This window comes from Nuphar pumila, chromosome 7, assembly GCF_984573655.1.
Source record: "Nuphar pumila chromosome 7, dmNupPumi1.hap1.1, whole genome shotgun sequence".
Classification (NCBI taxonomy): domain Eukaryota; kingdom Viridiplantae; phylum Streptophyta; class Magnoliopsida; order Nymphaeales; family Nymphaeaceae; genus Nuphar; species Nuphar pumila.
In genome coordinates, this window is record NC_143255.1 from 9709475 (window position 1) to 9829168 (window position 119694).

The following is a 119694-nucleotide window of genomic DNA, read 5'->3' on the forward strand; positions in this document are numbered from 1 at the left end:
TTGTCACAAAAAACTTGATTATCCAACCAAGTTTTGGCCTTGCCCAAACGACGTCAAAATCTGGGTTTCGACCCAAAACCTGGTTTACGCTCAAATCATCCAAACGGTACCTATGTTATAGTTTCCATTGTAAAAACATGAAAAGTGATCAAATTGTCATTCAATATATATATCGAAGCATTAAAACTGCCCTTAAATGCCTCATATGGATAGATCCAAAGTACTTTAATACACATAAAGATCTGAGAGCTACACCTCCTCCCTTGGTCAAGCCAAAAAATCCTTAATTTTAACGTAACATGACGGAAATTCAGGATGAAAAAAAAAAACTCAGCAAGAATTTTTTTTTTTTTATAACCCGAAAAACCGCACATGACACGTCCGCGCTGGCTCAGCCTGCCATGCATACGATTATCGTGTCAGCAGCATAAAACTCTGAGGCTAAGACCTCTGTTCCAAGGCCTATGCTATGCATTGGCTTGCACAAAGGGATGACACTCATTAGAATTAGAATCGAACCTTGACTGCCCGTCTAGCAGCCAAGGCCACAACCACGTTAAAAATGGCAAAATCCTGTTTTTAAAAATTTTGTGAGAATTTGAAATTTTTTCATAAATCTAGCATTTTTTTTGCAAAATCTCGGCAATAAAAAATAAATTAAAAAATATAAAAATATTTTCTATAAAAAATATTAATACAAATTATTTAAAAATAAAAATATACATTTTCCGATAAATAACCGTTTAAAACATAAATATTGAGTTTAAATCGTGGTATTTATGTTTTTTCATAAATCTTACGATATTTTGAAAATCTTGGGAGAAATTACCGTTTTAAACTTTCAGCCCCAACCCCACTACACCGACCCCGTTCGGGCGAAGACTGGCGCGGCAAGAGTTGACTTGAGAAACGACGAAGAAAGGAGGGAGGCAAATTGTCTGCTGCTCATCTCTTCCCCTTGGCTTCTCTTCAAAGAGAGAGAGAGAGAGAGAGAGAGAGAGAGAGGACCAACCGCCGTGTTTGGTACGCTCTTTTGAACGTTCTTGACGTCTCTTTCTCTCTCTCTCTCTCAACTTCCTTTCTCTCCCTTCAAAGTCTGAATACTTTGAGACGTGCAGTTAGGTGGACGAGAGAGACTCCAGGAGGATGAAAATTCCACCACCCTTCCAACACGTCCAACTCTCTCTCTCTAACGTCAAGCACACGCAGTGTCCTACCACCACACCATTTCTTCAACTAAACAAATCCGAAATCGCAATCCAACTAATCAGACGACCAACTAAAATATTCCACAAAAATTCAACTCCCCCCTCCTCTTCTTCTTTCTCAGAACAATTCACCATCACCACCAAACCGTTGTGTTGTGCTGCAAAAACCTATCAACAATGGCAAAAAAACTAGTGTCACCACCACCACCATGGAATCCCCACCTCCTCCTTTGCCTCCTCCTACTCTCAACCACCATCGTCTCGGTGACATCTCGCTTCGTGGTGGAGAAAAGCAGCATCACTGTGTTGTCACCGGACAGTCTCCGGTCCAAGCACGACGGCGCCATCGGCAATTTCGGCGTCCCCGACTACGGGGGCACCTTCATCGGCACCCTCTTCTATCCCTCCACCGTCTCCCCTTCCTCCATGGCCTGTGAGTCCTTCGATTCCCCTTTCAAACCCCAACATCCCGGCCGTCCCCTCGTCGTCATCCTCGACCGCGGAGGCTGCTTCTTCGCCCTCAAGGTCTGGAACGCGCAGCTCGCCGGTGCCAAGGCCGTCCTCGTCGCCGACAACCGAGACGAGCCCCTCATCACCATGGAAACCCCCGAGGAGGCCACCGAATCCGAGGCCTTCCTCAAGAACATCACCATCCCCTCCGCCCTCATCGAGCGCGGCTTCGGCGAGAGCCTGAAGAAGTCCCTGGCTCGGGGGGAGGAGGTCCTGATCAAGATTGACTGGCGTGAGTCCGTTCCGCACCCCGACAGCCGCGTCGAGTACGAATTCTGGACGAACAGCAACGACGAGTGCGGGATCCGGTGCGACGAGCAGATGGAGTTCGTGAAGAGCTTCAGGGGACACGCCCAGCTGCTGGAGAAGGGCGGGTACGCCCAATTCACCCCCCATTACATCACTTGGTACTGCCCGGAGGCCTTCATCTTGAGCAAGCAATGCAAATCTCAGTGTATCAATCACGGGAGGTACTGCGCGCCCGACCCCGAGAAGGATTTCGATCGCGGGTACGAGGGGAAGGACGTTCTACTGGAGAATTTGAGGCAATTGTGTGTTCACAGGGTGGCTAATGAGAGTAACAGGCCTTGGTTGTGGTGGGACTATGTAACCGATTTCCATATTAGGTGCCCCATGAAGGAAAAGAAATTCAATAAGGATTGCGCCGAGGAAATCATCATGTCCCTCTGTACGTGGATCTTTTGCTGACCATTGTTGTGTTGAATCTAATTTGATATTTTAGCCCTGTGTGTAATTGTTTGATGCTGGTCTACGTTTGATTTTATCAGATTTGTCGCTCGATAAGATTCGGAAGTGTATGGGCGATCCGGAGGCCGATGCTGATAATCTTGTTCTGAAGTTGGAACAGGACCTTCAGGTTTTCGAATTCGTCTTCCTTCTTTCTCATGTTGTTTGATCTGTGCTGTCAGTTGGGTGCGATCGAATTAGACCATTGTATTTTGAATTCTATACGCTATAAAATCGTTTTCTTGGTTTTTCAGGTTGGGCGAGGATCGCGCGGCGATGTTACTATTTTGCCCACGTTGGTCATTAACAATGTGCAGTATCGAGGTGTGTATATCAGATCTGCTGTTGATCTTATTTGCACTAGTACTTCAAATGTATCGTTTAACATACGGTGTTGGTAATCAAGCTAGGTGTTTTCTACTTGTAATTATCTGTTTATTTCCTTGATTATTTTTTTTATAAAATATTTCCTTCATTAATTGAAAATATCATTATTTATGGTATTTTCATATCTATTGTATAATGTACAATTCCATCTGAGGTTGATCTGAAGGTATATTATTATAAGCATTACAGCGTGATTAACCAGGTTGCTAGTATTTTCTTTTAGGTTTGTACGAGAAAGATATTTATTTCATATTTAAAATATGAACCCAACCATATCAAATTATTTGAATTATCAATTATCCCTTTCTCATTTATTATAAAGGAAATTTGGAGCGAACTGCTGTACTGAAAGCTATCTGTGCTGGATTTGAAGAGTCAACGGAGCCTGCAGTTTGTTTAAGTGGAGGTGGTTAATCTATTATTTCATTCCTTTGTTTTTTTGGTTTTTTTCTAATGATTTGATATGACCAGTAATTGGTTACTTGGTGCATCTATCCTGTGACTTATCCATGCAGACATTGAGACAAACCAATGCCTTGAAAACAATGGTGGCTGTTGGCAGGACACGAAAAATAATGTTACTGCTTGCAAGGTATTGTGCCAATTAATCTGTTGGGTTTTCAATCTCTGCTGCATTTGGTCTGATTGAATCCTCATATTTTCCTCTCTTTCTTTTACTTCTTTTTTTGAGTAGGACACTTTCAGGGGCAGAGTCTGTCATTGCCCATCAGTGAATGGCGTTCAGTATCAGGGAGATGGTTACACACATTGCGAAGGTCTGCCACTTGCTTAGCATCTATTAAAATATCTTGATTCTTATCATTGTGATGCACATTTCAATCATCTTGCTCTGGTGTTTTCAGGAATATGTGTGCTTTCTTTGGAAGTGATTCTAATGATTCTGCTATTAAATATGTTCTGAGATTTGCTCTTATAACCGATTCAGTTTTGTAATCTTGCACAGAAAGATTTTTTAAGTTTATGTTCATTCCCTCAATCCCTAGATATGCTTCAGATTAACATTTTTTTCTTAAGAATGTGGACTGGACTTGTTGGATAGGATATTTTCTCTGATATTTATCAGTACTTCCAGTCCTCAGTTTCATAAATCATAACCTTATTCAACAATGGGAGTAGTTTGTTTTCTAGTTCCTGGTGAGTTATATTCTTATTGCCCGCTTGCATGAAAGAGATGTTCTCTGAGTTTCCTTATTACTATTTTATGGTAATTCGGGTGATAGTTCAGTAACTATCGTTAGATTGAACTTGGATTGGCAGCACAGATGAAGTGTATTTTCCATCCTATGCACAAATTGAAGCCGAGTTCTAAATGTTGTCCTAACATGATGGTAGATCAAGGCCCTTGCTTCAAATTTATTGCCTGCATGGTGTGGAAAGCTGTGTACATAGGAAATATGAGATCTCAAAAGGAGGTTTGATGAGGGAGAAATATTAGAAAACTTAGCTGGGAACAAATCCTTTCAACAACAACAACAACAACAACTACGCCTTCATCCCAAAACAATTGGGGTCGGCGATATGAACCAAAAAAGAAAATCATTTTGGGTCTTCCACATGAATCCTTCTCCTCCACTCATTTCTATCCAATGCCATGTCCTCGGTGAGGTTCAAAGCATTCATATCCTTTCCTATCACCTCCATCCATGTCTTCCTAGGCCTACCCCGACCTCTTTTAACTAATATATTTTCCCATTTCTCCATCCTTCTAACTGGGGCATCATTAGGCCTTCGCCGAATATGTCCAAACCACCGTAAACGATTCTCTCTCATCTTATTTTCAATGGGTGCAACGCCTACCTTCTTACGTATCTCCTCGTTCCGAATCTTATCTTTTATTGTATTTCCACACATCCATCTCAGCATACGCATCTCAGCTACACTCATTTTTTGAATATGATGTCTCTTGGCAGCCCAACATTCCGTACCATATAGTAAAGCCGGCCTAATAGTCGTCCTATAAAACTTTCCCTTCAACCGCAATGGCATTCTACGATCGCACAAAACTCCAGTTGCACTTTTCCATTTCATCCACCCAACCTTTATCCTATGATTTACATCTCCATCAATTTCTCCATACTTTTGAATGATAGATCCCAAATATTTGAAACAATCATCCACCGGTATTTCTTGCTCACCAAGCTTCACTACACTCCCATCACTACTTCGTTGCTTACTAAACCGACATTCCATGTATTTTGTCTTACTCTTACTCAACTTAAAACCTCTTGCTTCCAATGTCTGTCTCCATAATTCTAACTTAGCATTAACCCCAGCTCTAGACTCATCAATCAAAACAATATTATCAGCAAACAACATACACCACGGCACATTTTCTTGAATTGATCTCGTAAGTTCATCCATCACTATAGCAAATAGGAAAGGGCTTAAAGCAGATCCTTGATGTAACCCAACCGTTATAGGAAAATTGGTTGTCACCCCTCCACAAGTGCGGACATTGGTTACTACTCCTTCATACATATCCTTAATTATACTAATGTACTTGAGAGAAACACCTTTCTTCATCATTGTCCACCAGAGAACGTCCCTAGGTACTCTATCGTATGCTTTCTCCAAATCAATAAAAACCATATGCAAATCTTTGTTCCTCTCTCTATTTCTCTCAATAAGTTGTCTAAGAAGATGTATAGCTTCCATAGTTGATCTTCCAGGCATAAAACCAAATTGATTCTCCGATATCATGACAATCTTCCTCAACCTAGACTCAATCACCCTCTCCCAAAGTTTCATAGTATGACTCATGAGTTTTATACCACGATAGTTTGAGCAATCTTGTATATCACCCTTATTCTTATATAGAGGCACCAAAGTACTCTTCCTCCACTCATTAGGCATCTTATTTGTCCGCCAAATCTTGTTAAAAAGATTTGTCAACCATTCTAAACCTTTCTCTCCCAAGCATTTCCAAGCCTCGATAGGTATACCATCTGGGCCAACTGCCCTACTTGATTTCATTTTCTTCAAAGCCTTTGCAATTTCTTTCTTTTGAATCTTGCGCATGAAGTCACGATTCATCTCATGAAAAGGAATGGACAAGTCTCCAAGATCTTGAGCATGACTTTCATTAAATAGCTTATCAAAATAATCTTTCCATCTCTCCTTAATCTCCTCATCTTTGACTAAAACCCTTTGCGTTTCATCTTTGATACATCTAACCATACCCAGATCCCTCGATTTCCTATCTCTCATCTTTGCAAGCCTATAAATATCCTTCTCGCCCTCTTTGGTATCCAACTTGTCATAAACCTCCTTATATACCTTATCCCTCGCGTTCCGAACTACTTTTTTAGCTTCCTTCTTTGCTATCATATACTTCTTCAAATTCTCATTATCACGACTCTTACTTAGATTTCTATAACACTCTCTTTTAACCTTAATAGCTAATTTGACATCCTTATTCCACCACGATGTATCCTTACCTAGCGGTGCACCGCCTTTAGACTCACCCAATACCTTCTTAGCCACCTTTCTCATGCCACCCGCTATCTTATTCCACATTGATTCTGAATCCTCCTCAAGACACCAATCAGCTTCCTTAACTACCTGCTCTACAAACATTCCTTGTTTAGCTCCTTTCAGTGCCCACCACTTAATTCTAGGATCTATCCTATGTCTATCCCTTTTGTGGCATTGTCTAATTCTAAGATCTAAAATTAGCTACACTTTCTCCCGGTATAACCTTACAATCGATGCAACAACCCCTATCTCTCTTTCTAAGTAGGAAAAAATCTATCTGACTCGTATTAACCCCACTTTTAAATGTTACTTGGTGAGACTCTCTCTTCCTAAACCAAGTGTTTGCTAAGATCATATCATAGGACAAACCAAAATCTAAAATCCTTTCTCCACTTTCGTTTCTTTCTCCTATACCACAGCCTCCATGGATACTCTCAAATCCATCCCTACTAATGCCTACATGCCCATTAAGGTCGCCGCCGATGAAAAGCCTTTCTCCATAAGATATCCCTTGTACTACTCCATCTAAATCTTCCCAAAATTGACGCTTAATGGAATAATCTAAACCTACTTGAGGTGCATAAACACTAATAATATTAATAATCTTCGAACCTAATACTAATTTAATAAGTAAAATCCTATCACCCTTCCTACGGACCTCAACTACATTATCTATAAACTCACGACTCATAACAATCCCTACTCCATTCCTATTCCTATTTATTCCTGTATACCAAATCTTATATCCCCAAGGTTCTATCACTTTTGCTTTCTCACCTACCCATTTGGTCTCTTGTAAACATAAAATATCAATCTTTCTCCTACACATAACATCTACTAACTCTACCAACTTACCGGTTAAAGATCCTATGTTCCAAGTGGCTAACCTAATTTTATGGTCTTGGACTAACTTCTTTACCCCCACCCGTCCAACAAAGTGAGGGAACCCTTGCCTATTTGACACCACACCCGGGCGCCGGTGTGACGCGTCGCTTCCGGGCGACGACCTAGCAACCCTTGTTCATTTATCACTGCCTCCGGGCCTATAGAGTACAGCGCGTCGCTCAGTAGGGAACGCCCCAACGAAATTCTCATATTGGTTCATATTCATAGGGTATGACTAAGTTTTTATGCTGGCTGTCACAGGCCTACCGCAACCCTCCTCCTTTATCCGGGCTTGGGACCGGCAGTGGATAACTAAACAGTTATACACAGGCGGAGTTAGGGAACAAATCCTTTGTGGGTCTTTAATCGAGTGAATTGTTGGAGGTGGACTTGTTTTTCCTGCGGTTAGAGTTGTCGACATCTTATTCAGGATCTAATGTTCTTTTTTTCTTTTGAGAAAAAGTAGAATTTTATTCAATAGTCAAACAGCTTGGAGGTACAATAGGTGACCAACTGATGTATAGTTCAATCGATTACCCCAGTGACCAGTCTTAGGTAGAACATTTCCTGGCCATTTGATTTTGGCACAAAGAAAGGCATCTGCAAAGGAAGGGATAGATAAGAAACTTGAGTCCCTTAAGCTTCTTGAGTTTCTTTCCATCTAAACTGCACATAAGGCTGTAGACAGCTACATCTCTGTATCATTACCCATCCTCTGCTTTTCAATACATCAATCTTCATTTCTTCTAAGTTATAACTTATAATTAACTTTAACTATTTCTATCAACTCAGATCAGTCCCATTGAAATAATTTCTGAAACTTAGAACACGACCAAGTTAATGCTTAGTTGTTTCTTCCTCAACCAGGCATTCATGCATCTGCTTGGCAGTTGTAGCTCTTTCATCTTCAGATTTAACTGACACGCTGGCCCATCTAGACATGCAACCGATTTACCTCTCCTTGATGGACTGAAGCTCCATACCATTTTCTTTGGAAAGGGTATTACTGTAGGCTCTAATCATGCATTATAAAAATTTCATAGAAAATATCCATTTGGGGAAATAATGCTGTTCAAATTCAAATGCATCTCTCTCTCTCTCTCTCTCTCTCTCTCTCTCTCTCTCTCTATATATATATATATATATATATATATATATATATATATATATATATATATATATATATATATATATATATATATATATATATAATGTATGTATATGTATGTACGTATGTGAAGCAATTTTAAGACAAAAATATATGATATATGCATAAATGGCTGCACCCTAAGTACCAGCATTGGCATGGGTATGCCAGGAACATTGAACATCCGTGTTACAAAGGGAAAGATCTTTGAAATGAATTGGAGGCATGTTCCAATCTGGGAAAGCAAAGAATAATCAGATTGGATATGTTAGTCATATCAGTAATCATATAGTGCAAATTTCTTTGTGATTTGTACTTGAATAAGAAGATTTTGGATTAAAATGGTACCCTTGAGTTTCAGATACTCTCAGCAGACTTTCAAGTTTTAGCTTAATAAGCTTACTAGATGAAAAATGCACCTATCTTTTGAAAATATTCAAAAGTGCAGTTAAACTTTGTTTGGTTAACAAAAAAATCATGGACGGTCTTATCTCTGGACATTAAAATTGTATCAAATCTTAAATGTTACCTTTAATCTTTATTTGATCTCGTTGTCTCTCTCCAAAGATCAATCTCTCATTTTAATAAGTATAACCAATTTGTTCTGGCATGGGAATGATGATGATTCTACAGATCAATATATTTTAATGATAAATCAAAACCAATAAAATAAAAAATTGAGGGAAGAAGAAATCAAATTGATATTAATTCATCAGCCTTCCGAACCCAGGTTGGTGTATGAGAGTATATTCTAATTATTGGGGGGTAAAAAGTAGTACCTTTGTACGAACCCAATATAGATTAGTAGTATCTGTAGTAAATTTTTGAATAATTTGTCTTTGATATGCATAAACAAAACTTTGATGCCTTTCCTGAAAAATTCCAAAAAAGTTAGTGCATTTTTTAATTATGTCAAAAAGTTAGGTTCCATTTTGAAAAATTTTCCATTATTTTTTTTGAGGGCTCTCTTTAATGTGCTTGTATATTTCTATTTTGCTAGCTTTTGGCCCTGCAAGGTGTGCAGTAAATCATGGAGGCTGCTGGTCAGAGACTAGAAATGGACAGACTTTTTCGGCATGTTCAGTTCTGTCCTTTAATCCCCATATTTGAATGAGTCTTCATTGTTTTAAGTTCTTTTGTGTGCTTGTTTGAATTGTTTTTACATGCATCTTGTACTAATTCATCTTCTGCTACCAATTGTACTTATTACATAATAGGAATCTGATCTCAATGGCTGTCGATGTCCACATGGATTCCGTGGTGATGGACATCAATGTGAAGGTGAATTTACAGTTAGAATTTACGCTATTATTCCTTTATTTGGTCTCATCTATGTTTTTTGCCATTGTCTGGTTGAATTCTTGGTTTTGTACTATATGCCAGATATTGATGAATGCAAGGAGCGTCTTGCCTGTCAATGTGATGGTTGTAGTTGCAAAAACACATGGGGAGAGTATGATTGTGACTGTGGTGGTGGCCTTCTATACATAAAGGAGCAGGACACATGTATTGGTAAGGATTTTTAAAGAGTACATGGTTTGTTGTTATACCATGTATTCAAGAATTTATATTTGTTTGCTTTGACTTTTCCTATGACCTATGAGGAATTACCCTTCTGTCTATGTTTTACAATTCTAGCTTTTAGTAGCATAGGCCAATTTTTAGGTTATCTGATTGACTTGGCTTTCACTGAACATCCTCTTTAGTCAGCTTCTTCCGAAATTATTAGACATGCAATGAATACTTGGAAGTTAGTTCATGAATAATGTCTTTGACATTTTTTGACTGCTTATACTAGTAATAGTAATGGCACTAATAGTAGTAACGATAATAACAATAAAAATAATAACAATATTGATGCATTTATGCAGCCAAAAATTCTTCGCGATTTGGGTGGTTTATGACACTACTGGTATTATTTGGTTTTGCGGGTATTGGTCTTGCTGGTTATATATTCTACAAATACAGGCTTCGGGTATGTATTCTTGGCTAAACATTCCTCGAGTGCTGTTTACGATAAATAATTGTATATACATCATTTGCATGAGTATTACCGATTTGTTTTTTTTTTCAGTCATATATGGACGCTGAGATTATGGCCATCATGTCTCAGTACATGCCACTAGACAGCCAAAACAATGAAGCTCAACCTCTGCGACAAAGCTCTGTTTAAAAAAGTAGGTGCCTTGATATTGATAATTGATGACTTTTCACCGAGGTGTTTCTAGTACCTTATGCTATCTTCATCCAATTCTTTGTTCTGCCATTCACTGTTGCTTATACTGTATGAACTAGCGTCCCTAAAAAACGTGTGATACCCTATTGGGGATAAGCTGCCATGAGTAGATACCAGACGCGTCATTCATCGTGGACATACAAAGCTATTATGCGGGTGTCTCTCCTGAACTGAATCTTCTGCCTTTGTTACACTCCATCCCTGCAGACCAGCTCTGTAACCTTTGTAGACACATTCATTCTCCACAGATATTGTTAGACATTACAACAGAAAGATATGAGAGATGCATTACACGGACAAGGTGTATTCAATGTAATTGGTATTTTTTGGCACACCGAAAGAAACATATGGCTGCATTTACCTAGTTAATAAAAAGTGTCTTTAGAATTTTGTTGTTCTATTTGGGCTTGAGTTATATTTCCTGATTTTCTGAGCACTAGGTTTTCCCACTTAACGCCTATTCTAGATCAGGTCATGCTCTCATGAATACTTTTGTGAACACCATTAGTTTTACACTACTTATCTATACTGTTAAGCAAACAGAGATTGTCAAATCCCATCTAAAGCTGGCTCTTTGTCTCTCTCGCCTTTGGTTACCCTTGGGCAAATTCTGTCGTGTACCAATTATAGTTGTTATTGACAGCGCTTTTACACATCTCCGGCTCTGATCATGTCGAAGCAGAGCCGGACCTGTCAAGAGGCCAATGAGGCTTGGGCCTCAGGGCCCCTGGGCCCAAAAAAATTTTAGGGGCCCATTTTTAAGGCCCGAGCTCCCCATTGACTAACAAAAATCAAAGGTTTGGAATACCATTGACTTATGGATTCATGAAGAAAAACAGAGACCAGAGTTTAACGATCAGACATAAAACATGATTTCATAACATACCAGTTAAACTTCAAATTTGTCAATCATATGAAGTCATCAAGCGATCGAGATACTGCAAATCTTAACTAATTAATAAGCCCAAATACTTGCCAATTGATCAAAGAAGTTAACTTCCATTAACTAGTTCAGGATCACAAGGAGAGTTTTGTGCTATTATAATCAAGAACCAGCTATTGGATAAAGCAATCGGCCATTTAATGTTTACAATGAAGCTCACCATGTTTTCCAGCAATTCTGCATGAATCCATAAGTCAATGGTATTCCAAACCTTTGATTTTTGTTAGGGGCCCATGTTTAGTAAAAATATAAATCTTATCATTATTTGAATGATGATACTATCAGGTTGTGTCTTATTCTCTTGACTTTCTTGTTTCACTGTAATTTCTGATTTCTAATTTCTGTTAGCAGTTAATTTTTGTTAGTTAATTACTATTAATTATTGTTAGTTAATTTTTGTTAATTGATGTTATTGCTAGTTAAATCTAAAAATAATATAAATATTTGTATTAGTTAATCTATGTTAATTAATGTTGAACAACTTGATTAAACTGATTTGATAACTATTTTTACCTCTAAAACAATCAGACGAGTATTGTTTAGGTACTTTATATAAATATTTTATATATTTTTATTTAATATAATATAAATATTTGGAATATTATATTTGTTTAATGTGAATGCAAATTTTATTGTTATTTTGATTCTTTAAAAAGAATTCGGAGGCACTACCCCAGAACTCCTACTATTAATAGGGGGCCCATTTTTTTCCTCCGCCTCAGGCCCCATAAAACACAGGTACGGCTCTGTGTCGAAGGCTCTGTATAGGTCGAGTGAGACCTCTGGTCCACGTAGAGTCATACTAATAACTGGAAAAATCTTGGCAATATTCTGAAAATATTGAAGAAAAAAACGTGTGATTTTGGTTGCCTTTATTAAATGGCCAAAATGGTGCAACACTTGCAAAATGTCTTGATATTGTTATTTTAGTATCTTTTCCTAGAAAATTGTCCATGCCGAACACATCTGCCTGCGCAGGTCTGCAAAAAACACCATGAAAACTCTCATTTTCCCATTGTAGCCACCCAAGTTTTGATAACACGTGCTTCCAATCCTCTCTCTCTCTCTCTCTCTCTCTCTCTCTCTCTCTGTGTGTGTGTGTGTGTGTGTGTTGAACCATATTTTCATAGTTGTTTGTAGGTACGGATAGCTCGTTTTTTTCATTTTTTGGTTGTTTTTTATGAAACTAACCTTACATATGTGATCAAACGGTGGCTCCGCCTGTCTGGCAGGAGCAGTTAGTGCACGTTACCTTGTGTTGGGACGTTGCAAGTTCGAACACCAATGGTATATGGTTGTATAACTGGTAGGGGTCTGCCTAACCCCAGCTTTCTTTGTTGAAAACAAAAAACTTAAATGCGTGATCTACATATTTTTCTTAATGGGAATCATCTCTTATGTTGTCCAATTATGTCATATGGAAGGGTTTTTGTAAGGCATCAAAAATCAATGGTGTACCTAGGTCATAAAATTGTGTTTTGTCATCCAAAAAACAGGATTGAAAAGGCAATCCCTACTGTTTTTGGATATGGGCTGAATCCATGTACAATTGGATAAAAAAACCTGTGCATGGTGGTCTTGAGCATAGTGACAAATCTCACAAGATTTATGAAAATCTCACAAAAATATCAGCAGAAATTACAATCTCACAAAAATATCAGCAGAAATTACCCAAAAGTCAAAGACGGTAATTTCTTGCGACTTTTAAATGCAATATTTATATTTTTATCGGATATTTATCATGAAAAAACCGTGTGGTTTTTATTTTTAAAAATTTTAAATATATTTCCTTATAAAAAAGTATTAATTTTTATTTATTTTTTATTGCTGAGATTTTGCCAAAAATGCTAGTTTTTCAAAAAAAATCAATTTCTCACGAGTTTTTTGCTGCAGATATTTTGCGTTTTGAACTTCTGTAACTATGGTCTTGATGCGTTTGTACATACAAACTCTTTAAGCAAACCTCTCTCTCTCTCTCTCTCTCTCTCTCTCTCTCTCTATATATATATATATATATATATATATATATATATATATATATATATATATATATATATATATATATATATATATATATAGCTCTCTCTCTTTGCGGCACCGTGGCCATTGCGTCCCCATTAGGGTTCTGTTATACCTCATCCTTGAACTGTGACCACTGTCTCACCATTGGGGTTTTATTGTTCCGCCTAATCCCTGCACAATGGCTATTGCCTCCAGCGTGAGGGATCTCTCTCTCTCTCTGATTCCCGACTATTGTCAACTCTTTCTCTGATTCCCGACCCATCCCAATCCGGCGACCATCGCCCTGCAACCATTCGTCTTCCTCACTATCAGCCTCGGTTCCCCGGACCCCTGCACCTGCGGACCACCTGCGACCCCCTTTCAGCCTGGTTTCCGGTCTGGTCACCTCTCTGCTCACTCGACTCGACGGAACCTCCGGCGACCCCACTTGCAGCCTGGTTTCCGGTCTCATTGCAGCCTGGTTTCCAGTTTTCTCTCTTTTCTCCGGTGCCGAAGGGAAGGCCGCTGCTGACATTCTGAGCCCAGGCGCCGCCGCCGTTTGCCTCCGGTGGTTTTCCAGTTTTGTCGGGCGTGGGTTTTCTCCCTCCTCTGCTTTCCGTCTTCTTCTTCAAGGAATTTGAGATTTGGGCTTCGTAATCTGAAGAACTTTGTGCTAAGGAGCAGCTCAGCTCCCCTGAAATCCGTTCCTCTCCTCTGCGGTTCACCTCTGTGGAAGTCGTTGGCAATCTGACTGCAAGTCTGCAACAGCCAAGCTTCAGTTACTGCCTTCCAGTGGCAGTCTCGGTCGATGTCTTTCGAAGGCGTCAAAGTCTGCATTTCAAGCGGCAGGCTCGAACGGAGGTTGCCCTAGCTTGTGCTGCGTTGGTTGGTCGTGCCGATCACCACTGGAGTCCCCGACCCTCGCAGGTGTGCCTCTATCTTGTTTATTCTCTTTTTCAGAGTTTCGTAGGCTCCTTCATCGGTGCCTTTCGTCATTTGGTTATGTGCCCCTCGTCTAGCCATTTTTGGGGGCTTGCTCCCGATCTCCCATTGAGGGTCAACCTGCGAGCCCTACATTTCATCAAGGAAGCTGTGAATGACTGGGGTGCAGCCTTTGTGCTTCGCCGATGGGGATTGGATGTTGTCTTGTCTTTCAGACTCAATCGTCGGTTCTTCTCTAAGCTTTCAGAGTCCCTCCGATCATGCCTAGATGTGGGCTCTCTTCTTATTTTGGACATTAGGTTTTTCCTGCGAGCTATTAGACGGGAGCCTCTCGAAGCGTGCTCTGTTAAGGCTTTGCTTGTTTCTTCTTTCTTCATTCGTGAGCTTCCAGAATGGGTTGCTGATCGAGGATGGAAGCAGGTCCAATCTACTTGGCAAAGCTCCTTCCATGCTATTCGCTATAGATCTCAGTTGAGTCATGCCAGACCGGGGGATTGGTGGTGTGCTAATTATTTTTCTTTGAACTTCCACAAACGTTATGATTGTCATAAGTGCGGCTTATCTTTTCTCTCTCGTCGACACCCAGTCTGGAAGCGAAGACGATCTAACCCCTCACATTCCCATTCATCGGGGATGAATCTAGTCTCTAAAGATTTTTCTGGGGTGGTGCGTCATCCGGCAAGTCGGAATCCTGAACGGCCTTCCCAAAAATTATCCTTCTCGCCATGGGTGCAGATTGGCAATCTCCATAACCCGGCGATTTCATTCAATGCTGTCAAGATTGGGTCTATCTGGGTCCCGGTCCGGCCGCAGCACTTTGGGCTTTCTTTTCCGTCAATTGCTCCAGCTATGTTAGACTCTTCGCCAGCTTTTGATGGCATCTTCCAACCGTTGCATGTTCTGCCAGGGGTGGGCCCCAATAAATTTGGCTCTGCCATCAATGCTTACTCTCTTGGAGATTTGCCGCTCACTATTTATAATGCACGGAGCTCGACGTCTGATTCTTTTTGCGCTAATTCTCGTGGCGGACTGGTGGCGCGGTTGGGTAGGCATGCTCGTGGGAAGCAGAGAAATTTTTTGCCATCCTCGCCATCACGAGCTCTGTCTAGGGTGGGCCCACAAAAATTTGACCATGATAGCAATGCTTTCTCTAATGGAGTTCAGTCGTTAGTTTTTTCTCAAGCTCGGGGCCTTGTATCTGCTTCTCTTTGTACCAATTGCCATTTAACTTGGAGGCGCGGTTGGGCAAACTTGCGCGTGATGGACAAAGGATGAATCTGCAATCGTCCCTTATTATTTTTTCCTCCAGACGCTCTGACTATCTGGTTATCAATCTTATTGTGTTTAATGTTAGAACCAACCTGGCAATCAGATTCATGGTGCTTGGCTCCTAGGTTCCTCGTCCTCTCCCTGTATCGCATTATGTCTCTGAGGTTTTTTCTTCTACCAAATCTTTTGGTATTCCGCCAAACGAGGTCTCTTCCATTAGTCCAGCACAGGGTCAGGGCAGCCACCTGCTTATGCCTTTGATTCAGCAGCATCCTAGTCCACAACCCATGGGTGTCACGGTTGTCGATGCAGCTAAGTTGCTGGATATCTCTCTCTCCTCGTCGCAGCTGCAAGCTATAGCTGTTGATATGGATTCTACGATTTCAGCTATTTCTGCGATTATTGGGGACTCTCTCTGCAACTTCGGTGGAGCAGACTGCGAGCAGTTGGGCATTTTCGATGGTCACTTGAGGTCGTCTGTCAGTGTTGGTGGTCAGCGAAGAAGAAGGAGGCCTTCGTCAATTGTTTCGGCTACCGATGCTAGGTCCCCAAGAAGGTCATCTCGGTGCCACCAACCACGGGTTTTTCCAGATTTTGTTCCATGAAGACTGTTTGTTGGAATGTTAGGGGCTTAAATTGTCTCACTAAACACCTGTTTCTGGCTAATTGGGTTAGGGAGCAAAAGCCCGACCTTCTTGCTTTATGTGAAACTAAAATGGAGGTCATCTCGCTCGTGGTCGTCTCTAGCATCTGGCAGGGAGTTGACTATTTCTTTAAGCCAGCGGTAAATCATGCAGGAGGTATCCTTATCTTGGGAAATCAGTCTTTAAATTTATCTCAGTTGGATATGGGTCTTTTCTCTCTGTCTGTTGCTTTCAATTTGCAGGCAGTTGATAGAAGAGTAGTGGTTTCTGTTGTTTATGGACCTAATCTCGCCGCCATGAGGGCTGCTTTTTGGGATGATTTGGATAGGGTTGTCGTTTCCAGCGCGGATTGTCACCTTCTTATGGGAGATTTCAATTGTTTGTTATCTATCCATGACTCTAATAACCTCGTAATTCCTAATCCCTCTATGCGAGGTTTTCAAGACTTTGTTCATCGTCATTTTCTCTACCCTATTCCTTTAACCGGAGAGCGCTTCTCTTGGTCGAATATGCGGTCTCGTCCGTGCTGTAGGGTCCTTGATAGGGTCTTTGTCACCCTTAATTTATTGGACCTCATTCCCGACGTTAAGTGTGTGTTGTTTGCTCCCTCTATCTCGGATTATGGGCAGATCATCACTCATTGGGGGAATGACTTTCAACCCACTAGGAGCTTTGCGTTTGAAGAATGGTGGCTTCAGGAGCCAGATTTTCTCTCGGTTATTACTAATTCTTGGAACAAAACTATTGATGAGCATTGGGCCGCGCTACGTGTTCAAAATAAGCTTTCTCGTCTAGCTAAGGATATCAAAGCTTGGCTTCATAGTCGTAAGGTGGAGAAATTTTAGCAAATAGCCGCATGGGATCAAGAGATTCCTGCGTTGTATCAGTCTATGTCTTCTCCTGACTCTCTTTCTGATTTGCAACTTCTCAGTCTCCAGGCCAGGTCCTTAGAATTAACTATGCTCTTGAAAAGCTGGAGGATCAAAGAGGAAATTCGTTGGAAGCAAAGGTCTAGGGTGAAATGGCTTGCGGCTGGTGATGGCAACACTAAATTTTTTCACTCATATGCTTCCCATCGTCATAGGAGGAAGGTTGTTCCTTCTATCTCCATTGAGGGTGTTTCTTATCTCAATCAACACGTTAATCCGGCAGTCTCGCTATACTTTAAGGACTTATATTCTGCTTCGTTAACTGCGGAGGGTGTCTTTGGTAATATCCTAGTTGGCTCAATTCAGCCTGAGCAAGCCAGATCTATGCAAAGAAGGTTCTCTAACAATGAGATTTTTTCAGCCATTAAGGATCTGTCGGGTTGAAAAGCGCCTGGCATTGACGGGTTTAATGTCGTATTTTTTAAAATCTTTTGGGACTGTGTTAAATCAGACATGGTGAGCATGTTTGATGAGTTCCATCGTAACTCGAGACTGCCTTATCATTTGCATGTTGCTATTATTTCGCTCATTCCGAAAGATGATGAGGCCACTGATATTTCTCGATTCCGACCAATCTCAGTTATGAGTGCTCTCTATCGGATGATTGCCAAGGTTTTGGTGAATATGCTGAAATCGGTGGCTAACCAGATTTTTTCAGACTCTCAGTTCGCCTTTATCCGTAATAAGAGGGTCCAACACTCGTTCATCATGGTGTCCGAGGTTGTCCATTCCTTGTAGCATAGCGGTCAACCTTACTTTGTCCTTAAATTAGACTTTCATAAAACTTTTGACTCTGTGCATTGGTTATTCTTATTTTAAATGTTAGCAAATTTCGGTATTGGTCATCGTTTTTCTGGTTGGGTGCGAGAGCTGGTCTCAAATGCCCAGGCCATGTTAAATATCAATGGTATTAGAGGAGACCGGTTCAAGATGGGGCGGGGTTTGGGGTAAGGGTGCCCCCTATCGCCTTTGTTGTTCAATGCAATTGTTGAGGGTCTTGTGGTCTTGCTTAAGCGGGCTGCTGTATCGGGTTTCATTGATCCTTTGCAGGTTTTCGACTTCCCGGGTCATATTCTTACTTATGTTGATGATATGATCATTTTTTGTCATGCAAATGTTCAACAGATGCTTAGGTTCAAGCTTATCATTCAGTTCTTTTTCTCCCTATCTGGGCTTTCTCTAAATGAGACCAAATGCTCTATTACCATGTTCAATGTTAATGCTAATATGCTTGCAGCTGGAAAGAGAATTTTTAATTGCACTATTTCATACTTGCCTATTATGTACCTTGGCTTGCCGTTACAAGTGAAGCACCTCTCTTCAGCTGCTTGGGCTCCGACACTTCAAAAAGTGAAGCGCAAATTGCTTTCGTGGCAGTAGTCTTATCTCTCCAGCGCTGGTTGTCTAACCTTAGTCAGACATGTTCTTTCAACTATTCCAGAATTTTTCATGTCTATGTTTGTGATGCCTGTGGGAGTAGAGAAACAGCTGACGCGCTTGTTGGCAGGCTTTCTATGGTATGGGTGTCAACTCAAGGGTAAGCGTCACTTGATTGGTTGGTGTTTGGTGGTTTTACCTCGGCGTATGGCTGGTTTAGGCATTCCTGCACCCAGACTTCGAAGCATTGTTCTTGTCGCCAAGCAATGTTGGTTGGCCCACCAACCGAATAACCCTTGTGCTAGTTTGCTTCTTGCTAAATATGGGGATCCAGCTCTTATCCCGGTTCATCTAGGAACCCGAGGTTTGGCGCTCTCGCACTTGCGTAAATCGTGGTTGAGGGCTTTAGTCTGCTTTAGAGACCATTTTGAGGACTCTGGAAATTTTGGTCAGTGGTTGCAGTGGGCGTTGGCGCCAAGCGGAGAGTTTCTCACCAAAAAAGTCTATAGATCGTTGCTCCCGCCGGGGGCTGATTGGTTGCCCGAGGATGTGCTTTGGGCGAAGGGTCCTTCCCCCCGTTCTCGAGTCCTGGCTTGGTTAATTTTGCACGATAGGATACAGACCCACAGTAATTTAAAGAAGTGGGGCATTCAGCTCCCGAGTTGGTGCGTGCTTTGTCAAGCTGCAGAAGAATCTACGTTTCACTTGTTCTGGTCTTGCCCAATATTTGTGGAAATCTTTAGCAGGACCTGGAGGCATTCAGAAGTATTTGTTAAGGAGGAGTCCTTTGCGCTAGATCTGATCTTGGGGCCGGTTTGTATTAGACGCAACAAGAGGTGGAGGTTCATCTGGCGGACGTGGTTGCTTACTTCTTGGTGGTTTGTTTGGATGGCGTGAAACGATGCTCATTTTCGTCATATTTCAGTTAACATTCAAAACCTGGTGCATAAAATCTTGGTAGATGTTTATGCGATCTTGCGTATGCATCTTAGTGATCTTCCACTCCCTCCTGCTGATGCTACCTATCCTTTGTCACAATCTGGGCAAGCGGCTCCGGCGTGAGCCCATTTTATCTGTCTGATGTTCTTTTCTCTTGTGCTTTCTTTATTTGTTTTGGCTTTTGCTCTTGTTCAGTTCATGGGTTCAACATTTTGTTGATCTTCATGAGTGGTAATGTTGAATTACTTTCGTCTCTCTCTCTCTCTCTCTCTCTCTCTCTATATATATATATATATATATATATATATATATATACATTTGCTCTGTTCCGAAGTAGCACTTGAGCATCAACGCTTAATTTCAGAGAAGGGGTTGTATCTCCACCCTTCTCCCCTCAACGCCCCCAGAGGTCCCAAGCCAGAGTTGCTGCCCTTGTTCCCGTTGCAATCCCCAAACTGTCTTCTTCTGCTTCTACTCCTTCTAAGCCTCACTGAGACCTTTGCATCGAAAGGTGTATGCTCTCTCTCTCGGTATACATATATGTTTACTGTATGTTTTCTTCCTCTTGGTGGTTGATGGTGTTTTCGAAGATTTCTTCTCTGTGTGCCGGTGGAGAAGATCATGTGGGTTCAAGAACGTGCTCAAGACCGCACAGCCTAGTCATATGCACTGCATCGTAGCCTGGATCCATCCTTTTTTTTACAAGGATGCGTGATCTGAAGGGCAGCTGCAGGAGATTAATTATTTGCTGAGTGGACATGCATCTGTTCTAATAAAAAAAGATGCATATCATATTTTCTTTTTTGTGCAAACTGAAATGAACATTAGAATGATGGTATGTGGCATTGGACTTTTTTCGTACTCAAAAAAGGCTTCATGGTTGATGAATTTATTTTGAGTTATGTAATAGCAAGGGGACCAAGAGAAAACTGGCACTAGTCTAATCATTTTGAAGATGGGAAACAAGTTGGTATTTTATTTGTTCGTCTCTCTGGATCCCTCGTCACTAAAGTTTATTGCTTTGGAAATCTAGTGAGCTTGTTTTGCTGCTATCGATCACAATTGTAGTTGTTTTTAGCTAAAAGTTAATTAAGATGGTCTTTTGTATGCCTTCTCTCTCTCCTTTCGGCTGTCCTTTCGTTTGCATGGGTTACTCAGTTTCTGCGTCCTGGGGAATTGCTCATGCTTCTTTTCCCTTGCATGCTTCATGATGGATATTCGGTCGTTGTGATGGTTATCAATGCTCTCCGCGGCTCATCTCCCATCTGCATGGTTACACCATTACACGTCCGGCCTCCACCATGTCTTGCAATTCCAAGAATCCCTTCCCCCACATCCGGTTCCCCTATCATCCAGGAACCGATCCTCGAGCCCGAGTATGATTCTCCAAGCTCACTCTCGTCTGTCGATGCTGCTCTGCCGCTTCCGCTAAGTCCTCTCTCCTCGGCTATGAGTATCAGCGTGGTTGATGCTGCTCGACTATTGGATGTCTCCCTTTCGCAGCAACAGATCCTCAACATCTCCGACCTCATGCAAAATTCCATCAATTCTATCACTGACTTTGTGCCTTCGTTTGTGGCTTTCGGGCAACATAGGTCGTCCGACCAATCATGTCCTCCATCTGTGGGGTATGTTTCATCCCATGTGCCTTGCAGTTCCAACCGTCGGGGTCATCGTCGACTACCTCAATACTCGGCCTCCATGCCTGGACTCTCTCCTAGGTGTTCAGTGTGATCGTGCACTCTTTCATGGATTTCAGTTATGAAGGTGTTGTGCTGGAATATCAAGGGCTTTAATTGTCCCTCTAAGCGCCTTTTCCTTGCAAGTTGAATCCGTCAAGAAAAGTCAGACCTCGTTGCTCTTTGCGAAACCAAGATGGCTGAGGTGTCGCGATCTGTCATGTCTGAAATTTGGAGAGGTGTTGATTTCTTATTCAAGCCCGTCATTCTCTACGCGGGGGGTATCCTTATTCTTGGTAAGCCCTCCATTAGCATTTCTCAACTAGACGTCGGCAATTGTTCCTCTCGATCGCTCTTTCTTTGCCTGCTAGGCCTACATCAGTCACGGCCGTGGTAACTATCGTTTACGGCCCCAACCGACACCATCTCTGTGCTGCTCTTTGATCCGATCTGACTAGGGTTATTCACTCATTTGGGGAGAAGCACCTTATCATGTGGAACTTTAACTGCTTAATGTCCTCCAATGATTCAGCCTGTCGGTCTCCAATTTTGCCTCTATGCACGACTTTCAGGAGTGCATCCAACCGCACCAGTTTTATCTTGTTTCCCCTGTCAGTGAAGTTTTTTCTTGGTCTAACCGCTGATCCCGTCCGTGCTACCGACTGCTTGACCGCGTGCTCGTTTCTCCTGATTTTTTAGGTATTCTTCCGAACATCAATTGTCGCCTGCTTCCTCCTTCTGTCTTTGATCATAGCCAAGTGGTTATTTGTTGGGGGACTGGTTTTTCCGTTTCCCGAACCTTCTATTTTGAGCAATGGTGGCTCAAAAAGCCAGATTTTGAGTCGATCGTCCTTCGGTCCTGGAGTCAGTCGTGCTTCGCGGTTAGGGCTGCTTCTCATTTTTTGGTCAAGCTTTTTTGCCTCTCCCGCGACATTCGCTCTTGGCTTTCTTCCAGCAAGATCAGCAAATTTCGGTGACTGGGAATCCGAGTTGTCTATAATCCATAATTCGTTGTCATTTCTCGAGGATCTCTCTGTCTCCTGTCTGGAGGACTTAAAAGCCAAATCGGTTGAGTTGTCTCTTCTCTTGCATTTCTGGCAGCTTAAAGATGAGATTCGTTGGAAGAAAAGGTCGAGGGTGCTCTGGCTTAAAGTGGGTGATGGGAATACCTATTTTTTTCATTCTTTTGCCTCGCATCGTTATAGGAGGCATGCCATCCCATCCCATCCATCTCCATTGACAGGGTAATCTACTCAGATGACCATGTCATTCCTGCTATTACTCGCTATTTCAAGGACCTTTACGCTTCCAACTCGTCCACTGGTAGCTCTATCGGTCGGTCCTTAGTTCGCTCAATGAGTACCGCTCTTTCCAACTCCATGCAGGCTACGTTCACAGATGTTGAAATCTTCTCTGCCATTCAGGATCTGTCTGGGTGAAAAGCTCCTGGCTTTGACAATTTTTCAGTCGACTTCTTTTGTATCATTTGGTCATGCATTAAGAATGACATTCTTCAGGTCTTCGCTGAATTTCATCGCAACTATCGGTTGTCGGTCCGCACTCATCTAGCAATTATCTCTCTCATCCTTAAGGATGCAGCATCTTTGGACATCTCAAGATTCTGCCCTATCTTGGTGTTGGAGGGATCTACCATATTATCACTAAGGTTTTGGTTAATCGGCTCTGTACCGTCGCCCCTCAGATTTTCTCGAACTCCCAGTTTGCCTTCATCCCTCAAAGGCAGATTAATCATTCTTTCATTTTGTCCTCCGAAGTTCTACATTCTCTGAATATTAGCGGCCAACCATTTTTCTCTCTTAAGCTAGACTTTCATAAAGCTTTTGACTCGGTTTATTGGCTTTTTCTTTTTCATATGCTTGACAACCTTGGTTTTTGTCGTCGCTTCTCTAGTTGGGTGCGCGAACTGGTTACTAATGATCATTCTCAAATTAAGATCAATGGGGTCAGAGGCCAGCAGTTCAAGCTCGAGCGTGGTATCCGGCAAGGTTGCCCTCTTTCTCCTCTGCTTTTTAACGCCATCGCTGAAGGTCTTGTGGTCTTGTTGATGAGGGTCATGGAGCATCAGCTTATTGATTCCCTCGAAATCGAGAATTTTTCTTACCATATCCTTACTTACGCAGACAACACAATCTTTTTTTGTTGTGCCACCATTCAACAAATGTTGTAATTCAAGCTAATCCTCCAATTTTTTCTTTCTCTGTCAGGGTTATCCCTGAACAATGGTAAATGTTGTCTATCCATGTTTAATGTCCCTCCTTCTTTGCTTGCTATTTCTGCATATTTTCGGCTGCGCCTCCTCGGAGCTTCCTATTTCCTACCTGGGTCTCCCTCTTCAGCTATCGCATATCTCCTCTACCGCTTGGAATGCCATTCTTCAAAAAGTCCAATCTAAAATCTCCTCCTGATAGGCTTCCTACCTTTCCATCGTTGAGCGCTTAACTCTCATCAGGCATGTTCTACCGTCTATCCCAGAATTCCTTATGTCCATGTTCGTGATGCCTATTGGAGTGCACAAAAAACTCTCTCATTTACTGGCAAATTTCCTTTGGTCAGGGCGCAATCTCCAGAATAAGCGTCATCTGGTAGGTTGAAACTCTTTGTCGCTTCCTAGGGGTCGAACAGACTTGGGGATATTTGACTCCCAAATGAGAAGTCCCATCCTTGTCGTGAAGCAAAGCTGGCTCGTGCACCAATCTGGCTCTCCATGCGCTAATTTCCTCCTCACTAAGTACGGCTCCTTTGAGTCGCTCTACTTGGATCGCCACTCCCACAGCAGACGCTACGCTTCTCTGCTGCGTCGGTCTTGGATCAAAGCATGGTTGGTCATCATTTTCAAGGAGGGTGACTAGGGATGGCAGTGGACCGGGGGAAAGCGGGGCCCCGCCCCACCTCGCCCCGTTTGGACCGGGGATGAAGGGTATGAAACGGGGATGGAGGCGGGGACGAAGGTTAAAATCCATCCCCGTCCGGGGGTGGAGGCGGGGATGGACGTGCACTTTTCCCCGCCCCGCCCTGTCCCCGCCACGATTCCCGCCTCATCCCCGCCCCAACCACTTTTCCCCGCAATATCCCCGCCCCTGGGTGACCCTGACCCTCTGGCCCAGTTTCTTCGTCGAGCTATTGCGCCCAGCGGAGCTTTCTGCACCAAATCTTGTTACCTTTTCCTCCTTTCTCCTGGTGCCGATTGGATCCCTGCGAGCCTTATTTGGGTTTAGGGCCCTACTCCTCGTTCGTAGTTCCTCGCATGGCTAATTATGCATGATCGGGTTCAGACAAACTGTCTCCTAAAACGTATTAGCTTTCATCTACCAAGTAGGTGTATTATATGCAAGACGGCTGAAGAATTCACTTATCATATGTTCTGGGCCTGCCCCATCTTTGGGGATCTTTTCAAGCATACCTGAAATGAGCCTGCCATCAACATGCATCAAGAGTCTTTCGCTATTGATCTTTTGTGGGGCCCACAACCTATTCGCAAGTACAACCGATGGTGGCTTATCTGGAGAACATGGCTTCTATCTTCCTGGTTGGTTGTTTGGATAACCCACAATAATGCCATCTTCCAGGAATGCCAGTTGTTTTCAATAAACTGGCATATTGCATTTTAGCAGACGTGCACACTATTTTGCGGTTCTCGTTTCCTGACCTTCAGCGATTTCTGCTGCCCTGGACGCCTCCTGAATCGGGTTGAATCTTTCGTGTTTTTCGTTTACTTCTCCTGTATTTCTGGTTTTGTTCTTGCTCTTGGCCTTTGAGCCTGCTTTCTGCTTTGGTCTTTGGGCTCAACATTTGTTGACCCTTCGTTCTCTCTTTAATGTTGATGCTCTCTCTCTCTCTCTCTCTCTCTCTCTCTCTCTCTCTCTCTCTCTCTCTCTCTCTATGTGTGTGTGTAATACCTCTAAATTTTCAGTAATTATTTAAATTAATAAATATGAGATTTTGTCGATATTTTAGATTTTAAATTGCTATTAAATAAGACATAAAAGTGAATGATAATTTGAAATTGAATTTCAATTGAATTTCAATTGAATTTAAATCTATATCTAATCTAACTTGAAATTAAATCTCACGCAAAACATTTGGATTTGGATCTCAGATAGGTTTGAAAATTTAACTGAAATTAAATATGGATATGTGTCTAACTCAAGTTAAATTGGATTCAATACGGATCTGAGATCAAATTGGATATTTAGGTTAAGAATCTGATTTGGAAAATTAAAATATTTAAAATCTTTTCTTATGGCAAGTAGGATCCCAAGGGTGGCTCCCCTCCTGGTGGGCCCTCCTACCTGTATAAGAACCTTTCACATTTCTAATACCCTATCCAACTAAGATCCTTGTCTAAATTAAAAATCAATTTAAAAACATTTCTTAAAAATAAAAATAAGACATAAAAGGTAGCTTTATGTAGTGTAAAGCTTTTAAACAAAACAAAAAAAAGGCAAGAGGAGGGACACCTCTCCCACTTAATGAAGAGTCTACTTTAGGTAGACTTGCCCTATTTAAATCAAGAAGGGGAGAGTGGATCGTTCCCAACTCTTATTAAAGGAAATATAAGAACAAAAGAAGATAAAAAGCGAGAACTTACCTTGAGAGTGAAAAGATCAGGTGCACTATGATTGTACAAATCACCCTCCATCGAGGGGACATGCCCTGTCATTTTTGGGGCTCCTTATCGAGGGCAATCAGGTGCTTAATGCACAAATTTTGTGCGATGTGATTGCACTCAATCTGGACTCCCTTGAAGAGGGACACCAACATTGGCAAGTTTGTTCACCCCTCTCATTCCCTTGCGTGCGATCGGCAAAGGGGTGATCCATCATGATATAAAACACATTGACTCACACATTTTCAGTTTCTCAAATCAATCAAATTTTCTGAGGTAGGTACATATAACATTGTCTGTGAGCAAGGAGCCGGTATATATACGTGTATCAGTCTGATGAAAGGATGAGACCTATAACATACTGAACATCCAGTCGAGTGGGATATATATATAACATACTGAAGGATTCAGACCGTAGCGAAGACGGAGCAGTTCTGGATTTAGTGGAACGATCCGAACTGAATTCGAATCTACCAGGACTTTAAAAAATCCATTAAAAAAATTGGATCGGGTATGTATGCAGGTTCAGACCTCGAGCCCAAAAGGGCATTTACAAAAGAAAAGAAAACAAGGTAGAAGGGGTAAATTGAAAAGAGTTACATAAAAAAAAAAAAAAATTAGAAGAATAAAAGCAAAAAAAAAAAATTGTAGATGAGACATTCGCCCAATGAAAGGTCGCCAACCTCCATCTCTCCTTTATCTTTCTCCCCTCCCTCTCTCACTCGTTCTCTTTCACGAAACCCGACCCACCCCTCACTTTCTCTCTCCTCACTCCCTCTCCCTCTTCCGTTCATCCCTGTGCGCGCGACCGCCGGACCGTCTGCCAATCGACCCCTTCCCACACCTTACCTCACCGGAACGCCGCCACCCCTGTCTCCCTCCCTTCTCGTGTTTCACGGAGGCACCGAGCCGAGCCCACCCGAGCTATTTCTTGGATTGCTGCTCGCCCCAGCCACCATCGCCGGGATATTTCCTTCAGCCGACCAACACCGCCCTCCTTTCCGGCCACCCCCGATTTCCTCCCTCTCTCTCTCCCCTTTTTGTTTTTCCCCTCACATGCAAAACCCGCCTTGTTGACAGAGGCACCCGATCTCCGTCGGGTCACCCCTGTCAGCCGGGGCATCCTCTGCGGACCACTACCCCATCGCCGGACCTCCTCCGACACATCCACCTTCATTCCCGTCTCTCTTTCTTTAAATGACGACTCAGATTAGCAAGAAAGAGAGATTGATTGCTCATGGGGTTTTTCTATGTTGAGCTAAATAAAGTCTATACCAGGGATTTTGCAGAAGATGAGTACTCCGGTGTTGAAGTTCATGTTACTCCGATGCGTACATAGATCATTATCCGAGCCACCAGAACTCAGAATGTCCTTGGTGAAAAGGGTAGGAGGATCAGAGAATTAACACCAGTTGTGTAGAAGAGGTTTAATTTCCCATAGAGCAGTGTGGAGCTATATGCTGAGAAGGTTAATAATAGAGGTCTATTTGCTTTTGCTCAAGCAGAGTCTCTTCGTTACAAACTTCTTGGTGGTCTTGCTGTTAGGCGGTAATCTCAAATTCCCAATGACATTCAATTTTATTGTCATGTTTTTTTTAACACGAGTACGAGAAGAATGGGGGTGAAAGATTGGTCTTGATTGCATATGTGCACTCTAGGTGGTCTGTTATGGGAATTGAAGGCATTTGTGTGAATCATGGCCTGTTCAACTTATCATCTTCTATTATATTTCTGTAATCCTTGTTATTGAATACTTTCTCCAGAAATCAATCAGGGGTTTTCCTTTTTATATATATATATTCCGCTGTACCGTCGATGCCGGAACTGAGGCATAATCACCGCAGTGCCCGCAAAGTGTGGTTCAACCTCTCAGAGCCGCCTCGTGGGTCCTGCCGACGCCAAAGCCGCGACAGTTCGATCGCCACGCTCAGCTACGGCCATTGTGACCTGCGGATATTTAATTAGCTTATTGTAGATATATTCAAAACCCTATAACAGTTCTTTGGGTTTGTACATGTTAAGAATAAATGATTGAACTAAATAGGGTTGAGAAAGGATAAAGATTGATATAAATTATAATTGTATAATCGAGAAATCCGAAATGTTTGAAGAGCTTTGTTTTGCTGGTTGAACTTTAAAAATAAAAGATAAAATCGGTATATTATTAATTAATTGCATGTAACAGTAGATATTAAGTATATACTAGGTGAGTGTATATCGATGAAGCGTATGCATTTAATGTTATGATGTGTGTACATGGTGCGTGCGTATGCAAGAGCAACATATGTGCATACATTTTATTATGGTTAGTGTGTATGCTATACTTATGAATATGATATGTATATTACGACCATGGTTCATACATGGATTATAGATTACGAGTCTGTGAATTGTGCTTTGTGATATGCGCTAATGCAAATTATGATTTGTTTTTCACCAACACTTTTATTGACATGCTTATTATTGCAGACCAAGTTCAAGAGAGGAGCTGCGACCTTGATGGCTATATTCTTCTCCCTTACAACTCATGCAGGGATACCACTTGGTATGGCAATACCTTATGCCTACAATGAAAATAGTCCAATAGCTCTGTTCGTGGAGGGAGTCTTCAATTCTACCTTTGCAGGATCCCTGATTTTATATGGACTTGTAGATCTTCTTGCTGCAGACTTCATGTCTCTTAAGATGCAAAGCAACAACATACTTTGAGTTCTCTATTCTTCACGAAGCATGACTAATGTCGCTTTTAGCAATATGGGCTTGAACTACAACTGAACTTTTGAGGCAATGGACTAAATATAGTTTTATTCCTAAGATGAGATTCAACTAAGATTGAAGGCTCAATAGAAAGCCTCTAATGTATGTGAAGGAGTTTGGTCCGATTCTAATCCGTCCAAATAAACCAAATTCAACAAGGTCCATAATCCAGGAGGTCTGTGCTATTTGTCAAAATAAATATGAAACTCCAGCCCTACTTGTAATTCACATATTTACTAGAATGAACTGCGTGTACAATCTAGTAGGAAACACTTTTTTTATCTGAATCCTATATGTAATCTACATTCTTTATTTGGAGAAAAACATGTTTTCAATCATGTGATTTATTGTGTAACTAGTTTTTTCAAAGTCCTAAAGTATATGTACTAACATTTCACGATTATGAAAAACATGTTTTATATCAGAACACCATAAAATAAGATGCAACTCCTTACAAACAAACAATATGCATCTATATCAGATTTACCAGCAGCTTCTTAATTATGTCAGAAGCGATACTCCTTGATTCTGAAACTTCATGTGAATCTCAATTCTTTCACACTTCCACATGCTTCCATACAAGATTTCATATTTTTATGTGTTTTTTCTCAGGCGTTGCTTTCTCTAAATTGGTAATCATCATTATTAGATTTTAACAAAATTTTAATTCTTATATTAAAAAGTCATAAAAAATATAAGAATAATCATTTTTATTTGCTTCCTGATAGTTTTTTATTTAGTTCTCATATTGCTTCCTTGTTTATTCATGTTTTGTTTTTAAATTGATTCTTCCCTTTTGCTTCTTATAAAATTTAAATGTCGTGTTTCTTATTTCTGCTTTCCATATTGTTTCCTGCATCCGCTTCCTGATCTGGCAACCTTGATCTATATGATAAGTTCATTGGACACAACTTGCACCTATGATTTCTAACAAGATGGCACGGTGTACCGTAAAAGATATATTCACACACCAATGTTGATGGCCTCTGCTCTGCGCACTCACTTGGTATGACCAATTTTAACTACTAAGCTCAAGATTTAAACTTAACAACCGAGGCTGAATTCATCATGCCAGGAACTACAGAGCCATATTTCCCTCGTATCAAGTCAAACTCAAATTCATCACTTCCCTTTTGAGTTGAATTAAAGAATTAGAAGTAATTTTCTTTACATTATCAAGATACTAAGATGACGACACGCCATTCTTACGTGATACAAACTAAAATTTGCACCAAATCAAACATGGGAATTAAGCATGGGAGAAAATGTCAGAAGGAGGTAGGAAAGTGTCGACAGAGAGTCCAGGAACGTTGAAAACATCTTCCATGCTCCACCTCTCTTCCAACCTGATCCTACTGTGCCTCAAGGATGCCTCACCAAACCTGAACACAGTAGCAACAGACCTTCCAGAGTGAGCCACAAGCACACCATCTGCATCTCTATAGTCATCAATGTTCGTTCGAATCATGGTCTCCCAATAGACAGTATCCACTGTGGAGGACTCAACTCTGGTCAGATGTGAGTCTTCCATATACACCAAGAGGCCACTCTTTTGGCTGAAGTATCCATACAGGACGTCATCTCCAATCATCTTCTCTCCTAGGCACTGTGCATTGGCAAACATGCTGGCCGTACTCCTCGGATCCAGGCCCTACGTTTCACATGTGAAATGATTGGTTGCTTCAAGCAAAAGCAAGTCATGGGTTACTTTTACTAAAGGTGGATGCCTTATCCAGGACAATGGCATTCATCTAATTTTTATATAACTTAGCAAGATTTTCTTAGTTTTTTTTTTATTTTTTCTAAAATTTCAAAATACTTGGTTTTATAAAAGAAGACTCTTAGATCAGTTTTTTTAAGGCATGAAAATCAACCAACAGTTCAATATTTTAGTAAATATTCATGCATACAAAATCATATTTCTTGACCTCATTACAATGATCCAGCAAGGTTAGATTTGTAAATAACACTATGAAAATCTGGATTCATACTAGTATACATATGCATATGCAGACGATATGCTAATCTTTGGAAGGGCTTCAGTGCAACAGATGCTCCGCGTAAGGCTTATTCTCATGTTTTTCGCAACTTTGTTTGGGCTGAGGCTCAATGAAAATAAGTGTTCGGTCACACTTCTAAATGGCGATCTGACCAGTCAAAATGCGACCAAAAAAATTTTCAACTGCGCTTTAGGGTCGTTGCCGATTAAGTACTTATGGCTACCCCTACAAGTCAAGACAACCTCTAAAACATCATGGACACCGGTTGTTGATAAGGTGTGTCTTAAGCTCCAATCTTGGTGTGCCAGATATTTGTCTCTTGCAGGCAGAATTACTTTGATCAGGCATGTTTTGTCAGCGATTCCGGAATTCTTCATGTCGGTTTGTGTCATGCCAGTCAACGTTGAGCAACAGCTTAAGCGCGTCTTGTCAAATTTTTTGTGGCGTGGTGTAAATGGACCTTATAAGAGGCACTTGGTGGGATGGGACTCCATCGTTATGCCAAAGACTATGGCTGGCTTAGAAATTTTTGCTTTGTGTAAAAGGAGTGTGGAATTAGCTGTGAAGCAGTGTTGGTTGGCTCATAATTCACAGGATGCATGTGTAAACTTTCGCCGGCTGAAATATGGTCTAATCGATTTACTTGTTGTTCGTCGGGGGGCTCGTGGACCATACACATCACATTTGAGGAAAATGTGGTTTAGGGCATTGCGTTTGTTTCTTGACAGAGATTTGGACGTGGGGGTAGACGAATCTTGGCTTCAATGGGCAGTCTCAATTGCGGAAGTTTTCCAAGTCCACAAGGTCTACCGTTCTCTTTTACCTACAGGTCCGGGCTGGATCCCCAAACATGCTTTATGGGCGAAGGGACCACCTCCAAGGACCAAGGTATTGGCTTGGTTGATTCTTCATGACCGGATACAAACCCATAACAATATCAAGAGGATGGGGTTTCAGTTTCCTAGTTGGTGTGTGCTTTGTCGACAAGCTGAAGAAACCACACAACATCTTTTTTGGTCGTGTGAAGTGTTTCGGGAATTGTTTTCTAAAACTTGGAGGGCTCCATCAGTTGTTGTGAGGGAGAGCTGGTTTGCGTTAGATCTTATCCTTGGCCCTGCTATAATTATAGTGTGGTGGTTCATATGGAGAGTCTGGTTATTTATAGTGTGGTGGTTCACAGGGGTGTACAAAAAAAAAATGTTTTTTTTGATAGTCGGGGTTTTCGGGGGCAATGCCCCCAAAAAAAATTTTTTGAGATAAAATAAAAAATGGCTACAATTATTAATAAAAAACTATTTCATATGGACAAATCAAACTATTTGCTACAGTCAGGGCTGGGCTAGGACTGGACTGGGCTAAAAAAATGGATAAAAATCTATTTCATATAGAATCAGGGCTAGGCTTTAAAAAAAATAACTATTTCGGGAGGCAGAACTGGGCTACAGCCCAGTCCTGCCCCCCCAGCTCCGCCTCTGGTGGTTCATATGGATGGCCAGAAATGATGCTACTTTTCGGAATGTCCCGTTCAACTTTAACTATTTGACTCATAGGGTCTTGGCTGATGTGTATGCTATCTTACGCATATATCTCAAAGACCTGCCTCTGCCTCCAACCGATCCTCATCTAGATGTTTGTGGTCCTTGATGAGTTTTCTGTTTTGTGTTCGGGTTTTTCTGTTTTGTGTGTAAATGGTGTTTTCATGTAGTGTTGTTGTATTTGTGCTTGTGGAACTTAACGCTTTGTTGAGTTTCATTTTTTAAGTAATGTTGATCGCTTTTTGTCTCTCTCTCTCTCTCTCTCTCTCTCTCTCTCTCTCTCTCTCTCTCTCTCTATATATATATATATATATATATATATATATATATATATATATATCAAGAGAGAGAAAACTAAACATATTAGGCCTCATTTATCATTCTGCCCCATAATTTTGAAGTGTTTTATGATAGATTTGAACCGTTAGATGTGTTTAGCATGATTGATTTAGTTGGAATCGACTCTTGGATCATGTTTTTTCAATGAAAAAAACATATTTTTATGAGCAAAAAAAAATTGGTACTTTCGTAGACATTGATTTTGGATCACCAGAAAAAATTATGAGATTCCGATGATCCAAAACTTGTTCCCATTAAACAAAACTTATAGATCATATCTATGGTGTTAAATGTAAGAAAAAAGATAAAAAAAATATGATTTTGAGGGAGCTGGACGGGATAAAATGATAAAGTGTACAAATCCATCCCATTATATATATATATATATATATATATATATATATATATATATATATATATATATATATATATATATAGTAACTATAATATGAGAATTGAAATATAAGAACTAATAATATGGTCATTTTCTATGCTTCTTTTGCAATTTCGATGAAAACATGTGATTTTTGAATGCTTGAATATTTATGAAGATTATGAGCCATTGATTTTAAAGTTTTACAAAAATCTTGTTTATGCATCATAATCGGACAAGAGTTGATCCATATAAAACCAAGCATGTAGATCACATCGGTGTGGTTAGATTTAAGAGATAAATTCACGGTTCATAGAGTCCAAAAAAAGAAACAGAAACGGGCAATAATAATCTCACACGCCCAACCATGACGTGGCATGTTTGAAAAGTATTCTAAATTATAGGATGATAGGTAAGTTTTGATGATACAAAGTAAGAATCGTCTTAAATCATAACTATATTCGGGAGCAGATCCAAGTGATAGGGCCCGAGTACTTTACAAAATACTCGGGCCACACAAAACATAGAAAATCTGTGTATAACGATTTTCTGTGTTTTGTGTTTTACACAGAAAATCGCTGCATGCAGTAGTGTTTTTCTATATTTTGTGTGGTCCGAGTACTTGAGCAGGATCACGTAACCACTATTCCCTAAAAAATAGATATAGATTGGGAGAACAACCTGAACGATCCGGCGGAGTGGGCGGGGAGGCCCTTTACCAGCATTAGTTCCTAGCCAAGGAGTGTGGCGCCACAAGATCTTGCCGTTGCTCCCTGCCACAATCTTATTTCGGCCCAGAACCAACTCCACAGACCACATATCAGGGCACATCTGCCACAACACAAAGCACCCACTCTCACCATCTCTGCTCATATTACTCCTGATCATTTTTCTGGCCATCTCGGACTCGCAGACGGTCATCGTCACCCTGCCTATATATTGCATATATACTCCGGCTGCAATTCTGCTGCAGCTTAGTGCATTCAGTAGCAGCAACATACTGCTGTATAATATAGTGAGCAGAGGAAGTCACCTACAGAATGATCAAATTATAACAGGCCTTATATATATATATATATATATATATATATATATATATATATATATATATATATATATATATATATATATATATATATATATATATATATATCAAAGAGAGAATGAGAGAAAGGTAATCTCCATGTCGCATAGCAGTGCACTTGGAGGCCAAGAAATGAGTTTTATATCAAGCATTCTCCTTATGACTAAGACTCAATTTCTTGGTCTTGTCGATGGTAAAAATGACAGTTTTCATCTTGCATAACGGTATATGTAGAGACCAAAGAGTGAGTTTTATATACCAAGCATTCTTCTTATAGTTAAATCCAATCTCCTAATTCTTGTGACCCTAATTAGATATAATAAAAACATATCTTTAAAAAGAAGTTACAATACAAAACAGACTTACGAATGGAGAGTTTTTTATGGAGATATGGGGAAGCCGGACATTCACAACGAGAACAGGAGGCAGAGGACAGCCTAGGACACCAAGAAGGAGCTTCGGATCGGATCTCATGCAGCCGTGCCTGAAACCCAAGGAACTAGTGAGAGATCCCTTCTCCATTTGTGTTTGAACCCATCCCTGGATTACATCACAGGAGTTCTCTTTCTCCATGATCCTTTGGATCAGGTCCTTTCATCAAGGGGGCCTAGGACACCAAGAAGGAGCTTCGGATCGGATCTCATGCAACTATGACTGAAACCCAAGGAACTAGTGAGAGATCCCTTCTCCATTTGTGTTCGAACCCATCCCCGGATTACATCACAGGAGTTCTCTTTCTCCATGATCCTCTGGATCAGGTCCTTTCATCAAGGGGGCTAGTACTGTTGGGGTTAAAATGGACGCACCAGGTCTCCCCACAAGTGTGAATCGATGAAAACAGTAAAACAATGACAGTAGAAGAAATAAAACCAAAACAAACCAACAACAAAAACAAAACAACACACAATGATTTATGTGGTTTCCTCTTAACTAAGGTACGTCCACGACGACCAATAGGTCAGCAACTTTCACTATCTTCAAACAAAGATTACAGAGTGGTCAAAAGGCGTAAGCCTTACAAACACATAATGTGTAACAAAATGAACAAGATGATATACCTCACTGAAGAACAAAGAACAAATGATTGAAGAATCAGCTTGACGAAGCTAGCCTGAAAAAGTGTAGCAGCACTTCTTGCTTTTGTTCTCTCCGCACCCTTTTGGTGCTCTAAAAGTGTTTCTCACACTCTCTCTATAATGTTCTGCCTTTTTGCTCACATCCTCTTCTCTTTCATCCATCTCTTATATAGAGGACGAGACCCACATTAAATGCGAAAGACTAAATGTCTTGCATAACTTACGATGCGCCTGAAGTGCCTTAGCACAAATCGCTATCCACCTGAAGCCACAAATTGCTATCCAACGACTACTACAAATCGCTCTCCATCGACTACTACAAATTTCTATGCAGCGATACCACAAATCACTATCCAACGATAACCACAAATCGCTAACCAAGGATACCACAAATCGCTATGCAGCTGAAGACACTCACCATAAATCGTCATCGATAAATCGCTGAACCTCAAACTCTGAACAACTGAATCGTCATTCAGCTGAGAGGACTTCTACAAATCGCTATTCAGCAAATACTCCAAATCATCCTCAAGAAGATCAAGCGTCGTGCTTGGAATTCTGCAGCGATACTGAATGTGCATCGAACCAATGGATCTCACAAAGGAGGAAAACCCAACAATTCTCTCCCTTCCCGAATTATGTGGAAGCTTCTTCCATTCCTGCTAGGAATCGACGCTTCTCATGCTTGTCCTTGGGCAATGACTTGGTCAATATATCTGATGTATTATCATCAGTATGCACTTTCTCTAGTTACAACAATTTTTTATTCAAGACATCTCGAATACAGTGGTATTGAACATCAATCTGTTTCGATCTTGAATGAAACGAGAAATTCTTACTCAAATGAATAGCACTCTGGCTATCACAATGAAGAACAATACTCTTCTTGCTTCAAGCCCAACTCTTGCAAGAATTTCTTCACCCACAGCAATTCCTTACTAGCTTCTGTAATGGTGATGAACTCAGCTTCTGTAGTGGAGAGAGCTACACATTTATGTAATTTTGTCTGCCATGCAACTGCTCCCCCTGCAAAAGTAATCAAATACCAAGAAGTAGACTTTTTACTGTCTACATCACCAGCCATATCAGAATCTGTGAATCCTTCAAGAATAGGTTCACTCTTTCCAAAGCACAGACTCATCTTCGAAGTGCATTGAAGATACCTGAGAATCCATTTCACTGTTTCCTAATGTTCTTTCCCCGAATTTGACAGAAATCGACTAACAACTCCAACAACATGAGCTATGTCTGGTCGAGTACAGACCATAACATACATCAACAAACCTACTGCCAAAGCATAGGGAATTTTCTACATCTTGATTCCTTCTTCATCATTTGTAGGACATTGACTTGAGTTAAGTTTGAAGTGGCCTGCAAGTGGACAATTGACAGGCTTTACGTTGTCCAAGTTGAACCTCTCAAGAACCTTTCTGATGTACTCTCTTGCGATAACCAAATCTACCCATGTGACCTGTCACGAACGATTCTCATCCCAAGAATCTGTTCTGTTGGACCTAAATCCTTCATGGCAAAAATCTCACTCAGCTCCAACTTTAACTTGTTTATCCTGCTGATTTTTTGACCCACAATCAGCATATCATCCACATAAGCAAGAGAATGGTAAAATTACCATCTAGAAATTTCTTCACAAACACACAATGGTCTGTGGAGGTTCTTGAATATCTATGCTCAGTCATAAAGAAATCGAATTTCTTATACCACTGTCTTGGTGCTTGCTTTAATCCATACAAGCTCTTCTTCAGCTTGCAGACTAGGTGCTCTTTACCCTTGTCAATGAAGCCCTCAGGTTGCTCCATATAAATTTCTTCATCCAAGTCACCATGCAGAAATGCAGTCTTCACATAAAGCTACTCAACTTCCAAATTCATGTTTGCAGCTATACCGAGCACAGTTTGGATGGAGGACATCTTCACAACTGGTGAGAAGATTTCATCAAAATCAACTCCCTTCTTCTGAGCAAAACCTTTCACAACAAGATGTGCCTTGTATCTAGGTTGAGAGTTGTTCCCATCAGTCTTCTGCTTGAAGATCCATTTGTTCTTCAACACCTTTTTCCCTATAGGTGTCTTTACGAGATCAAATGTGTGATTCTCATACAATGAATCCATTTCTTCTTTCATTGCCTTAAGTCACTCAGACTTGTTTTCATCCTTCAAAACTTCTTCAAAAGTTTCTGGCTCACCTTGATCTATAATCATCACATACTCATTTGATGAGTATTTCCTGGATGATTGTTTCTCTCTAGAGGATCTCCTTACCGGAGTCTGAGTTGGGGTGTGTGCTCCTCCTCAATTTATGACTCAACACTTCTTTCTTCTGCATCATTGTGAGGAAGTGACATTTCCTCCACGAAATCATGAGCAACTGGTGCATCAAGGAGATCTATGTCAACAAGATCACCTGTACCGGACTCTAATGACTCAGACTTACCAATGTCTTCAATAGTCTGATCTTTCAAGAAGATAAAATCTCGACTTCTGTCCACCTTCTTATCAACAGGGTCATAGAGTCTGTAGCCAAATTCTTCGTGTCCATAGCCAAGGAATATGCACTGCTTGGCTTTTGGATCAAGCTTGGACCTCTATATATGTGTAAACACTAGAACAAAACCCATGCAAATGGATGAAATGTGTGAAAGTGAGAGAGATTATAATTAAAAAATAGACTATATGGCTCTCAACAAAGACTAAGCATTAGGAATCAGATGCTTTTGACAAAAGCATAAGCATAATTCTAAGGTTTTTCTTTAATTTTCCTAATCATCACAAGTGCTTAAGCTACTATAACAAACTGAAGAAAGCATGTTTTATTATATATTTATTCAATTATTTTACATAATTTAAAGTACTTTAAAACATACAACACATAAAAGAGCTTGTGTGGTCATGAGATCATTAGCTAAGAATAAATGATACTTTGATTTGTTTAAAATAATGCATCCAAGCATAGTGACAAATATCACGAGATTTATGAAAAATCTCATGCTAATATCGTGAGAAATTGTCTGAAAGTTTAAAACTATAATTTCTTGCAAGATTTTCAAAATATCATGAGATTTCTGAAAAAAAACATAAATATTGTGTTTTAAACGTGATATTTACGTTTTAAATGGCTATTTATCATGAAAAAACCATGTATTTTTATTTTTAAATAAATTTTATTAATATTTTATTATAAAAAATACATTTTATATTTTTTATTGTCGAGAATTTGCCAAAAAAATGCAAGATTTATGAAAACTTTTTTAATTCTTGCAAGTTTTTGAAAAACGAGATTTTTCTATTTTTGACATTCACTATGCATCCAAGACAACACATCAATGGTTAGAGCATAAATTTGTGAATCATACATTGTGTGGATGTTCTACATCCATTCCACAAAATCAAGTCTAGCTCAAGAAACCACAACATCAATTTGCCTAAATTTTCGAAGTGGGAATTCATTAATAAAGCACACTAAAGAGAAACGAGAAAAGACAAATACACAAGATGTACGTGGTTCAGATAAAATTATCCTGCATCCACGGAGAGAGGTGAAAATCTTTCTTAGCTTAATGGAGGAGCATACATATGCTTAAATAAAGAAGAACAATTTAACATCAAGCTTAAGAGAGCATCTATTGGCCAGCCTTCATGTGTGGCAACTGACTCCACATTTTTTGGTAGAGATCCTTCAACTTTAGTCTTGATAATGTCAACAGTGTCAACCGATTCCACATTTTGTGGAAGTGATTCCTCAATCTTAGTTTTGATAATATTGATAACTACTCTCTTAGAGTTATCGGCAAAATCAGAGATTCTTGCATGAGGCTGCACGTCCTTGATGATAAGCAATCCCTCCAAATGTGGAGCTAACTCCTCCTCACATGGAATAGATCCCTTCATTTGTGGATTTGATTTCTCATGGTGAGATTCAACAGTTATCATGGACTCTCATTATTGATAATCATTAACTTATCGTTTGGAGAAAACTTCATTGTTGGTTGAGATTTCATATTTATCGAAGTGGCCATGAATACAACTTCATCTCTTTCTTTAATCGATGCCACGGTAGAGTCCTTATTGTCGAGAGTTCTTTTAGTCTCCCTCAAACTAAGCGGACTGCATATGCCAAGTTTGCTCCTCAAGGCTCCAAAAGACGATTTTCCCAAAGCTTTGGTAAAAATGTCTTCAAGCTGTTTATCTGATTTTACAAATTTTGTAACCAGATTTCCATGGGCAACCATCTCTCTCACGTAATGAAAGTCGATCTTAATGTGTTTAGACTTGTTATGAAAAACATGGTTAATAGACATGTGAAGAGCATTAAGGTTATCGCAATAGAGAATAGGCGGCTTCAAAACAGGAATCCCAATGTCATGTAATAAGAAAAGTAGCCAACTGAGCTCAGCTGCAGTAGATGCTATGGCAGAATACTTTGCCTCAGAGCTAGACCTGGTAATGATAGTCTGCTTCGTGGCACTCCATGAGATGCAATTGCTTTCGAGAAAAGTACAATACCCGGTAGTAGACCGTCTTGTGATAGGACAACCAGCCCAATCCGTGTCACAAAAAGCATATAACTCCAAGGTGCTGCAAGACAAAATGTTCACCCCAAAGTCGATGGTGCCTTCAACATATCTGAGGATGCATTTCACGGCTTGAAAATGTTCAACTTTTGGCGCATGCATGAACTGGTTGACATAATTGACTGTAAAAGAGAGTTTTGGTCTTGTGATGGTGAGGTATTGCAGAGAACCCATGATGCTTCTGTATAGAGTAGTGTCTTTAAAATCTTGATTACTTTCCTTATTAGCTTGTCCCTTGGATAGCATGGGTGTGTCCATGGGCTTACAATCCAACATCTTTGCTCATTCCATAATTTATTTAGCATTATTGGTATGATAGAGAAACATGCCCTCATCAGTATAAAGCACTTCGATGCCGAGAAAATAATGCAGGTGGCCAAGATCTTTAACCGAAAACTCCTTTTGTAATTCACTAAAAAAATCATTAAGAACGGTGTTGTTGTTACCCGTCAAAACCATATCATCGACATAAATTAACAAAATCATGACACCCTGCTTAGAATGAAAGGTGAACATAGAGGGATCAAACACACAACTCAAAAAAACATATATAAACAAGAAGTTTCTTAATCTTTCAAACTAAGCACGAGAAGCTTGATGCAAACCATATAATGCCTTCTTGAGTTTGCAAACATGATGGGGATAGTTTTCATCTTCAAAACCGAGAGGTTGTTTCATTTAAACAACTTCATTCAGGGCACCATGAAGGAAAACATTTTTGACATCTAACTGTTTGATAACCCAGTGTTTGACATTAGCTATTGTGAGAACAACTCTTATACTGGCAGGATGTATAACGGGATAAAAAGTCTTTTGAAAATCAATTCTTTCAATTTGATTAAAACCTTGGGCAACCAATTGTGCCTTAAGTCTATCCAAGTTGCCATCCACTTTTAGTTTTGTCTCAAAAATCCCATTTTGAATCGACTATATTCATAGACGGTTCCCATTGAACCAAATCCCAAGTGTGGTTTTCGACTAAGGCCACGATTTCTTCATCCATGGCAATTTTCCATCTCAGATGAGTCAAAGCATCTTTGATGGACTTCGGTTGGTGGGGAATGGAGTCATACAAACATGAAGATTAATGTATTTTGGATTAGGCTTGATAATACCTGTCATGTTGCGGGTTACCATTTGATGAGAAGACTGGTCGATCCGGAGTAGATAAAGCAGGAGTTGTACGGTCGGATGAATCACCCTCATTAACATGGGTCGGTAGGTCTGCTTCAAAGGACAACTCAGCAATAGTAGGAAGATTTTCTCCACGAATATGGCGCTCAGGATGACCTGAAAGGGGATGATGGAAACTGATCTCTGCTATGGAGCCATCGGGGATGGTGACATCATGGTCCTACATATTCTCAGTAATTGAATCATAAGAAGTAGCATTGCGAGGATCAAGAACAGACAAGTCTTTATCAACCTTGAAATTACCATCGGTCTCTCAGTATTCAAAGGAACCTTTTGGGGTCCATTCTTGACTGACAGAAAAATCTCCAAAAATTGTGTCATCTTTATACAACGAGTCTGGGTTCTTATAAGGCATATTATACTCGTCAAAGACTACGTGTCTTGACATGTATATGTGCCCGGTGATAGGATAGAGGCACTAGTAACCTTTATGTTGGATGTTGTATCCAAGAAAAACACAGGAAAGTGATTTTGGATCAAATTTATTTTTTTCCATAATCTCTCAAATAAGGAAAACACCGTGACCCAAAAACCTGAAGGCTTGAATAATCTGGATGTGATCTAAACAGACGAAGATAAGGTGAGTCCATGTTTAAACTGGATGATGGAAGGTGATTGATAAAAAAATTATCATGGAGAACACTTCAACCCAATATCGTTTTGGCATGGAACTATGAAAGATCATAGTAAGCCCTAATTCAGTGATGTTGTGATGTTTTTTTTCCACAATGCCATTTTGCTGGGGTGTCGGGCATGATATTTGGCATTTTATTTCCATATCATCAAAATACTTAACAAACTTGTGACTAGTGAACTCACCACCGCCATCGGATTGAAAAACTTGATTTTTTGCTTAAACTGGGTTTCAACATATTTGTGAAAATGAACAAAGCTCTCATAAAAGTGACACTTTTGCTTCAAGGGATATAACCACGTGAATCTGGTATAGTCATCAATGAAGATAACATAATAGTGATAATTATGTCGAGACAAAACAGGGGTGGGTCTCCATATGTCAGAATGCACTTTTTCAAAAGGCTGAAGAGTTTTATTATATGAATCCAAAGACGGTAGGCGATATGCCTTACCAAGTTGACAACTTGCACAAATGATGCTTTTATTACTGAGAATAAAATCAATAATTTTATTTTTATTCGAAAATTGCACTGTACTCATTTAAGGATGTCCAAACCGTTTATGTCATGTTTCTTCTGAAACCTTCCTGAATTGTGTGGAGAAAAATGTCTTTGGACTCCCACCAAGAGTATAGAGATCACCTTTTCTACTCCCCTTGACTGCTATTCTCTTTGTTTTTCTGTTCTTTATGATACAGTCAGATGAAGAAAATTCAAAAACATATGGCAAATCCTTTGTTAGCTGACTAACCGACATAAGATCTTTCTTGAGAGAAAGAACATATAAAACTTCTTGTAAAGGGATGGAAACATAATCAATATTTATATTGGCACTTCCGATATGAGTGATGGGCATTTTTTTACCATTCCCTACTATCACAAGATCATTGCCAGCATAAGGTTCATGTTAAGCAATTTACCTTAATTTTCAGACATGTGTCATGGCCCTGGTGTTAGCAAACCATTTTGTGTTCTGACTTTCGTTTATGGCAATAGCAGCTAAAGCTTGAGACACATCTTCAGGTTAAAAAATATGATTAAAACAATTGAAACACCTCAAAGTAGAGTGATTTTTCTTATTGCTAATATGACAGACGATGCCTTCTTCTTTTCTTTTCCTTTTGTCATTTTGCATTTGAAACTCTCATATTTTCTTGGAATCGCGAGGATTTTTGTTTTGAAAAAATCACCCCTTGAAATTATTCTTAAAGTTGTTATTTCTATGCCCTTTTCCTTTATTTGAGGCATGTTGACCGTAAAACACCATTTGTAGCTGGTTTGACTCATGCATTTTAGTTCTCTCCTCACGACTTTGTAAGAGCAGTATGATTTTCTCATATGAAGGAACGGGCGGTTTCAACATTATTGTGACAAACAACTCATATTCAAGAACAAGTCCTTGCAACAACCAAAACACCATTTTGTCATCTTCGACAGGTTTGCCAATGTTCATGAGGTCATCGCAAATGGACTTAAACTTTTGAATATAAGAGTCGATGGTGTCAGTACCTTTCTGGATAACACCCATCATGTGCATAAGATAAAACTCCCTTTCTTGATATTCTTGAGCGACAGTATCGACCAGAGCCACCTATATTTTCTTTGACGTTTTCAATTCAACAATAAGTCTAAGAACACTTTCGGACAAGGTTCCAGTAATCCAGCCTTTTAAGAGGCAATCTGATGTTTTCATTCTAGGTATTGTAGATTCAGAACCTCCTTCAATTCAGAATTAGCATCAATTCCAATCATCATAGGCAGCATAGGCATCTCATTGGAAAGAAAACCCTGCATATCCTTGCTTTCAATCAAGGCCATGATTTGGGTTCTCCACAAAAGGAAATTGGAATGAAACAATTTTAAGAAAATGAAATTAGACACATTTAGTGTCACAGGGTATGGGTAGATCAATGTCTGAGGCGCAGAGGAAGCCATGGAACACAAGATGCATGAATCACCTTGATGGCTCTGATACCATAAAGAGAAACGAGAAAAGATAAATACACAAGATGTACGTGGTCTGGATAAAATTATCCTATATCCACGGAGAGAGGTAAAAATCTTTCTTAGCTTAATGGAAGAGCATACATATGCTTAAATAAAGAAGAACAATTTAACGTCAAGCTTAAGATAGAATCTATTGGTTGGCCTTCACTTGTGGCAACCGACTCCACATTTTTTGGTAGAGATCCCTCAACTTTAGTCTTGATGATGTCAACAATGTCAAGCGACTCCACATTTTGTGGAAGTGATTCCTCAATCTTAGTTTTGATAATATCAATAACTACTCTCTTAGAGTTATAGGCAAAATCAGAGATTCTTGCATGAGGTTGCACGTCCTTGATGATAAGCAATCCCTTCAAATGTGAAGCTAACTCCTCACATGGAATAGATCCCTTCATCGATGGACTCTCATTATCGATAATCATTAACTTATCATTTGGAGAAGACTTCATTGTTGGTTGAGATTTCATATTTATCGAAGTGGCCATGAATACGGCTTCATCTCTTCCATTAACTGACGGTGCTGCAGTAGAGTCCTTATTGTCGAGAGTTTTTTTTACACACAAAGTATGTAAAAATGATTATGGTGAAAAGAAAAAATAAATTAGCCTTTATAATCTGAAAACAATGACATTTGAAGCAATTCAAGCTTGATTTTAAAAAAAAAAGCAGATGATAAGAAAAGAAAAACTTAAAGCATGACAGAGAAATTGGACAAAAATGACAAATTATTATCATGCAGAAGAAAACTAGAGTTCTCATGAGTCCTAAATCGAAAGAAAGCTGCACGAGAAACACTATATATAAGAGAAGGAACACATTAACCACAAAAAAGTTCCCACTTTATTCCTACTCTAGATGTATCAGAATCATAGGCAACCATACCAGGGCAGTGTAGCCACTAATGAAATGATCCATTGAGGCAGAGGAGGTTTCCTAACAAGTGAGGCACTCCAAATGCATGTGTATTCTCTGCATAAAATTTATATAAATATCCAGAACAAAAATTACGTAAAAGAGGCCAAATTTTGATTGTAATTTTATCATCACTAAGATTTTTCTAAGGATTTCTCAAAATTGCGGAAGAGAAAAGAGAGAAACATTTGGGAGAGAAACTATTGGCGTATTAGAGAGACAGAGGCAGCGAAGATAAGACAAATGTGGGTCATGGCTTGACTAAGGGTGAGAGAAATCGAGAAAGATCGCGAGAGGCAGTTTATGTAATGAGATAACGCACTTGTGTAGGTCATGGCTTCTTATGTATGGTTTGACTGGAGGCTAGAGAAACCGAGAGAGATGGTTAATAGAAGGGGAAAGATTGTTTTGGAAAGATGGAGAGGGGGGAGCATGCGTTAAGAGAGAGAGAGAGAGAGTAGGGGCTCGTTAAACTACAAAGCCAGAGAAAGATGATGAGATCCTTGATTTTTATTGGATATAAACAGAGTTCTTCTCGATTTTGATTGGATACAAACAGAGGCTTCGGTCAGCTTAAATTTTGTCCTTAAAAAAAAACTTTGGGACTTATATATATATATATATATATATATATATATATATATATATATATATATATATATATATATATATATATTAAATTGAATATATTAAGCCTCATTCTCCGTTTTGCTCATAGGTTTTAAGTGTTGTATGATAGATCTGAACTGTTAGACGTGTTTAGCATGCTCGGTTTAGTGGGAATTGAGTCTTGGATCATGTTTTTCAATGAAAAAACATGTTCTTTTGAGCCAGAAAAAACTGGTACCTTAATAGCCATTCATTTTGGATCACTGGAAAAACCTGTATATAATTTAGATTCCGGTGATCTAAACGCCGGTCCCACTATAGATCACATCTACGGTGTTAGATGTGAGAAAAATAGTTGAAACTATGAATTTTGAAGGTACTTAATCAGACCTAACAAAAAAGGGGCCTAAGGAACGCATTACTCATATATATATAATCCGATTGGATGTTATTTTGAAATAACAAAAATGGCACTAGCTTTTGAGTTCAGACTGAACCCATATATAATACGTGAATTGAAAAATTGTCCGTGAATTAGAAAAAAAATTGGGTTCAGACTGAATAACGTCTGAATCCATTATACCCCCAGCTTGCATATGCATCCACTGTAGTGCACGAAATTCAGACTGAACCCTTTTTTTTTTTTTTTGAAAGGCAAGCTGGGGTTAGTCTGACACCTACCAGTTACCCAACATAACATTGGGTTTTGAACTTGCAACATCCCAACACATGGTGACGTGCACTAACAGCTCCTACCAAACAAGCGGAGCATCTTAGTACCATCTAGGAAGCAAACCTGCTATGTACTGGGATTTCAATAGGCAGTCGAACATATGTGGGTCTAGACTTGGATCAAACTCTGACATGATGTTACCGAGTCTGGGTTTGAGTCCAGATGGACCAACATACACAAAACCATACCGAGTCCTATATCAGACATAGTAAAATGATAATTTTTTTATGTTTTTTACATTAGAAAATTGTGCAGATCTTAATCGAGAGTCCGGTCAGACCCATTTTTGGTATGAAATTCCATAAACCATACCCGGATCCATATGCTAATTGGACACTATAGGTTGAAAGAATCAAATAGTTAATGAGTTATTACCAAACACATGGATCCTACCAAATCAGGTCATACCCGACCCATTGACACCTCTACCCACAGGTCCCAACCAAAAAACCATCACTAGGACCTGAAATCCATAATTTCTTATTCATTTTAGTACAAGTGGTGGATCAGGTACAGGAAATCTTGAACCTTGGATCTCACAATGAAATAGCATGAACAGATTGGATGACTCGTACCCTAGGCTGTTTGGGTGGTGTTCACTGCCAAAATGGACTAGCATAGTACCCATTCTTGTTAGGGATGGCAGTGGACCAAGGCGGGGGACAAGGTCTCCACCCCTGCCCCATCTCAAAATTCTGCCCTCCATCCCTGCCTCCATCTCCGCACGAGTTTTGATTTTAACCCGCATCCCTGTTTTATATCCTCCATCCCCAGTCTAAACATGCTGAGGTGGGGCGGAGCCCCTTTTTCCAGAGGTCCACTGTCATTCCTAAAGAGTATTTTAGCATTTTACTAACGGGGATCGAGGACAGGGCAGGAGAAAGTGTAAGTCCATCTCCGCCTCTATCCCTGCAGGGGTTTTGATTTTAACCACCATCCCCATTTCATGTTACAAAAATCATAAAATTTGTAAAAATCTGATAATAGCAAAATTGCAAACGAGTATCGCATGAAGTATTATAGAATTATGAAAAATTATGAAAGTTTGATATTGCAAAATTTCTTATTTGAATTTCACCTGTATTGTGAAATTACTTTTTCTTGCGAAATATTTCAATCAGTGAAAATGTTATAAATATTGAATATGTGCATGTAAATGCAACAACCACATCAACTTCCACCAACCCACGTGCATCGATTCTTCTGGCACAAAGCACAGTCGTGGTTTCTAATACTCACGAAATCTCATAAGGATTTGTTAGATCGAATGAATTTTTGAAAATTCTTGAAGATCGCACTATAGAACATCGATCACAATCTCGTAGATTCTATTATGCAGTTTTGGAGTTCGTCTTCAAACACATTCATCTTCAAGGACATTGAGATAACAATTATATTGAAAGACATGACACGAATCACCAGATTGAAATGTCATGGGAAGCCAGTGACCAGACGTCGCTGGGGTAATTTAATGATTTGTGTCATGACCTCATAGATGCAGATGATGAGGCATAGGACGATGCTAGGGTCAAGTTGTTATGGTCAAGGAACCACTATAACCCCACATTGGCAAAGAGTTTTGGTGAAAAGCTAGTATCAACTTTTGGAGGGAAGGGCGAAAGCAGTCTTGATCTACTTTTTTGGTGCATGTTTATTCATCGACTCGGATGGGAAGACGATCCATGGATCGTACTTAAAAATTTTGCAACCATTGACTTCCATCAATGAATATGCATAGAGAGTTGTCGTGCTTGCACACATATATGCAGGTTTGTTTGAGTTCAAGACTGAAAGAAAAATATTGCATGTATTTTTTTTAAAAGGTATTCATATTTTATGTTTTCTATTTGATATTTCTTTTTATTCGTTATCTATAAATTGTTGATGTGATACTAATTATTATATTTATCCTTACTAGTTTGTATATAGGATCACATATTTATTGGAAGGCCCTTAAGACGTAACCCTTTCTCTGAATTTTTATGTGTTGCAATATGGAGACAGACACATGGCAATGATGATAGAAATAATCAAAGAGGGTTGGGTCCTAATATCAATCGGGTGTCTTGCATAACACAATTACAGAACATCACCGAAACACATATAAGTTTTCTTTAAATAATCTAGTGGAGGTGTTCATTCTTTTGTTGGAGTCATTCATGATGTTTGTTATGTTTTACGTAATGTGGTATTCCTACGTAAATGTGGTAGATGAGGACCATGAGGATGTGGTTGTGGACATGAAATACCTCGCAAGGAGTGACATTTGATTGCACAACATGAATGAAGTTAAGTGACAACTAGCCAACCGAGTAGTCTGATAGTTTGGCTTTGTTAAGCAAACACGTCGTCGCCTTGAAGTACTTAGTAAAATAATCTATGATACAATAAAGGATAAGAAAAAGGATTACCCCACTTTGTTTGAATATTTTGTGCAACTCATTTATGTATACAAACAACTCAACAATTTTTTTTTCTTTTTTTTCAGTAAAGGTAACCCTATGGATGTGATCTACATGCTCCATTTAATGGGGATTGGCATTTGGATTGCCAAGTTCTAACACCTGATCAAGCCATGATGGCAATTGAAAATAACAACAGTTGTAAATTTATCAAACTTTCCTGACTAAATTGCTTATATTGAATACACCTACAACAAAGGATTGAGTCAAAACAATATGCATCATCTGTACAACAAAAATGATGGGTTTTTAAAAAAACTCTACAACTTTTTGAAAATTTGTCCATATCCAAAATCATACCTTTTTGTCTATAAAAGGACATTTTCACCCTTCGCATATGCAAATTTCTTCTAATATGTGAACTTCTCTCTCAAATATCTAAATATGTGAATTTTCTCTCGTATTTGCAAATTTTCTCCCAAATATGTGAAGTTGCTCACACACATTTGTGATATGCTTTCATATTTGTGAATGTCCTGACCTTTGCATGTGAATGTCCTCACACATTTGCGAGTGTCCTCCTATCTGTGCCTCTTGTATGATTTTTAGTGAAAGGAATTTGTTGAAAAAATTGATACTTTAAAAGTGTGATGGACATTTAGCGACACTTAAAAATCATAATAGGCATTTAGCGGCACTTCAAAAGCATCACTAAAGCCTTTAGCGACACTTCAAAAGTGTGATTGGCCTTTAGCAAAACTTCAAAAGCACCACTAAAGCCTTTAGTACTACTTTAAAAGAGCGTATTTGAGAGAAAATTGCAAACTACATTACGACATTCACATATTTTGGTAGAAAATTGCATATTTGGGAGGACATTCGCATATTCTTATATTTTGAAAAGAAATTTGTAAATGTATGGGAGAAAATTCGCATATTTGAATATTTGAAAGAGAAGTTCGCATATCTGAAGGAAATTCTCATGTGCAAAGGGTGAAAATATCCTTTTACAGCTGAAAAGTTGCAGTTTTGGACATGAGCGACTTTTTGAAAATTGTAGGGTTTTTTGATAAACGCATCAATTTTGTTTTACAGGTCATTTTTTCTAGCACACATGATAACAATGGATAGGAGCTACTCCTGACTTTGCTCACTTAGCCAACTTGATGCTCATGAATGAGTTTCAAGCGACCCGAACCGCCCGACCAGCCACTAGACAGTTTGTTTAATTACCGGCCCTATTTATGAGAAAAATACACACACAAGGTGGATGGGAGCCTACCATGTAAATGATGTCAAAGTAATCAGTGAGAAGAAGGAAATCGCTAGTATTCACAAATTGTCAAGTTCAATTAGTCCATGTTTGGCTACTGAACCTATTTTTCACCAGTCACCATCTTTACCTCACTAATCAGGTCATACGAAATATGACATGGAACTTATAATATGCCAATCCTAACCATTAATATCAAAGCCCAGATCACCGTCCCCCCCATCCCCCCCAAATCACCGTCCACATATTAGTTGGCCTCTGGTTGGTAAAACCCTTGAGGCCACCCCTTGTGAGCTACCACGTCCCATTAGTGGGTTTTACCTTGGAAATTTTTAGGGGTGAGGGCCGGCCACATGACGCGGTCTGGACGTTTATATGTCCATAACGATCAGAATTGGCATATGGTGGCGGCCCCAACCAATCACTAAGGTCGGCTAAGCTGGACAATAGCCAAGATACTTCGAACTGAATCTGATAGCTGTTCTTTGATCTTGATCTGATCCTAGCAGGTAGCCTTTCTTATGAATAGGAACAAGAAGCGAACAAATAGTGCACAAGTATTTAAAGCTAATTGGAAAATGGTTGTGCAACTCATTTTATGAAATTCCATAAAGTCCAATCATATAGCAAAAGCCAAAAAGCTTCTATGAGTTTCGAGTTCTTTGCAAGTTTTAAGTTCAGCAATATATTTTCCTTCATCCCAGTAGTTTCAAGATCTTTACAATCGTGTTATTAAGTTCACCATTTCACTCAATCTTCCCTCTTTCCATATAATGGTTTTGGTAGTCAAACCTACCCTTTTACTAAGATAAAATGGCAATACAGAAACTGAATTAACAAGCCAATGTGCAATTCCTTCTCAATCACACTATATATGATTAACAAGCAAGCAAGAAAAGGGAGCATGACCATCACATGATATCATATCCTTGTGGGTGCACCCAAACCTAGCCAAATAACAAGTACTCAAATTCGGGCTACCTTAGTCAAGAAAATGAAATCTCAAACCCCACCCTCACAATTTAGAAGATTTAGATTTTTTTTTACATAAAAATACATAAGAAAACCCTCGGGTCAACCGGCTCATCAGCAAAAATCATAGCCCAACCCACATGTTACTCAGGTAGGGTTCGGGATAACCTGAACAACATTCAGATCAACATTTTTTATGCTCATACCTGAATATCTAGGTCTGGGTCAGGTTGGATGCCAAAAACAAGCGTGACCAATGCCGTACAATCACTATGCAAGACAAATAAAGGGCTATCAATCTCCTTGAAGGAAGGTCAGGATTGAGCTAGCATGAATGCTAGGATGAGAACTAGAAAGGAGGTTTATGTGTGTGCGCGTGCGCATGCACGGGTGCTTGCTGGCCTGGTTTCGATTTGATCTGAGCTAAAGCACCCATGCCTATATATGGTCGCTTCCAAGATTTTGTGATGTACAATGTGAGAGTAGGAGTGGTACATGTTCAAGATGAGGGCTCTAGGGTTCGATTTCCATTTGCATATGCCCATAGCTTAATAAGGGAAGTAGAGCCGAAAGTAATTCAACATTACCACTCATGAAGAACAACAAAATGTTGAACCCATGAACTGAACAAGAGCAAAAGCCAAAATAAATAAAGAAAGCACAAGAGAAAAGAACATCAGACAGAAAAAATGGGTTCACGCCGGAGCCGCTTTGCCAGTTTGCTACAAAGGATAGGTAGCATCAGCAGGAGGGAGTGGAAGATCACTAAGATGCATAAACATCTACCAAGATTTTATGCACCAGGTTTTGAATGTTAACTGGAATATGATGAAAATGAGCATCGTTTCGCGCCATCCAAACAAACCACCAAGAAGTAAGCAACCACGTCCGCCAGATGAACCTCCACCTCTTGCTGCGCCTAATACAAACCGGCCCCAAGATCATATCTACTGCAAAGGATTCCTCCTTAACAAATACTTCCGGCCCCAAAAAAACCATCGTGTTTCTAGGGAAGTAGAGAATGTTATTCATGGATAACAGTTTTCCCACAAGTGAAGCACATTATATGCAGTGTCGCTGCATGGTGGGCATGCAGTGGCGCACGCAGTAACCTGCTTGACAGCCACCCATCTTGGTATTTCTCTCGAGATAGGTGTTGTGTCCATTTCGAGAAATATTGAGATGGATGGTCATCAACAGCTGAGCTGCACACTAAGCATGCAGCGCTGCTGCACAAAAAATGTCCCCTTCCCACAATTATGTCTCCTCAAAGAGCCTTTTTCTCTCTAGTTGCAATAAGCATGAGCAGGTCGAGCTCTTAGAAACACGATGAGAGACTAGGTTCCTGTATATAATTGCACGAGTTTCATCCTCTAAGCCTCTAAGAGTTATATTCCCTATTTCTGAGTCGAGCTGCATGATTGCAGACCAAATAAGTCAGCTCACCTGAACGGGGTTGGGTGTGGTCTTACATGGGACTAAAGTGAGGTAGCCCTACAAGACAAACAGATTTAGTGTAGGTGCCAGAGAGAGAGAGAGAGATCTACAAGTTTTTGGCAATGATAACTTCATTTGTAGGAAGGAGGGAGGGGGGGAACGGGTGGCATGTTTGATTGTATTGGTTGGATCATTTTGTTACTAAATTAGTAAGGAAAGACTGTTTTGGTATTGCATCTATCATAAGTAACCCTTTGCTTCCTTTTTAACCATGCAAATTATGTGATCACGAAATGATGCAGGAGCGGAGCATATATAGTAACTGGGTCTATAAAGATCCATTTGGATTCCTGATTGCTATTTTGGTTCTTCTTATATTTGGATCATTGTATTGATTTACATTTTTAACATAGGTTTTATCTTTTTAGAAAGTTATCGTAATAAGAAGTCTGCTTTGTTTAGAATCAGGAAACCTCCATCTTTAAAAAGATGACAGTGCCAGATGCCAAATTAGGGTTTGAGATGAGATCATTTCTTGGTAATCAAGTTTCATATTATTTTTCAGATATTTCTTTCTTTCCTAGATAAAGTTAGATAATTTTAGATAATCTTAGTTTTTAGTAGATCTTCCTTATAAATCCAGTGGTGGTTTTACATCACCAAACCTTGAGTTCTTTTATTGCATGGTATAAACAGTATTTTGATGGAAATCTACACAACCAATGTACCATGACGACCATTATCCATCTTTTAAATTCAGCACATCCAAAAGTCTAAAAGCCTAGTTGCACTTGCCATTCATGCATGAATCATGATCATGGATTTAAGCTTGTTTTCTTTTATTTAGCATGGAGAAACCACCACTATGGCCATGGACCTAAGTCATGTCTGCAGTGTAAAACTTTAATTACGAGTACTTCCCTCTGCCTACAAGGCAGGATTAGAGGATTAGGTGCAATCACATTGCACAAATGCAATGTGCCGCTGCACCTGATTGTCATCCATCTACTGTTGGTCCCACTCTGACAGGCTGTGCAACGGCAGATGAATGATGATCAGATGCAGCTACACATTGCATTTGTGCAATGTGATTGCACCTGATCCCGGCACCCTGCCCACTGGGGATAGTTTCCCATTTGGCTTAGGCCTTACAGCAAAAGATGCACACCCCCGGCCGGTATCGAACTCACTCTCCTTCAACATGAAAGCCTTAAGCCGACTCACCTAGCAAGGTGTGTGGTGTCTTTGTTGGGACGGATTTAAGCTTTAGGCATTGAGAAATGAAACATTGACCCGGTAGTCTACTTTCCAACTAATAGCTCTTAGCAGGAACACTGACTTCTTCTAAGAGCTAATGTTCTCGTTATGAAAAATCATAGCCGATTACTATGGCACACTTCTACAGATGCACTCAAAGTTCAATCTTGTGTGTTCATATGCATCCTTAGTTTGAGAACATGAACCTGCATGCACCTGATGGTCGCATACATTTACTGCACAGGGCCAAGGACACGTGCACGCATGCATGCACATACACACACACGCATGTGCGCGCGCACACACTGGGGCAGTGACACAAGCAGATCAATATGCCAGTAGCTATGTATAGACCATTTCATTGAGGCATTCAACAGAGAAACACTCACAAGAGCAACAGATTGGTACTAGAATTCAATACATGCATACCACAAATCAACATTAAGGAAGAAAGAAGTGAGCAATAGAATGAAACAAAAGCTGCCCGATCAGGACCACGTACCCCCACCTAACTCTATTGAAACTGTGGCTCATGTCAATGAAAAGCATTAGATTCATGAATGCCAAACTTGCTGGTCACTAGGGATCAGATTGCTTCCTTCACTGCAATATATCCCACAAGGTAACATGGGAGAGTCCATGAAATCAACATCATAATTTGAGGCATTACTGTAAGGATTTTGCTCATTGAAATCCATCTCATAGAGCTTGGGCACCTCTGATGAAATGGGTACCAAAACGTGTTGCTGTTGTTGTTGATGTAACTGCTGTTGCTGCTGCTGTCCTTCTCCTATGACAACCTTTTGGGCCCCATCAACCATCCATATGGAGTTGTTATCCTTCCACACTTGAGTTCTCTCTTGAACTAAGTTGTCTGAATAGCAGTTTGATGATGAGGATGCTCCAAACCCAGAGGGATCAACCAAGGGAGTAGAAGGGATTGCTATTCTGTTAATCAAAGATGGTGCAGGTTGTTGTTTGTTTGCATCCCAAACAAATCCAGGATTTGGGTTGTTCTCCATTGCACCGTGAAATGCAACTTGAGGGTCTTCAAAGTAACCAAGGATGTTTGAAGAATCATGCACTGGGAAATTCATGATGATGTTGTCATTGATACGGATGTCAGTTTGTGGGATCTTTGATGTGGATGGAAGGTGGTGGAGATTATTGGGGTTTATGTTTAATTTCTGTGAGGGGAACAGCTTATGTGTTTTCGGGTCCAGCCCTTGTGCTATCAGCTTCTTCTTGATGCATGAATTCCAAAAATTCTTCACCTCGTTATCTGTTCTCCCAGGTAGATGTTTTGCTATCTGAGCCCATCTGTTACCAAAAATACAAAAGGAGAAAAGATTAGCAAAGGAAAAAGTTGGTTTTCTTTCTTTCATATCTTAGATCTTGACAAATAAGTATTCTCAAATAAGAAAAAAAAAGAGCTTGACAGATAAAGAGGCAATATTTGTAGCAGGGTCGCAAATATCACCAACATCTTCAAAATATCGTGATCTTATTTTCCCGGGAAACGATATTTGGTGACTATGATTTGCCGTAATAGGTATCGTACCTGTTCCCTAGAATCCTATGTACATCAATAATAGTCCTTTCTTCCTGAGCAGAGAAAGCACCCCTCTTCAAGTCAGGTCTAAGATAATTGATCCATCTCAGCCTGCAGCTTTTTCCACATCTTTGAAGACCTGAGATCAAAGGCAATTCTCTAGAATGAAGATGGAAGAAAACACATCTATGCACTGTAATGGAAGAAAACCTAAAAAGGAAGAGAAGAAAAGAAGGTGTTCTATGTCGAGGAAATGAGAAAGAAACCTGTTTGTTTAGGGATTGAGCTCCAGCAGCCGTGGCCATTACTGGTCACATATTTGAAGAGCTTCTCATCTTCCTCTGGAGACCACAACCCTCTCTTCACTTTCTGCTTGCTGCAACAGTGATGGCCCATTAGGAAAACACCATCACTCCAACCTTTTAACAGTAGATATGGACATTTATGTAGACACCAAATACTTAACTAGCTTTGGCAGACTTATACACAACAATAATGAAATGCTAAACAATTATGTGGTTCAATTTTATGGCTTATCATGCGTAAGAGCTTTCTTGTTCAAGATGGTATGTCATTGTAGTGCATCATACTCATAGAGGACCACCACCAATGACCACCTTTTTATAATGTATTTATGACTTTTATGCCCTCTCTCTCTCACTTGCGCGCGATATATATATATATATGTGTGTGTGTGTGTGTGTGTGTGTGTGTTTCGTTAAGCCACATACATGGCTGCACGTGATTTTTGCTTGATCTAAACTGATAGATGTGTTTATCATAATTTACTTAATAGTTAAGATGCATTCAATTAGGTATTTTTCATGCACATGTGTTTTTTTAGAGGGGTGAAAAATCAACGGCTCATATTGTGCTAAAATTTTATGATTGAAGATTCTAAATTTTTTGGTAAATTGATTTGATCCAAAACATGTTCCTTGGTAAATAAACAATTGTGAACACATCTACAGGTTCAGATTTGATAAAAAAACACCTGCAACTACCTTTTTACCAGGAAGTAACAAAAATGTGACCTCTCTCTCTCTCTCTCTCTCTCTCTCTCTCTCTCTCTCTCTCTCTCTCTCTCTCTCTATCTATCTATCTATCTATCTATCTATCTATATATATATATATATATATATATATATATATATATATATATATATATATAGCCAACATCTATTGTATGTACAATCAACTAGAGAATTTTATTTCTTTACAGTTTTATATTTTCTATAGATCTACCCTTAGGATGTGATCTACATGGTTTGTTTAGTAGGAGATGGGTTTTAGATGATGCAGTTGCACTATGCAAATCAAATTTTCAACAGCTTCAATATAAAGTGTCCTAGATGTGAACAACGTGTGGCTGCCATTATAGTTGAAGAATTGGCCTGTTCTATTACTTGTTTAAATCCATCACTCACATTTTAGATTGATTTTATTTGATTGAAATTCATATCACAAAATCAAATTGTGGTGGTTTTCTTTTAATTTTAGACTGAATTCATCACAATTTGATTTTTTGACATGAATTTCATTGGAATATCTTGACCAATAGATATGATCAGGTACTATTGAAAAAATATATTATTTTACATAATCAATTTGATCTTGTAGATCAATATTTATTTGCACATTTTCAATGTTGTGCTTCGATTACCTTCTTTAATTTCTTGGCATTCCACTGTTTCTTTTAGGAGTGAAATTGTCAATTGTTTGCCTTGACCCTTACCAAAATGTCTTGGAAAAGCAGTGTAAAGATTCACTGTGACTTGATGTAACATTTAATGCCTAGATTCATACAAACAAGTGTGTGTGTGTGTGTGTGTTGTCTGAAGAAAACAATAATAACAATTGGTCTCCTTTATTTCTCTTCACCAAAAAGAATTGGTTTTCTTCCTGCCCTGAACTTAACTCTTCTGCATTGTTGTAATACAAATAAAGGTGTCAGCCGAGGGAAATTAGCTATTACTCTGAACAAAAAGCAGGCCATGAATTTTAAGATACGCTTAAGTTTCATGTAAACCATGTTCAGAGATCATGAATTTCTATTTTTTAGCAATTTTTCGTTGATAATATACATTTCTAACAGTTAATAACCGCTATTGTGATGACTGATCATGACGATGATATATGGTGACCATGCATAGTTGGTGCAGAGTTGATGGAAATTGAAGCACATGTAAGAAAAAGTGTTTGGAGTCCTGCTTGGCATCACGAGTTGTGAACAACTTCATGAACTCTTATGGACCTAATGATGAATTGATATTGATATTTGTTTGTTAAACATCCTCAGGAATCACCATCAACATCATCATCGCCATCACTGCCACTAGCATGTCATCAATATCATCTCCGCCACCTAGGGTTTACCTCGCTGAGGGGCGGGCCCATTAAGTGACTCGGCTCTTGCCTTGGGTTCCTCTTCATCAGAAAAGAAAACAAAATCTATTGCTGCTGTTGCTGTACTAACCGAACGAGAGGAGCCCAAGCTGTTTAGCCTTGGCTCATTAAAGCTCATGCTCATTTTGAACCCGGGTCATTGCTATTGGTGAGTTCAGCCAAGCTTGAGCTCATGAGGAACACGAGCGAGACGAATCAAGATTGAGCTGGCTTGTGCAAATAAAAAATTTATTTTTTGAAATATTCAAAACACTCCATGAGGATGATAATGGAAGTCAAGACCTCTCAGTTGCTAGCACAAAAAGTAACCCATTCGCGAACAATGGCATTATTGACAGACACACACACACACACACACACATTGATGAGCTTATACAAGCCAAGCCAAGCGGAACACCCTTTGTTCATGCTCGGCTCATTATGGCAGTAGGGGTTCCTCATGGCTCATCTCGCTGAGCTCAGTCACAAGGTTGAATGACTTTTACATGAGCCAAACTGAGCCAAGCCACGAGCAGCTTGGTTCGTTTGCCAGCCTTAGGTCCACTACTGCCGATTATCATAGAGACTGAACTGTTGGCGGGCTAAGTGGAGTGACATCATTTGATGATGACTATGGTTTTCACAATCAAGCAATGCTTTCGCCAAGTCACACTTCTGCCTTGAAAAAGATTGTGAAATTATAAGTTCCAAGTTTCCAATAAGAAAATAAGATACAGCTATAACATGACCCCCAACTCAAGTAACCCTAAGATAAGGTGTGGACTGATGTTTTCCCATAAAAAAAATTAAAAAAATCATCTAGATCTATATTGCACGGCAAGGAGATGCCCCCATAGTGCACTAAACAGTAAAATAATATTACACTCAAATCTTAGAAAGAAGTGAAGGAAGAAAAGAAACCAAGTGTGATACAGTCTTGTGACATAATCAACCTTTCTTAATTTTAATTTTGAGGCAACCTCTTCTTCTTTGAACAAGAGGGGACAATATTTTTCTTAAACGTATAAAGAACGGCAAAACAGTGTCTACATCAAGGAGTCAAGATGGGTACTAAATGAGAATGGGTCAAAGGGATTTGGATTCTTGGGCATGATCCATCTAAACATGCTCCATTGGACTTAGGGCTGGTAAACAAACTGAGCAGCTCGGAGCTTGGTTTGGTTCGGCTTGTTGTTAATCGCTCATGTAACTGGTAAGTTGAGACATGAGCAGCTCGTTTAGCTTAAACAAGTGCACACACATAAGGTTTGGCTCGGGGTGCCTAACTTGAGCTTGGCTAGACACGAGCCAGAGCCAGAGATCAAGCTTGGTTGTTCCATCCTTAGCTAGTTGGACTCACGAACAATTACGAACATGAGACATGTGCCATGATGTTGCCAGGTTAATGAATGAAATGGATCTAACATTTGGAGCTGATCTGGATCCTATTCAGGTTGATGTTATCACTTGTGAGTTTAAGCACATTCACGAAAGAATCGTCACTTACTCTTATGCATGCTCAAATTTTACTAGCTAGACAACGTGAAGGCCAAGCCTTGCAAGTTGGTGTTTCTTTTGGGTAAAGAGAAACCATTTTCCTTCTTCCAACATGTCGCTTTGATTCAAATAGATCTTCATCTCTGATAATGAACTCATAGGTGACATTGTAAAAGAAGTACCCATAAAATGTGACAGCTAATGTGACCAAGACTTGAATTTATTAATTAATGAAGTAATTAAGATTAAGATTGAATTGATTAATTAAGGAAATCATGGGAAACCCAAAATTAAAATTGGTAACTTGGTTCATGCTCACATCTGAACCCAACTTCAAGTGGGTCAGGGCATGGTCTAGAGGATATAATGCTGAAACAAAAATGGGATAAGAAATCCACCTGATTGCAGCTATGTGTATGGCACCATGTCACGAATATAGCTAGCATTTTCATTGTCCCGGATCGAGCTTTCGGAATGAGGCATGTGCAGTGCGAAGCTCTACTGAGTGGAAAATGCATCGAGTGTACGGATGCGCAGTATGCGTTGGTGACGTGTGGTGGTAGCACGACAAGTATCGTCGTTAGTGCATCACTATATGGCAGCATAGACATGAAGCATTGTTTGGTTAAGCAATGCCAGCGGATCAAAGGATGTTGCCTTTGGAGATTTGGTTAAGGACCTCTCGGCTTGCAGTGTCCCACACATATTGGTTGGATGCACAAGGGTGCATGTAGGTTAGGGTTAATTCTTTCAGAGATCACATTAGGTGATTCCAACCGAGTATGGTGACTCAGAGATAGGCGAGTGAATGCCTAGGCATCGACGAATAAGTCTGGATAGTGTTATTCGCTATGTTGTTAAATCATCAACTGGTCTTCGAACTGGATGCCGCAAGGTCTTGTTCCTTTTGTGGCAAGATTTTGTTGTAGCGTATGCATGGAGTTGCAATAAGCTCCATGGCATGTAAGGCTAAGGCAAAGTTTGTGCCTTTTCCGAAAGTGATAGCTGGTATGAAACAGCTATGCACTAAGTAGCATGAACTACATAGAGTACGCATTTGAAAATGAGCTTGATTAGTTTTCATTAAGCAGTTGCGCACGAGGTGGTGTGCAGGACCAATGAAATGATTCAGCACATGAAAAGGTGTTGGTAGGCGGCCTTTAGCTGTTAGGCTGACCAGATTGGGCAGCTTGGCACATCGCGCGTTTGTAAAGCATTTTATGCCCGTGATAAATTAGTTACGAGTGAGCGACCGAAAGACTTGCAACGGTAAGGAAGGATCGTCGCGCCCACGGGCCAATGCCTATGGAAGAAATAGGCATGTGACATTCATTGTATTGAAGTAAATTTATGAAAATAATAAAATATCCATTATATGTAATAAATAACTTGTCAAATCCTATACCAATTTTATCATGATTAATTTTTTTCTTACCTCTAGTATTTTGTCGTATAATATAGAGATGTATGTGATTTTTTAAGAAGCTTTGATATTCTTAAGAGGAAATCAAAAAAAAATTAATCACAAAATTTTCTTGGATCTCTCTCTCTCTCTCTCTCTCTCTCTCTCTCTCTCTCTCTCTCTCTCTCTCTCTCTCTCTCTGTTTGTTTTTAGTGGCCGACTATGATCGGTTGGCGTGAGATTCACAAAGCTTATGATGTGCATGTTCAAACTGCTAAGTATAATTTAAGCACCGAAATGACCGATTCTTGTGTGGCATGATTTTGTGCATGGCCTTATGGTCTTTCCACGTGATTTCCCAAACAAAACAAATTCAACAAGGAACTTGACCAATCACCATCCAACACGTTGAAACATAGGAAAGACAATAAGAAACAGGATAAAGATAATAATGATATTATAGCTTCTAGAAATATCAAACTTGACAATAAACAATAGTGGTATTTGCATGTAGATGAATTTGTTTTCCAAAATACTTTGAATATCCTACTTTTCAAATTATTCATACTGCGTAGTTGTCATGTGCCAATGTTCTCCGGAAAAGCCTAACCGTGCTAAAATGGCGGATTAATTGGCCAAAATCAAGGATTTCGCTTGTCATTGAAGAACGTTTCTGCTGCAGGACTACCAAATGATGCAAAAATAAATTGATATTTTAAGTTCTTTTCTTGGATGAAAATTCCCAAATGTTGAAGTGGTTGTGAAAAAGTAATTACACTGTAGTAACTCTCTCTCTCTCTCTCTCTCTCTCTCTCTCTCTCTCTCTCTCTCTCTCTCTCTCTCTCAACTAACATAATTTTTTATGCTAGACTACTCACAATCGCATTCCAAATTAGCTGCCTGAAGATCAAATCACAGGGTTTGGCACGGTGGGAGGGGCCTTGGCTGCTAGGTGGGCGATCAAGGTTCCATTTCCATGGGCATCCATCCCTTGCATTATGCGGAAGCAAGGTCTCCCTGGAGGAGGAGTCCGGCACGGGTTTATACCGCTGGGACAGCTACCATAAATGCGGCAGGCATAGCCAGCATGACTAAGTCTCTGATTTCGAGGGTAGTTTTCCCGTTCCTCATGAAAAAGAAAAAAGAAAAATCACACAGCCAATGGATTGTCCTGACTGGGTACACCTGGGACTCATTACACACAAGGCAAAGTTCGCGAGCTCTTATATATAGAAGTGTTATTCACAAACTTTGTCATGAAAATGGTTTAGACATAATTAGCAAGAAAACTGATCAGAACAGGGATGTATTTGGAGGCTGACTAAGTCAGGCAAACTAATCTTTTATTAATACTAGAATGTAAAAGCGCATTTAAATAGAAAATGCTATTTTTGAGTTCACATTGATTTTTAGAATATACATTCAAATAGACGATGCTATTTTAGTTTTCATATTTAATTTTATAATAAACATATTTAAATTATAAACATTAACTACTTATGCAAAAATCCAGCAAATCAACCCAAAAACTTTCAATTAGCCTGGTTAGCAGATAGTTAACTCACATTATTAACAGCTTAGATTAATAAACTGATCAAATCAGTGGTGATAGAGCCCTCGATGGCTCTGTACCTCATCACCCATTTTCTTCTCTGATCCCATCATTCCTCTCATCTACTCTCCAACACCGGCTCCCAAACAGAGCCTTAATGTGGAGGTCGGTCTCCCAACCCTATGCCGGCTTTCCAGTGTAATAAACAAATAAAGGGCCAATGTGGGTTTTTTATTGTATTAAATCAGTTCTTAGATGTCAACATGTGGCGATTCCAGGAAAGCGGGAATATAGTTTGCTGTTTCAACTTGCTTTTTTTTTTCATTATCCAAATCTTATTAGAAAAGGAATTTTATTAGAACTCCCGTAAGAGATCATAACGATTTAGAAGTTCACAAATTCAAGTGAGTTCCTAGTGACCCTCAAAAACATATTCAGGTTTTGCAAGAAAGAAAATGTCTGAATACTGTGAAAACGGCCTGACAAGCATGGCCTAGTCTTCATCAGCATCTGCAACAAAGTTAGTAAAATTAGAAATTGCACAACTAAAAGCTAAGTAAAGCAAATAAAAACAAAATAAGATATTTGGACTAAACATTGGTGAGAAAAACTAAAATATTAGAGAATCACATGTGAAAAGTAACTCCAAATGAACCTTTCAAGAAGTAGCATGGCAAGAAGAATTTGAAAAATCAATGGAAAATATCGTAATGTCCTAATTTAACAGCAACAACATACATCCACCTTTCTTTACTTGAAACTTTGAAGATTTTTATGCAACTATACCAGTGTCAGGATTTCTTCACTTAATCCAGGATATCAAGGTTGAATCCACATCACTAGGCATCTCCTACAAGCTCAAAAAAAAGGAGCAGCCATGTTAGGTTGTACTGTTCTACCGTTGTTAATCTTTGGTTCCACCTTGTACACAGAATTGTACTGGACAAGTAACTACAAGGGCCATGCAATAATAAAATGATCCACAGAATAACACCATTAACAAAAACCTCATTGTTCGGAGGGAAACGTCTGTGGAAAAGGTCATGGAAAGCCATCAGAGAAAAATATAAAACCACTTTCTAAAGTTAAGGAAATCTCAGGAGGGTTCTTCCATTGTTCGGAGACAAAGCACTGGAGAATGACTCCTTAATTCTTCCAATGGGTTACCAGCGTCTGACAAATAATTAGGGTCCATCCGGTCATATCGAGAGTCAAACAGCATTACAATGCTTTAATTCAGGACCATTCCAAGAACCTTGGATCATTTTTGTGCTTATGCCTTTATGAATTCCCCCAGAAAGCTTGATCAATAATCTCCACTTGACCTATTCATCCAGCATCTTGATGTTCCACTTTGTATCCTTTGGTTCATCCAGTATTAGTAGCCATATAAGAAAGAGTTAAGAGAATCCATGAGCACACTGAGCAAGAGCTTCAGGTAGGTACATTATTGTCCTTTAGAACCACTCATGCGTCCTTTTTTATCCAATGCAATAGGAATAGAAAAACAACAAAGAAATCAAAGCGAAGAAAAGAACACATTGATTTACGTAGAAAACCTTCTCAAAAAGAGAAAAAAAACCACGGAGTCGCCACAAAGAATCCACTATGTGAAATAGGGTCACAATTCTTTCTTCTCAAACTCCCAAGCTTGAAAATACACTTGCTTACAAAAATTACTTTTCCCTCTCTTGGTGGTAGAATAAGTCCAAGGTCCTCTCTCTCACAATGAAGAGGAACTTCACACTCTCTTGTCTCTCACCACGTCTCTCTACAAGAATAGAGGAATAAAGACTATCGCAACCACCACAAAAAATATGAACAGACCCCCCCCCCCCTTCCATACTCATAGGGAAGAACACCTCACATAGTGATTGACCAATCTCACCAAAGCTCACGTAACAACCACTCCTACCAAGGTTTGGCAATGCACCACTTCATCCTTTGATAGAGCCTTTGTCAATATATCTGACAGATTGCAACTTGTGTGAACTGTCTTCCGCATAACCAACTTTAACTCCAACACATTGTGCACCCAGTGATATCTTAAATCAATGTGCTTAAACTTTGAATGATAAGCTAGATTTTGAGCAAAATGTATAGCACTTTGGCTATCACAATTAACCATAAGGCATAAACTCTTTTTGTTGATGCCCAAATATTTGATGGCATTCTTCATCCATAACATCTTTTTAAATGCTTCAACTGTGGCAATATACTCGACTTTAGTTGAGGAGGGGCAACACATTTTTGCAACTTAGAATTGCCATAAAACTGCTCATCCTGCAAAGATGAAAACAGTCTGAAGTAGACTTTTTGAAATACGTCTCCCCATAAATCTGCATCCATGAATCCCACAATTTCTGGTTTACCATTCCAAAAACATATACACATATTAGATGTACCTCTGAGATATCCATGAATCCACTTCATTGTAGCCCAATGTTTTTTGCCGGATTAGCAAGAAATCTACTTACAACCCCAACCGCATGTGATATATTGAGTCTCGTACAAACCATAGCATACAGCATACTTCCTACTGCAAAAACATAAGGAATCATCACAATCTCATTCTTTCACCTTATTTGAAGAGCATTGGCTTGAGCTCAACATGAAATGTCCCGCAAAAATACACCATGTTCATCTGTGCTTTTCCAAAAAGATCATAATCCAACTTTTGCCGATGGTAATATGAAATATTAAAGATTCCATGGTCAAAGAATGAGAGCAATGGAACCACTAAAATAGCCTAAAACCATTCACTATGCTCCACAAAAGATCTCTTTTGGATATATAAGAAAATAAATATCTAGCTTATTCAGATTAAACAGATTTTGCAAATAAATATCTAGCTCTCATTCTCATCAACACACTCAACATAGCTTTCAACCTCCCACACAACCTTCAATTTAAGAGAACAACTATGGAAAAAACAATATAATCTCATATTTCAGCTCCAAATTGCAACAAACATGAAGAGTATATTCATAAAAATTACTTCATAATTTGGGCATTATCAGACAAAATAGCAACATAATCTGGGCATTAACAATGTTATGTAATAATAGGCAATCATTTCATCAAAATAGGGTTGCACGCATAAAGCTCACAGTTAACTTTTTCTATCACTTTATAAGTTTATAACAAAAGCAAAAGGCAAAATGGGAGTGCATAGTTTTCTCCAATTACCAAAATGGGAGTGCATAGTCTTGTCCAATCACTAAAACAAAATGTTTTTCATCTTGCAACCAATAGTTTACTAGTTATGTGAACCACGTAACATTGTCAAAATCCATTGTTTCTTCAAATGTAGCATCATGGCAAAAAAGCAATGGAACATTTGTTTGTTCTGAGCAAAAAAAGTCATTGCCTTCATGTAATCATAATCTCCAAGGTCCAAAAATTGAAGTTCCTCTGCAACAAGGCGTTGTGTTGCCAACTCGGGTTCATTGGTTATGGTATCTGTAAGGACCTTGATGGTTGATGATAAGGGTGTTAATGCTTCTTTTAATGAATCAACAATCTTCCCTTTCTTGCATGATCTTTTATTGTGATTGGCTTCAGGCCGACATTTAGAATAAGTTGAACTCTCCACTCCAGGTGTGGTAAGAATTGGAATTGTTGGAGATTCTTTGTCACCAAAAACATCTTCTATATCTTGGGCATCATATTGTGGACGATCCAAAATGTAGCATTCATCTTCATAGTTTTGATTATTACCCTCATCAGCCACAACATCGACAACAATAACTGATGCCCCCCAGTAGCATGATCATTACCTACAATGATACTGAGTTTTGTGAAATTCAAAATATCTTTCCGTCGTAAATACTTTAGATCAGGTTTTGCCTAAAAACTTAACAACATACTTGCATTGGATATTTGTTTTTATAAGAATAATGTATTTTATCAAGGTTTGATTTAATGATAGGAACACACCTCCAAAAATTCATCTCGGACTTCACGTGAAGCAGTGACTTAATGAGTAGCTGGATCATAGCCAAATCCACTAATATTCAGAAGCTCCTTTATATGATTGTATTGCTTTATCCATGTCTTCAATGCTTAGCTTTGTACTAATCTCATTAGCCACTCTTGTCATAGTTGTTTTTTTAAATTTTTTATCAGGCTTTAGCCCTTGATGAACAACATAGCTCCATGAGTAAGGCATCAACTTTCTTATGTGAATCCCAACGAAATTGTGCCTTTGAATCCTTACTCTTATCTTTAGCTCCTAGGCCTTCTTTCACATTGGCATCCATAACCCTAAAAGTTTCCTATACAACACGATTATTAATGGCAAAGATAAAAGTCATATCATAACATAACAAACATGATAAGTCATATTATAAGGGATCAAAGAGTGCAACGAAAAGAAGACAATCTATAACAAAATACTTTTAACCACAATGACATTAACAAAATCCATAACAAAACATGATAAGAAAATCTATAACATGACAATAACATAATCCATAACAATGAAGTTTTAAGATAACATTTTTGCCTTATATGGCTTACAAACCAAACCACGATCATAAATACATTATAACCCAAAACAACATAAAATACAACAACAACAACAACAACAACGCCTTCATCCCAAAACAATTGGGGTCGGCGATATGAACCAAAACAGAAAATCATATTGGATCTTCAATGCCATGTCCTCGGTGAGGTTCAAAGCATTCATATCCTTTCCTATCATCTCCATCCAAGTATTCCTAAGCCTACCCTGACCTCTTTTAACTAATATATTTTCCCATCTCTCCATCCTTCTAACTGGAGCATCAATAGGCATTCGCCGAATATGTCCAAACCACCATAAACGATTCTCTCTCATCTTATTTTCAATGGATGCAACGCCTACCTTCTTACGTATCTCCTCGTTCCAAAACATAAAATAAATTTAAAATATCTAACTAGACGAATGCTCATCAGCCCATGTCCGTTGTGTAAGATTGTCTCTAAAGTCTCGCCAATCATCTCGTTCTTGTTGAGACCTTGATAGACCCCATATTTCATCCACATCCACATATGATTCATCATTAGGTTCACCTTCAAACATATCAGCAACTTCTTCAAGTGAATCACCTCCCAAGCTTCTTATAAAGGTATGCAAGATATAACATGCTAAAACAATCTTTGCTTGAGCTCTAATTGAAATTTGTGGAGCTAATCGTAGAATATTGAATCATTGTTTTAATACACAAAAAGTATGTTCAACTATATTACGTAGTTGGGCACAACGATGGCTAAAAGTTTCTTTTGGTTCTCTTTCTGGACCACCATTTTTGTATTCACTCAGATGATAACGAAAAGCATGACGTGGAGTCAAGAACCCTGGTACATTTGAATAACCTGCATCTACTATATAATATTTTTCTGCAATAAATGTTTTAGACATTAAAATTCATTTGATAACCCATCACAACTTATTCTTCCAACATAACATGTTTTGAGTCTAAAAGTAGTCCTCTCACACGCAACAGGCAACAAAGGCGATAGAAGGCTTCATCAGTCATTCTTTGTTGATTTACATAATTAACATCACCATCTCTAATCATTCCTTCAACATAATGTACCATGTCCATACTTCTATCTCTCATAGGACGTCGAGCTATATAATTATCAATGATCCAATCAATAATATCATATATTGTCATTGCTTCTAATTATTACAATCTTGATTGTCATGAGCCTTCTCTCACGCACAGCAAGGCGAGGCATTTCTGTTATAATATTTTCAACAAAATAATGACATATATCCTGTCAACTATATTCCACTTATTTCCTATGCAGTTAATAAACAAACCACAATCACACTACTGTAGTTAAACATTACCAAATAATACATTTAAAAAAATTAGTGCATCATATAGCTAAACGGGTTCAGCTATAAATCGAGCTAGATATGAAAGGTCAATTATAAATTGGTTCTCAAAGTTCATTCAATAATGCACACTTAGAGCCAAACACACACACATAGTAGGGATAGAGTGGAGCTGGTTTCGATACGATATGATACTAAGAACAATGCTAAAAAGAAAATATATAATCGAGAATAAATATTTGATTACTAATAAAGTTAGATTGTTCACATAACTAGTAAACTATTGGATGCAAGATGAAAAACATTTTGTTTTGGTGATTAGAGAAGACTATGCACTCACATTTTGGTGATTGGAGAAGACTATGCACTCCTATTTTGTCTTTTGCCATTGTTATAAACTTACAAAGTGATAGAAAAAGTTAATTGTGAGCTTTGTGTGCAACCCTATTTTGATGAAAGGATTGCCTATTATTACATAACATTGTTAATGTCCAGATTATATTGCTAAAGATAAGAGTAAGGATTCAAAGGCACAATTTTGTTGGCATTCACATAAGAAAGTTGATGCCTTACTCATGGAGCTATGTTTGCAAGCAGTTCATCAATGATGAAAGACTGATAAAAAAAATTTAAAAAACAACTACGACGAGAATGGCTAATGAGATTAGTACAAAGCTAAGCATTGCGGTTATAATTGAAAATGTCCAATCTCGATTAAAGACATGGATAAAGCAATACAATCATATAAAGGAGTTTCTGAATATTAGTGGATTTGGCTATGATCCAGTTACTCATCAAGTCACTGCTTCACGTGAAGTTTGAGATGAATTTTTTGAGGTATGTTCTTATCATTGAATCAAACCTTAATAAAACACATTATTCTTATAAAACAAATATCTAATACAAGTATTTTGTTAATTTGTTAAGCAAAACCTGATCTAAAGTATTTACGAGGAGAAGATATTTTGAACTTCACAAAACTTAGCATCATTGTAGTTAATGATAATGCTATTGGGGGCATCAATTACCGTTGTTGATGTTGTGGCTGATGAGGGTAATAATCAAAACTATGAAAATTAATGTTACATTCCGGATCATCCACATATGATGCCTAAGATACAGAAGATGTTTTTGGTGACAAAGAATCGCTAACAACACCTATCCTACCACACCTAGAGTAGAGAGTTCAACTTATTCTAGATGTCGGCCTAAAGCCAATCACAAAGAAAGACCACGCAAGAAAGGGAAGATTGTTGGTTCATTGAAGGAAGCATTAGCACCCTTATCATCAGCCATCAAGGTCCGTATAAGTATCATAGCCATCAAACCCAAGTTAGCAACACAACGCCTTGTCGCAGAGGAACTTCAGTCTTTAGACCTTGAAAATTATGACTACGTGCAGACAATGAACTTTTTTGGCTCAGAACAAACAAATGTCTCATTGCTTTTTGGCCATGATGCCACATTTGAAGAAACAATGGATTTTGACAATGTTAGATGGTTCACATAACTAGAAAACTATTGGTTGCAAGATGAAAAACATTTTGTTTTGGTGATTAGAGAAGACTATGCATTCCCATTTTGGTGATTGGAGAAAACTATGCACCCTCATTTTGCCTTTTACTTTTGTTATAAACTTATAAAATGATAGAAAAAGTTAAATGTGAGCTTTATGCGTGCAACCCTATTTTGATGGAAGGAGTGCCCATTATTACATAACATTGTTAATGACCAGATTATGTTGCTATTTTGTCTGATAATGCCTAGATTATGAAGCTATGTCACATAGGTGCGGGTGCGGCGATGCGGCACTTTAAAAAAACTTGGGTGCGGGGAGGGTATATATATATATATATATATATATATATATATATATATATATATATATATAATTTTAAACAGTTTTAAGCCCTGTTAGAAGAGTCCGTGTGACATAGTTATGAAGTAATTTTTATGACTATGCTCTTCATGTTTGTTGCAGTTTGGAACTGTAATATGAGATTATATTGGTTTTTCCATAATTGTTTTCTTAAATTGAAGGTTGTGTGGGAGGTTAAAAGCTATGTTGAGTGTGTATTTTGATGAGAATGAGAGATAGATATTTATTTGCACAATCTGTTTAATCTGAATAAGCTAGATATTTATTTGCTTATATATCCAGAAGGGATCTTTTGTGGAGCATAGTGAATGGTTTTAGGCTATTCTAGAGGGTCCATTTATCTCATTCTTTGACCATGGAATCTTAAATATTTCATATTACCATTTGCAAAAGTTGCATTATGATCTTTCTGGAAAAGCACAGATGAACATGGTGTGTTTATTATACTGATCACACAAAGCTAATGATCAGTCCACATTGAACCATGATTGATTGATGTACCGTGATGGACCCATAAGTTCAAACCCCTAGCTTGCTTTGTTTCAAGTAGGTCATAGGTTTAGTGACTGGATGATGGAGATGGGATCAGGAACAGTTTTGTATTGTATCATATCAAGGAGATGGTTTCAGTACCTCAACTTGCCTCAATATTGAGGTAAGAAGGAAGCAGATGATATCCTTCAAGATGCACATAGCACGGACTAAATGATGTAAAGATGTAGATAACGTGGGTTCTGCTTGCATAGGAAGCAGTTACCTGTGAAGACAAGTCCATTGCGTAGGAAGCAATTACCTGTAAATTTCATTGTTTTGAAAGGACAATATGTATTCCGTGTATATAGAACCAGTGTTTTACTTAATCCTTTTTATTTTTTCCTGGAGATTGTGGAATGTTGATTCTTTTTACATAATATCTCTTAATCTCTTGTCTTTAATTCTATGAGGCCCATCAATGTTGGCCATTTCTCAAGGGCACAGGGCAACATGTCATTTTGTATACAATGACCAAATCCTCTGTTTGGTTTAGAGGTTCTTCCCTTAAATAACCTATCGTTCCATTAAATTCATGTGAATGCAAAGAGAAGCCGCAATTTCCAAATTGATCTCTATCTGGCCCTTTTTCTTAATGTTGGAGGCCCCAAGAGTAGTTATTTTATTAATGCTGGAGATGGGATCCATCAAGCATTATGCACAGTTATTTCATTAGAAGCTATTTCATGATAAAAACTAATTTAGAAAATGAATAATCTTGATCATTACTGGTAGAAAGAGTTTGCAGTCGTTTATTCAATTTGAGGGCACTGTGATCAAGTAATGCATGATATTCAGGCCTCTGTTCATTCTGCTCTCCTTCATTGTAAATTCCTTTTCTACAAAAATATCATGTAGGCATGTATTACATGATTACCACCTGCAGTAAAAATTTAAGTGCTAATGAATACAGTTTGGGCCCTACTATTGGAATTCAATGGAATAGGATATCTAAGTGCCTTCATACTAAAATTAAAAAAAAAAAAAAGAGGAAAAGAAAACCAACAGAGATCAGCTATTACTATATATGCTTGTGCAGAGAAAATAGTGATAAGCCTTATTTTTCTGAGCACGAGCTGGCAGATCTCAAAATTTTAATTTTTCTTGTGATGAACATGGATGGTCCAGGATGATGGGTATGACGCTATGCTGAACTAAAAATTATTTTTTCATGTGATGAATATGAGTAGGTCAAGATGATGAATAGACGCTATGGTGGGAAAAAAACTATTTTTTCATGTAATGATCATGGGTAGACGCTATGCTGATTTGCATGGACCTAGTTCAAGCATTTTGAATAAGGAAGTCCAGACCATGGTTGCCAGTTGAGGAAGCGGGAGCGGGAAGCGATACGGGAAGCGGGAGCGGGAAGCGAGGCACTTTCAAAATTTTAGGAAGCGGGAAGCGTGGGACCACTTAGGACCGATTCGGGAAGTGTCTCGGAAGCGACCTAGGAAGCATCTCGGAAGCGACTTAGGAAGCGTCTCGGAAGCGAAGGGGAAGCGAAAAAAAATAAAAATAAAAAATAAAAAATTGAAAAAAACAGGGGAAGCGAGGGGAAGCATGGGGGAAGCGAGGGGAAGCGTGATGGGAAGCGTGTTTCCCATTAAAGGGAAGCGCGTCCCCCATTAAAGGGAAATGCGTCCCCCATTAAAGGGAAACGCGCTTCCCAATAAAGGGGGACGCTTCCCCCCACGCTTCGGAAGAGCGACGTTTCGCGCTTCCGAAGCGCGCTTCGGGGAAGCGCACTTCCCCTTTTAGCTAGGCGCTTCCGGTAACCCTGGTCCAGACCACTGGGTCATAGGTCAACCTAAAGGAAAATACCATATTCTCATATATGTTTGGAAACTGGTATCTGAAAAGGGAACTATGAAATCCACACATCCTCCCAAACAACTTCAAAATAGATTTGGTAAGTGCTTGCCGGAATTTTGATGGTTCTCCCAAACAAGCAGGTGGGAAGTTCCAAATCCACAAGATTTGTGGATTCCAAACTTCCTTCCCTAGCTAACATGAGATTCCAAACAGGGCCTTATGCTACTCTTGGTTTCTCCCCAACACCCTACTGTTATAGAATTTACCAATTCTATCAAGAATTTAATTTTACACCAAGCGACTAAATCTCAAAATCAAGTTCTAAAATTTTCCCACATCGTAGATATCATTGGTCGTCTAACCACCCCAGAATGCAATGAAAAAGGAGGTAAAGAGAAAGATGAAGATTTTCTCATTAACAACTCAGCAAACTTCAAAATATATCACGTAAAGACTAATACCATTCCTTTAAGTAGCTAAATAAAGTCTATATGGCAAAGAGAATTCATTTGTGGAAGCTTCTAAACACATCATATGCCTAACAGGTTGAAGAAATAAAACTAACATTCAGCACAAAATTCACATATGAATCCATACCAACTAGACCAAACATGACAAAACCCAAATGATCCACACAAATTTGGCAATTTCTCTCCTTGAGAAAACCCAATGTTTCCAGCAAACCAAGAAGAGAAATGAAGGAAATTTTAGAAATCCATTACCGAAATATCTTCTCTCATTCGCGGCCTTCGCCTTCTCGAGCATCTTATCGAGATCTTCCTGCAACTGGGCGTCCCAATTCACCAGCTGGTTCGCGAACACGGCGCCGAGGCCCATGCCTAGGAGATGCTCCCATGGGTCTGTAATTTGAGCAACCACCATCATCAATTTGCACAGAGAACTTGCTCAGATCACCAATTCATGCATTGGAAGCGCGGAATCAAAAGGAAGCACACAAAAAGAGATGGGAGGGGCAAAAGAAGGAGGGAAAGAGGAGGAAAACCACTCACGCCTCATGTATGGGAGTTTCCGGAGGGCGTTGGAGTACATCTGCGTGCCCAACCCAAGAAGGGCTCCCACCACCGTCGCAGTAGCCGGCATCTCTCTCTCTCTCTCTCTCTCTCTCTCTCTCTCTCTCCATAAGGAAAAAAAAACTTTGTACTGCTATTTTATCGCGATATTTTCAGAGCCCCATACAGTAAAAAATGTGATATTTTCAAATTATTGCATTTTTCTCACAATATTAACGTGATAAAAATTTGTCTTCAGGTATTCCTCATTTCCTGTATTATTTTGTATTTTTGACATTTTAAAAAACACACCTAAAGTTTATCAAAATCGAAATTAAGTTTTAAATACTGTTAAAAACACACCTAAATTTTTGAATGGTTAACCATTCATGTTTTAATTTCTTTGTAAATACGTTTGTTCTTTGGTCGAAAAATTGCTTATGTGTGGAATTTGGCACAATTGCAAGATTTAGGCTAAAGTACATAACTAGAATAATAAGCTACTTTGATTGGTTTCCTAATTTATCAAATTTGTATTTTTTTTTAATAATCAGGGAAAACCACCTCACTTGTTTGCAAGCTCATTGATGTAAAAGCACGAGTTCTCATTTACCCACCAGGTAGTGCACCCAGCTTCTTCCTCGCAGCAAAGGATGTGCTCCCATGGGTTTTGAACTCGCGACGTCCCTTCAGCATCATGGAACTTTGTTTTCCTTATAGAAATAGCAGTTGCTGTCTTGATTTCTTTTTCTTTCATAATTGTGCCTAATTCATTGGGTTTAGGCTACCCAGAAATATTGTGACTAAATGGAATTATATATGGAAGCCTACCAACGGGGGCTCAGCTTGTCCGGCAGAAGCAGTTAGTGCACGTCACCTTATGTTGGGAAGTTGCAGGTTCGAACCCCAAATTGTATGGTTGTATAACTGGAAGGAGTCTGCCTAACCACAGCTTTCTCTGTTGGAAAAAATTTATATATGGAAGCCAAAAGAGTGGTCTTGTAATTTTGGAATTGCACCTTGGTGCTTGATAATTCTTTTTTATCATTGAGTTGATGCAAGTGGATTTAATATTACTCAATTACCAATATATTGGGACATTGCAAGTTTGAATTCCAATGGTATAGTTGTATAACTGGTAGGGGTCTGCCTAACCCTAGCTTTCTCTTCTCCGTCCAAAAAAAAAAGATTGGTATTTGTCATGTTTGATAGGATCTACTTTTCCAAATAAGCTTTTCAACCATAGTTAAAGATATTGAAGGCATGAGTATGATTCTCGAATGACATTTTTTCCAAAACAAAAAAATCACAATCCATTAGGAATTCGTTTTTAAACACAAAAGTCGATCTTACGGTTTTATTGACTATATTTCAAAGAATTTTGGGTTTTTTTATTTTTATACACTTTTTATTTTTTGTTCCTTCTACGAATTTCTGTTTCTGATTTTTAATTTATTTATTTTTACCAATATTTTGCAGATAAAAAATTAAAAACCAAAAAAATTAAAAGTTTCATGACAATTTAACTTGCGGTTTTGAACTTTTGTCACTAAGATTAAAGATTGATGTTTCCAAAATATTTTATCTAATAAAAATCCATTAGTTAAGAAGGTCAAGGGATTCTCTTTAAGAGAGTCATCCTGTTTGGGAGCCAGTGTTGGGGGGAGGAAATGAGAGAGGTGATGGGAGTCTAGAAGAAAATAGGAGTTGAGGCTGGAGTTGTCAACAATCCTTGTGAAGATGCAGTTGAAAATGGCTCAACTTCACTCCCAACACTATTCTTTTACCATCTCCCTCGCATTACCGGCTCCCAAACAGAGCTAATTGATGTCAAAATCGAAATTTAAAAAAAAAAACACCACAGTTTCCCCAAGTCCTTAGGAGTAGAGGTAAGGTGATCATCCACCATCTGTTGTTGGGCCCCACGACTGTCAGGCTGTATAGTGGTAATCAGGTGCAGCAGCACACTAAAATTCTGCAATCGCATTGTGCTCGATTCTCCCTCAGAGTAGAGGGGTGTCCTAGGGATGGCAGTGGACCGTGGGAAAGCGGGGCCCTGCCCCGCCTCGCCCCGTTTAGACCGGGGATGGAGGGCATGAAACAGGGATGGAAGCGGGGATGAAGGTTAAAATTCATCCCCGTGCGGGGATGGACTGGCACGTTCCCCCGCCCCATCCCCGTCTCGTCCCGGCCCCGCCCCATCCCCGCCCCCAACCCTTTATATTTTTCTCTTACTGTTTACTAACCCTAACTCTCTAAGTTCCTAACCCTAGAGCCGTCGAGCCGGGCCGTCGCCTCTTCCCCTTCCCCCATCTCATCTGCATTATCGTTGGAGTCGGGCCGTCGCCGACACCGACCACCGTTGGCCGACACCATCTCTCCCTCCTTCCATCTCTGTCGCTGCCTTGTGCCACTGTCGTGAGCCTCCTCTGTGGTGCCATCTCCTCCCTCTTTTCTTTTTCCTTTCCTGCTTTGATGATTTAAACGCTCTACGCGTTCGCCCTCTTTGCCCTATTGCAACTGTTTCATTGAGCCCTTTTGAGAAGAAGTCAAGGTTGATAATCTTTCAGAGCTTTCCAATCTTGTTGGTGTTGTGTTCCATGCTTATGAAGAATCCATCCTACTGAAGCTTAGAAGGTTTGCACTTTGAATTGATTTCTTTTTTTATTTTTGTTTATTGTGCTTTAGGATATCTTCTTTACTCAGCATCGAACTTTTGTCCCTTGCATCCATGGGCATCATCTCGAATGGGGACGGGGGCGGGGCGGGGGGGGGGGGGGGGGGGGATTAGAATGTTGAGACGGGGCGGGGGTGGAGGTCTAAAGTCTCCCCCGTCACGGGGGTGGACCGGGGATGAAGGTTACATTTTAGAGACAGGGCGGGGGTGAAGACCTTGTCCCCCGCCCCGCCCCGCCCCGCCCCGGTCCACTGCCATCCTTAGGGTGTCCTCATTTACTAGAATATGCCTTAAACTACACTTATTTACCTAAATGCATGAACAAGAGTCACTTATCATTCAATATATTAGAGACAACTTGGTTTGAGGGCTGTAAACTAGCCAGGTGTTATTCAGCCAAAGATTCATATAGTCGGACATGGACCTGCTGTAGGACCTTCAGATCAGTATGATCTATATACACCTAGAGCAGGTGTATATTGATGAGGTCTACATTTTGGTCTCTTAGTCTAGCCCATAGTTTTCAAAGCAGTAGGTATGAGAAGCAAGGAGCAAAGCATGAAGCTAGAAATGAGTGTTTAGAAAATGCCTTAATAACTAAATCATTGAGCATTTAAGAAGTATAAGAGAACGCAAAAAAAAATAGCCCAAAAATACACATATATGTTGGTGTTACAAATAAATAAATAATAATTTAAGAAAACAATTTTCTTATATGAAATGTTTATTTCTAACATTAGAAAAAGTTCGATTTTCCAAGGTTTTTAGAAGCTTCCAGTAATTATGGTATCGCCAAGATGGCCAAGTCATACTTGATGCTTGGTGAGTAGAAAGATGTATCATACTTGTTAGACATTAGACAATTCAGCTGGCTCGAACCACTTTAATGGCCTGAATCGGTGGAGTTGCCATCTCTCAGATTATGTGAGTTGCAATTGAGGACCTGACTGATCCGGTTCAAACCATGGATCAGGAACTGCACACAATAGCTGAACTTCAAGCTGTCTATAACAATATCAAATCTGGGTGTTATTTTTAATTTATCGCAAAAAAATCATGATAAATTCAATAGCCGAAAAATATACAAAATAAATGCAATATTTTCAATATCTTGCTTAAGTTGAATATATCATGTATTTTTTGTGCTATTTTGCAAAAAAAAACTCAAAAAAGATGTATTCAAATGGAAACTATTTTTTTCACGTGCCGACACCTCTCAAGAGGTGATGCATTAAATGCTGCCTCATTACCCCCACAGGGATGTAAATTGTTTGGATTTAGAACAGATGTGGCCATTGTAAAGATTTATCGAGCTCTAAAGATCGGTCACAACGGTGAAGACCAAATACATGACTCCACACAAAAACATGCACACACCAAGAAACTAGATTTTACGTGGTTCGGCTTTGCCTACAATTTCACCTCTCTCTCTCTCTCTCTCTCTCTCTCTCTCTCTCTCTCTCTCTCTCAACGTGAGAGGGTGAGTTCCACTATATTAGCCAAATCAGTTACATAGAATATGGGATCCTTATTAAGATTAGATCCCTTGATTTTAGGCCAAAAATTTAAGAAACTAACTTTACAAGTTTGCATTGCCTTTTTTCATGACTTAGTTTTTGTGGTTAACCTTTCTATTTAGATAGTCTTTGGATCACATGGTTTTATAGCCAGATTAAGATCTAGATTGGTGACTCTTTTAACATGAGCCTCCTTGAGATTTAGCTTGTCTCTTAGATACCTGAAATTAAATGGTCCTGATGGCTTAGTGAGAATATCAATTGGCTGCTCTTGTGAGGAAATAAATTTAACTTCATTTTCTTGATTTGCAACTTTTTCTCTGACAAAACAAAAATCTACCTCTATATGTTTGGTTTTGGCATGAAACACAGAATTGGTTGTCAAATAAGTGGCCTCGAGATTGTCACACCATATAACTGGACTTTTAGATTTTTGAATTCTCAATTCGCTCATCAATTGTTGTAGCTATAACAATTATGAAACTCCTCTTGTTAATGCTTTATATTATGCTTCTGTGTTGGACTTGGCAACGGCTTGTTGTTTGGATGACTTCCATGACAAAAGATTTGGACATAGATTTGTCAAATAATCATTTGTTGATCTTTGATCATCAAGGCATTCCACCCAATCAGCATCTATAAATGCAGAGAGCTTGTTTCCTCTAGATTTGGATATTTCAAAATCCAAATTAATTATACCCTTGAGATATCTTAGGATCCGTTTCTCCAGAGACCAATGGACATTTGTTGGGTCATGCATGATTTGACATGCCTTATTTATCGCATATGAAATATCAGGCCTTATGAATATTGTATATTGAAGAGCTCCCACGATGTTGTAGTATCAACTTTGATCCTTTTCTTCTTCACATCTAGAAATTTGAATATTGGCTATTTCTAGAGTGAGAAGAGGCTTACAACTTTTCATATTTTTTCTAACGAGAATATCATACATGTATTTCCTTTGGGTGAGTAAGATTCCAGAGTCATTTTGGATAACTTCTATTCTCAGAAAGAAAGATAGAGCACATGGATTATTGATAGAAAATCTTGAACCAAACAATTTGATAAGTTGTTGAACCATGACCGGTGAGCTTCTTGTAATAATGATCATTTCATCTGCATATGTCAGAACATATAGAGTTACTTCATGTGCAATTTTTATGAATAAAGATGTGTCGACCTTAGAGCTTGTAAATCTAAGTTTTTCAAGATATTTACTGAGCCTCTAAAACTAGGCTCTTAGAGATTGTTTTAAGTCGTAGATATATAGTGAGGAGTTTGATTATTTTCAAATTTAGGAGATTGAGCTATATATACTTTTTTTAGAAAACCATGCAAAAATGCATTGTTAATGTCCAATTGATGAATGAGTCAGTTATGACTTGTTGCACTATAGAGAACCATTCTTATAGTTGTGGGTTTTATCACAGGACTGTATGTTTCAAAGTAATCTATTCCTTCCTGTTGGCTATAGCCCTTATCATGATGTCATCTTCATGTTTTTTTATTTTGTAAACCCACTCTCACCTTATATATACTTCTTCTTTTAGAAAACCATATAGAAATGCATTGTTAATGTCCAATTGATGAATGGCCAGTTATGACTTGTTGCAATATAGAGAACTGTTCTTATAATTTTGGGTTTTATCACAAGATTGTATGTTTCAATGTAATTTATTCCTTCCTGTTGGCTATAGCCTTTAGCCACTAATCGAGTTTTATGCTTTGCTATGATGCCATATGCATGTTTTTTTATTTTGTAAACCCACTCAAACCCTATTATATTGGATGTTTCTTTGGGTGGCACAAGAGTCTATGTATCATTCTTTATGAGAGCCTTAAACTCTTCCTTCATGGTCTGACATCATTTTGGTTCTTTAAGAGCTTGGTGAAAGTCAACAGGCTTGAACCAATTGACTAAGGTGCCTAAATTCAAAGTAGTAAGGTGATGAGTTAGTGTTCCTTAGCCTTAAAGATCCATTATGTGACCTAGTCATCATAGGATGAACTTGACTTTGGATTTGTTGTTCAACCAAATTATCATGAAAGTCATTTTCAGGCTGGTTATCGTCACCATCTGTGGTAGCATGATCAACACCATTGACACTTTGATTATCTTCATCATAACTATGATCACCATCACTATCAATGTGATCGTGTGAGGACTTGATCGGTTGATCCTCATCATCATCAGATTGGTTTTTAATTTCTCATAAAGCAAGAAGATGATTAGGCAGTAATCAACGGGGTTGTAATACTACCGATTGACAACCACCATCAAATTTCTTATTATTATCAGCTGACAGCATATCAAAAATTGCTTGAGTTTGAGACTTTTCTCATAACCATTTAGACACATCTTCACTCATAACGGACTCTTGTTTCAATATACAAAAAAATTGATTCATCAAACTTCACGTAAAGAGAAATAAAGACCTTAGAAACAAGATCAAAACATAAGAATCCTTTATGTGATGATCCAACACTGATAAAAACACATGATTTTGTCTTTGACTTTAGTTTGAAATTATTATATGGGACCAAATACAGTAGCATGTGCTTCCAAAAATTTTTATATGGTCATAGCTAGATTTGGTTCCAAACAATAAATTATATCGAGTTCTTAGATCAATATTTGGACTTGGCAGCCGGTTAATCAAGTGAACAACATATCTAGAAGCATCCACCCAAAAACCTTGTTTTAAAGAGGCGTAAAATAGCATGCACAATCCACTTTCAGTCACATTTCTATGTTTTTTCTCCACAACACCATTTTGTTAGTGCATGTGGGCATGTCAACCATCTCCTTATTCTATGGTGATTTTAAAAATTTGTCAAAGTCCCTATTGGCAAACTCACTTCCTCAATCACTATGAAAAATCTTGATAGAGTGACTCACTTGCTTTTTAACTATATTTTTAAAAATCTTGAAACAAGTGAAAGTATCTAACTTTTTTTTTAAAGGAAATAACTATGAGAATCTTGAAAATTTGTCAACTATCAAGAAGTAGTATTTATAGCCTTCTCTTGATGGGCATGTCCCCATAAACCAACATGAATAATCTCTAGAAGGGTTTTAGAAGAGTGGTCAGACTTACCAAAATGAATTGTGTGCATTTTATCAATCATGTAAAAAGGGCATAAACTACTATCATTATTGTCAATAAAAATCGAATAATTATTTTCTCTTAAAGAGGATAAAGTCTTATAACCTGATTGACCAAGCCTCGCATGCCAAAGTGATGAAGTTGCCACCTTCTTAGTTGCATAATCCTTATTCAACTGGTATGTGTTTATTATTTTATGAAGGTAAGAGTACATTACCGATTTTTGAGATGGACAAGTTGTTACTATTTGCCACAATTATTCTATCTATACCATGATAGTCTTTTTTATCGGATAAATTTGTATCATCAATCATGATGTGGTGAGATGCCTCACTATCGGGATACCAATTTGAGTCGATCATATTATTCATAGTTATGGCTGCAAATGCCTTTGGTATATCATAACACTGTCGGATTATATGGTTCTTTCTCCCACAAAACTAACATATAACTTGACTATCACCATGATTTTCACCATTGAATTTATCTTGATGGTATACTTCATTCTGAAAGTAACTTTGATTTTCAAAACCTTAATTTCCATGACCAAAGCTTCTTTTCTGGCCACAACCACGGTCACGGTAAAAATTTTCACGATCTCTTCCTATTTGACCAAAGAAGGTTTAATTTGAATTTTGATCATTTGTAGGAGGCTTAGGGACTAAGATATGCAATCTCTTTTCTTGATTCAACATCTCATATATGTCGGACGGTCATCACAAAACTCTTTTGATTTATCATTCTTTTTTATATTTTGTAAATCTCTTTTGAGTTGCAATATGCGTAGGCTCAAATGCGATGCATATGAGTTCTCTAAGGCAACCCATGGCTCGTGAGCCGTGGGTATATGAATAATTTATGAAAGCACAGATTCAGAAAGTGTTACTTTAATCCAACTTAGAATCAGCTGATCTGTCCTCTTTTAAATAACAAATTCAGGATTTTGAGTTTGAGTTAGATTATCACCTCGAATGAATTGGGTTGGGGAATGAGACAATTCATCTATAAACTTTATCAAATCCTGAGAATACATCACCGCTTCGATTTGTGTTTTCTATAGTAAGTAATTATTACGATCGAGCTTGATATAAACAAGGCTCGAAAAAGCATTTCATTGAATAGCTTGACCTTGAATGGGGGATCCAGATGATATAGAGGAAAAAGATGATGCCATAAGCTTTGATACCATGTAAAGATTTATCGAGCTCTAAAGATCGATCACATCAGTGAAGACCAAACACACGATTCTACACAAAAATATGCACACGACAAGAAACCAGATTTTACATAGTTCAGTGCACTGCCTATGTCCACAAGTTTCACCTCTCTCTTGACTACTCAACATGAGAGGGTGAGTTCTACTATATTAGCCAAATCAGTTACATAAAATGTGGGGTCCTTTTTAAAGATTAGATCCCTTGATTTTAAGCCAAAAATTTAAGAAACTAACTTTACAAGTTTGCATTGCTTTTTTGTAAGACTTTTGGTTTTATTTACTTTATTAGAAATCAAGACTACTTATTTTGTGGTTAACCTTTTTGATCACATGGTTTTAGAGCCATATTAAGCTCTTGATTGGTAACTCCTTCAACAGCCATTACCAGATCCAACTAAACAGTTTTGAATTTGTAGTCCATAGCGAAAAGTTTATATGATTCAGTTGGTGAAAAGTTTATGCCACATTCAGTTTTTTTTATATGTAATCTATTCAGGTGGTGAAAAGTTTATGCCACCGATTATATCTGATATCGTTTTAGCTTATCAAATTCGACTAAAAGTAATCATGTTTGGTAAGATATGAGATAAAATCTGATCCATTGACATCACTACTACCCACGTAATGGAGCTAGCAGTCACCGTGAAATTTGACAAAGCAACAAGAGAGGGAGGCACTCCATTTATAGACCTCTCGTCCGTACCCTCTTTGCATTAATTTCTACCTTTTATACATGCTCTTGGTTTTTCTCTTTTCCAACACAAAACACTATATATATATATATATATATATATATATATATATATATATATATATATATATATATATATATACTGAAATTTTCTTAAAATCTTATAAAAAATATTATTTTTAAGATATCCCAATATTTCCCGAGAGTATCCCCTGAACGAGATAGGTGACCATGGTCCGCAAACATTTTGGATCATTGTATGCATATAAAAAGCACATTTTGGTAATTGACCTTGCGCCTTCACTTGGCCCAAATCCAGAGAAGACTTTTTTGTTAATATAAACAAAGGGAAAGCCCGGTTTAGATGGTATGGCCCGTCCATATAAGGTCAAAGATATCAAAAAGAGAGAGAGAGAGAACCAATGTGATTAGTAATTTTCCCTGCACCATGAGTTGGCTCATGTGCTGATAAGATTGCTGGTCCACCAAAACACTAAAGACCAATTATGTCCTAGAGAGAGAGAGAGAGAGAGTGCCAATCTGTTTGGTAATCTGGCTTGCACCATCGGTTGGTACCTGTCCAGGTAAGTGCACTGTCCAGGTAAGATTGCTGATGCACTTGCCTGGACAGATTGCCAAGGATACCAGAGAGCGAGCGAGAGAGTACCAATTCGATTTCAGATCAAGGTCGGGGGTAAAGAAGAATCAAAAGGAAGAAGATGGTGAAGAAGGCAGTTCTTGTTGGATGCAACTACCCTGGCACAAAGGCAGAGCTCAAGGGGTGTGTCAATGATGTGAGGAGAATGCACAAGTGCTTGGTTGAACGCTACGGATTCAAGGAGAACCACATAATCATCCTCATAGATACTGATGCCTCATACAGGCAGCCCACTGGAGCAAACATCAGGCAAGCCATCACCGATCTCGTTCGAGGCGCGAAGCCAGGTGACATCCTCCTCTTCCATTACAGTGGCCACGGCACCCGCCTGCCCGGTGAAACCGGCGAAGACGAGGATACCGGATTCGACGAGTGTATCGTCCCCTGCGATATGAATCTCATCACAGGTAAGCACCTGTTGTAATTCATGTCCACCTCTCCATCTGAGAGCCTCACTTTACTGTATCAGTGTTGTGAAGCACTGTACCACACAGCTGTGGTATTGTTTCCACCGAAAGGAAAGTGGCCTGATCGTGGATTTCGGACGAGGTACCTTTACCCGATCCATCCAGGTATATCTCAAAAGGGCAGTTACCCCATTCAAGGGGTATTTAGAGTTGAATTGAAAAAACAAAAAATAAAAAAGAGTGAGGATCAAATGCAATGTGATTGCACACTTTTAATGTGATGTCGCATTACCCTCCATCTGTTGTTGGGTTCTACAGCAGACAGGCTGTATTCCAAAGTTGGAGGGTGATCAGGCGCAGCAGCACACCAAAAGTGTGCAATCACATTGTACCTGATTTGTAGTGATCCGACCAACAGGTGCTCAGTCCAATCACTGAATGACATGCACCCATTCATTGGGCTGAGTAACTTCCAAAAGGTACTTGGTGAGTACCGAATGGTGGCGGATCGAGCACTTCTCTATGTGCGAGAATGCTATGAATTGCGGAACACTGATCCAATCCCATGCTCCAAAATCTGAATAATGGGTCCTCACGAAGGGTTTACCTATGAAGTTAGCCTAGAAATTAAGCCCACAATATCAAGATGCCACCTGCTTAAAACAAATTTGGTTCAAAACAGTCGCAGATATGGGCAATATTTTGAAAATAGAGTGAACTTACAAAATTTGTCCTCACCAAGAAAATTTTCAGATAGAATTGTTCTGTTTCTGCAGTATCGCCTGTTTCATGAAGTATTGTAACCGTACTAAATAACAGTTTAATTTTAACGTCTCCACGGCTCTGTTTGAGAGCATAGCATTCAGATGGAAACACCAATTTTATGTGTTGCCAAAATGTTGTGCGAGGATGGAGTTGCCAAAAATATCCTGTTATGAATGGTGTTGGAATGTGGTATTGAGGCCGTCAACTCCATTCCTGATGTAGTGTTTTGGAAACATCACTGCTGCTGAACAGTCAGAAAGCATGAGAGTGCTGGGGGATACTGCAAAAACCATCTCCGAGTCAAGGCTCCCAAACAGAGCCATATTTTCCTGGTTTTTTAAACAATCTTAAGGCACTTGTTATATGCTAAACTAATACTCTGAATTTTCTAAATAACTTGAATAAATTTCGCATAGAACTAGAACGATCTTATACAAAGCAAAAGTTTTGAAATTATCTGAAAGGGTTTCCACTGCACTATCATCTTAGAGGTTCTAAGATTTCTTTAACTTGGAAGTTGAGAGAACATCTACGCTATGTGAATTCTGAAGTTATCTATGTCATAAAATATCCAGATTTTACAATCACATAGCATTCTAAAATAAAGTTTTCTAGAAGCCTAAGATGCTTGTGAGATGGAAAGCTATATGATCCAATAAAACCTTATGATCCGGGTTGATTCATACAATTCTTCACTCTTAGTTTTTATCAAGCTATTTAATGTCTTCATATGATTGAACTTGGGACAATTTAATTGGCTCGTTATTTTGTTTAGCAAAGTGTCCTGCCTCTAATTAAGGGCAGCTTGCTCATGCAACACCTTATGTCACTCACAGATCATGACTTCAGATACTTTGTGGATGAGTTGCCAGAGGGCTGCCCTCTTACCATTGTATCGGATTCATGCCACAGTGGTGGCCTCATAAACAAGACTAAGGAGCAGATTGGTGAAAGCATGAGAAACCATAGGAGAGACTCAGCAGAGCATGGATCGCATTCCTCTGGCCTTGGCTTCAAAGAATTCCTGCACCAGACTGTCACTGATACCTTAGAGTCCCAGGGGATCCACCTACCATTGGAAGCAGTGCACCATCACAGGCATCAGCACCATGAAGAAAATGTTGGTAGAGATAGATACGGCGGCCACGGACATACCAAAAGCCGGTCTCTCCCTCTTTCAGTTCTCATAGAGATCCTCAAGGAGAAGACAGGGAAGGATGATATCGGTGTTGGGAACCTGCGGCTGACATTGTTTGATATCTTCGGCGAGGATGCCAGTCCTAAAGTGAAGAAGTTCATGAAATTGCTGCTGAACAAGCTCCATTCAAATGAAAATGCTGGTGGATTCATGAGCGTTGTAGGAAGCCTGGCCATGGAATTCCTTAAGCAAAAGCTCGATGAGACCGACGGTGAATACATGAAGCCAGCACTTCAAGGACAAGTGCATAGCAGCCAGGAGGTGTATGCAGGATCAGATCAGAAAGCACTGTTAGACATGGGAATACTGATCAGTGGGTGCCAAACTTTTGAAACTTCAGCTGATGCAAATCCATCAGGACGTGCCAATGAAGCATATGGAGCAATGAGCAATGTCATCCAGACCATACTTTCTGAGACTGAAGGTCCCATCACAAACAGAGATCTGGTCCTAAAAGCCAGGACGTTGCTAGGTAGTCAAGGATTCTCTCAACATCCTGGGCTCTACTGCAGTGATAGGCTGGTCAATGCTCCTTTTATATGTGATTGAACAGCTACAAGATGAGGAAGGAGGAAGTTGTATGTGGAAAAAAACACCTCAGCAATAAACCTGTCATTGAGGGGTGTGTGACTATAAGACCAATCTTATTAGATTTTTGTGTGGCTTTTCTTTGTTGGTGTTCTATGCTTTACCAGTTTGAGAACCAGAGTATTGAAAGTGTTCTAGTTGGATTCCCCTCAATTGGGTATTGGCCTTGACAGTAGAATTGAAGTCAAGAAATTGTATAGGAAAACTTTGTGCACAGTGTATTCGTTAATAAGTGTTTGTGCTCGTCTTTTGACAAAAAATGACAGTTGCAAGCTTTTGTTAATCTCCCTTGCAAAATGTTTTATTTTGCACAGGAATAGTTGCCCCATCTCCTTATTGTTTGAGAAAAACCTTTTATTTCAATTTATTTTATGAAAAGAGGACACGAGATAACAAATCAAGTGTTTCTCTAAGATTTCCAATAGCTATCCCAACTTCAAATTTATTATGTTTTGATTGCTGACAGAGTTGGGAATTTCGCGACCATGGTCGTCATGTAGCTTACCTAGACCCATGGTCAGCAGCAGCATAATCAAATTACACCTCTGCTTCAGATCTTAATTTGTACATCTAAACCAAGTAATCTTGTTGGATGGGGTGGTTCCTGGTCCACAGCACATACAGTCGGATTTATACCGGGTAGGGCAATATCTGATGCATTATGCCCTAAGCTTTCACCAGGAGGAATGAGGCTGTCATGGATCAGGAACTTAACATGTTTGGTTGCATCTCATGTGATTTGGACCACATGAGATGGGAGACACATGTCATTTGGAGTTAATGAGATTTCAAATCACATGTTCCACCTTGTGATTTAAAATCTCGTGAATGTGATTCCAAATCACATTCTGTTTCTCGTTTTCATTTTCTGATGTTTGATTCGTTGGGCAAATGAAATTCATTTTCTCAATTTCATGAGAGTTTACAAAACATGCATTAATTCATGACAAAAGCATCGAATAAAAATAAAATATGGATCAATGTGAAGTTGACTATACATAGGTTTATAGTCTGAAATAGGAATAGTAACCAGTTAGGAAATGAATACCCCAAGCAATCAGTGAAGCATGAAACAACAAGCGAGTGCTTAGAAAATGGCTTACTACGTGAAGCATGAAATGTTTAGGAAGCATTAAAATTACGATTAAGAAGTGACGATGAAATCAAATAGGAAGTGGCATATAAAAAAGAGTAAACCAAACGGGCCTTTTTTTAAATAGGAGTAAATCAAATAGTAAGTTTTAAGTAAAGACATCTTTTAAAACTTCTATCATAAAAAATGCCCATTATATATATATATATATATATATATATATATATATATATATATATATATATATATATATATATATATATATATGCAGGCTTTCATAATAAAAAAACATAATCTATAACAACATAATTTTTCTACATAAAAGTACATCTCGATGTCAAGTTTATTTATATTGAAAAAAGCAAGCTTTCTACTATTTGAAAGTACATCCCAAAAAACTTGGAAAGCAAGAAAGAAGTTTCACACACTAGCAAAACATCCTTCTTGAGAAGCGAGTTTTTGAGGTTTTTGCAAGCTTTCTGCAACTATGAATATGATTTTGTTTAGGTACTTCTAAATGACGGTTGAAGAATAACTAAAATGATAAAAATCCTCAATTTAAGGCACGATTTGAAATTTGTGAGAAAATTAAAACAATCACCAACACTAGTATTATTCTCAGCATTTTGATTGCAACTAGGCTGCTAAATAAGCTGAATGAACCGAGCTTGAAGTGTTCAAGCATGGCTGGTTTTTGTGGCAACCCGAGTTGAGCTCAAGCTGGTAGTACGGCTGAGGACACTAGGACAGACTCGAACTAGCTTATTTACTAAAAAAAAAACTGCATTATTTTAAAGTTAAAAGTAATAAGATTTGAATTGTAAACCTACTGAACTGGCTTTAGGTTTGTTTATTTACACGAACAAAATATTTTGTGTCAAGCAATAAGATTTTGTCTCTAAACCTATTGCTTGCCGTGTGTGTGTGTGTGTGTGTGTGTATATATATATATATATATATATATATATATATATATATAAGAGAGAGATGGTAACTGAAATATGTTTACCAACCAAATATGTTTATTGGTATGAACCAAGATTTTCATAGTTTTTTAATTTTTTTCAAAAATTTCACCATATGGATGTGATCTAGATGTTTGGTAATATAGAAACGGACTCTTGAATCATCCAATTACGATCTATAAAAAGGATCTTTTAAGGGTTGAAAACCAATGGCTTAGAATTTTCATAAATATTCAAGCATAAAAATTGCATTTCTTAATCCGATTACGATGATTCAACAATCAATTTCTAGCAAGTGGACCATGCTGAATGCATCTACAGGGTTAGATTTGCGGAAAAAAACATATAAAAATCTTGATTGATATCATCAAACATATTTGGTTGGTAAACATATTTCAGTTTTCCTATATATATATATATATATATATATATATATATATATATATATATATATATATATATATATATATATATATATATATATAGGGTAACCGAAATATGTTTACTTGTATGAACCAAGATTTTTATAGGATTTTTTATTTTTTTATTTTTTTATTTTTTTATTTTAAAATTTTACCATATGGATGTGATCTAGATGCTTAGTTTTTATAGAAACACTCTTGGATCATCCAATTACTATATATAAGAAGGATGTTTTAAGAGTTGAAAATAAATGACTTAAAATTTTCATAAATATTTAAGCATAAAAAATGCATTTCTTGATCCAATTACGATGATTCAACAGTCGATTCCTAGCAAATGAACTACGCCGAATGCATCTATAAGGTTAGATTTGCAAAAAAAACTATGAAAATATCAATTCATATAAGCAAACATATTTGGTTAGTAAACATATTTCAATTTTCCTATATATATATGAACAGTTGATTCCAGAGACATTCACCATGCCAAACATTATACATGGTAGGGTTTGCAAAAAAATTATTGAGAATACCCTATTCCAGTGACTCTATTTTACATTCCATCATAGTTTGGATCATCCAATTACTATATATAAGAAGGATCTTTTAAGAGTTGAAAATAAATGACTTAAAATTTTCATAAATATTCAAGCATAAAAAATGCATTTCTTGATCCAATTACGATGATCCGATAGTCGATTCCTAGCAAATGAACTACGTTGAATGCATCTATAAGGTTAGATTTGCAAAAAAACTATGAAAATATCAATTCATATAAGCAAACATATTTGGTTAGTAAACATATTTCAATTTTCCTATATATATATATATATATATATATATGAACAGTTGATTCCAGAGACATTCAACATGCCGAACATTATACATGGTAGGGTCTGCAAAAAAAATATTGAGAATACCCTATTCCAGTGACTCTATTTTACATTCCATCATAGTGTGGTGGAAACTAAACAGGGTTGAAGTATATATATATATATATATATATATATATATATATATATATATATATATATATACTCCCAAACCTCCTCATTGGACATTTTTGGGAGGCTCCCCATGATAGGAAATTGAGAGGAGAAAGGGTCTATTCTTGCGATTGAGGGTTTTAGGTGATGGCAAGCGGGGAACATTGATGAGCGAGAGCGAGAGAGAGGAGAGAGGGCTTTTGGTGATTGAGGGCTTGACGAGCTGTGCTCCAGCGAGCAGGAAACATCGATGGTGTGTGTGTGTGTGTGTGAAAAAGCAATATTTTGAAAATCATGAAAATTGAAGGGGGTTCTTTTTGTTGGGCGGAAACCAAAAAGTCAAACAACTCTCAATCGTTCGATTACATTCAATAGAACGGTGGAGGGTAGTTCTGATTGGTTCTCATGTTTTCCACTTCTCATATTCCACGGACTATATATATAAGAATGTTCTAGTTAGGTCCCAGCAAAAAATATGATTGTAGGTGTTTTTTGACAAATCTAAACCTGTAGATGTGTGCACAATTGTTTATTTACCAAGGAACATGTTTTGGATCTTTACCAAAAACTTTAGAATCTTTAACATCAAATTTTAGCACAATATGAGCCGCTAATTTAAAAAAAAAAAACATACGTGCATGAAAAATACCTATTTTAATGCATGTTAACTACTAAGTAAGCTATGATAAACACATCTATCACTTTAGATCAAGCAAAAATCACCCGCAGCCACATTTTTTTTTGTTGGTACCTAACTAAATTTGGACATGACTAGAACATTTCTCATATATATATATATATATATATATATATATATATATATATATATATATATATATATATATATATATATATATATATATATATATATATATGAGAAATATTCTATATCATGCTCCTTAAGGTAGATTCTTAGATTTATAGGGGCATGCTCTTCTCTATTTTTTATTGTAGAACTTTTGCAGCAACATCATATCAAGTTTCAACCAATCTATGAATGAAACATTATTGTTTACCTATAGAATCATTAAGTAAATGGTTGTTATAAAAAATCACTTTATAGATTCACTAAATTAAGTATCTATGATTGAAATGTAAAAATATATCTAATTGAGAGACAAGGAGATGCCCTATATAAAGAGATATTAAAGCTTACAGTTATCTGAGATAACATGAGGTTTAAAGTATGATGTCCTTCCACACATGATTGACATGTCGTGTTGGATATTGCATGAGGTATTTGATGAAGAACTTTTTTTAAAAAAATGGTTTACCATTAAGTGCACTTTAGTGAAGTATAGTTCAAGCAACAACGCGATGATAATACAAATTTTTTCTTCAAAAAAAATTAAAGCAAGATGAAACGGCATACAATTATGTTGTCACTGACGTAAAACCGAAACATTGGGCTAACAGTCACTTTCTAACCAGAAGATATATGTGCTTAACATCTAATATAGTAGAGAGCTTTAATTTGTACATTTTCGTCACACATAATAAGCTTTTAATTTCTTTTATTGAAAGGCTTTGTCTCATGTTGATAAAACTTTTTGAAAAAAATAAAGAATATTGAGAAGCATATATATGGCATTGTGGTGTCGAAGGTAAAAGCAAAGCTTGAGGAACTGTAGAGAAAAATACAACAATTGTGTGTCACTGTAGTGCATTGCAACTAACGTCGGTATAAAGCTTGTCATCAATCATATGGTTACAATGTTGATGCATTTTAGAGAGAACTTGTGCTCTTTAAAGAAAAGGTAAGACATTTGAGCAATTCGAATTGTTGAAATAACCCTGGTATGTAGATCATCTCTCTCTCTCTCTTTGGGTGAACACTTTCTCATGTTTGGTGTAGTCAATTTCTTTGCTCATCCAAGCAGGCTAGGTCTCTTTTCACAAGACCATAAAGGCTCTTGTGCGGAATACTAGGGACTTCAACAGCCCAAAAAAATGGTTATTCTTAGGCAGAGCCGTACCCGTGTTTTATGGGGGCTGAGGAGGAGGAAAAAAATGGGCCCCCTATTAATAGGGTGGCAGCGCCTCCGATGTTTTTTTTTTTTAAAGAATCAAAATAACAATAAAATTTGCATTCATATTAAACAAATATAATATTCCAAATATTTATATTATATTAAATAAAAATGTATAAAATATTTATATAAACTACCTAAACAATACTCGTCTGATTGTTTTAGAGGCAAAAATAATCAGAGATTAACTAATACAAATATTTATATTATTTTTAAATTTAACTAACAATAACATCAATTAACAAAAATTAACTAACAATAATTAACTAACAAAAATTAACTGCTAACAGAAATTAAAAATCAGAAATTACAGTGAAACAAGAAAATCAAGAGAATAAGACACAACCTGATAGTATCATCATTCAAATAACGATAAGATTTATATTTTTACTAAACAAATATGATATCCTAAATATTTATATTATATCAAATGGGGAGCTCGGGCCTTAAAAATGGGCCCCTAAATTTTTTTTTGGGACCAGGGGCCCTGAGGCCCAAGCCTCATTGGCCTCTTTACAGGTCCGGCTATGTTCTTAGGCAACCTTCTTCGTGAGAGTAAACCAGACCTCTTTGGGTTTGTTGAAACAAAAAATGAAACTTATCGATGAGCAATTTGTTAGAAGCATTTAGCAGAAATGTGACTTCCATTTTCTATCGTGGCCGATCGACGGGGGGAGGGATCCTCCTCATGTGGCGGAAGCTGGATCGGCCATCTATTTTTCACTCGGGTCATTTTCATATCGCGGCAATTTTTTTCTGCATCTTTGATGGTGGGCCCACCTCAATATCATATCTGGGTTTGGACCCACCTACGTCTGATCCATTGACACCTCTACTTAAGCATATGGATCTTATTGGGGGGTAATGGATTTGACATGATTTACTCGTAATTCTACATCTGCCTTGAATGCAACAAGATTAAAGGTTCAGCTAAAAGCCTCCACACACACACACACAGGTGTAAAACATAACTGCACTTTCTCCAAAAGACTTGCCCTTTGTTCAAACTTATATCTGCATAAACTCACTTTTCACTCATCTTAGAATATTAAACGTTCTTATTTGTGAATTAAGTTTGTGGAAAAAGTTTCCCGCCAGGAACACCAAGGACAAGATGCTCTAAAAAAGAATGTCTAGCGACTGGTTTTAAAAGGTTGAGGCCCATAATTTTGCAGCAAAATGCAACAGTGAACGCGGATCGTCTCCACCCTATTACTAAAACCAGACTAAATCTTAAATGGGATTGGCAGATTTGGGTGAACTTGAATAGTTTGACGAGTAGAAAATGATCTTCTTGGAAGAACAAAGCTCCCGTTTTGTGCAATTCAAAATGTTTCATTTCAGCACATTCTATGGGTCTCGGAATGGGTACAATATCAAAATTTAGGCCAGTAATAAGTTAGATTCACTTAAAAGGATTCCTGTGAATTGGTCTCTATATCCAACTCAGTTATCTTATATGCTTGGATGTTAAAGACTTGGTCAAGTCAATGTTGCCTTCATCATGTTTTTCACCTAAACTCGGTTGAACACTTGCTTGTTGGCAAAACATAGTGACAAATATCGGTGTTTTTTTTTTAAAAAATCATGAAAAAGGCAAGAAATTAACTCACCAAATAAAAACTTTTTCTTTTTAATTTATTTTTTGAAAAAATATTTTTTTTTTAATTTCCAATTTATTTTTTGCTGAAAATGGAAGAAAAATAAAACAAATTTATTTATCACGAGAACTTGGCTGCCGATATTTTCCCAAAAAAAATAGTTTCTCACTGTGCCAGGCAAATTCCAAGTCTTCCACAGTTGGGCCATCTTTTTATGTGCAGGTCTTACCTAGTGAGAGACTCAAGTTTGATACCTGCTGATTCTATTTCAGAGTCTCTTCACCAGTTTCTCCTATGCTGGAAGCCTGGAACCTACTCAAACAAGAATAGCTCCAAGTGCAAGCTTCAGTATCATGCTTCTAAAGTCTTTCAATTAGTTACGGAAGAACCAAGTCATTGTTACCAAAAAAGCACCAATTAACCCCCAATTATCATAACCCAAAGTTTTCAAGACCAATGTAGTAATAATTCATCAGTCATCAATATAACAAGGGCAGAAGTGTCTCAAGCAATTTCATTGTTTTTCAGTGTTTAAGGATAATAAATGTACACATAATGAAAAATGTGCATGAGATACAACAGTGAAAAAGATACAGTAGCCCACACTAACTTATACCAGGTGAGTTAACCCAGATCGACACCTAACATGGTCAACCCAGTAAACTAACCAGGTTTCTATCAAGACTCAGCCAACTCACCACGTTGACTCAGCTAAGTTGCAAGCTGACCATAACCGAGAGTCCCAAGACTGGGTTTCAGAACAACGTACATTGTTCCCCCCATTTCAAGTTAATTTTATTTTGAAGATTCTACAAAAAGCTGCCTAATTTATCTGCTATTTAAAAAAAACTGTGTAACATTCGGTTGATGTGAATACATTTCAAATACCTGCCTGATGTATAACATGATGGCCTTTTTCCTTTCTCATAAAACAACTCATCTTATTTCATTCTGTAGCCATCTGTTAAACAAATAATCAACAAACTCTAAACACGACACTTACCTTTGTTGGAGGTGCAACAACTGCTACTTATTTGTACATGATCCAATTCCAAGACTTTCGGTAAAAGAATCCATGGTACTGTTTTATATCATATCCTGAAGAAATGCCAGGAGAGCCAGCCCTGCAGCCCAGACATCATCTTCTAGGACATATTCTTCAGGGGAATGGCTGATCCCTCCTCTACAACGAACAAACAACATCCCGACCTGCTTTGTTACCAAGCTCTAATTAGGCACAACATAGATGAATTCAATTTAGACTCCGGAATTAGGATCAAACCTTAGTTAAGTGGGACATGGCCATTGCATCATGCCCTGCTCCACTAATGAGAAACGGCACATCCTTATCTGGGATCTCACCCATACTCTTCATAGCTGATCGTGCTGCAAACTGCAGCTTTGCACTCAGTTCAGGATCACTGTGGACTGCATCAGCATCATGCTATAATAACACCAAACAGTCAGCAGAAATTTCTATCATGAGTATTCAGATCCATAAGGTAATGTGCATACCTTATGTTCAAAGGAGCAAGAAACAGAGCGCCGTTCACATATTTCCTGCACCCTGTTACGTAGTTCAAAAATGATAGCTTCACGTTGCATGTCTTCGGAAGCACGTATATCCACAGTAAAGATTACCTGTATCCAACAGCAACAAGTTGTAGCATCCAGCAAAGGAATATGGAATGCTAGATTATGTGTCACTCCTTTCGCATGTGTGAGTCATGGTAAACAGACCCATCTGCTCATCTTTGACCTTTGATGAAGCAGAGAGAAAACACAAGATGTCTGCTGACTAACAATTAGAATTTCTGTTATCTTTTTTTTTTTTTCTTTGAAGCCCTACTTTATCTTTTTAGTTGCAGTAAGTACATATTTGGAGATGGTCTCTTCAACTTTACTTTGTGTAATGTTTTATTGGACTTCTTAAAGTCTTGCATTAATTGCTTTCCTTGGAATCTTTTATTGGACCCTTACATTACCAAGTGCTGCAACATTAAGCTCATCAAACTTTCACTTCTGCAAGAGGCATAATCTTCCAGGCAAATGCTTCTCTATATTCACCTATTGCAGAATGGCTATTGAAAGCTCACTAAAATTTTGACTCAAAAAGGAAAAAAGATAAACTGTTCGAAGAATGAAGGGAAGCACATTGTCACTAGAAATAACAAAAACCTTTGACAGACCTCTTCAACACAGAATAGACCATGCAGTTCTAGTCTACAATTTTTTAATTTACTGCCCTAAATGTGAATTGATAACTAAAACCATGCAATGTGAACTGGGACGTAATCTATTCCCTGCCATTAAGAAACAACAAATTTGAATATGAAAGATACAAGCTTAATTATGCACATAATACACATAATATGTAATGTAACTATAGTTACAAGTTCAATACAATTTAATACAAAAAAAGCCAAAATGTTCAGTTAATTAAAGAAGATTGGAATTGACCACTAGTAATATCAAGATCTACCTGACCAGGGATGACATTGCTTGCACCAGGCCAGGAAGAAATTTCCCCAACAGTACACACAACCATTCTTGTTACAGTTTCATTCCTAGAGCCATGGCATTGTCCATCATAAGTAATGTAACTCTCAGGATATTTGCAGATGTCTTCCACCAACAAAATAAGTTCTGCAGCAGCAGTCATTGGATCCTGCCGCATAAACATTGGAACTGTACCAGCATGCCCTTGTATACCTCTCACAGTAACCTGTAAAGTAGTGCAAATTAACATAATAAACAACCAGTCTTTCAAAATTAATCTGAGGTGTTCTTTTTCTTTTTTTTTTTTGGGAGCTGTGGGGGAGTGGGGGAGTATGGGGAAGAGAGGGTAGTGGGGTTAGAATCTGGAGTTTATCACTAATAAGAGGTTAGAATCTAGGTCTTTCTTTGCTTTCCCCTATCTTGCCTATCAAAAAGAAAAAGCAAGCATTGCATGGGATTGCATTTCTGGTTATACGTCAGAGCTTCATTCCTCATGATTCATTAATTCTTTTACAACAAGTAGTTGTAGTTGGATTTGGATTCAAATAATAACTAATGACTGGATCAAATCAATAAACACTTTGACAGCTAACCTTTAAACGTGTTTGACCAGCAATTCCTTTAACAACACCAAGTGAGAGACCAAGTGACTCCAGTACCGGGCCTTGCTCAATGTGAACCTATAGAAAGAGTTAGAAAGATCAAGAACATTACAACTAATCAAGATTGTTATGGATTAAGTTATAATGATCTTGACTGACAACTCTGACCTCGATATAACCCTCAACCAACTGGGGGTCATACTTGAGCTGGAGCAAGCTTTCTTCTGTACCATCAAAACGGGCTTCTTTCAATGCATCTTGAACCGTTTTGCCACTGATACATTAAAACACATCAATGTATGCCAAGGTAATAACATCATGTAAGGAAAAGATCAGGTTCTTTGGATCACCTCTTATCAGATGAATGCAGAATTGTGGGTGGAAGTGTGCCAGATATTGCAGCACTTCCTAAAAAGGTAGACTGGAACCGAACACCCTCCTCATCACAAAATGCAATGACCTATGGATCCAACAAAAAGTTATAGAAATCAGGAATGCAAGGGTAAATATAGAAATAGTTGAATGCATACACACGTCTACAGGTGTGTGTGTGTGGATCGTTAGGCTTCCTGAGATCATATATCTGATTAGCTGTCACATCTGTCACTGGATCTTAAACAGAAAATAAATCAGAGCCCTAAATGTCTTTGCCTTGATCAAAATAATTCAAATAATGGTCTATGAAGCTAATCAGGTATTAGTTGGAAACTGTTAATCAGGTACATGACCGATCAAAAAACATTTTTCAATTCCAATGTCCACTATGGAGGTTGATTCCACAGTACCTAAAATTTCCACTACCGCATGTCAACCTCCCCCAAAAAAGAAAAACAATAAACCACATAATTAATTCAAGACTGCAAACAACAGAATTACTTTAAGACTACATATATGGATTTTGGGTGTTGGAGAGAATTAATGAATTGAAGAAGCTATCAGGGTAACTAGATAGCCCTCCCAATTTAAATGCACAGGAACTTCTGACAATGAATCGGAAATGGGATTGATGAACTCCAAACTACCACCAATCCCATCCACTGTAAAACCCCAAAATTCAAATGCAAACTAAGAGAATAAAGATAAATAAAGTGTGAAGGGTTAAGATGCAGTTAAGAAAATGACCAACAAATACACTGCACAAGGTGAAACATCCTTCAAAGATATCAAGAGTCAGAATGAGCTTGCAGGAAGAAAATGCTAGTAGCTTTTAACAGTATGTGCTTACATGCAAAAGAATAAATGCTACATATAAGACTCCATCTAAAGTGAAAAAAAGGCGCATTTCACATGGCCTCCAATAAACAGAAATTAGTTTCATTTTACATATTCTGCTATCGTTCCTCTTCAAACTTGGAATGATTGTGTTTTCAGCATCCCACGTTTGAGGGGGAAAATGTTGATGAATGTAACATGTGTATTAGTGGTATATATGTTACCATTTCCCTCATACATATTATTATTTTATAGGGATATTTGTGTACTTATCCATGGGGGTGATGTAGTCAAGGATTTTTGTCCCTTTTGTCACCCAAGGGAGGTCGACTCCCATATATTGCTGTAACTATTTTAGTTATCTTTTAATGAAACCCTATCGTTTTGTGCTCTTCTCTATTGCTTCTCTCTTCTCTTCTATTGCTGCAAACAGCAGCTAACAACAAAAATACTGATCTTACCAGGGGTAGTGAAGCACTTGGAACTGTGAAAATGGGGCATTTAACGATGAACATAGAGGAGAAAATATGACAAAAGTTTTAAAATTAGTGATGAATTATTCACCATTATCTATAAGATAGCATATAAAACTATCATGAATACCCTTACTGACCTCTATTGGCCTTTGAAGTTCTACCAGTCTTCCACTAACCTTCAAAGCCTTCAATGCAGATAATGCACATACAATACCTAGTGACCCATCATATTTTCCAGCATCAATAACTGTATCCTGTGATGAAAAAAAAAAGTTTTATTTTCAATGCCCAGACTGAAATATAAAAGGAGCGAACACAATGCAAAGACAAGATCTATGATTTGTAAAACAAATGACAAGTGGCAGTACCAAGTGAGAACCAATGATTAAAGTTGGTGCAGTCACATTTTTTCCTTCAGTTCGCCCATGTACATTGCCGATCTCATCAATCCAACTGAAAATAACATATCTAAGTTAAAAAACTGTGGAAACCTTATTCAGGAAAAGAATAAGTGAAAAGAAAAGCCAACGTTGTCAATCCCGCATCCTGCATCCAACCACGAATTTTATGCAAAGCCCTCATAGAGGCTGGGCTGAGGAATGTCCTCTCAAGATAATCCTTTCCATCGCTTACCTGGTCAGAACAAAAGATACAATTTAAAGAACATTTCTGTACAAAAGTTGAAGCACAATATAAGGAACCTTACTGCACAAAAGATTTTCTTCTTATGACATTAAGGCAGTTGCAGATCCAAAGAACCCTTCGTAAATTCACAGATGTAAGCATAATGATCACTATTCAAACACTAACCCATGTGGGAACTCCCAACAGTGATGCGGTAGTAAGCATCTACACAAACAGTAAAAGAGAAAGGAAGAAGATGTACAATTGTGCAGACAATTGAACAGAGTATTTTTCTCTATATGCATCAAACTAGACATGTTAATGCTGAGAAAATCTATAAAGATAACACATAAATAAACACATCACTGCATCAAGCATGTATGACAAGAGCAATCAGCAGGCTGCAAGCATGATGCACACCACCCACTTTGTTATTCTCACCACACCAGCTACTTCATTCAATCACTTTTTTCTATTCAACATGCATTGTTGAGTTGTCCCGCATAAAAAACTATCCGTCAAACCATTAGCCTTGCACCTTATTTATGAACTTCATGAAATACTATTAGTCTCATGATGGGAAAGTTAGAAGATCTCTTCAAATGCTATTATCATTACCTGAGCTATTTTTAGCTCCTTGACACATTAACTGGACAGAAATAATGCCAGTTCTGGTGAAGTATTTGTTTCAGTAACGTGACTTCATACTTGGAACCATCCCCTTTTCCCTCCATAAGATCCCACTTCTCTTACACAGATATAAATATATATATATATATAGGTAGATTTTTTCCTTCTTTGAAGCCTTTTAAAGAAAGTACAATCCCAGACTTTTTTGGGATGAAACAACCACTTATCTGTAAATTTCTCCCCAGAAAAATCACCAGTAATATTACCACAATGACAATATTTTTGAGTAATAATGAATACATAAATATGTGTACATACACAAATACATGCATACATAAAAATACATGATGCAGACATGCAAGAGAGAGAGAAACCAGCAACATGTTTATAAAAAAAAAATTGTTTTATCACAGGATAATTAACAGATTATCTGGCTATGTGTCCTAGTCCAGTAGGTCTTCCAAAGGCCTGGTAAATTCATATCTTATTGACTACATGACTCCAAGTAAATTGTTATGTTGACTAGAAAATTAAGAACTGTTCAAGTTAAACATCATGTTTAGCACATTCTGGCAAACATAAGGCAGTACACCATGATTTTCCACCATCAGAGGTGCCAAACCAACCAAGTTTGTGCAATTAATAGTCAAGTTTTATCTTTTCTACTCTCTTTCCTTTATCCTGCTTGTAGGCAAACGAACTTGAAAGGTATCTCGGATGTTGTTAAGATCATGAGTCCATGCCAAAAATAACAAAAATTAAGTGATAAACAGAAAAAGCAACCAAACTCATTAACTCTTTTCACCTGCAAGCTCAATTAGGTCAATCCCCAAAATCAAGTACCACAGTCTTGAATCCAAGACCAAACAACTGAAATTTAAAATTTACGTTCCATATCAACAAAACGAACTGGTCCAATTTTATCACACCAGCAATATGTTGACATAGAGATTAAAGCTGAAATACTGTACCTCCCCTAGTATATGAAGTCTGTGCACTGCCTCATCTCTTAGAATTTCTGGAAATAGTTCCATTCCAACCACTGCTTGCTTGCTGTGCACTGCATTGACAGGTGAGCATCTTTTCTCATAAGTAAATATATAAGAACCCCAATTGTACATGTTTTGGTTCTCACTATAGTAAATCATAGAATATTATGACATCAAAATGAAGAATGGGAGCCAGTCACGTGCACATCATGTGCAAGCTTGTCGAAAAGTGAAAATTTATGAATAAAGCAATTGTGATGAATAAGAAGTCAAAGGACTTGAGACAACATACAGAGACCAAACTAGCTTAGGATTCAAGCAACTCAAAACAGTTCATTGGACTTGCACTTCAGAGTCAGACAAATTACCCTAGACAGATGCAAACTTGCACTCAGTCAAGTCAAGCCAACTTTGTACACACACATTACGAATTGTAAACCGAGTTCCTATGGCTTGGCAAGCTTTTATATAAAAAGAAAATCACCTGCCCAACTTCAACATTTCTTCTATGGATTCTATGAGTCTACTGATAGGGATTTAAGATTAAAGTGCATTAATATCAATAGCCTATATCTATCAACACTGATTCAAAGGATACAGTATGGGGTGAAACTCACTACTTCCAAAGGAAAGATCTAAAGAACTTCCCCAATGCTTCATAAAACCGCCATGAAAAGAAGATATAGAATTGATGTCATGCCAATTCCCTCAACCTCCAACCTATGTCATATGAATACTCCACTTTTACTCTTGCATCATATCCCTTTAAATGTTAGCCTTATCAGAAAACTTGATAGAGAAGGCCATGTGACATAGCCTCCAACCAATGCAAGAAAGCACTGTACTTTGCAGTGAATAGAAAAACTAAAAGAAAGCTCACGTTTTCCAAACTACCAAAAATCCAACTAATTTTTCGTTACTTATCAAAACAAATTTATAATAAGCATCCCACTTTGAGTGAGGGCATTAAATTCTCATTTTTACTTGGGTACCTTCGAGGGTATTGTACTATACAGTAAAACCATTGATTTTCAAAGATTTCAATTTTTTGTGCAGCTAAACCGTGTATATGTGATCTGCATGGTCCTTTTAATAGAGAACAAGCATTAGATCAAGCGTTTACATCTTACAGTAATGTAAAAATCAACAGCCCACAATGCACCGAGGGTAATAAATTCACATTTTTACTTGGGTACCCTCGAGGGTACTGTACTGTACAGTAAAACCATTGGTTTTCAAAGATTCCAATTTTCTGTGCATCTAAACCGTATATATGTAATTTGCATGGTCCTTTTAATAGAGAACAAGCATTAGATCAAGCTTTTACATTTTACAGTAATGTAAAAATCAACAGCCCACAATGCACCAAAACTTCACAATAGAAAATATAACTTTTAAATCAAAACAATTAGATCCTAAGGATAGTCACAAATATTGGTGATATTTTGAAAATACCTTGATATTATCATGATATATTGAAAAGTGAATAACTCCCAAATAAATCGAGACTCGATTACTATCATGACATTAACACTTTTTTTTTTAAATTTTCATCACATTTTAAATATTTACCAATATTTTAAAAAATACATGTGCTGATTTTTCTTGAGATTTTCCTAAAAATAACATTTTTTTATTCACCATGAGATTTTCCCTCTCCAAGAGAATCCCGATACCAACATTTGCGCCATATAACTAGAGCATGTTTTCTATAAACAAACTACAACAAACACATCTAGAGAGTCTGTTTGACCAAGTAGTACTTGCCACCACCATTTTCTACTAGAAAGTGCAGTACCCACAAGGATACCAAAATAAAGCATATATATATATAGATATATATATATATATATATATATATATATATATATATAGAGAGAGAGAGAGAGAGAGAGAGAGAGAGACGGTAGCTGCCCTACTCTGTTCCGTGCCTACCACAGCTTACCGCAAGTGAACGAGGGGTTTCCGGATTGTTTTTCACAAATCTGATACAGCAGATGCATTGAGCATGGTCTATTTGCTAGGAAACGATACTTGGATCGTATTTTTTTTATAAAAAAACGTGATTTTCTAAACCTTGGATATTTATAATATTTATAAAAATTTTATAATGTCCATTTTCAAACCTCATAAAAAACTAGAATCATTCCTATAAAATCAAACAAGTAGAACGCAAGTATAGGGTCAGATTTGAGAAAAACACGGAAAAGAACCATTTAAAAGCCGGGTAGGCACGGATCGGAATAGGCAGCTACTATATATATATATATATATATATATATATATATATATATATATATATATATATATATATATATATATATATATATATATATATATATATATAAACCAAAGAAGAGTTTAGGTGTCTTCAACTCTTTCACCAGAAATTGCAAAACAAAAAGGATAGGCTGAACGAGAGATTCGATAACATCCTGAAAGGAGACATGATAAACAATTAGCACTACCTGACGCAATCTGCAACGAAAGAATAAACCATATACAAATAGCAGGTCATTCTTCGCCAAAATTTACACCACCAGCAACGCGTCGATCTCTCAGCCGCTGCAACAGTTTAGAAACCAGAGCCTCTTTTTTTTAATAAAAAAACATAACCTGTTTTAAAAAAAAAGGAAAAAAAACAGAGCCTCATTTATACGCAGGCATTTACCCACTTCTTTATCTGCAAACGCACCGCCACCAATTCAAAACGGAGTATCTTAACCCCGTACATCATTTCCTCCCCATAATTATTAGCAATCAAGTTTGTTTCTTATGAAAATTCGAACTGAGTATCCAAGATCATCTGGTTCTGCACTAGTATCACTTTCTAGATGGTGGGTGTTGCTTCACTTCGTCTCACATAAACCTTAACAATTACTCTATAACCTTTCTCCGCACATCGTCTTAAATTTCCAGCTACACAAACAAACTTCACCACCATGACAAAACCCCCAAAATATTCCTCCAATCTTATTATTAAAACCCAAAAACTCAAAGAGAGAGAGAGGGATGATTACCCGGGGCAGGAAGCGTGAGAAATGCGGGCACCAGTAAGGAGTGAAGCGGCAGCCATGGAAGAAGGGTCGCCAAGAAGAGTAGGCGCCGCTGGAGAAGAACCTTCTGGTGAGAGGGACGAGACGCTACGAAAGAGAGAGGAGTACCCATCTCTCTCTCTCTCTCTCTCTCTCTCTCTCTCTCTCTCTCTCTCTCTGTGCAAGTGGAGGTTGGCATCGTGTGCCAAGATGCAGATGAAATGAATCACGGCACTCGGGAATCTTGTGACGTGGGATCCATCCCAGATTCACCTACCTTGCAAACTACATCCTATATCATGCCAACGCACGTATGGCTCATATTTTTTGTTTTTTTCACAAACGATTTCAAATATTCAAATAAAGGACTGGTAAACGTGCCGAACAGATGTTCCGGCTCTGTTAATTCAGCCGTAGGTTGAACTTGTGATTCGGCTCATGCTCATGTTTAGCTTAACTGAACTAAATAAAAACATGTTGTTTCAATATGAGCCTGGCTTAAGTATATAATTGGCAGGATTTTTGTTATTAACTTAACATGTAATACCTTAAAATTTTAGAGATTTTTTTTTAAATAGCGAAAACAATCTTTTTTTTTTGTTAAACATTATGAATGGGTTACCATACAGTCGATCGTGAACAATAATATTTAATTCAGTTTTAATAATTTAAATTACATATCAAAGTATGTTGGTAACAATAATTATTTTTTCAAAATTATCTTCAAGAAAGAAAAAAAAACTAGCTCTCGACGTTGCTCAAGCATGCCACATTTGTTTCGTAGTTGTTCATCATAATATACCTAAAACCCCATAAAATGGGTCAGAATCATGAAAGCTCGGTAGAAAATAACATACTTACAATAAATGCACGATATCAGAATATATTCAAACACAACTTCATATATCAATCATGTAATACATATTTTGGTAGGCAATAAACAAAAAATTATGCTAGCAAATCAATATAGTGTACATTCATTTATGCTAAGATTTGCATTAATACAATAAATTATACACATGCATGAACATATACAAAATGCATGAACATATACAATATGCATAAACTTATCATTGCAGTGTTGTGAGTCATTTATGCATGAATAATTTTTTATCTTCACTTATTGTTCTCTTGCTTAAATGATGCATGTCATGTTTTATTTATATTCAATTCAAAATCTTGTTTCACTTATCAATATTTGCCTGTGGGTACAACACATATTCTCTCAAATGAAGGTACAACCTAAGTTTGTATTTTTAAATAATTGTGTCTTATTAACATACGCGTCATGTACATACTTTGAAAAGAGAATATAATTATATAAAGAGAGTTCCTAACTCCTGCAATCTCAATATATCAGATTTTTCTTATAAGTCTTACCTACTACACCCCGGATAAATCATGGTAGTTCCCCCAGTTACTGGTCCTGTGAATGAAGGACAAAAGTAATATTTTGTGCTAAGTCAAATATCCCATAGAACCGTTAGTACCATGCTTACTCTTTCAATAAGCCGTGAGAGAATTAATTTCATTTTGATTTTTTAATTAACTTTCTTGTTGAGAGTATCAATACAAACATGCAACCACAATCACGGTTTAAATGCAATAATATTCATGGCAGTATATGCATGCTTTTGATTAGTCTCTACCATAAAATCAATACAATAATGTAATCGTTATGCATTTACACAGTTAAGGTAGGCTAATCATTGATATTTATGTGTGCTCAATTTAATCAATAACGAAATGCATTCATTTATCATACATATCAGTTCAATATCATATTTAAGCATCAAAAAATATGCTGCAAAAAGTAAAATACAACTCGGCATTAACACGTCATATTGTGCAATTCGGATCCTTGTTAAACTGATTTTGGAAAACCTACAAAATATCATAGGTATTGAATTTAACTCTAAAAATTTTACTAGGATTGCCCCATCATCTTAGAGACATAGTCTAGAAGAAAATTTTTGGGACTGAACCCTATTCAAAAAATATATCAGACAGATCCTGTTAATTGTAGAAATTTAGTCCAGTTTGAAGAATTTCTCAAAATTTACAGAAAAATCTTTCGACAAAATCTTTTTTACAGAATTGTTTTATACATATTACCTTTCATCTACATTTTTCATAATTTATTTTGATTAGGGTTTTAGAGCTTTTAAAATCTTTGGTAGGAACAGTCCTGGTGATCGAACAGAAAATCTATGCCCTGTTGCAATAAACATTTTAGCCTCCAAACTGAACCAAATGGGACGAAACATGATTCTAAATTGAAGCCGAGGATGTGTACAACACTCTAGTATTTTTACTTTTATTTATTGACCTCATTTTAATAAATATGTCAATTTTTTCTGAGACTAGTCAAAATAAAAAAACAAGAATAGAATAACCAATATTCAAACTCATGCAAGATCTATTAAGCAAAAATAAGAAACATGATAAAACTCACACAATTATGATTTTTTAGATGCTCTAAATACATTTACAACATCATACAACACATCTTTGATAATATTTAAGTTAATCTTGCTAAAACATTAACAAACATAATTCAAAAATCACAAAACCTTCATAAAATATCTTAAATACAATTTTTTCTATGCAAGAATCATAGGAGACATAAAAATAACATAGAATCATGAATTATTTATTCAATAATATGTTGTTTAATCATGTTATATATGTCTTAATCTACCATATATGATCAGGTTAACTTTCTTTATTATCAAAACCCTAAAATATTTTTGAAAAAACTTTCTTCAAAATTATTTTCGTGTATTTTTAACCAAGATCTATGCAAGAGACATATTTATAGCATCAAGATCCATGAAAAAATACTCAAAAACATGCTTCTACATTCATTATTCATACTGAATAATCAAATAAAATATAGATTTATCAATTCACATGATTTTTTGGTTTTTAGGGTTTCGAAACTAGTATTTTCTAAATCATTTTCTTACAACCGATCTTTCAAAACATCATTTTGGGTTTTTGAAATCTTTTTTATATAGATCTAATAGTCATAGATGTTTTAATTATAGATTATATAAAGATCCAAGCCCTAAATCAAAAAGAGGTATGCTAATACATCTTGAAACCGAATATTATAAAAGTAGTGATTTTTGATCGAAAATGTGTTTTTCGCAATAACACCATTGCTTTTTCTTCTACTTATACCTTATTTCGAGCTAGATTATACCTTCACCAAAGTGGTTGCAGGTCTCTAATAGAGGCCTAGACTTGTCTAATGACTTGAAGGAAGAAAAAAATATGAGAAAGAAGAAGGGAGAGATGCACGTCCCTATCACGAGGGATTGTATTTATAGATATGTCTAGGCAAGAGTCTCATCTATAATATAAAAAATTAATATATATTAAATTTTTTATTAATAAAATAAGTAAATAAATTATGAGTTCTAACTTATTAAATTTTAAAATTGATTAAACTAGAGAAGAAATGTGAGGTCTTCTTACCTTGACTTGGGCTCTAGTGACATGATAACCTTCAGGAATGCTTACAAACCCAAAGAATCAATAAAATTTAATGTTTAAATAGTCGATTTGATAGCCCTCGAAATATAGATTATTATGGTGATCTTAGATTTAATCATACATATACGGATTGACAAAAAATCATAGTTGATGCTGAAAAATATTGATTTTTTATTTACAATTAGGCATGAACTTTGGTCGATCAAATCAACACTAATTTGGGTGTGTAGATAATCAATTTTAATACCCTCGAAATGATAAACGTCGAGGTTGAATCTGATTTAATAGGTGAGCCATCAATCAGCCAAAATTTATGTTAAAACAATAATAATGTTGTTGTTAATGTCTCATCCTATAGGTTTAATCCAATGAGATTGAATAAAAAAATCTTGAGTTATATCTAATCCAATTCATCCTTAATTAGATCAAAATATCATGAATTATATCAAACCTAATTGGGTTGGATCCAAATATCATGAGTTAAATCCACTACCTAATATAATGCTTAAATCCATATTAGACCCGAATGCTAAGATTTAGATTCAAGTCCAATATTCATAATCTAAACATATATACATTATTTACTTTCTTGTTTAGTTCAGGTATTTTAAATTTTATAATTATTATTGCAATGTTCTTCGTCACTTGAGACTTAATTTTATAATAATTCAAAAACAATAAAATAAAAAAAATTGAGAAATTCAAGAATTTAAAAAAAAACTAAAAAATTACATTCATGTCACATATGAGAATAAAGTTTATTATTTATTTATTTTAATTGCCAAAAAAAATCTCAAATTTTAGATAACAGGTTCTGACCTAAAATTATAGCCCAAACCCGACCTATGGCAGGCCGGGTTGGCTTGGCCTATCGGACTACCCCACCCTACTCAAAAGTTATGAATGTATTTTGTAATATTTTAAAAGTTAAGCTGTTTTGTAAATAAACCGAAAGTTAAGCGTGTTTTTATAAAAAAAAAAATCATGTTACACGTATACAGGTGTCGTCTTTGTATCCTTGCACACCAAAAAAGTAGAAAGAACTTAGATTAAAGAGAACGAACACACTCGGAAATCCCAAAATAAAATAAATCAAATGGCGAAATAAATCACGTCACCAATCACCATACAAGTGGAGACCTTGGTAGCATTTTCTGCCTCCCTTTTTGTCTCATTGTTGCAGTGGGCCATGAAAAAGCATGGCATTCGTGTGGAATCTCCAGATACCCCCCATATTTCTCTGAGAAATGGCCGATTGGTACCCTTCACAAGGCTTTAACTTGATGGGTCTCAATCATCCATGACGCAACCAATCACTAACATCTGACTGCGTATCCATGCAGAGGCAGTTCTGACGATGACGGTAGTCCGTTAGAGCTGCCTCTGAAAACCGTTCATCTTACGGTCATCCTAGGGATAGACGACCTTCAAAATAACAAAGATGAGTCCCACAAGCTTTTTTCATTACCATCGATGCTGTGGGTGATGAGATTTAGATCATACAAAATGAAAAGAGCGGAACCTGTAAAACCCTTGGTGAGATTAGCAATCTCAACCAGTTATTATAACCACAAAACCCATCCTTCTGTGGGTCTCACTTGTACTGAGGTACAGTACAGTAGAATGGATTTTGTGGTTGCAACCTAAAGTTTTACAGGATCTAATGTCAAAATATGAAGGTATAAAAATTGTGCATTAACAAGCCAATCACATGAAAAGATCATGTGCAATATGATTGCACAAATATTTGTGCATTAAGCACCCTCCATCTTGAGGATAGGGCCCGTCAGGTATGGGGGGCCAAGACCTGATGGAAGGTAACCGGGTGCTTAATGCACAATTTTTATGCAATCATATCCCACCCAATCCGGACTCCATAAACGGTGTCAAAGGCAGCCTTGACAGATTAGCAAGAGTGGATCCTGACCTGATAAGCACTCTTAACATCAGCCACAGACTCTCTCTCTCTCTCTCTCTCTCTATATATATATATATAGAGAGAGAGAGAGAGAAATGCCCAAAAAATTTACTATAAAATTATTGTCATTGGTGGTTTATTTATCTAACATACTCTCCTTATATATATTTTGAAATGCCCAAAAAAATTACTATAAAATTATTGTCATTGGAGGTTTATTTGTCTACCTAGCATCATGTAATCCAAATCATACATAAATTTATCTTGTCTCCTATAGTGGCCGCTTCACTTAAATAATTCAAGACAGAGTGCAGCAGTGCGTGCAAGAAGAGAGAGAGCATTCACCATTCAACATTACCAAAATACATCCAACAGAATATTGGATGAGAGAGAAACATAAGAGCAAAACAGCTACAATCTAGATGGTGATTGTGCATAGTTCAGAGTACAAGCAGATCACCCCCCCCCCCTCTACTATGTAATTTAAGAGCCAGATACACATTAGACATGACCCGAAGCCTTCCGAAATCAAATTTGATGTCCCTAAAGATATCGTTTCTTTCAGTCCAGATCACCCACCATGCTGAAAACAACCAAACCCACCACAATAATCTTCATTTTTTTTGTGTGTCGTACAATCATGGGACCAAGCAAGCGGTCCCGAATAACGGAACTCGGACGAGTTTGAACAAGCGGTGCACCCCAAGTTTGAAAAAATAAGTCTAGAACGACCGGGCAGAGCCAAAATAGGTGAGTCGTGTCCTCTACTACCTTCTCGCAAAGAACGCACATGTTGAAAAATTGAATCCCCCATTTCCTGACATTAATTTAGGTTTTAACACGATCCAGAGCCACAAGCCACGCCAAAGCTTTTGCCCTTAGAGCGGGCCCCTTACCCCACACACAATCACTGGGAAACCAGTCCATCCCGGATGGCAACAAGAAATGATAAACTTGCTTAATGGAGAACCTATCTCCGCTCGCCATGGCTCAGTGAAGCCACGAGTGGCCATGGACAGGCCTAAGATCTATGCCATTGAAGGACCGAAGTGTCTTCCGCCACTCCAGCCAGAGGGACGAATGACACACTGAACTGGGTGATGAAAGAAGGGAGTCAGCTAGACTACCATATTTTTGCCTAACAAACGTAGCCCAAAAAGATTGAGATGTGGAAGCTTTCCAAGCCCACTTCAAAACTAAAATGATGCTCCACTTTCTCAGAGCTAGAATCTCCAAGCCGCCTCGCTGCCTCGGGAGAATGATTTGTTGCCAAGAAACAAGCGGGTATTTTTTGTGTGACACATTCCCAGACCAAAGGAAGTGCGAAAGCAAACAGTTAATCGTTCATTTTATTGTCATCGGTATAATGGACATGCTCATTCAAAACTTTGATTATCGGGCCAAAACATGGCGAATGAGCATCAATCACCCCATAAAAGATAAATATCGGGCCTTCCAGGCCTGCAATCTCCCTTGCACCCGCTCTATAGTAGACATCCAAGATGAAGTTCCCGCTGGCTACAGAGAGTGTAACGATAGACCCAAGAAATTGACAGGAAGGTCAGATATTGGGCAGTTGAAGATCCTTGCAGCAGCTGATTGGAGAAGAGGGTCAGCATTGAGTAAGACCAGAGCACACTTACTCTCGTTCAGGCGAAGACTTTAATAATGAAGCACAACCTGGATATTTGATTAACATTCGCATGTTCAAATATTAAAGTATCGTCTGCATATTGAATTGTGTGACCAACAAAATCAGGAATGCCAAAGGAATCCAAGAAGCCTGTTTGTTCTGTCATTTTCATGAGAATAGGTAAACCATCTGCCACGATATTAAAAAGGATAGGGGCTAGAGGCCAACCTTGTCACACACCTCTAGCCAACTTGAATTCTTCTCCTCTCATTCTGTTGATGCAAACCGATGATACGAGTTTCGTGACCAACTCCTTAACCCATGCTATAAACCGACTGTCAAACCCCATGTTTGTTAAAGATTCAATCAAAAATCTCATGTCAAACTATCATAAGCCTTGTGAAAATCCAATTTTAGCATGAAGTACGGTGATCCAGTCGACTGTAAAGAGTGAAGAAACTCAGTTGCACAAATAAAAGACCTTTGCAAACTTCGACCTGGAATAAAAGCCCTCTGGTTCGGAGAGACAAGTTGATCAATGACAGCGCACAACCAATTAGCCAACACCTTAGATATAATGCGATACAGAGCACCCATCACCGAAATCGGCCTGAAGTTGGATATGTCTGACACTCCTTGCCTCTTAGGAATCAAAGAGATGGCTGCCACATGATATGGATTAGGCAGTCTCGCATTACGATAGAATTCATCAAACAAGTGGAGTAGGTCAGTTTTAATAATTGACCAAAAAGCTTTGAAGAAGTCGACGTGGAAACCATCAAGGCCTGGGGCCTTCCATCTCGATAGTCCGCTAATAGCATTTGAAATCTCAACTTTGGTGAATTAAGCTTGCAGAGAAACAGATTGGTTTGCCGCCAACCGCTTATAGCCCATATCGCCAATGACCCCCCCCCCCCCGATGCCTAAGTCGGCCGAATACAGCCTAAGTAATAGCTGGCAGGCAATTGTGTGGACCAAACTGGCATCCATGGATCTCGACCGAGAGTAACTGGTTCTTACTGTATTTATTTGATGCGTTCATGTGAAAAAATTGTGTATTATCATCGCCATTAGCTAACCATGCAACTATGACCCTCAACTTCCATCTAAACTCATCTCGTGCTCTCCATTCTGCAATGAGGGTAGAGAGGACGAGGATACGCTCCTGCAACTAGAGCACTTGACCCTCCGGCACACCAACAAGATCGACCTGACGTTGGGTCAAATAGGAGAGCTCAACTTCCCACTGGCCGATGAACCTAAACTTGTTCATGTTATTAAAGCTTAGTCATTCCTTAATATGTTGCCGAAGATGAAGAAGCTTTGCATGGATGCAGATGGTCACCCAAGATCCCGTAGCAGGTTGAGCCCAAGATTGTCTGAACAGTTGCTGAAAGTCTAGCACACGAAGCCACCACTCCTCAAAGAAGAACCTACGACACGCTTTGAAGCATGCACCCCAAGAAACAGTCATTTGTCCATGATCGGACAGGGTTCGCAGCAACAGACATGCAGTGACATCCGAAACTACGTGAAATAGTTCTGGGGAGAGAAAAATGTGATCAAGTATCCACAAGCAAGGGCGACATCTCATATTTGACCACGAGAATTGCTCTCCCACATGATATACCGAGTAAAGTTGGTTTCGTCGAACAAACTCCTGAAACCCCCTAATGGAGGGGTTGAGAAGAACCGGTAGACTAGAATCTTGCGTGGACAACAGGCAATTGAAATCTCCTCCTAAACACTGAAGAGCTCCAAATGTAACCAACACTCGGTCCAAATTAACCCAGAATGTTGGTCATGAAGCAGACATGATAGGGCCATACACAAAGGTAAAGACGACATCTTGTAGCGACGACAACAAGTTTGCAGAAAGAGAGATAAAATAATGACAAATATCCATTATCGCCACCTTAAGAGAAGCTTTCCAAAGAACCAGGATTCCCCCAACAAACCCAACGGCCGACTTAAAAGCATATGCCACACCTTTCCATAAGTAAGATATCACTGATAACAGAATATTCTCCATTTTGGTTTCACAAATTGCAACGACATCCAGACTTTCATACCTAATCCAATTAATTAAAAATAATCGCTTATGGGGGCAATTCATGCCCCTAATATTCCAAATACATATCTTCATGATAAATAATCAGGCAACACCCTAGTACGTCTTTGTCTGACTGAGCGTTAAACTGAGCTGAAGCCATCTTCTTGAAGCTGGGCTTGTGAACGGGCCAATGATTTAGCTATACGAAGACTATTTGTGATTCTGGCCACCGATCGTGCTCGAGGAACAATCTGTTGTTAGGTCGAAGAAAGTTGTCCGAGTGAAATCTACACTCCTAGTGCTTGCGCATTCTCGACGAAGGACACACCCCATATGTCAAACAAGTCATTGCCCCCCTATAACCCACCCCCCGAACCTAACGAATCTGGGCAAGTTTGTGGATGCACTGGTTGCAAGCAGGAGGCCCCCGAGGTCCCCTGAACAGATGCTCTGATAACCTCCACGAGACATCCCCCATCTTGATCGGGCAGGCAGTCCGCCAAACATAGAAAGTGGGTTTGTTGCGGCATGCAAGGTGACAACGAGACCATGTAGGTAAAACCCAAAAAACACGTCGGGGCGGACCCCATGCACACCAGGACACCTTTGCACGATAGGAATATCGTCAGCATATGAATTGTAGAATCGGCAGAACAAAAGATCCCACGATGATCAAAAAATGAATGGGCCTGGGATCCATCATGGGTGACAGATGCAGCACAACTCCCATAAGCAAGATCGCGCTCACAACCCAATAGTCGAAGAGGCAAACCGGATGAACGTATAGAGCCCGAAGAATTCTCAATGCAAGTGGACCCACACTCCATCTCGAGAACAGTCGTACTCATTAACTCGTCAGGGCGAATGTGACAGTTTGCCGACTTGGAAGGACGCTTCCCGATGGATGCTCTGGGATACGAGCGATAGAACTTTAATGAACGACCGACCTCACGGGATGAATAGACGGCACCAGATGCCTTCAACGGTACCTAGAGCGATCCTATCTTTACCACTAAAAATGGAGAGGTACCTGCCTACAAGGTACACACCTGCGCCACATCAGAGAAAGATACAACAGGTCGACGATGAGCATGGACCCGATGCCTGGCCTGTGGTGAAGGTTCTGGCATACGAGACTCATCGGAGAGGCAAATAATACGTCGAATTCTTGAACGATCGATCCGAGCCACATCTATGACAGAAAACTCTTGAACGAAAGTTGCGATTGAAATAGACAGTACACCAGCAGTCTCCCGACTTCGCTCGGCATGCATCCGCCCGTCGCCTAAGGTTGCAGAAAGAAGGTTGCACGAAGAGAGGAGAGAGGAAGCCGTATAGTTTGAGATTCCCCATTAGCTCTATTCACACTGGAGTCATTGTCTACTCACTTGCACAACAACACGGAGATGAGAATTGTACTACATGTAAATGTTTTTTTTAATGAAAAGGAGCGGACCCAAATCCCCTGACAGCTTTATGAAATACATAAATATAAAGGGAGAGAGGGGTGGGTGGGCATGGCAGGGATTTATTTGTAAACTTGAGTTCACTTAAATTGTCGTCAACTTGTCTTTTAATTTTTACTACTAACGTGCTTTAGATCGTCGAATCAGCAAGGATCAGATTTGGGAAGGGGCCCGACCCCCTCCCCCCCAAAATAAAAGCAAAAATGTTTTTTAAACCCCCCCCCCCCCCCCACACACACACACACACACACACACACAGGAATTAAAGAAAATATTAATGAGTAGGGCATAGCTGCTGAATCAATAGCTGCTTAACCACAGCTTAATCGTGCTGACTGTCCATCACACGGGTTGATGAACTGCACGCAAAAAACAAAAAAAAAATGCTAAATTGTAATATCAATAAAGTATATGATGTGTTGGTAAAGATATTTTTAAGAGATAATTTTATATATGTCACCTTTAGGAAAGGTTAGTACATTAAATGCAAATTTCAAAATTATTTTATATTTTTTGAAACTTATTAATCTATAATTTTTATAACTAATTCAAAGAACAGCCCAAAAATATGGGTTGGATGCATACAAAGTTCATTTCCTGTAGCACTTCTTGAAATTGCTTAGATTTTATGGAGAGTTAAAAGGACTATAATATGTGAAACTATAGGGTTTTAGCCTTTTTTTTCTCAAACACCCTTGCTCATGTAAATTATTGTTCAATTATTGAATTTCTGCTCATTTACTTGATGTATGATTCAAAAACGGGGCCCTTGTTGTTGTAGCCTTTTTTCTTTATTCAAAAGGTTATATTATATATAGGAGTATTGTCAGACTCTCCCGGCGCATCCACATATATATTTTTAGTGTGTTTGACCATTAGCGGCGTTCAGAAACTCCGCTAAAGGCGGCTTTTACACAAAACATTTTTTGCTGCTGGTCTTGTGTGATCAATAGGAAAAACCATCTTATATCATCAAACACTACACTCATCTCTCTCTCTTCTTATATATATATACATATATAAGGTTTTTCTTCAAAAAAATTAATTTTTTGTAGATCAAATGTTATGGACGTGATCCACATTGTTTGTTTAGTAGGAAATTTGTTTTGAATCATGTGATTATAATAAGTAATTAGGTTTTTAAAAAGGTTTAAAAATCAACGGCCTACGTGCTAAATAGATCACATTCTTTACATAAAAAAAGCATGATCCAAGGCATGGTCCATAACAAACAAACCATGTTGAACACATTTATGTGGTAAAATCGAGTTGATACTATGATTTATAGCTTATTAGTTGTGTGTACCTTCATTAGTAGCCAATACTAACGTGTGAGCAGCTATTCTCTATATAAGTGATTTGTAGCTGCTCACATGTTAGGTTTTATTTTTAAATTCTGACCGTATATATGTGATCTATGTATTTGATTTTATAGGGATAAGCTCTTGAAATGTTCGATTCTGAGACATGGTTGGGTTTTTATAAGGTTCAAAAAATCAATGGTCCAAAATCTTTGTAAATTTTTTTTAGGCTCCAAATATCATTTTTCCATCAAAAACACATGATCCAGGTATAGATTTCTTGTAAATCAACAATGCCCGACACATTCATGGGGTCAAAAATGTGACATAAAATACTAAAAAGGTAAAAAAACTCATTTAGCATGTATCATTTTGCACCTAACATGTCAGAAGCTACCAATTTTCTCTCTCTCTCTCTCTCTCTCTCTCTCTCTCTATATATATATATATATATATATATATATATATATATATATATATATATATATATAGGGTGACCGTCCAAAGAAAAGTCCAAAACCTAGAATTGATGATAATCGATGACATTTCTTCTCTAGTGATTGAGTTTTTCACCTGATTTTACATATTGGATTTTTATCATTTATATAGTAAGCAATAAATTTTTTATTTTGAATTTTCAATGTTTAGATGTTTTGTATTTTAAAGTTTTAAGTGCATAAGATGCTTAAGCATTTCAAAAAGAGAGCCATTCGATCCTTGTTAGTTGTAGATTTTGGACTTTTCTTTAGTCGAACGGTCTCTCTCTCTCTCTCTATATATATATATATATGGTGGGCTCCTCTTATAAAAAGTTAATGGTACGTGTAAAGTATATTTCTTACTAAATAAATTATAAAGAACAAATATATGAGGTTTGATCCATAAGATGCTCAAGCATTGGAAAAAGAGAGCTATTCAGATTTTGGACTTTTCTTTAGTTGGACGGTCTCTCTCTCTCTCTCTCTCTCTCTCTATATATATATATATATATATATATATATATATATATATATATATATATATGGTGGACCCCTTTTATAGCTGTGGTTCTGCCCCTGTGTGTGTTTTTTAGTAAATGATAGAGTTGGAACGGGATTTAGGTACTCATGACAAACATAAAAAGGAGAAGCACGGACAGCAATGAAAATAAGTTCTCTCTTTGTAGCGTTTTTTTTAAAAAATGACGACGTGCAATCTTTTTGTGAGATGAAAAATGACAACTTTATAAGAATATTTAATAAATTATAATGTTTGCAGTTATCCCTTATCTTTCTTGTATGTTATATGGAAAATGCTGCTTACATTATCAAATGGTGCGTACTTATCCTTATTTCCCAGCTTTACCAACATAACCTTCGAAAGGCTACATTCGTGCTCAAGTTTCCCAATTTAAACTGGTTTCTTGTTAATCTAATGGTACAGTAAAGTTCAAACGCAAGAAGAGAGACAAAGAGTCTATATAGAAGAACCGGAAAGTGATAGGGATGGCAGTGGACCACCGCCCCCGCCCTGTTTCAAAATTTCCGCTTCCATTCGGGTTTTGATTTTAACCTTCATTTTTGTCTCCATCTCCGTTTCATATTCTTCATCCTTGGTTCAAACGGAGTGAGGCAAGGCAAGCCCTGTTTTTTCTAGGTCCACTGTCATTCCGAAACAGGATTTTATTATTTTACTAACGAGGATCAAAGACTGGGCAGAAGAAGCTTAAGTTCATCCCCGCCTCTATCTTGGCACAGGTTTTGAATTTAACCTCTATCCCTACCTTCATCCCTGTTTTATGTCCTCTATCTCCGGTCTAAGTAGGGTGAAGGAGGGGCAGGGCACGTATACTCATCAAATTATTCCTAAAAAATGTGTGGAAAGGACACCTTATTTGGGGTTTCGTGTTTTAGAGGATGCATGAGGAGATGCTATACTTTGTATTTTAATATACTAAATATACTTTTTTTTATGTTAAACTATGAAATCATTTTTTTATAAATATTTAAAAGTCTATGTGTCCTGTCTTTATTTATTTATAAAATTTGTACTTTGTCTGTATTCACATCTACTTGACATAGAATCATGTTAGTCTGTGGCTTTCTGTGTCATTTTTTTTTTTTTGGAGAATGTTGTCAGTATCGGTATCGGCCTTGATTTGTTGAGCTGACGATTCAGATGTATCCGCCCATACACTGATACTCAGCTGAATCATTCCGTATCAGCCTAAAAATAATAAAAGATTATTACATATCAATCATAACATGACATGTGTTAAAATCATTAAAATAATTTAAAAATAATATTAAAAATATTTTTTATATTTATTAAAAATTAGCCAAAATAGTCCTGCAACGTTGTTGGTCAAACCAGTCCATGCTTAAGTCAGAAAACCGGGCCGCCCTGCCTCGCCCCCTTTGGATCCGAAACGAAGGGCATGAAATGGAGATAGAGGCAGGGACAAAGGTTAAAATCCATTCCCGTGCAGGGATGAAGGCGACGATGGACTTATGTGTTCCCCTACCCTGTCCTGATCGCCCACTTTGCCCCGCCCCCACCCCATCCCATCCCATCCCATCTCATCCTACCTCATTCCCAATCCTTCTAAGAGATGACAATATATCGAGGAGAAACAGGACCTTGTCCTGCCTCGCCCCGTTTAGACTGGGGATGAAAGACATGAAATAGGAATGAAGACAGGGTGGAGGTTAAAATCCATCTCCGTGAAGAGACTGGGTTTTGAGACGGGGCGGGGGTGGAGACCCTATCCCCAATCCCTGCACCGGTCCATTGCCATCCCTAGTAGGAATGATCAAGGGTTTGCGTTGGTTTTATCAAAAATAAAGATAGATCAATTAAATCGGAGTTGGTACAAAATGGTGAAGACAACCATTTTGGTATTTTCTTCCACATTAGTTTCAGCCTTTTATAATGTTACTTTCATTTGTAACTATTCAAATAAGCTATAGACACATGATCTAAAAACTTGTTTTCTACTCCATAATGCTTATAGATCACACCTATAGGATCTGATCAACAAAAACAAGTTTAAGAAATTTGAAAATCTAAAACTTTTGTTAAGTGGGAGACAGTACTCCGGGAGCACCTTATATATATATATAACAAATATTTTTTAAATAAAAAATAATTAGATCCAAAGCATGGTTTTACTATCGATGAGAAAAATAGATATGATACCAAACTGATTCAGCTTATTTTAAAAATATTTTTTAAAATGATTTAAAATATTATTAATATTTTAAATGTTACTTTAATATTTTTGTGACAAGTGTCATTTGCTGGTTAACATTGACCGATTCAGTTCAACTCGGTTCAAAATCGGGATCGGAATCCGTTGATTAAAATAAAACCAATACATATGGGTAATATTTATTATAAATATTTGTAGTTACAAACACCTCTAGATCTCTATGGTGTAGGTTATTTTGATCTAATCAGACATCATAGATGGATTTCAACATGCGCAAACAATGGGGATCAACTTTTTTTTTATTAACAAGCTGGGGGCCATAACCCCCTGTGCAATACATTCAGTACCCTTAAGAATGGCTCCATTAGCAAGCCAATATCCTTCTATCGTTTATTTTCCTCATCTTTGAAGATACAATTCTAAAGATTACACAACAACAAATTTCCTACAACTACTACGTACAAAAGAGAAATGTTGTAAACCCAAGCAGCTATGCAGAAGAATATGATTAGCAAGCGTCTCCTTTAATTTAAGAATCCAAACACCATAATTGAAAGAAATCTGCAATCTTCTATGCCCTTAGAGTATAAGAAAATATAAAAATTAATTTTTATATATTCTTAATTTATTTTTTATTCTGGAGATTTTGCCAAAAAAAGTGAGATTTATGAAAATTTTCAAAATCTCCGGAGTTTTTTTCCTGCCGAGATTTTGCCATTTTTAACTTTTGTCACTATGGTTAGAAGCAGTTTGTTTTGTCACTTAACATGGGATAATTATGGTTCAAACTCGCAGGGGATGTCTCTTGCAACATGGTGGAAGCTGGGTATCTCTGGTGGGAGTAAGGGAGGAGCTTTTCTTGGCCTCTCAACACGAGAGCAGATCAAGTGATCTGCCAAATAAGTAAAGTGTAGCTCATAAACATCACAAGTTTATTGACATGTCTCAACAAACTATTTTAATATCACCATTTTTCTCACATTTTTTCCACCTGATTTTTCTCATGTCATTAGCATAATAGAAAATTCCTCACAGCATAAAATTATCTTTTCATACGAGCATTTTTTTCAAACATGACTTAAGATTGAAATAATTAAAGAAAAATTTGCACTCTATTTGAGTTTTTTTAAATGGGCTATACAGCACGTTAACTAGAGTGAGAAATTAAAGCAAATAAGCAAAGGATAATTCTAATACTTTTTTTAATAGACAAGGATAATTATGGCATTATATAATTAAAATGGAAGAATAAAAATAAGAACAAGTGAATGAAAAAGGTATAAAAAATGATAAATAACAAAAAGTTGCCACCAAACTCTTACACAGTTAAGCTTGAATGGTTAATTTATGGTGCTTATTGGGAATTCACTCGAAACGGGTAAAAGTTCAATGTAGAAATTATTGTCAAATTGTATGAATTCCGGCAATTTAGTTTTTTAACAGCATCATGACTTTTTGAAGCACTAAGGAATTGGTGTCCAATGTTGCTTGAGTGCCCATATTTATTTATTAAATGTTTTATAACAAAAATATTCTATTGGTATTTTAAACATGCTCTAATATTTTAGACTTTAAGTCTGGAAACACGGGTACCAGAGGTGTAACAGGTCGGATCTGGTTCAGACCTAGGTGAGTCCAAACCCCGATCTGAATTTCAGGTGCCATTACCAGGTCCAGAACTGTGTTTGATCAGGTCCACTATAAGAAAAATCATATCCGAGTCCTATAAGAATTACATTAATGAGACCCGGTAAAACAATGCTTTTAGTTTTTAAGGACTTGGGTTTAGTATGAAATTTCACAAACCATACCCAGCTCTATATACTAATCGAACCTCCTTCTTTATCATCAAACCCTGACCCTATAGGCTTTGGTACGGGTCAGGTCTGGGATAAATCTGATCCATTGACACCCCTACCTGACACCTTTAACAACCTTGCTTGTAGTTCATATGACTTATATCTTAATCATGATCGAACCAAGTAGATCAAACAGTTGAGCCAGACTATGTTCAATAATCCAATCCTTATGCAAACA

At 38.1% G+C, this 119694-nt stretch overlaps 4 protein-coding genes, 1 long non-coding RNA gene and 2 pseudogenes across 7 annotated transcripts; 3 read left to right on the forward strand and 4 right to left on the reverse strand.

The window, feature by feature from the left end:
• The first annotated feature begins 984 nt into the window (after positions 1 to 984).
• Positions 985 to 11013, forward strand: LOC149831080 (vacuolar-sorting receptor 6-like). Its single transcript, XM_090013654.1, has 12 exons — positions 985 to 2406; positions 2507 to 2595; positions 2720 to 2789; positions 3175 to 3258; positions 3368 to 3444; positions 3547 to 3628; positions 9380 to 9462; positions 9597 to 9660; positions 9763 to 9891; positions 10251 to 10354; positions 10454 to 10556; positions 10675 to 11013. The coding sequence occupies exons 1-11, from the start codon at positions 1386 to 1388 to the stop codon at positions 10550 to 10552; spliced, it is 1902 nt and encodes a 633-aa protein (XP_089869780.1). The 5' UTR covers positions 985 to 1385; the 3' UTR covers positions 10553 to 10556; positions 10675 to 11013.
• A 15709-nt stretch (positions 11014 to 26722) lies between these two features.
• LOC149831081 (uncharacterized) lies at positions 26723 to 28823 on the forward strand. Its single transcript, XR_016432985.1, has 2 exons — positions 26723 to 27513; positions 28435 to 28823. It is a non-coding gene; the product is annotated as an uncharacterized LOC149831081 (long non-coding RNA).
• Positions 28824 to 29971: 1148 nt separating this feature from the next.
• LOC149831082 (uncharacterized) lies at positions 29972 to 36270 on the reverse strand (annotated as a pseudogene).
• Positions 36271 to 53702: 17432 nt separating this feature from the next.
• LOC149831083 (transcription repressor MYB5 pseudogene) lies at positions 53703 to 55096 on the reverse strand (annotated as a pseudogene).
• A 6775-nt stretch (positions 55097 to 61871) lies between these two features.
• Positions 61872 to 72728, reverse strand: LOC149831084 (excitatory amino acid transporter). 2 transcript variants are annotated; one of them, XM_090011967.1, is made up of 3 exons: positions 72605 to 72728; positions 72317 to 72454; positions 61872 to 62046 (listed from the first exon to the last, which is right to left on the reverse strand). In XM_090011967.1, the coding sequence occupies exons 1-3, from the start codon at positions 72693 to 72695 to the stop codon at positions 62030 to 62032; spliced, it is 246 nt and encodes an 81-aa protein (XP_089868093.1). In that variant the 5' UTR covers positions 72696 to 72728; the 3' UTR covers positions 61872 to 62029. The 2 variants fall into 2 exon arrangements, with proteins under 2 accessions (XP_089868093.1, XP_089868094.1); XM_090011968.1 differs by lacking the exon at positions 61872 to 62046 and adding an exon at positions 62267 to 62386 and having other exon boundaries at positions 72605 to 72727.
• A 9605-nt stretch (positions 72729 to 82333) lies between these two features.
• LOC149831085 (metacaspase-5-like) lies at positions 82334 to 85714 on the forward strand. Its single transcript, XM_090011966.1, has 2 exons — positions 82334 to 82880; positions 84482 to 85714. The coding sequence occupies exons 1-2, from the start codon at positions 82535 to 82537 to the stop codon at positions 85390 to 85392; spliced, it is 1257 nt and encodes a 418-aa protein (XP_089868092.1). The 5' UTR covers positions 82334 to 82534; the 3' UTR covers positions 85393 to 85714.
• Positions 85715 to 93028: 7314 nt separating this feature from the next.
• On the reverse strand, positions 93029 to 102861 carry AAH (allantoate amidohydrolase). 2 transcript variants are annotated; one of them, XM_090013655.1, is made up of 12 exons: positions 102581 to 102861; positions 99543 to 99631; positions 97847 to 97950; positions 97686 to 97770; positions 97455 to 97571; positions 95980 to 96089; positions 95798 to 95903; positions 95621 to 95707; positions 95011 to 95253; positions 94044 to 94169; positions 93811 to 93972; positions 93029 to 93737 (listed from the first exon to the last, which is right to left on the reverse strand). In XM_090013655.1, the coding sequence occupies exons 1-12, from the start codon at positions 102792 to 102794 to the stop codon at positions 93615 to 93617; spliced, it is 1566 nt and encodes a 521-aa protein (XP_089869781.1). In that variant the 5' UTR covers positions 102795 to 102861; the 3' UTR covers positions 93029 to 93614. The 2 variants fall into 2 exon arrangements, with proteins under 2 accessions (XP_089869781.1, XP_089869783.1); XM_090013657.1 differs by lacking the exon at positions 102581 to 102861 and adding an exon at positions 102029 to 102119.
• Positions 102862 to 119694: the final 16833 nt, after the last annotated feature.

Bases quoted from the DNA above. Each gene is read 5' to 3' on its own strand.
- LOC149831080 (XM_090013654.1), top strand. From the start codon at position 1,386: ATGGCAAAAAAACTAGTGTCACCACCACCACCATGGAATCCCCACCTC. The intron at 3,259-3,367 runs GTGGTTAATCTA...TTATCCATGCAG, and splicing joins TGCAGTTTGTTTAAGTGGAG to ACATTGAGACAAACCAATGC. The intron at 9,463-9,596 runs GTTCTGTCCTTT...ATTACATAATAG, and splicing joins AGACTTTTTCGGCATGTTCA to GAATCTGATCTCAATGGCTG.
- LOC149831084 (XM_090011967.1), bottom strand. From the start codon at position 72,695: ATGCCGGCTACTGCGACGGTGGTGGGAGCCCTTCTTGGGTTGGGCACG. The intron at 72,455-72,604 runs GTGAGTGGTTTT...CTCAAATTACAG, and splicing joins GAAACTCCCATACATGAGGC to ACCCATGGGAGCATCTCCTA.
- LOC149831085 (XM_090011966.1), top strand. From the start codon at position 82,535: ATGGTGAAGAAGGCAGTTCTTGTTGGATGCAACTACCCTGGCACAAAG. The intron at 82,881-84,481 runs GTAAGCACCTGT...TGTCACTCACAG, and splicing joins CGATATGAATCTCATCACAG to ATCATGACTTCAGATACTTT.
- AAH (XM_090013655.1), bottom strand. From the start codon at position 102,794: ATGCCAACCTCCACTTGCACAGAGAGAGAGAGAGAGAGAGAGAGAGAG. The intron at 95,708-95,797 runs GTCAGAGTTGTC...CTCTTTCTATAG, and splicing joins TGGTTGAGGGTTATATCGAG to GTTCACATTGAGCAAGGCCC. The intron at 93,973-94,043 runs GTATGCACATTA...GTGTTATTATAG, and splicing joins CTTGCTCCTTTGAACATAAG to CATGATGCTGATGCAGTCCA.